The 144,179-nt window shown below is 39.7% G+C and overlaps 6 protein-coding genes across 10 annotated transcripts in view; 4 read left to right on the top strand and 2 right to left on the bottom strand.

The window, feature by feature from the left end:
• Positions 1–7,243: 7,243 nt before the first annotated feature.
• Positions 7,244–11,321, bottom strand: adcyap1b (adenylate cyclase activating polypeptide 1b). Of its 3 annotated transcripts, none has more exons than XM_017470950.3 (5): positions 10,943–11,321; positions 10,256–10,360; positions 8,884–9,018; positions 8,394–8,498; positions 7,244–7,603 (listed from the first exon to the last, which is right to left on the bottom strand). In XM_017470950.3, the coding sequence occupies exons 2-5, from the start codon at positions 10,357–10,359 to the stop codon at positions 7,420–7,422; spliced, it is 528 nt and encodes a 175-aa protein (XP_017326439.1). In that variant the 5' UTR covers position 10,360; positions 10,943–11,321; the 3' UTR covers positions 7,244–7,419.
• Positions 11,322–22,913: 11,592 nt separating this feature from the next.
• yes1 (YES proto-oncogene 1, Src family tyrosine kinase) lies at positions 22,914–57,313 on the top strand. The gene is made up of 12 exons (XM_017472255.3): positions 22,914–23,296; positions 41,231–41,521; positions 42,716–42,815; positions 43,289–43,387; positions 44,231–44,334; positions 44,472–44,621; positions 45,957–46,112; positions 48,291–48,470; positions 49,050–49,126; positions 49,882–50,035; positions 52,049–52,180; positions 54,838–57,313. The coding sequence occupies exons 2-12, from the start codon at positions 41,239–41,241 to the stop codon at positions 55,044–55,046; spliced, it is 1,644 nt and encodes a 547-aa protein (XP_017327744.1). The 5' UTR covers positions 22,914–23,296; positions 41,231–41,238; the 3' UTR covers positions 55,047–57,313.
• Positions 57,314–59,354: 2,041 nt separating this feature from the next.
• On the bottom strand, positions 59,355–68,007 carry clul1 (clusterin-like 1 (retinal)). 2 transcript variants are annotated; one of them, XM_017472256.3, is made up of 9 exons: positions 67,954–68,007; positions 64,100–64,235; positions 63,841–63,989; positions 63,423–63,593; positions 61,925–62,342; positions 61,531–61,653; positions 61,154–61,368; positions 60,394–60,587; positions 59,355–59,754 (listed from the first exon to the last, which is right to left on the bottom strand). In XM_017472256.3, the coding sequence occupies exons 2-9, from the start codon at positions 64,200–64,202 to the stop codon at positions 59,739–59,741; spliced, it is 1,389 nt and encodes a 462-aa protein (XP_017327745.1). In that variant the 5' UTR covers positions 64,203–64,235; positions 67,954–68,007; the 3' UTR covers positions 59,355–59,738. The 2 variants fall into 2 exon arrangements, with proteins under 2 accessions (XP_017327745.1, XP_017327746.1); XM_017472257.3 differs by lacking the exon at positions 59,355–59,754 and having other exon boundaries at positions 60,390–60,587.
• Positions 68,008–71,387: 3,380 nt separating this feature from the next.
• colec12 (collectin sub-family member 12) lies at positions 71,388–117,496 on the top strand. The gene is given in 23 exon segments (XM_017473220.3): positions 71,388–71,912; positions 75,432–75,482; positions 92,116–92,238; positions 99,275–99,361; positions 99,465–100,508; positions 100,602–101,102; positions 101,632–101,774; positions 101,982–102,091; positions 102,222–102,305; positions 110,761–110,867; positions 112,811–112,895; positions 113,007–113,082; positions 113,712–113,807; positions 113,888–114,034; positions 114,636–114,726; positions 115,045–115,240; positions 115,385–115,479; positions 115,633–115,721; positions 115,903–115,990; positions 116,281–116,335; positions 116,448–116,598; positions 116,681–116,802; positions 116,929–117,496. Coding segments are annotated over 23 exon segments (3,741 nt in total). The 5' UTR covers positions 71,388–71,905; the 3' UTR covers positions 117,122–117,496.
• Positions 117,497–120,292: 2,796 nt separating this feature from the next.
• Positions 120,293–127,512, top strand: tmem236 (transmembrane protein 236). Of its 2 annotated transcripts, none has more exons than XM_017471263.3 (4): positions 120,293–121,642; positions 122,466–122,538; positions 124,990–125,113; positions 126,280–127,512. In XM_017471263.3, exons 1-4 carry the CDS (start codon positions 121,389–121,391, stop codon positions 126,864–126,866), a joined length of 1,038 nt encoding a protein of 345 aa, XP_017326752.1. In that variant the 5' UTR covers positions 120,293–121,388; the 3' UTR covers positions 126,867–127,512. The 2 variants fall into 2 exon arrangements, with proteins under 2 accessions (XP_017326752.1, XP_017326750.1); XM_017471261.3 differs by having other exon boundaries at positions 126,277–127,512.
• Positions 127,513–137,792: 10,280 nt separating this feature from the next.
• Positions 137,793–144,179, top strand: part of cacnb2b (calcium channel, voltage-dependent, beta 2b) — a 19,991-nt gene continuing 13,604 nt past the window's right edge. Inside the window, exon 1 of the mRNA XM_047156659.2 lies at positions 137,793–138,192. Coding sequence (XP_047012615.2) covers positions 138,175–138,192 — 18 coding nt within the window. The 5' untranslated portion in view covers positions 137,793–138,174. The remainder of the gene's footprint in view (positions 138,193–144,179) is intronic.

The raw sequence follows: 144,179 nt of genomic DNA, 5'->3' as shown, positions 1-144,179 counted from the left end.
GTATTCGCAAAAAAATTATAGAGGCTAATCCAGTATATGGTTACATTTGGCTAAAAGTACTATAACAAACAGTAGGTTGAGAACCAAATGTAAAGAAAAGAGAAATCCATTCATCTTCAACTGCTTACTCCTTTTCAGGGTCACGGGGGAACCTGAAGCCTATCCCAGGGAGCATCGGGTACAAGGCGGGGTACACCCTGGACAGGGTGCCAATCCATCGCAGGGCATAATCACATACACACTCACACACCACGGACACTTTAGACATGCCAATCAGCCTACCATGCATGCCTTTGGACTGGGGGAGGAAACCGGAGTACCCAGAGGAAACCCCCGCAGCACGGGGAGAACATGCAAACTCCACACACATGGCCTTGGCGGGAATCGAACCTCGGACCCTGGAGGTGTGAGGCGAACGTGCTAACCACTAAGCCGCCGTGTGCAGAAAAGAGAAATCAAATGACAAAATTGAATTATTGCCATTGCGATTGCCTAACTTATCTTTATTACTGATGTGGCTGCAATCATTGGCAGCTAGATGTGAGCTCGGGTATAGCTTTGAAACTTTCTCAGCGTCTATATCTCATCGAATCCAGGGTCTCCATATGGCATGAACAATGCAATGGAACAAATATTGTTATACTTATATATAACGTATAATTACTGGTGAGGCCCAGGTTGCCATTATAAAAAGATCCCACTGGCAGATGGCATATTTAAAAGAGATTTCTTGTTTAAATTTGCTTTTCTTTGGCATTATGCTAGTCTAGAACACAAACAAGTAAATAATCTAGCTAAACTCAGTCGAGAATAGAACATACATGTTATTGACAGTGAGAAATCATTTTTCATGCTATAACTTATATTATGAATTCTAGTTTGTTTCCACATCTTATATAGCGTCTAATATCAGCCAGTGTCAAATACTGGACCAGTTTAGAAATGACTCATTAATATTAAGCCAGACTGAATAGATAAGAAGTACTTGGAACACATAAGATTCATTCACGATTATGAAGCTAATTCCAGACTGAATACACGAAGGAAATAATTACATACATGATGTTTTTTGAACCGGGATAAGCTCCCTGTCCTTTTACCTCTGTTACATGAGCAAGTTCTGAATATTAGCTGAGAAGCAGCTCATGCATTCCATAGATCCAAATGACGAAATTGAATTAGCGCCAATTCAATTGGCTAACTTGTCCTTACTGCTGACGTGTCTGTAACCACAGTCGGCCAGATGTCAGCTCACATACACCCTTGAAGCTTATCGAATATTTCTTTTCATACCCTAGAGCGCTGGATCAAAATACTCAGATCCAATCTCTCAAGGGAATTGTGAGGTTATGAAAGTGATAATGCTGCCAAGTTCTAGTGTTAAGCATGACTTTCTTATTTTCCAGTTGGTGCCCTAGCCTGAAAATGCGCACGCATTCTATAAATACTAGTTCATTCATGGGCGTTTAGATGAAAATACTTTAAGTTGACAGTCGCCGTTCTGTCACAATGTGTTCCTAACCAAGCGATGGGAGAAATTCAGGTTAAGTGCCTCCTTGTTTAGCAAATCAGCAGGCAAAGGTTTGACAGCCCGTCAATGTCTATGCGTGTTATGCTTCATCACTCATTACTCTGTCTCTCTGTCTCTCTGGAGGAAGGCCGTGTGTCAGAGTCAGTGTAGTACTGGGGGCTGGATGGGAGAGCAGCAGGAGAGGAGCTCACAGTCTGGATTGCTGTGTGTCACGCTCCATGCTTGACCAAAGAACAGACCAGCCTTTGGGCCCATTTAACACCATCTAATAAATTCATGTCACTAGAGGGACATTGTATCACCGCTAAGTGGCGTTTGTATTTAACATCACTCTAAACTCCACGTTTAAGAGCAGAATCAGAAGATAGCCGGTTGCATCACCCCACTTAGATTTACCTTTGACATACTGCTCTATGACAGCAAATTACTCCCATTGGGAGATTGCATGCACGCACACACACACAAATGCACGCATGCACATAAGCTAGTCATATTTCACCAGCAAGAGAAGATGAGAAGCTGGAGGTGAGTGAGTGGAGTTCCCTTCACAGAAACCCCTATTTTACGACCTTCCATCAAACATTTGGCACCTTAGGATTGGTGTGTGGGTGGGTTTGGGGGAAGGCAGGGAGGGAGGTACAACATTAAGATGGAGGCTCCCCACATGGCGCCTGACTGGCTGCTGATTTCACAGCTTTAATTGAAGGATGAAAGGTTCAGAATGAGCCAGTCAGCTCCTTCCTCACTAGCGCAAACAAACCACCAAAAAAAAAAAACCCCAACTCAGTGACATTTTTGAAACACTGTGTGAGTGGCACTATACTAAACGATTTCAAGAAACATCTTTCGCAAGTTCTCCAGGAGCAGTCACATCCTTGATCACGCATAGGTGAACGCACATACACTTGCTCCTCTGTGGCCTGTTGCTCAGCAACACTTCCCTGATTAGGTTAGCTGACTATGGGAGTAAGGATCTGGTATCTATGTGGAAAGCCGGATCAGATCACGCTAATGGAGCTGCAGCCACATGTTCATTCCTGTCCCATGGGTGGTGGAGCACTCTCCGAGCCTAGATCTCATAGAGCCCAGACTCTCCATAGGCCATGAGCAATGCAATGGAATAAATATTGCTATATTTACATAGAAAGTATATTTACTGGTGTGACGACCAGGCTGCTATCATGGAAAGATCCTACTAACACATGGCATATTTAAAAGAGATTTGAGACTTCTTGTTTAAATTTGCCTTTCTTTGGCATTATGCTAGTCTTAGGGAAGAAAGCACAAGTTTGCATTTTAACTCTGCATTGAATGAATGCCAACACCTGTGCAAATAGTTGCTGTAGCTCATACTCTGATCTTTCTTATTTGGTTTCCATGCATTACATAGCACTTAATATCACCTGCTGAAATGTAAGAAATTTAAATGTAAGGTTATGATTTTCCTGGACAGATTTCATTCATCCCTGCAATATTTCTATGAGCTCTGGGTTAGCTCCAGATAGAACCAGCATGGAGTTTTCATCATTCGTTTTTACTGTGTACCCTTTGTAACCAAGTACCCATTTGGAAGAGCAAGCATTTGATGGAGCTTTCAAAGCCCAAATCCTCAATTCTCAACAGAAGCAGATGGAGCTTCTGCCACATGGAGACACACTCAGAGTGATTTCCCAGCCCGCTGTGACTACAGTTTCACCAGTCCGAGAGATAGGCTGATAGACTTATTCCAGGGTGAGAGAAGGGAGAGTGAGAGAGAAAGACAATGTGAAAGAGTGGAAGGAATGGAAGTGGAAGAGTGAATATTTCTGGTAAGGTCGTATTCTGATACTGATGTAAGTGCTAGGACTGCAGTAAGGTTATAATAAGGTTAATATGAATTCATTTACTGCTTATGCAGGCTGATGGGCATTAAAGAAGTCTTTCTTAACCTCCAGGACTGACAGCATGTCTTGACATGGCAAGTGAGTCAGGAACACACTGTGACTGGATGCCAGCTTGGAGCACAGAACACATATCAAGTGTAACATGTGCTGCACATGTTCATACTGTGTTGTAGTTTTGTTTGTAGAGCTGTGAGAATTCACTCCACCTCAAAGAAAGAGGCTCTGGTAAATAATACACCAATTCTTGTACAGTCACTGCATAGCCAAAACTGTTATGCTGTATTCATTTCACTTACCTTTTGTGTTTATTTCCATGTTAATCTCTTACAGAAATGGGGTATTGCTTTTCAAATCAAAGCTTCCGATATCTTGTCGAACCCTCGACCCTTTCCTTGTATTGCGTTTTGTTCATTATTTCGTCATTGTAACGCCTGATTACTTTTAATCATCATTACACCCATATGTGCGTGCACAAGAATTAAGCCCCATGATATGTTTTTTATCCGGTTCTCCAAAGACAAGTCCATTCTGCAAACCAAGACATTATTTTACGTTGTCAAGAATTATTTTGTAATAGCCGTTAATACCGTGATTGTCATTCGGTTTATGTTATTTCTCCATTAAGGATAATCCCCAAGAAAGAATGAGTGTTTATGAATGCATGCTTTTCAACTTGTGCATTATACTCTCTCTATCTCTCTCTCTCTCTCTCTCTCTCTCTCTCTCTCTCTCTCTCTCTCTCTCTCTTCTGTTTGAGCCTATCAGTGTGTGTTTGCTTATGAATGAATGAAGGCTGGCATATATGAATGTTGTTAAGTGTGTACATGTCATTGGGTCACTATCAGATACTCTTTGTCTCTTTGTGGGTTGGGCCAATCCCTCTTACTGTCTTGTATATATATATATATATATATATATATATATATATATATATATATATATATATATATATATATATATATAGGCCTACATCACCATGTCACTCATTGCAGTCAATGAAGAATTAGTGGCCTAAGATTCTTCATAAAATGACAACCTACTCTAACAACTGGATAGAAACAGCATGGAACATATTGTATATATACATATCTCATCTAAGACTGTTCTACAGTGTTTGTTTAGAAAGATTAGACATGGATTAGAAAGTGTGTTGTTTACAAAAAAAATTTATTCATACAAATCTTACAACACTTTTTCAACATTTAAAAACGTCACCCCTTAAGGAGTATGGGTTAATATCTCGACTTCACATTTGCTAATATTCACTTCTCACACATAATATTTTCAGATATAGATAAAACTTTCACATTAAGGCTTTTGGCGCTCTTAGAAATGTACACAAGAGGCTGGGCTGTGGGCTGCACTCCATCAGGCTCTTTGCTAGCTGACAAATAACCCTCAAGCGATGCGACAAGAAACAACACAAAATCAAGCTATAGGCTTCATGGCCCTCTACATAAGCTTGGGATATGATGAGTCAGTTTACTGAGAACAATGAAACAGGAACACTTTACTTTGCCACAACAACACATTCATTGAACTTATAACAGCCTAGAGACAGTTAATACTTTTGCCATTTACATCAGTTCAATATTAAATCGGATCACAATGTAAAGCTGGCCATGCTTTCGGATGGAATTAAGATATCGGCCCAGCCAAATTTGGAAAGAAAAAAAAAAGAAAAGATGGTTAGTGAAATGTAAGCTAATAGTCTGCAGCATTATAGGGCCACTAAAAATTGCCATCCATATCAAGTGGCGATTTTTTTTTTTCTCATACGTTGTAGCAAGGCACCAAAGCCAGAAGCCATGCTGTCTGTCACATACCACTGTCAGGTTCATATTATACATGCTCACACTCTTGCAACACATTCACACACATTCACACATAGTGCTTCCATAAAAACATCTACACTCATAGAAATCCTAGGAACTGATGCCAAATTGCAGGGGGGTTGATTTCATGTCTGGATACAATAGGCTAAACATTAAATTCGTGGGGAAATAAGGTGTCAGTGATATTGTATAGAATATACAAACCATTGATTGCGGTTTATAGTCAGAAATAAAATGTCATTTTAATCGTACTGAGCGTTAGAGGATATTCTAGTATTTAAGTGCTGCGTAATACTTATCTCTGACTTAAAACTACAAGGGTTCAAAGGGATGGATTAAGGGATGGCATTATCTGAACATTCGGGCCACATCCCTGGATGCTTTGGTTTCCTGGTCCTCTATCCATGCATCACTTCTCTTACTTCTTCCCACTTTCTTGAAAGAGATGCATAACACAAATGACTTGTGCATATTGATCATGTAGAGGCTAATGAACTATCAGAAGTAATAGCAAGAAGTATTAGCAGTATGCAGTAATACTTATCTGAAGTCCCTAAGGTGTGTAGGCAAGTGTACTACTCTGTCTATACACTGGACCTTAACAAAGGACATTCTTTTTTTTATAACAATTTTTTTTCTCTCCCAAATATGAATTCATTTCCAGTGATTGAGTACACATCTCTACCCCCCCCCCCCCCCAACACATACACAACTTCTACATTAGCATACAACATTAGAAACGAATCTGATTAATACAAAGATAGAAATGACGCAAAACCATGACTAGGGTCACTGCAAACATGCCTAAAACTGGTCAAAGAAAATGACATGCTTTAACACTTTTAAAAGGCTATCACAGCATGCAAATGAAATTTGTTTTTGGGTTTTGTTTTTTTCCAAAAAGGGGGGTGGGGGGTGGGTTTGGGGAGGATAGATATACCACTATTTTCCATTCATTTCCATGAAGAACTCTGCAGTAGGCTGCATGAACATGTTTAATAATCATCAGGAAAGCATGTCTAACTAATACAACAGAAATATCTCAAATAAAATAATAATAAAAAAAAAAATAAAAAAAAAAACAGCCATTGTCAAGAATATGATCTGTAACACAAGAGGGTCTGTATTACAAACGATGCACAGAGGATTGTACATGCATCATGCATGTAGGTGCAAGGAAGATGGGATGGTTATTTTGAGATTTAGAAAGCAAGCCAGTACAAATAATAATAATAATAATAATAATAATAATAATAATAATAATAATAATAATAATAATTGGACAGCACTAATGAGCTAAATTCCAGTGTCATTCATTTTCAATCACAAATCCTAACTCAAAACATAAAGGAAAAAAAAAAAAAGCAAGAAAAACCCCCAAAATGTTGCATTTAGTCAGACAGGTGACTTGCAGATCTACAACACTTACACAAATGTAGTTTTGACTAATGAGGGACTCACTCATGTTGGCCAGCGTGTATCGCTCCCTGACCCTTCCATAGGATCATTACAGCCTGTGCTCCCCCCCCCCCCCCCCCCTTCTTTTCTTATCACAGAGAGTCAGCCTTATGGTCACTTACATCCCAGGGCCAACTTTGCACAAAATAAAAACTCTATTCTTCCTTCTTCTTCTTTTTTTTTGTTTGTTTGTTTGTTTTAAATCTCCATTACAAAAATAAAGTATAACATTCAGAACTTTGATTGTCTTTTTTAAAATCTATTTATTTTTCTGCATATGATGAATTCGAAAAAAGATATCAAGCGCATAACGTTCAAGGTGCACATTTGTCATATATATATATATATATATATATATATATATATATATATATATATCATATTTTTTTTCCTAGTGTTGTTTTTTTTTTTTTTTTTTTAGTTTCGTTTTCAACATATAAAGCTATATACATTCAATCAACTGAACGATTGGTCCACAAAGTAGAACTGTGCGGTCTCAAGTGCTTTTGTACAAAAAAAGGAACAAAAAAAACATGTTCTTACTAAAATATTTTTAATGGCTTGACTTCGTACATAAAATACATGTTTAAAAGAACACAGGCGAGATCCACCGACTGCTCAGTTTTAAGTTAGAATGACTTTTTGACTGTATGATTGAATGGACACAAGGGAGGGCAGTTGCTCTATTCTCTCTCTCTCTCGCGCGCGCGCGCTACAAATAAGCAAAGCGGCGTCCTTTGTTTCTAAACCTCTGTCTGTACCTTCTTCCCAGCACTGCTGCAAGGTATTTTTTTACGGCCATTTGTTTCCGGTAGCGGCTGTAGCTGTCCGTGAAAATGCCGTCCGAGTGGCGCTTCGACAGTGGCTCCGAGTCTTCCTCGTCCTCTTCTTCCTCACTGCGAACACAAGTGCGCGCGTTAGCCTAGAGCTAAAGAAAATGCTAGCATGCTAACAGGTTTCAATGTAGGTGTGGAATAAACAAACAAACAAACAAACAAACAAACAAAACAAATCATCATAATAAAACAAAACAAACATTCAGGAAATTCGATATATATTCACATTTTTTTTTCCACATATAAGATATCACCGGAAGCAGAACTCAGGATCAAGAAAAGCTTTATAAGTGATAGTTTTGTTTTTTTGTTTTGTTTTTGTTTTTTTCAGGCTGTAAGTGAAATGTTGATGTGTTAATGCGCCGTTATATTGGCTGGAATACAGATTCAATAAAAGGCGCTCGGGAATCAACAGTTCAGACCGTCGATAGAATGTTTAACTTTTATTATTATTTTTATTTTTTATGATTTATTTATTTATTTATTTATTTATTTATTTATTTATTTATTTTCCTGTTGTTGTTCATTTTGTCTACTCACAATTTAACCCAACCCAAGTGTCACACCCGAAGCTAGTTCAAGTACAAAGAGACAACAAATATACCGGGGGGAAGAACAGAGGGAATAAAAAAAAAGAAAAAAGAAAGAAAGAAAAAAGGGAAGAGTCGAAGACAGGAACGGAAAAGTCACCGCCATGAGAGAGAGAGAGAGAGAGAGAGAGAGAGAGAGAGAGAGAGAGAGATGAACAGAGGGAAGAGTGTAAATAAAAAAAAAAAAAAATTAAATAAAATAATTAAAAAAAAGAAACCAAGTCGACGGCAGGTAAACGCTTAAAATGAAATGCCCTTACCCTACACGAACTGCCGTCAGAGAATGCAGATATTTTCGGGCTGATAACTGAACCAGGATGTCCCTCAAGGCTCTATCTAACAATCCGTCTGCATGCGTTTCGGCTCTGAGATAAAACGCCAAACACACACACAAGGGTAAGCACAAACAAGAAACACCACACGACAGTGTTCCGTTTAGCATTTCCGATTTTGTTTCACGCCAATCAAACGATGAAGAACCAAACACTACTGTCCTCTTCCTTTAATCAATCGATCTGTCTCCTGATCCTGTACCTGTCTGTCTGTCTTGTCTGTCTATCTGTCTGTCTGTCTGACTGTTGCAATTGTGCATCTACATGCATGATCACCTTAATCACAAAAAACAAAAACAAAAAAAAAAGTAAGGAAAAGAAAAAAGAAAAGAAAAGAAATAACAGTATGAATGCGATCACATATATGCATGTATAATATTTTGTGTGTGTGTGGTTTTGGGGGGTGTGTATTGCTCACCTTCTCTCGGGAGGATAATACAGTGTGTAAGCGTCCTCCGGGAGGGCTGGAGCACTGCGCGCGCTCATCGTGTCCGGCTCATAGGAGAGCTCACTTAACGAGTTTCCCTCGTCCCCAAACACGTCGTTTTCTAGCCTGAAATCCGGATCCAGGAGAAAAGAAGAATTTTTTAACTGCACCAGATGAGAATTTTATCATTCATCATTCATATATATATACATACATATTCATATATATATATATATACATCATATATATATATATATATACCTCTATAATATATGTATATAATTCGATTTGCTTGCAAAATTAGATTAGATTGGATTCGCGCCCATATTTAAAACGAAATAATAAGAACAACATTTAAAAATAGAAAATACGCAATTGAATACAAATGGGCTCTATCCTTAATAAAACCGTGCCTACATGTACACAATCAATGTCTTTGTTAGAATTAAATTGTTGTTTTTTTGTTTGTTTGTTTTTTTGCTTTTTAAAGCATTTTGTCACACTTTCGTTACATATGACATTTCATTTCGCTATGAGCGTTAAAACGAAGTCGCACTCTGATATAGGCTATACACCTATACACACACACACACACACACACACACACACACACACACAGGCTATATACCTATCAAAATGCTACTTCGTTTTAACGCTTATAAATAGCAAAGATAGGCTATAAATAGCAAAATGCGACTTCATTTTAATGATGATTATTAAGATGATTAAGGTGCATTTCGTTCGTTACAGGCATTTAAACACAGTGCGCTAATGTGACTCTTGCTGCTGGGAGCGTGAGCATTGCGCCAGTAGGAAAGTCAGACTGGTGCACATGAACGAGTTCACACTGATATTCCCGAGGCTTACAGTCACAGCAGCTTCCTATTCGTTTACTGCTCGTGCTTGCAGTGTGACGCCACTCGGCCGTCATTACAGACTCATTCTCATTTTCATATAGGCACGTCCCATGCATAGAAATACACCGCCTAAAACCCCTAGAGTAATCACTCCCCGAGAAATGTCTTTGTTTCCTGTAGAAGCAACTTGGATTCAAATGGCAGTCGGTCCGTTGCCCACAATGAGGCAAATCCATACAGAAATGGTTCTCGGGTAATATTATTGCAAAATGCTCCACGTTTCTGAGAATGGTTCACTTTAAATGCTCCAACATAAAACCGTTCATTCTTCTGCCAAATAAGATCTACAGCCTAATCCAAAAATAAATAAATAAATAAACAAATAAATACATAAATCTCCGACATATGAAATTCAGACTGCACACGTTCGTCTTATAACCAACTGCCAAGATTTAAGATTAAACAATGAAAGGAGAAAAGGCAGGATTTGGGCGGTGTGTACGTACCTCATGTTGGGGAAGCCCATTCCGATGGGTGTGCATTGGGCGCTGTAGCGCATTAAGATCCCGTAGATGAGCAGAGCCAAAGTAGCTCTACTAGATTTGGCCATGCTGTAAAGGGAAAAAAGTTAAATCACTTACACGCTTCAACTCAACACTGTAACACGCCTAAAACGTGCTCATTTAGTTGTTGATGTTGTTTTTGTTTTGTTTTTTGCCCAATTTCCAAGCTTTTTCTAATAACGCAATAAACTTCTGTCCTGTCACGTGCTACAGATTCCACACGGCGTTTCTTTAATTCTCTAAAAAAAAAAAAAAATCCGGTCGGGTTTCAAAAGTTTAAGGAGAGCCTTCGCTTGACGCAAACACAGTCCTTTCTCCGTAAGCCGACAAAACTGGTAGTTGTAATAATTTAAAAACAAAACAAAACAGGAAAAAAAAAGAAAAAAAAAACATGAAGCATCCTGGAGTTTGAGTTCCTTCAATGCACGATTTTGTGATTTTGAAACTAAACAGGCAAAAACGGTCACGTACCTACGGCAGGTTGAACAGAGAGCGAGGCTGCGGGACGCGCTTCGGGTGCGGCTGCTGAGCGTGTGTGTGTGTGTGTGTGAGAGAGAGAGAGAGAGAGAGAGGGAGAGAGAGAGAGAGGGGGAGAGAGAAAGAGAGACGAGGTAATCTTTCTCACGGCACCTCTTCTCTGAAACGCCGTTTCCTGATGGGCTCGTCCTGATCAACCGCCTTTGACTTTTATACAATAAGTAGCTGCTAAAAACAAACAAACAACAAAACAAAGAATAGCCTTTTTGCGGACAAAAAAAATACTCGGTGAGATTGGTCGTGCACGGCCTATTCGTTCGTCCACATGTCCTTTTTTTGCTCAACTTTCACCCCCCCTCCAGTTCCCTCCGATTTTTATCCATGAATGGAGACTCTTGCCCTTTTTTCAATAAGTCCCATTAAGTATGCCTCAGACGTCATCAGCCCCTTCCTCCCGGAATATTACTGTGTAATTTCTTCCTCATCGACGGATAAGTTACTCTGACACGCCTCAAACGGAACTTTTCGCTTTAAAACTTCATTTTTAAAAAAAAAGGATGAAACAAATTGCACTTTTTTTTTTCTCCCCGCAATTCTACAGGAAGCTGAGATGAGACTATTCCCGGATGTTACAAGATTGCACGCGCATCCGTCTTTCTCTAGCCTACAGATATATTTTTATTTATTTATTTAGTTTATTATTATTATTATTATTATTATTATTATTATTATTATTATTATTATTATTATTATTAATTGTAGATTATAATAAAACGTAGAACTGACAGCATAAAAAAATAATAATAATTAAAGACAGCGGGGAGCTGTCCACACTTGTGGTGCTGACGGATCGACGCAACACCAAAGCTCATTATTCAGCCTCTTAAAATGTCCTGCAGTGGTTATTTAATGGTTCATTGGATAATTAAGGGTTCTTACCTTTACTTATAGGGAATCAGTCTGTTGTCTGGATTTTACACAGAACCCCAAGGGTTTGTCTAAGTGAAAAGATCCCTTAAATGTGGAATAAATTGCCCCATACCCGCATAGTTTCTCATGAACGCTTATCAATGATTCTTAGGACAAAACCTGGCTATATGTTCACAGAAATAATGTCATTAGTAAGGGAAAGAAATAATTTTGTTTTAACGTAAGTGTAAACAGGACAATTGCAAAGTGTATAGCCCCACAGTGCTGTTTTAACACCAATTAAATGCTTCAATCCATATTGTTGCATACAGCACTCCGAATTTAGCATGTCAAGTGTATATGGTATATTCTCAATAATTCCTGTAACCCAATCCGCTTTACTGCCCTGACAAACGGATCATGCGTTCCGAGAACAATAATCCAATAATTCACGTCGACGTCTCGTTAAACGTGACGTAGTGTGACGTTAAAAGCCATTCATTCCGCCTGCCGTGCGTGGTTTCGCTGGAGCGTGAATTGTAGCGTGCTGCATCATCAGTGTGCATGTATTAGTGTGTGCGTATATAGAGCATATATATATATATATATATATATATATATATATATATATATATATATATATACTGTAGATGGTGTGACTGGTTTAAACGATTCAAGAGCGCCATCGTGCGGTCGCAGGTCGGCTCGCTGTAATTATATTGCCAATGAATGCATGAGAGCACAGTTTCCAAACCTGGTCATGGAGAACCCGCTGTCCTGCACATTTGAGCATTTTTTGCTGCTGCCAAAACCCCTGATTAACAGCTAATTAACAGCCCCTTTCTGAGTTGAAGTGGATGTGTCAGAACAAGGAAAACACTAAAGTGTGTAGGACAGGGGGTACAGGATTAGGCTTGGGAACCTGTGGATTAGTAAAGGATATATTTTCCTCTGAACAACTGGAGCTCTGTCCGCCATTTCATTTCAGCCTACATTATCATTTTGCGACACATAAAAGGTTCAGTTGGGGCGGCTGGGGCTCAGGTGGTAGAGCGGGTTGTTCACTAATCGTAGGGTTAACAGTTCGATTCCCGGCCCACATGACTCCACATGTGTCCTTGGGCGAGACGCTGAACCCCAAGTTGCTCCTTGCAAGTTAGGGCCTTGCATGGCAGCTCTGCTACCATTGGTGTGTGAGTGTGTGTATGAATGGGTGAATGAGACACAGTGTAAAGCGCTTTGGAAGCTCTATGGTTAAAAAAGCGCTATGTAAGTGCAGACCATTTACCATTCATGACATAAAAGCATTGACATAAATGTAAAATAGAGTCACAGCCTATACCCTCTGTTAGCTTGCGTGTTTTGAAGTGTTCCCTAATTTCTATTAATTAAGCAGATCTGCTTCAAGTGCCGCAAATATTTTGTGAAAGGTCTCTGTTCTAGGTTTTATACAGCTTTAAAATGGAAATTGGGTTTATTTATTAATGTCTGTTAAGTCTTTAATTTACTTTAAATACCTGGATTCAGAGAAATGTTGTTTGTTTGTTTGTTTAGTGGGGTTCTTTATTAGCAATAGCCCACTTAATTCTAATAAATATAGACCACATTGCAATCTCGTGCTTTTGAAAATCTTAATCAGGGCCACTTGAATCACTCAGCTCACAGGTTGTCCTCTCCATTTTAATTAAGGGCAGTGTTCTTCAGTTTTGTCCAGGAATGTTGGGGAAGAAGCAAGGGGAGGGGTATGAGAAATGAGTCAGGATGAGTCATGCTCATGGTTTCAGCCCACATATAGGCCTAAGCAATTTGTGCTGCAAATGTGATTGCTGACATTGTGTGTTCTGAGACTAACGTATGTTATGCAGTGTTATATGTTAATCAGGGTTCTTATGTGAAAACTAGGCTGAACTGGTTGAAAGAAGATATATTCATCTGAATTACTCATCTAATTGTAATTTAAGCAATATTACATTACAGCTTATACTGCCAAGAGATGATTATTGAGAACCATTCAAAAACCATTTCAATCGCTGCAGTCCCATTACACACCTGTTCTGTGCTGTTATTGCTAGGTTCTGTGTATTGCAGTGGTTTCTACTTCAGATAAGGTTTCAAGTAAAACCACTTATCCATCCAAAGAAAGCATTTTTGAGTGTCGTGAGCTACAGTAGTGTGAAAGTGCCATCCAGCTGTTGAGCAATTAGTGCCTTTCAGAATGGCATTTTCTAACCAATAATTGCATTACATACACTAGTAGCTTGTTTTTAATCAGCCTGACATTTTTTTCATTTATTGGTTCGACATTTTTTAATTTAACATTTTCCGCAGCGATAATTATGTAAATACCACCGCAATTAATTAGAACTTGAAGAGACTACCATGTGCCAATTTTAGGTAAAGGAACTCATATTTGAGAACATTTCAATAGCACACAAAGGTAGTACACGCTCCAAGTTTCCATCAACCGATTATAAAGCAGTGCAAGATAGTGAGGGAAAAGACAGAACGTCTCAATAAGACACAGGAGTGCTTGTATTCAGGTGTGTTATACAACAGCACATACATGTGCTTTGCATAAGTATCCCTTGAACCTTTCCACATCTTGTTGTGTTACAACCTGTAACTCAACTGGACTTGGTATAACGATCAAACACGTACCTTAAAACAGACCACTCGACAGTTAGAACGTAAATGGCGTCAAACCAAATTGGTAATATTTCAAACAGCATGGAAGGCGAGGCTACTGAACTATAGACAGTCTCTTAGCGATGCTAGAAAAGTCTATCTCTCCACCTTAATAGGAGACAACAAAAACAACTCTAGATTTCTATTCAACACAGTAGCAAAACTAACTAGGAATAAAACCACTACAGAAAGAAGCACTCAAACATTACATAGCAGCAAAATTTCATGGAATTTTTCATTGGTAAGATGAAATATTACCAATTTTACTATAATATTACTAATATTCATATTAATATTCATTACATCTAATATTACTAAAATATTAGATGTGAAATTCAGGCTATTCAATTAAAACCCGACAGTATTATAACTAACCCTATAGACGATAATATAGCAATATCAGATCAATGTTTAGAATGTTTTACTCTTCTTAGATAAACCGAACTAGCTTCATTAATCTCTTCAGTAAATTCATCAACTTTTATACTCGATCCTGTACCTACATGTTTGTTTAAACAGATTTGTCCTGGAGAAATTGAACCGCTTTTAAATATAATCAATTCTTCATTTCCACTTCAATTCCACTTATATTAGCAGATATTAAACCCATGATTAAAAAACCTGACCTTGACCCCTCTCAACTGTCCAGCTATAGACCAATATCAAATCTCCCCTTCATCTCCAAGATCTTAGAAAAGGTTGTAGCACAGCAGTTATGCTCGTACTTGCATAGGAATAACATTCATGAAATGTATCAGTCAGGTTTTAGACCTCATCATAGCACAGAGACGGCGTTAGTTAAAGTAGTAAACGACCTTCTACTGGCCTCTGATCAGGGTTGTGTCTCACTGCTTGTGTTTGATAGATTAGAAAATGTTGTTGGCATTAAGGGACCAGCCCTCTCCTGGCTCAGGTCTTATCTGACCGATCGTTATCAGTTCGTAGATGTAAATGGATATTTCTCCACGCATACCAAGGTTAAATTTGGTGTTCCACAAGGTTCTGTTTTAGGCCCACTGCTTTTTACTTTATATATGCTACCCCTAGGTCAAATTATTCGTAAACATGTAATTAGCTTTCACTGTGATGCTGATGATACATAGCTGTACGTTTCAGCATAGCCAGAGGACAGACAGCAACTTAATAAAATTGAGGATTGTGTAAAGGACATTAGATGTTGGATGTTAACTAACTTCCTTTTACTTAATTCTGATAAGACAGAAGTACTTGTATTAGGACCACGTGTAGCTAGAAGTAATCTTTCTGATCTCATAGTAACGCTGGATGGTCTTTCTGTTTCATCATGTACAGCAGTAAAACACCTTGGTGTGATTATTGACTCCAGCCTATCATTTGATGCTCATGTAGATAATATTACTAGGATAGCCTTCTTTCATCTCAGAAATATTTCGAAGATAAGAAATATAATGTCACTACATGATGCAGAAATATTAGTTTATGCTTTCGTCACCTCTAGATTAGATTACTGTAATGCCATACTGTCTGGATGTTCCAGTAGGAGCGTAAACAAACTCCAGTTAGTCCAGAATGCAGCTGCAAGAGTCCTAACTAGAACCAGAAGACACGACCACATCACACCGATCTTATCCACACTGCATTGGCTCCCAGTGAAATCTCACATTGATTATAAAATACTATTATTAACCTATAAAGCACAAAACGGTCTCGCGCCACAGTGTCTAAGTGACCTTTTGGTTTTCTATGATCTGCCACGCCTACTCAGATCAAAAGATGCAGGCTATTTAATGGTACCTCGAATAGCGAAGGCTACAGCAGGGGGAAGAGCTTTCTCTTATAGAGCCCCACAGTTATGGAACAGTCTTCCAATTAGTGTTCGGGCCTCAGACACAGTCTCAGTGTTTAAGTCTAGGCTTAAAATGTATTTGTTTACTCAAGCCTACCCTGACTAGACTTTCTGTTACGCTAAGCACAGGCCTAATAATCTTTTCTCTCCTCTCTCCTTCTGTCGAGCCACACACGATTTTATGTAGATACTAGAGATCCTGATCCTTTCCGCTCTCCGGACCTGCCTGATCCGTTTCGGATGTCCTACCTTTGAATGGAGCTCTCATCTACTCCAATTCCAGATTGCTGGGACTACGGTTGCTTCTAAGGCCAAACAGACTTCATATAAAACCATAATGAACATTTTCACACTATCTGTTGTTACCCAGATGAGGACGGGTTCCCTTCTGAGTCTGGTTCCTCTCAAGGTTTCTTCCTCTTAAAACATCTTAGGGAGTTTTTCCTTGCCACCATCGCCACTTAGTGGCTTGCTGAGTTGGGATAAATTCGCACTTTTAATATCTGTATACCGTGTTGATAATTCTGTAAAGCTGCTTTGAGACAATGTCTATTGTAAAAAGCGCTATACAAATAAAATTGAATTGAATTGACTTAACTGGGATTGTAAATCATGAATCTACACAAAATCTGCACCTGTAATGTTGAAGTGGAAAGGGGTCCGGGGTGGGTGGGTGGGTTGGGGCTTATCAATGGGCTATTCCAAAATTATTTACAAAGACAAAATAATAATTCACCCTGGTTGCTGTGAAACCCCTACATTTGATTAAAGTGTCACCTGATCTCAGTATGAATACACATGCTTGTGGAATCACCCAAAGTTTGCTTGAGAACATATCTAACCAAACAGCATCAAAACAATGAGTCAAAACAAGTCTGGGACAAAGTTCTGGAAAACTATCATCCAAGGTTTGCTTGTGAAAAAAAATCCCAAACTTTGAATATTCCTTGGAGCAACATTAAATCCATTATTTAAAAAAATAATAATAATAAAATGAAGAAAAAAATGGCATAAGTACGATTCTGCCCGAAGGAGGTTATCCACCAAAAGTCAGATAGTAACAGGTTGTAACATTACGAAATGACGATAAGTTCTGGAGGGGTGAATACTAATTCAAGCCACTGTATGAAAGTTAGGCCTACAATGTTATGAACTGATGAAAGCTAGCTTACAGAGTGATACACAAATCTAAATTTTGTTTTTGAAAGTTTTCTTCTCCACAATTACAGTATGATAGCAATATCATAGTGTTACTGTGATTAATAGACATTTGTCCAGCAGGTTGTGCTAAAGGTAAATTACAAATTACAGCATGTTTAACACTGCTGTAGGTGGGGCAACAGGATACTTACTGGGCACTGCTTATATACTGATGCTCTGCTGTTGTCAGCTATCGTTTAATTAAGAACCATATTAAAAGAATATAACAATCTAGGGTGTACCAACGTGATGAAAGTGATTAATTAATCCACTTCGATAATGATAAAAACATGTAAAAAAAAAAAAAATGCAATATACTCTAAAAGACGTGTCTTAAGTATAAAAGTACATAAACCACACAAATCAGTATTCCTGAGTTAATTTCAGCATTAACCCTAGACTTTTGTGCCCAATGGGGATTCAAAACACCACAGACAAAACAAACAAACATAATTACAGTGTATATATGGTCTATAACTCCCTTACAAACATTACTGATGGCATATCCGATTAATAATTGAAATTGACCTCTGCTACGTCACTTTTAACAATGACATTATAACCCACAATATAAAGAATTAAATACATATAAGCAATGAAACCCAGTAAATAGCATCCCTGACTGATATATATTTATATATACTGATTGATATATATATAATGTTGACTGCAGAGCTTAATGGCAGCATTTTAAATATTAAAATAAATGAATCTTTGTCCCTTCCTCAGCTGTTTTGCATTGTGTAACCATTATATTACTGGCACAACAAATACAACTGAATAGTACTATAGGTGTGTTAGTGACACAAAGGATTAAATTCCAGAGAACCTCTTCTGGGCCATCAATGATCAACAGTTTAGATAGGATTCTGCCTCACTAGTAAGTCTCTTTGGACAAAAAGCATTAGAATTAATGTAAACGTTTCATAATGTAATTGCCATCGAGTTCCTTGTTTAAGGGTCCTAAGGATAATGTGATCCATTTTCATTTCCATGTCACTGTGAACAAAACTGTAGTGCACCCAAGGCCTTTGATTATGCCTGTCACAGTTAAACAATTGTGGCTGATGATACGTTTTCATACGAATGATTGAGATTTATAATATTATTGTAATTCTTTTTTTTCTGTATACACTATGCTACTTGTATATTATACGCATAACAGCACTGGAATAATGCACATACACAGCTTTTATCAGCACGGAATAAATGAATAAATGAAAATTCTGCTTATAGAAATAGATAGATAGATAGATAGATAGATAGATAGATAGATAGATAGATAGATAGATAGATCGATCGATCGATCGATAGATCGATAGATAGTTAGATTGATCAAATTTATTTGTCATACAAAATCCAACTTAGCATCTACCAGAAGTGCAAATAGTAGCATCTTGCAAATTAACAAAGTGTGGGCTGAATATATAAATGTATATACTGTAGGCTAAGTAAATAAATAACAAGGCTATGTGCAGTAGCTATATATATATATATATATATATATATATATATATATATATATATATATATAATATGTAATATGGAGAACAGTGTGAATGGTAAATACACTATGATGTAATAGAAAACTTCTAATAGGTATAATAAAAAAAAAGTATATTATATATAAGTATAGTCATAAATATATGGAAGAGATATGTACATTGTATATACAACAGTACCATATCCATGGATTATATACAATGAAAATACAGATAATATATATATATATATATATATATATATATATATATATATATATATATATATATATATATATATATATATATATATGTATGAAAATGTGTATATGTATGAAATATTCCTATATGTATGAAATTCCCAGAAGATCAGCAGTTTTTGAAATACTCAAACCAGCTCGTCTTGTACCAACATCCATGCCACAATCAAAGTCACATAGATCACACACTGTAAAAAAAAAATAAAGAAAAGTTGACTTAATTAAAAATTTCAAGGCAATTTGCTGCACAGCTTTTTTGCGTTTACTCAGTTTAACTTCACTTAACTCAATTTTTCTTTTTTAGTGCACTTTTTCTTAACTCTGATGTTTGATGAGCATTAACTTTTGACTTTTGCATTGCGCTACTGCCACATGATTGGCTGATGCAGATAACTGCATCACAAAAGTCTTATGAATGGCTAATAGTGTGGAAATATGGTATTCAAAATATGCAAGTTCATATTCCATTATTGGAATAAACTATTTCTTTTAATTAACACTTTTAATTCTGATGGCTAAGGGCCACTGCCACCCTAGCATGACCACCCCTCTGGCCACCCCAGTAAGAAATTATTATTATTATTATTATTATTATTATTATTATTATTATTATTATTTTCAGTGCGGTTACCAATGTCATATGATGTGGAACTGGATGACTTCCGGCTGTGATAGGTCCGTTCGAATTTTAATGAAATACCCACTACACCCTCTCTGTTCATTTCATCATTGTCCAACATCAGGGATTGATAGCGAGTGTAATGTCATGCAGGAACAAGCAAGTTTAGCTATCTAACACAAAAGCAAACTATTACCTAGCCTTACTGATTACAACAAACAAACAAATACTGGTCAAACCTTAAATGTAAATAATATTAATTATTTGGAGGCATACCATTTGATTTCTTCAGTGTATTATTAGCTACCATTAGATAATGATATTGAATTCATAACTCTAGTGGGCTTCATAAGATGTATCCTATGATGTTTTTTGTACCTTGCTAGATGCTAAAAAATTCTGATATCTTTAACCTTTCCTTAAGCCTGTCAGACAAACTCTTATGCATAAAGGGCACCACCATCATTCAAGTTCCCAAGAAACCTTCTGTCTCCTGTTAGAATGATTACTAATGATTATTATGAAATACTTTAACCAGCTACATAAATCCCATATCTGTTAATTCCTACCTGCCACCATGGACTCTCCCCAAACAGATGCCATTGCTCTGATGATGTACACTGTTCTCAAACATCTGGAGAAAAGGACACACGCGAGAATGTCATTTACTGATGACAGCCTGGCATTTAACACAATCGACCGAACCAGTAATTACAACTCCCCCAAGGTATGTGTGCTAAGCCCCCTCCTGTAATTTCTGTTTAAGAATGAGTGCTTCAACATATGCAGCTCCTACATCATTTCTCCGTGCACTGATGATACAACCATCCTGGGTCTAATCACAAATGGATAGGAGCCTGTATAGAGGGGAGCAGAGCAATGTCACTGTGTGATATAATAGCAAACTCTTTTTCAATGTCAGCATCAAGCGAAGGAGCTGATAGTTGACTACAGGAAGTTTTGGGGGACAACATACCCCTATATACGTCCAGAGAGCTATAGTGGAAGGTGTCAGCAGCTCTGTGCTTCTTATCTTAATGATCTTATCTAGTCCCTCCAAACCAACATAACAGTAAGGTCCGCCGAGCACCTCACCAACTTCTACTACTGTACTACATAGATGATCCTGACTGTTTGGCTCACTATATGGAATGGCAGCGTGGATGGATTAACATATGGGCTAGGCAGGACTTAAGCCCTGGAGCTCAAGCATATTAGCATCCCATTGGTTGGCTGGGTAGGGAAATGTTTATTCAGTGTATATCTTTAAATAGAGCAGCAATGAGCTAATCTACACACTTTCAGTAACAGCAAGGAAGAGGAGTAAATATAACATGAAATGAAATATTATCAGAAAAAAACTTTAATAATAGCAAGCAGAATTTGAGCCAGTTGGCGAATGGCAGGGCTCCAATGTGCAGCCTTGAACTCCACAGCTCTGCCCATTAAGTCAGTTATGTCTCTTATCTAATTGGTCATGTCATGTTATCCCAGTAATGAAGAGTGACAGATGAACACAGTACACAGAAATTAGGCATACTGACAGGGGCCCTTGGAGTCATCTTATCCCCAGGACCCTATGTGGTATTCATCCAGGCCTGGTGATGAAAGAACCGATTTCATCACAGGCAACAATCTTCCAGCTTTATTAGTCTCAATTATCAGCCATAGTGGCTGAGGAAGGTTTACAAAATCACATCAGATGTCGGCCTTCTGGCAGACAACCAGGCTAATGAACGGTTGTTACATACACGCTATCAGAGCTATTAAATAGCCTCCATACTTTTCTCACCACCAGGTTGTGAATGAGTCACTTTACATGTCCAGTGCACATCTGTTGTAACTGTCACTTTATTGTCACATCATCACATTAGTACACTGCAGTTACTTGGTCCTTCTTTCACTATGACAGTAACTAAAAATACTCACCCTTTGTTCCTCCACAACTCCTGCCTTCTTGTGCACACTTATTTTACTTTATACACATAGTTTATATATTTTTAATATCTTTAATGGAATTCTTTTGGGGTCTTTATAAGCTAGATTGATGTGAGTTGCAGGACAACCACAGCCTGGACATTCCATAAAGCCCAGCTTTATGTAAGAATGGCGAGGAGAAAGCAATCAATGAAAAAGGTCATACAAACCCCCATCATTTACAGACTCAAAAAACATGCGAAAAACTCGACTGTAATCTGATGAAGCCTGGAACTGAACTTTTTGGACTTGCCACAAAGCACTACAGTTGGTGAAATCCCAACACTCCTCATCACCCTAGCAACACCATCCCCATGGTGAAGCATGATGTCGGTAGTATCATGTTGTGAGGATGCTTCTCATCAGCGGAAACTGTGAAAATATTGACTTGAATTAAAAAAAAAAAAGCTAAAATGCCCAATTATTGTGTTATTTCATAACTCAAGGGATCGAATACTTATGCAATGCGATGTATATCATGAGTCAGTTTATTTAATTCCCACATTTCTCACTAAATTATATATTGAGTGTGAGAACAGCAAACAAAACTATATGAACAATTGTTTCAATATAGACTTTTACTACTTTCGGTAACATTTTCATTTGTGAACTAAAATGGGTATTCATCATCTGCAAAGACCCAGTACTTGCATGTTGTCCATGCCATTCAGTGTCATTCTAATATATGCTGCTAGGGTCGTTTTAAGGTCAATAAACAACAGCATGAAAATATTCACATGATTCATTCATTTGAAAAGTGTGTGTACAGGGGGAAAGAGGAATAAACCCAGGAACTTCATTACATACAACCCACAGGCAGGGGGCGGCAAAAGCCTCATTTAAACCTTCCCCAAGAAGTTGTCTGTGTTATAAAACCTCTCAGTTTAATGAAGGGGAAAACTGCGATATTTGCACTTCCCACAGATTTGCTGACAAATCATATCTGCTTTCCACTCTCTCCACATTCAAACTGATATTCTCCCCGGAAGAGATTCCCGAGGCGGCCATATTGTGGGATGTATTGGGATGTATTGGCCGGGTCCCAAATTCCTCCGTCTGGGACATGAAGTGCGCTAGAGTGCGTCCAGAAGGCGTTATTTCACACGCGACGTAGTGCACTTATGCAGGGGGCAGGGAGCCGTTTGGCCTACAGCCATTGGTGCAAGTTGTATCAAGCGCACAAGAAAAGAAGGAGAGGAAAAAGGAGCACTGTGGGAAGCACTCACAATTCCTCAGGCTGCCTTTTTGTCATGAATTCTCTACCGGTTCCGGTTTAAAGTCTATTTTTTTTTCCCTCCTCTTTCTCTTTACCACTGTTTGGTCTCCATTTCTCTTCGCCTGTTAGTGACGCGACCTGATTTCTGTAACGGATTTCACCAGCAGTAACAACCAGTTTGGGTGGTTTCGCGTGGTGTCGTGTGAAGCATGGAAAAAACACCGCAGCAGACTGGGATTGTCATTTTGTAGCGAACAGTTGCACTTTCCAGCGTTTGCCGAGTGCGTGGACGGCGGAAGACGTATGAAAATAAAAGAAGGCAGGTTTGTGTGAAGGTAAGGACATTTGGAAACGGGCTGCGAAAGTCTGTTTGATGTTTCGGAAACACTGTTGTTGGTGTTAATTTGTCACTTCACACTGAATTAGTGGTTATTTTTGTTACATTGTGCGTCGAGAGAACTTGGGGGAGAAAATGGTTGGGCACGCGCGTTTGTTTGTTTGTTAAGCGTAGAGAGATGTGTGTAATGAAACGTGGCTCTCTCTCTGTGAAAGTTCATGACTGGGTTCTTAATTTCCGTGCAAACACCAGGCCTGGTGAAGCAGAGGCCTCGTGATAACGCCACTGTTATTGTTTTATTGTTTCTCCCAGCTCGAAAAGTAATTCAGGCCTGAGTCCATTTCCCAAACCAGGGCTTTCCTCAAGATTCCCCTCAGGATCCAGCGTGTAACAGACTTTTACAAACTGTAGGACTGAAAGCAGGCGCTTGAAGGTGTTGGACTAGTGAGTGGTCGGATTTGTAGCTGAACACTGCCAGAGATTTCATACATTATACATTACACACACACCCTATATAGCGTTTTCAGTGTCATTCTACACACACACACAACCTATATAGCGTTTTCAGTGTCATTCTACACACACACACAACCTATATAGCGTTTTCAGTGTCATTATACACACGCACACACACACACCCTATATAGCGTTTTCAGTGTCATTCTACACACACACACAACCTATATAGCGTTTTCAGTGTCATTCTACACACACACACACACACACACACACACACAACCTATATAGCGTTTTTAGTGTCATTCTACACACACACACACACACACAACCTATATAGCGTTTTCAGTGTCATTCTACACACACACACACACACACACACACAACCTATATAGCGTTTTCAGTGTCATTCTACACACACACACACACACACAACCTATATAGCGTTTTCAGTGTCATTCTACACACACACACACACAACCTATATAGCGTTTTTAGTGTCATTCTACACACACACACACCCTATATAGCGTTTTCAGTGTCATTCTACACACACACACACACACACACAACCTATATAGCGTTTTCAGTGTCATTCTACACACACACACAACCTATATAGCGTTTTTAGTGTCATTCTACACACACACACACAACCTATATAGCGTTTTTAGTGTCATTCTACACACACACACACACCCTATATAGCGTTTTCAGTGTCATTCTACACACACACACACACACACAACCTATATAGCGTTTTCAGTGTCATTCTACACACACACACACACACACACACACACACACAACCTATATAGCATTTTCAGTGTCATTCTACACACACACACACACACACACACACAACCTATATAGCGTTTTCAGTGTCATTCTACACACACACACACACAACCTATATAGCGTTTTCAGTGTCATTCTACACACACACACACACACACAACCTATATAGCGTTTTTAGTGTCATTCTACACACACACAACCTATATAGCGTTTTTAGTGTCATTCTACACACACACACACACACAACCTATATAGCGTTTTTAGTGTCATTCTACACACACACACACACACACACACACACACACACAACCTATATAGCGTTTTCAGTGTCATTCTACACACACACACACACACACACACACACACAACCTATATAGCGTTTTCAGTGTCATTCTACACACACACACACACACAACCTATATAGCGTTTTCAGTGTCATTCTACACACACACACACACACACAACCTATATAGCGTTTTCAGTGTCATTCTACACACACACACACACACACACAACCTATATAGCGTTTTCAGTGTCATTCTACACACACACACACACACACACACACACACACACAACCTATATAGCGTTTTCAGTGTCATTCTACACACACACACACACACACACACACAACCTATATAGCGTTTTCAGTGTCATTCTACACACACACACACACACACACAACCTATATAGCGTTTTCAGTGTCATTCTACACACACACACACACACACACACACACACACACACACAACCTATATAGCGTTTTCAGTGTCATTCTACACACACACTCACACACACACACACAACCTATATAGCGTTTTCAGTGTCATTCTACACACACACACCCTATATAGCGTTTTCAGTGTCATTCTACACACACACACCCTATATAGCGTTTTCAGTGTCATTCTACACACACACACACACCCTATATAGCGTTTTCAGTGTCATTCCACACACACACACACACACACAACCTATATAGCGTTTTCAGTGTCATTCTACACACACACACAACCTATATAGCGTTTTCAGTGTCATTCTACACACACACACACACACACACACACACACACACACACACACCCTATATAGCGTTTTCAGTGTCATTCTACACACACACACACACACACACACACACACACACACACACAACCTATATAGCGTTTTCAGTGTCATTCTTCACACACAACCTATATAGCATTTTCACTCTCATTCTACACACACTCATACACAACCTATATAGCGTTTTCAGTGTCATTCCACACACACACACACACACACGACTTGTATAGCGTTTTTACTGTCATTCCACACACACAACCTATATAGCGTTTTCACTCTCATTCTACACACTCACACACACACCCACACAACCTATATAGTGTTTTCAGTCATTCTACACACCCACACAACCTATATAGTGTTTTCACTGTCATTCTACACACACAGACACACACACACACACACAACCTATATAGTGTTTTCAGTCATTCTACACACACACACAACCTATGTAGCGTTTTCACACTGACTACGTTTACATGGACAGCAATAATGTAATTATTGACCTTACTCTGATTAAGATAATAATGTAATTAAGGTGTTTTACGAGTCGCTTTTAGAATACTCCAGTCATGTACCCGTTTTACATGTTTTAGAACATAATTAGATTAACAGCCCGCATCATTACGTCGCCACGCCGGCCGACGTCCCTCCAGAATTTCACGTATCAACATACAGTTCGTCTTCGTTATGGTACCGTATACAGTTTTGGGTGTATTTATTTATTTTATTTTTTACGAACGCTTCAAGTGCAGTTAATTATTTGTCATGCTGTACGTGCTAATAGACGACTGCTTGAAGCGGTGGGTGTGTCCCAAATCGTGTAGCTACCGTCTATATAGTAGCCGAGATGCATGTATTTTTCCCCACTACAGGCCTATAGTAGGAAAGTATGCTATTTGGGACACAGCCGAACTCTCTTGTTCGCCTGTAAAAGGTAAAACTGCCGTTTGTGATCGTGTCCTGTCGCAAAATGCGGTGAAAACTCCCACACGACGTTAATAATGTGATTAAGGTGTTTACATGTCAAAAACAGGAGTACTCCACCTGTCTTAATGAGATTATTGCTTACTTCGATTATGACCTTAATCAGATTAAGGTAAGTAAAAATTGCTGTTTACATGGTAGTTATTTAGAGTATGATCTTAATCGGATTAAGAGTGGATTATTGTTGTCCATGTAAACGCAGTTTGTCATTCTATACACACACACACACAACCTATAGTGTTTTCACTGTCATTCCACACACACACACACACACACACACACACACACACAGCCTATATAGCATTTTCACTGTCATTCCACACACACACACACACACACACACACACACACACACACCCTATAGTCTTTTCATTGTCATTCTATACACATACACACAACCTATATAGCGTTTTCACTGACAATTCGCAAACACACACTATAGTGTTTTCATTGTCATTCTCTACACACACACACACACACACACAACCTATATAGCGTTTTCACTGACAATTCGCAAACACACACTATAGTGTTTTCATTGTCATTCTCTACACACACACACACACAACCTATATAGCATTTTCACTGTCATTCTACACACACAACCTATATAGCGTTTTCACCGTCATTCTACGCGCACACACACACAACCTATATAGCGTATTCTCTGTTATTCTACACACACACACACACACACCCTATCCAGAAGAGTAATATTTTGGCTCACAGCACTGTTATACACTTTACCTGGCTGCTTCCACAATAACTTCTGTGTCCATGTTTGGTATTATATAATCTGCTGAGTCCTCAGTCACAGCATGTTATGTTTACATTTATACCATTTTTAAATGATATTGTTACTCTTTGCCACCTATCTTCTGCACTACGTGTTATCAGACACTTCCACACTAAAACAGCGCTACACCGTCTCTTACTCTGCCTATTGGCCTGGTTTCGTAGTACTGTACTGTCCTGTGTTGTGTAGATCTTATTTAGTCGTCTCGTGGTTAGTGTGTGTTTTTATGTAGCACCATGGTCCTGGAGTAGGGATGGGCAATATTGACTTATATTGAACTATATTGTGATATTTTTTGGTATTTATTGTGATAACGATATCAGTGACTATATTATAGTTCCGTTCCCCACATTTTTTTTTTCTTTTTTCCACTTACTAGATAAGTAAAATCCCGTAAGATATATCTTGTTTTCTGGAAGAAAAGAAAATCTAAATCGAGTTTTTGCTTAAAACAAGCAAAACTATGTCAGTGGGGTAAGAAAAAAAATTCTCTCATTCAAATGGAGAACACGATTATTTGTCTTGTTTTACGTTCGTTTGCTGTACATCTGATTTTCTGTAACCAAGCCAGTTACCAGATCGTAGAGATACTGTGGCTTCTCGTCCGCGTTCCGCCGCACTTGCTTTCGCTCTGCACGGGTCGCGAACCGTCGCATGCAGGAATACTTCATCAACTAGGCTTTATCGTTAATTGTCGCGTGAAGACGAATTCTTACTGTGGGGATAATTTCTACCGGTATATCGCAAACGATAAGATCTCGCCCGTCCCTATCGTGGAGGAACGTTGTTTCGTTTCGCGGTCTTACTCTACCAGCTGTATATGGTTGAAATAACAATAAAGCCACTTGAACAGCAGCAGGTTTCTTTGTGTCTGATGCTAGACAAGTAACTAACTATCCTCCAACTCTCTCAATGGAGCAAAACTCTGCCAATTCCAGTGCCTTGCACTTTCCATTCGGGCTCAGAAACAAGGTCGCTTATTTGGAGGAGAGGGGAAAAAAAAGAAAAAAGACACAGCGAGTGCTCCAGTTAAGCGAGATCTTTGGTAAACAGACGTGAAAGTGTAACTTTAAGTCACGTGAGTTCCGAGCAACGGACCGGTGAAGAACAAACACAAACAGCCATTTCGCTTTCCGTGTTCTCGGGCTTCCTAGTGCAATTCTTATTCTGGAACCGTAATGTCCTTGAAACTTCTCGCATTGCTAACAGTGCATGAGCGCTCTCTCAAACTTCTAACGTTGGAGATGTTAAGGAGTAGAGGATCAGCAATGGCCGAGTCCCTAACGTTTGCTTTCAAAAAGGCGGCTGTCCCGTGTTCTTCGGCAGTTTATTATCTCCGGAAAAGGCCGAAATCTTTCCAGGAATAGAACGGTACCGAACATGATTGTTTAACAAAGGACAACAAATGAATCCGCTACAGCAGAAAAACGATTACAGGACTTAGGATTGAATCAACACCGACGTGAACTTGAAGTTGTACTCATTGTTTCTTTGTCAAGTGTCAAGCCAGATTCAACTTTTTTTTTTGGGTCTAAGCATCGTGTGAGAGACGTTTCCATAACGGCGTACCCCGTGCACGGAAACTCAGAGGTGATCAGATTGTTAGAACGTCGAGACTTCAGAATGCATGTGTCCGGACTCCTCAGGCACATCTGTTTATATAGAGATGTTATGCAACAAAGTGCCCGGACTTTCCCTCTTTCCTTTACATTTTTATTTTTTATTTTTTTTTTAATTTCAACTTTCTCTCATCTTCCATCTCATTTTCCTGTTTCTCCCCCCTCACCCCATCGCTCTAGCTTTTGACAGGCACAGCAGGTGGCTTTTGTGGTATGAATGGATTCGGAAGGAAGTATTTCCACCCCCCCCCAGCCCCAGCCTCCCCACATTCTTGGCTCTGATTGGCAGTAGCGGCAGGATGCCATGGCGATTCTGCAGAGCTGTGAGAATGGCAGCTTAATTTACAGAGTTACACACGCTGCCTTGCCTTCGCGGCCTGCCTTTGTATTTACAAACACGGCATTCTCGAAGCGGCTCCTTCATCGAAACTGATATTCGGATTCAGTGCAAATGTTATTTGTAGCGGGGAGAGTACTGTGAAAGGAAGGATTCAGTTTGTAATGTAGCTTTTGTGTTTTCCAGCTGCTGAGTACGACTGTAATACCAGAGTAACAGATGATATAAATAGGAGAAAACGTCTTCTCTAAACTCACTTCTCGGATTAAAACCTGTCCACGGAGCGCATGTGGCTGGCAGCAGAATTAAAGGGATTAAGCGTGTGGTTTAGGTTATTACATAATAACATGATGATGTTGGACTTGCTTGCGTTGGCTAGCTGCTGAGTTGAATATCTGCTCTAATACAGTTATACTATGGATTAATTTTTTTTTTTTTCAGAACAAATGATATGGAATAAAAGCAGCACACGCAACATGCACACTATTGCTGCATTCGACTTGCCTCAGAATTGGGAGCTCAAAGTTACGCCATTCACGACCACCGTGTGTGGTCTACGAAGGGGGAAACCCATCTACTCCATGTTGGTCTTTTGTTAGCAACAATCAAGCCAATAACTGTGGTTTTCTGTATATTTTCCTCTGCAGAACAGCGAACTGTATTAGTCGGTATGTTCGTGTCAAGCGATTGATCGATGCATAGTAAGTACCCGTATACGCGTGGCTCATTATGTCACTCGCTGAGGTCAGGGATGAGGAGACCATCCCAAGTAGGAATTAAGGGGGCGATACGAGCTACAAGTTATGACCTTTAGTTCAAATGCAGGATATTTTAATAAAAATGTTCTTACCACAGGATTTAGCAGAGTTTTTGTTTTTTTTTTGTGTGTGTGTGTTTGACACGGCCAAAAATGCTCGATTTTGCCGTATCTTCAAAGCTCAAAATTTGCAATGCGATTTGCGGAGGTTTATTGTTATTTTTGTGGAAAACTACTTGAGTTGCCGAATTTGCAACCGTGCGAAATTGTTTTGCGCGGTCTTTTGCAGTGATGTTTGTTTGGTAAATGAGACCTTTTAGCTGTACTCTTGTTCGACACATGTAAATCAAAGAAGGGTTTAGCTGAATGTGCGTTGTGGTGACGACAAATCGTGGCCCAAATCTGCAGTAATTTAGAAAAATTGCAAGCTCCTCCGAATATTGCTAGCTAGTATTGGCTATGTAGGGGAATGCCTGAAAGGGGAATGCCTGAAAACAGCCAAATTGCTATTGTGTGTAAATCTCTTTATATTCACTCATTAGCAAGATTTGTTTATTAATTGATTTATTTTTTTTGCCCCCAGATTTTGACCTGATTTATCAGCGCTTGACGTCACTTGAACTTTCTTTCAACTTTGCTGCCCATGAAGGGGGAAAAAAACCATGCAGGCGGAAGCGCTTTTTTAAAACCCTGCGTCCCGTAGGATTGCGTTTAAAACGTGCCCTGCAGTTGGAAAAAGGAAGAAAAAAAAGCAAGGCTAAGTGGGAAAGCAGACTAAATCATTATCTGATTCCATGTTCTTGTCTATACTTGTGCACACTCTTGCTGGGTGAACTGCCTGTGGCTTTTGAAAGGTTAATCTTTTGTTGGTTTTTCATATTGCTGGCACAGGGTAAGGTCTTTCTTGTGGTATCCTTTGTATGTATGTATGTGTGTGTGTGTGTGTATACTCGCATACATGGTTTGCTTTAAGCGTTGTCTCAACTTTGTGCCGTAACAGAGATCCCAACCTTTAAGGTTTTCCCAAAAGGGAGCTTGTTGTGTATAACAGCACATTTGCATGTTCTCAGTCTAAGGAAACGAAGTTAGTACAGGCTCTCTCGAATGTATTGGCATGACGAGGCCAATTCTTTTGTGTTGACCGACAGACATTTGGGTTTGGGATCAAAAAATAAAGGAGATGATAGTGGGACGGATGGCGGTATATATTTTAGGCCAAAAACCCAAGTGCCGAAATTTCGGTGCGTCCCAACACTTATTTGGCTACAGATCCATTGCTTGCATCAATTATGTGCATCAAGCTGACGACCCACTGACATCACCAAACTTGAGCATTCTTCTTTCGTGGAGCTTCTTTCAGTTGTTTGTTTCAGGGGGGCTTCTCCCTTCAGTCTCCTCTCCAGGAGGTGAAATGCATGCTCAATTGGGTTAAGGTCTGGTGATTGACGTGGCCAGTGTAAAGCCTTCAATTTTTTTCCACCAACCATAAAGATTAGTGAGCACATTTCAGAAGCAGCCATGCAAGCCCATGCCATGGCACTACCTCCACCATGTTCCACAGATGCGTCATATGTTTTGGATCATGAGCAGATCCTTTCTTTCTCCACACTTTGGCCTTTTCCATCACTTTAGTAGAGGTTCATCTTGGTTCCAGAACTGTTGTAGCTCATCTCTGTATTTCTTTGCGAATTCCAATCTGGCTTTCTGACTATTACTGCTGGTGAGTAGTTTGCGTCTCGTGGTACGGGCTTCTGCTCTTAGTCTTCTTCAAACGGTGGATTCTGATGCCTTTACCCCTTGCTATTCCAAGACCTTTGGAAGTGACTGTATGTTCGCCATCCTGTGTTGCTTTTAATTGTCTTACCTTTTGTATGCTACTGAGTGACAAAGTGGCAGGTTCCTTCGGTTGAATTACGATAGTCAGCTGATTGAAGTTGTTTAGCAACTCTTGATATCTGGTTTTTGACTAACGGGAGGTGTCCGTGCCTGTCTGTGTTTTTTCTGTTTTAATCTTTCATACATCAGGTGAGAGCGAGTCATCTGGCACGTTTGCTCGACCTCTTTGGTTTAATACTGCTTCTTGGGGGAAACCATTCACATGGTGAAATTGTCATGAAGCACTTTTTGGCTGCAACGATCACAAAAAAAACTCAACACAAAAAAAAAAGTGTTTCTATAAAGCAATCACATCAGACACATGAAATTCCTTGTCAGAAAAGACAATTCGCTGTAGAGGAAAGGACATGGGATGTGAAAGACTACTGAAAGGTACTACTTACTGTAGCTTTGAGGCAACTTTATCTACGTGAACTTTGGCATTTTGAGCTGATGGGCACCATATAATCAGGGTTCTTTTTTTCTTGATAGCAATGTTGGCACCGCTGATGTACGTTTTAGCTTGTTATATCATACTTTTTGCCCTAGTACCTGTACAACAATACCTGTATTAACGGTAACGCTATATTTAAAAAAAAAAAAAAAAAAAAAAAAAAAAAAAAAAAAATATGGTCAGATTGTCCCAGTATGGCCATGTCAGCATATTTTTCTCCCACTACATTGACTTGGTCTGTAGCACCAGCTTAATAATCACGTCCTGCCACACCTCAAGTGCACTCGTGGGTAGTTACCTATGTCGAGCTGAGTCACACACACAAAAAAAAACGAGTTGTTTGAACAATACAACTGGACATGTTGCAAGAACCATACTTGTTTTTATTATCTCTGGGTTTTATTATCTCTGATTACGTGTCATGGATATTGCTCTACTGCTTCCCACTGTGACTCGGTATGAAGAGCTCTGCAATGAGTAACTAATATCCTCTCACGCTGACTTCAGGAAGTGCAGTATAGCTTTCCTCGATTGCCTCGTTCGGTTTTATTTCTTGTCGTCTCGCTCTCGTCAGCCTTACTTTTAATTGTAAGTTCATGTACGATTATTGAAGCTTTCGACAGTAAACTGACTCGCCCATGTTGCTTTTAATGACCTACCGAGGAATGAGTGAAAGTTTCCGAGGCCGTTTTGCTGGTTGTATTTACTGGTGATATTGTTTTGGCTGTAGGTTATTCACTGTGGTGGGAAACTGTCAGCGCAGCAGTAGAGTTATTCGTTTATTGAGTAGATTTAGCTTTTAGAGGAGGTATTTGGCGTTATAATTAAACAAGTTGCTTGACAAAATGAGTACTTCATCGCAGAGATGCGCTTAGTCAACCTGGCGATCCTGTAATAGTAACTCTCAGTAGTGCAGAATCATACGCCAGGTCAGATGCACACCGTACAGCCAAGGACCCGAAATTAAATTTCTGTTATGATGATCTTGTGTATTGACTCAGGGATGACGACAAATCTTTTCTTGATTACTTGGCAGGTAAGATCTCGGTAATCAACCTCAGACACACAGAGCTCTGAGGACAACTTGTACTGTTCGGCCCTCTGTCAGCAGATTGCTTGCGGTTGTTCGCCACACCAGACGACCCCCATCTCCCTGCTTCTCACAGAACTCTGCTGAAAACGTTTCTCTTCAAATCATTACTCGTCTCTTTCTGCTCCGTAACATGTATGGTTGCTTGATTGTTTCTTTGCGTTACATGCTTCGTAACGTGAGAGAGAAAGGAGCTCACTCGCTCCACAGATCTGCATTAGCAACACATTGACTGAACAGACAGCGCTCTTTTTCAACAAGGCCTTGTGTTTTAGCTAGCACGCTAGAGTTAGCCAGCTAATCAGGTCTGTGCTGTTGTGTTCACAGAGCGAGTGCAGTCGTAAGATGTATTCACAAGCACAGCGCCGCAGGATCACAATAAAGCACGAGACTGTTTGTTCGTAGACTATTTAGGTAACATTGCGGTGCTTGGTAAAAGATAAGTTCTTTTTAAAGGTGAGAGTTTTGTTTTTTCACTCTGTGCTCAGGAATTTATTATAAAGTTGTTGTAATACTCACAATGCTTCTGTAATACTCAAGGGACAGCACTAGATATAACGGTGGGCCATTTCTCAAATATTATAATACTATAGTACATCAGTCCACCTATAGTCCTGTTCGGATTGGATTAGTTTATCAAGGGGGTGTCGGTAATAAGTGTTTTACACCACTTCTCCTCAGCGATGAAACTCTCGCATCTGGCCTGGTATGTTTTCTACGAACCTGATCTCTGCGTCACACGGTCATATGATCACGCTACGTTCACAGCATGGCGTCCAAGTGGTCAGAGAGGCACCGGGGTAGACGGTCCCTCCTCCAGGGTTCTGCGATCACAGAAATGAACGCGAAGTCTAGCAAACTCCGTAATATTCAGAGGAGCTTGCAGTTTTTCCTCAGATTTGGGCCAAGACACGTCACGTGACCTCATCACAATACGCATTCAGGCAAAGCGCTCTTCGATTCACGCACGTCGAACTCGAGTACAGCTAAAACGTCTCGTTTCCCAGCGAACATCACTGCAAAAGACCACGTAAACAATTTCGTACAATTTCATATCCCCCCCGACACACACACACACACATGCACACATCTACCAGAGAAAAAACTCAGTCCACACCAGCACATTCAAACATGGGGCTCTGTTTTGCAACTCTTACTATTTTACTTGGCTTGGCAAGTGAAACACAAACTCCACAGTAATGACACACTTGCACTTTCTATTTGCTGTAAATATTTATCTTAATTCAGAAATCCGCCAAAGGTGATGTACTCGTTACACCTACACGAGGTATCGGGATAAACCCATATGAAGTGTTTGCCCATTGCGGCTCTGTCTCGTGTCGTATACTTAAGTAGCTAATTCAAACTGAGTTGTGTTTACGGTTAGCCCAACCTCAAGCTTGTTCTGTTAACACCTTTGTTCCTATATATGAAGAGAGAGAGAGAGTGCGAGCATAGAAGTGTAGCTGTAACATAAACTAATGAGAAGGAGTACCCAGATGAAGCTGGAAGAACGTTCTCATTTCCGACGAATACTTGAGTGTTACTTAACCAAGGTATTGTAAAGAATCTAATCAAATGTTGTATCAATAGTCCACACGTGAACGATCACAGTACAGCTATAGCCTGTTCGTGGAGCTACAAGTATTCTCCATTAAGCTTGGACATAATGGTTTGTTAAACACAACAGTTCCTGACTATTTTTCGTCACCAGCTGGCATTTATTGCCTTTTTATTCCCGACTCCATTACATGTCGTCAAGCGCTTTAACGTAGTCACACACTTTGAAGCAGTATAATGTGACCAATACGTCAATTTGATTCAAATTGATTTCTTGTCAATTACACGTGGCGAGTCTTTGGAGGCTGGTTCAGACTTCTGAGGCGTGCGGGAGTTACTCGAATGCTCGGCATGTAGCTTACTCTACTCTCTAGTTTGAGCTCAAAATAGCAAGAGTTTGCTGATAAATTCGAGGTTTCGCTCTAGGCTGAAGACGATCTGTAGCGATGGCCGTCGTGTTGGACGGTTTAAACGTCTGTTCGGGAAACATGATGTCTACAGTCTTCTTAATCTCTCTCTTAATGTGTTTCCTTTTCACCGATGTTGTAGTGCTGTGTAAACTTTAGTAGCCCATGTCGTGTGGTTTCGGAGCAGTGTTCCACCCGTGGAGTGAGCAGGGGCCTCGAGTGAGGAAACCACCGCGTGTTTATCAGGGCTGATCCGCTGTACAAGAATTCAGTCAAGTGTATCTGCTGCTGTTCAACCCCAAATTTTATCTACACAGACCTTTTTTTCCAGCGTTTCCAGACCGTCCATTTTTATGAGCTGAGCAAATATTTTTACATTATTGCATCATTGAAACCAGCTTACTTTCTGTCAGTAATTGGGATTGATTGCAGCATTCTTCGAGGCTTCATATCCTCACCCAAGGGCTTGTCGTGTGCAGTCATACATCACCAGATTAATTTGCCTAATCACAGACAACAACGGTCTGGAAGAACCAAATGGTACCTTGAAAAAATTCCTGGGATTAATGGTTCTGGGTGATTTTGATGGAAACGCAGCTTTAGGTAGAGGTTAATCTTGATTCCAGAACTTTTGTGGCTCATCTCTGCGTTTCTTTTTGCGAATTCCAATCTGGCTTTCCTAATCTTACTGTTAATGATTTCCAGTGGTTTGAATATTGTGGTATGGCTTCTATATTTCTGCTTTCGAAGACTTCTTCGAGCTTGGACTGTGAGATCTTCATAGCTCTCACAATGTTTGTCATCAACTTCTGGTGTTTTTTTGGACCGACCTGTTCGACGTCTGGTTTTCGGTACACCGGTAGTTTCTTTTTCAGGCCATTCCAATTTGTTGCTTTGGCCTCTGCCAGTTCATTGGCTCAGATTGATTTTCCCTCTTTTCTCTGCTTCAAAATGGCTTGCTTTTCTCCCATAGACAGCTCTCTAGTCTTTGTGTTGGTTTCTCCTTTATAACAACAAATGCAGTCTTCACAGGTGAAACCCAGGGCTCTAACCAAGACTAGACATTCAGAGCTATTAACTGTTTAAACAACCAATCCAACGTAGTGCGTACTTTTAGTACATAATATAAGTATTAGAATCGGAATGCAGGAGTGGTTTTCTATGTAGCCGTTCTCTTTCATCTTACAGTAAAGTCAGGAGTACTGACAATGTTGAATATTTTATGAGATTACGCTATCTTTTGGTAAAGTTGTCATCGTATCCTTGGTTAAAGAGTTTTCATGCCGTTTCTTCAGTTTAAATACAATCCAGAAAGTGCACGTTTCTGTCGTCTCCTGAAACCAAAGCCGAGTTTAAACGAGCTTAAACGCCGAACAATCAAATATAGACTACATGATTTTTATCAGTTGAATTAAATTAGTAGATTTCAAACCTTTTCGTATCTAGAAAAACAAGCCACCTATAAATGTTGTCAACTGGGAAAGTTCAGGACTGAAAAGTTCCAACAAATAGCTTGAAATGTATTGTATAAATTTGAACGAGTCTAATCTAGGAATAGGTCATGAAACTGTACTAAGGAGGTGTGTGGTAGGTTGTCTTTTTTTTGTTTGTTTGTGTTTGAAATCGCTTACTGTGACACTTTGCTTCATTATATTCAGTACCTACTACTCAGCGGTTGATTCAATACATACCGAGGTCCAAGTCAAGTCTCAAGTTTCTGAGGTGGAGTCCAAGCCAAGTCTCAAGTCTTTGTTCAAGGGCTGCAACTAATGGTTATTTTGATAATTGATTGATTGGATAATAATTTTTTTCGGTTAATCGATTAGTTTGATTAAAAGGCCCATTTCTCTCCCCCCCCCCCCCCCCCCCCCCCCCCCCCTGTATGGTGTTTTTTTTTTTAATTTTTTTTTTTTGGGAAAAAAAGACAAAGTTTTCACATTCTGCCCAGTGTTGTCCTTCAAATATTGTACAAAATCCACGGTAAATCACAGACCCAACTTATCCATAATGCCATTCGTTATCGATTATTTTAATTATCGCTTAGTTGTTGCAGCCCTACTTTGTTCTATTTTTAGCAACAGTTCTTTCAGCTAGTTATTGTAATTAACAGCGTATGAGGCTAAATCAATTTTGAAATATGAACCGATTTCTCCTACTGAATGTCTTGTTCATTTATTCAAAATTGTCTGATAAAGCACACAAGGTTTTACTTGAATCATTAATTGCATTTTTGTACACACTCAAAAAACTATTACTTTCAACGTATTAATAACTATTCAAACTATCATTTTTATTGGAAATTCAGCATGAAGCAATCTTACAGCATAACTGCCGTCCCTTCAAAGTGCCCTTCGGAGGGTGATTTATACCATCTGGAACATAGAGACTGTCACCACGAGAAAAAACTCTGCTATTTGAGTTGCCGTAGTTCTTCCAGTGAGCGCCGGCGGTAGTCCAGATCGCAGACCCGAGTTTCCATACGTGTGTAGCACGAAGACAATCCGGACACGCTACATCCACCATGTCGGCATTGTCCTTTCACCTACAACTTAAAAAAAAAAAAGCCGACATTCTGCCTTACGCCATTTTTTTATTCTGTCAGCTCTCCCGCGCCAGTCCCATTGCCTTATGGGATAGCACAGCATCCGCCTGTTCCCTACTGCAGAATCTCGGCAGAAGTAGTAGGTCATCCTATACTCAGAATTTGGACATACTACTTGCGTACTGCTTTGGACCTACTGTATGGTAGGGTAATAGGGATATTCAGACAGAGCCATTAGCTCTAACCATAATCATACCCACCTGGCTGTCTAATCATTAGAAGCCTTAAGAAGTTCTTGATCAACTAAAACCGAGATGAAACCTACAGGGACCTAGAGCTCAAGGAAAAGGGTTGGTGACTATTACTTTAAGCCATAGGTGTAACTTAGACTATGGACATGTCCTCACCAATTTTGAAAGTGCAGTCTGGTAAAAAGTAAGTAAATAAATAAATGAGATAATGGCTCACAACAGAAACCGATCCAAATACTTTCTAAAAACACCAGTTTAATCTTTTGACAGTGTTCCTCAGGGATTGTCGGTAATATAATGTCTTCCCTGTGATTAAACTCTCGCATCTGGACGTCTATAAACGAATATGGCACGAGCACGTTTCTGTGAGGTTTCTTTTCCAGCGTTTCATGGTTTTGTTGCACGTTTTTCCCCCTTATGAAGACAATACAGCTGACGTAAACCAACGAATCCAACATCCACGATTTGGAATGTAAGAATTTAATTCGTTGCCAGAATTGCGTTTCAGGAACTGTGCAGCACCAGTTTTTTTTTGCTTTTCGAGACAGTATTGTAATCTAAAGTAACCCTGTCTGACTCCTGAAATCCTTTGCTTCTCACTGTTGAAGAGTCGCTTAAACTGTTTGCATCAGTGGACAGAGTGTCCTGTAAGGGATTAGCCTGTCAGACTAGGAGGATTAAACACGAACAGGGTGGTATAGGGTCAGGAGATATGAGGCAAGGAACCTAACACGGACATATAGGACAGTTCATTGAATTAGTACACTCCAGTCTACACCCAGTTTGCTATTTGTTTAATCACCAAGTGGCTCTTCAAGCTTGTAGTGGACCCCACCCATGTTCAACGTTTCTGTTTGAATCTCTATAAAAGCTGCTTGTTTTTTGGACTCTCCTGGTTGTTTAGTCCATGTCGGTTTTTTATTTTATTTTATTTTATTTTATTTTTTTTTTGAAAGGTGAAAGGTGTGATATTAGCACGGCTGGGCAGTTAAGGCCAAAACTGATTGAGGCCTATAAGCCATAGTGTCTCGTACCCACTGGGACATTTGGTGGAGGATCAGTGGTTATCTTGGGGTACAATAATTGATATGCATTTCCTGAGTGTTTTAAATAGGCATCATTTTTTTCTGAACCCTGAAAGAAAAGTCTAGTCTTATCAGGGCAGATTATTTATTTATTTATTTATTTATTTTAATTTTGACACTAAAATGCAACTATAACATGAATAAAGAAATTCATAGAGGAAGCATCTTGAAGCTTCATTACAAACAAAGACTTCTCCGCTAAGTATTAAATACATTTCAGTTAGCGTGTTCGATACTTTTTTCCCCCCGTGTCATTCCACTTTATTACACAGAACTTCATTTACGGACTTTAATGTTGTGAATTCTTTATATTTCCGGATTACTTTATTTAATACTAACGTCTGGCGAAAATTTCATGTGAATATCCTCAATGGAAATATATTTACTGGGAAAAAAAAAAAATTGACACGTTCAATACTTATTTCCTCCACTGTGTGTGTGTGCGTGTGTGTGTTTTTTACTTTTTCTCGTAAAATTGATGAAAGAAATACTGAGAGTGCATTCATGAGTGTTTTCGCTGGTGTTTACTTCACAGACTGATCAAAAAGCACTTTTTCTTTCCTCCTTTTATTTGGAAGTGACATTGAACATGAAAACAAGTACAAAAAACAAAGTCAATATTAAATACAAAGTCACTGTATTCAACTTGAGGTTTCAGGAATCCGAACGACAGACGTACCTCCCTTGTTCCCCCTCAGTTTTTATTTCGGTTGCAGGGAGTTTCACGCTCTGTGTCACGCTCCTCCATGCTTATTTCTGTTGCAGCACACCGCTAGTTGACGATACTGATGACGATATATAGGAAAATATCTGTCTAAGGGTGATTATCCTCCTACCCTATGCATAGCCATATCGCACAGTCCTATTTGCACACCAGAACAGTGCTGCTCTCTGCATCAAAATATTGCCAGGTGTAGCATTTTTATTCATTGTATTCTAACTGATGTCATGTGAGTATAGTTAATTCTAGTGATTAATATCAGTGATTTCTCTATTCAAACACGTTCGCCTCAAGCAAGTAACCACACATATACACAATTAAGGAACACCTTTACCTGGATTGAATTTGCTGAATCTTTAGCAGAAGGAATTATTCCTGCAGTCTGGTCAGGACAGTTTACAGGACGAAGAACCTGCTCCACCATATCAAACTGAAGGCAGTGAAAGTCATGTCATTAGCCAACACCATCTTAAATAGTTATTTCTTCTGCTGTTGCCTCCGCTTGTGTTACCCCCGACTGTTTATATTTATTTCATTCTCTGCCATGTCTCTTGCTCTAACTTGTTCAGACACTTTGAAAGCTATCGCTTTTGTCCGTTTCTGCGCTAGAACCTTACGCCCGGTTTTATGCTTTTGTCGGACATTACGCACGACTCTTCCGTAACACATCCCAAATTACGATCTAAATTTGGAACACTCGAACGAACTCCAAATTGTAGTCCGAGCTTAAGTTGCATGCTATTCTGCCAGTCCAAGCTGGTTATGTTAATGACCAGGAAGCACGATCGGTTTGGATTTCTAAACCATGTAGAATACTTTTCAAGTGAATCATTGCTAAATGCTACTTGAATTTAGAGCAGTATAATCTGCGATTAGATTATATCTGATTACCAGTGTGTCTTCCAGTAAATTCGCATGCCATGATGTCGGGATGAACAAGGGCCAGTGCTTAATTGATGAACAGGCTGTTGAACACATCGCTCCGGAGAACCAAAAAACATACCTAAAATGAACGTTATTGGCGTTTTATAATGTGTGTTTAAAGTGTTGGGTATTAAATGAGAAACCAGTAGAGCAGGGGTCATGAGTTAGATTTGACCTGGTACCCTAACCTCTCGCCATCTCTCTACAGGCTTGATCATGGGCTGCGTCAAAAGTAAAGAGGACAAAGGACCATCGCTGAAGTACCGACCAGATGCTCCTAACCCTACCCCTGTTCCCTCCCACATGGGCCACTATGGACCAGACCCCACCCAGATGGGCCAGTCACCTGCCCTCAAGGGTCCCAACAGCAGCTACAACAGCCATGCCTCCGGCATCACTCCATTTGGTGGCTCCTCATCCGGCATCACTCCATTCGGTGGAGCTGCTTCTTCCTTTTCCACAGTAACCGTGAGCAACCCCTTCCCTGGTGGTGTCACAGGTGGGTGGCTGAGGATTGTGATCTTGTACTCTATCTATCTGAAGAGTATAAACACGGTATACACGAAGGAGACAAAACTCCTTTGTGTCAGCTGTAATGTGAATTAGTACTCGGTTTGCTTGCTCGTTTTCTCAAGAATTTCCTAAAACGCAGGACTTTGTAACTGTCACGTCAGCATGTTAAATGTATACAAATGAATTTATGCGAACGACTCGACTGACGCAAATCCTGCACTAATGTGTCACGCTTTTGTTCCAGTCGTGTGTGTGGAATAAGTGATTTTGAGCGAGTGTGATTTTGTTCTCTATGAGAATCGCTTCATTTCCTCAAGCAAGACTGTGAATAGCTCTATTGATACTGCTCGTCTCTTTTCAGAACTTTTTTTCTGTGGAATATTTGTCTCGTCATGTCTGCACCCGGGGAAAGAAAGAGAAAAAAAAAAAAGCAACCACTGATAACTAAATCTTTGTCTGACATCTATAAACTTCTCATAGATTGCATTCAGCATGTGAATTCGGCCATTTTGTGCGCCGGGACAAGGGAGATTCAGATATTCGGATATCTTAATGGTGTGATGATGCACATGATGGCACACACACCATGTCACGTGAGCCGATAACAAGCATGCACATGCACTTCTATTAATATCTGCAGCTCGATTAGTTAACTACATGTTATCTGTGCATTCTGCAAAGAGCATACATATTTGGTTCTATTACTCATATAGGTCATACTAGACCTCACTTGTGTATCTGTTGTTCCTCTGGTAAAATAAGAACAGCAGTCATTGAGCGTGTCAGGAGCCGAGGTCTGATTCAATGAGAGATAATCTGGTATTCTGCGTGGGTGGGGTTTATTCACTCTGGTTTAATCTGGCCCGCTGGGTTTCACGTGTCAGTTAGGCCCATTTCCACCACATGTAGACATCACCTCATGAGAGGAGGAGCTGTTTATGTAATTAGAGACATGGTGAAGCCTATCATTAACTGATTTCACTGAGTAATTCTATCAGTAACCCCTATGGGCTTCTATAAATCCTCAACTAAACGGTGTTTATATCAGAGATTGGAACCATTATGCGTTAAGTCTGCAACTTGTATTTAATTGTATGTAGTTTGCTGAGAGCTCAGCTTTAAACCGAGTCCATTATGACGACCGTGAATCCACACTCTTGTGGTGTTTTTGTTGTTTAAGGTGGTGTGACGTTTTTTGTGGCCTTATATGACTACGAAGCCAGGACATCCGATGACCTCTCGTTCAAAAAAGGCGATCGATTTCAGATCATCAACAACACGTGAGTGCATTGATCAACAATAGGTGATGTTGACATGAGTGCATCGTGACTAGGGCTGCATTGATTTTGATTGGGGTTTTTTTTTTTTCTGTTTTTGCTTAAAAGATGATCTAGCAGGCTGAACTGAGTTTGACAGGATTTTGGATGATTATTATTATTCTTTTTAATCTGTCATTGCATTGCAGCCTGGTACAGAAGGGTATCTGGGTTAATGCTCTTTAATGGGCCGGCTGTTCAGTCCAGCCATCCAGTTTGTCTCTTAATACCAGCATGATGGATGATTCCACTCTGCTCATCATGGTGTTTTATGTAAATGCTTTGAATACCCAGGATTCATTGCATTTTATATAATTTATTTATTTATTTATTTTCTTAGTGCTGATATCTTGGCCCTCCAGCCAGGGCTTATTAACGTCGCAGGGCTGTCTGTGTATGTATATTAATGCTGTTCATGTGCTGGCTCACTTTCACAGAGAGGGAGACTGGTGGGAGGCCCGTTCCATCAACACGGGCAAGAAGGGCTACATTCCAAGCAATTATGTGGCCCCTGCAGACTCCATCCAGGCTGAAGAGTAAGCTACTCCTCTCCTCCTGCTCCCATGTCATGAGCTGCTACTTCTACCCTCACTGTAATTAAGGGCGTGTGATTGGCAATCGCACTACAGCGTCCAAGCGCTCGAAACACGCACACATGACTAGATAACAAAAGGGCCTCTCTCTACACGTCACACCACTCACGTTAAGCTTTTCCACTGGACGCATTAACGCACTCGGTCACTGCGCCGTCCTCTCGTCGAACATGAAAGGAGGACGAGAGAAATCACGTCTGCGCCCTTTAGCTCTTTCCTAGTGCATTAAAGCGTGACACTTGGGGAGATGATGTAATAAACCAGTCCAGTAGACAGCTTCTGTTTTTCTTATTTCTGTAAGTTGTGTAAAACCTGAAGCTGCATCTTCCAGAGCTATGTAAATCAATTTAAGTGTCAGCTACTTCTGTAATGAGCCCATGACGCGCATGTTATGATGTACTCGCACAATTAATCTCATTTCTTTGAGGGGTGACAAAAATGAACAGATGTGCAAGTCAGTATATAAAGTCAGTAGGGATTGATATGCATAAAGAGGGTTCTTTTCATAATTCTGTGTGACCACACTGTATGCTAATAGTAGTTTGAATGATTAAGGCTAGAACCTGGTGATAAATAATGAACACTTTTTAAAAAAAATAAAATAAATAAATATAAAAAAAAAATGTATGAAAATAAAAGCGTAGGCTGTGCACGTGCAATTTTACGTCACGTCCGTGTATATTTCACTGTTCTATAAGCTCCCAAGAGTTCAACGTTGCAGCCGGGCTGTAATTCATTTCCGTGTCTCTTTTTTTTTTATTTTATTTTATTTTTGAATGAACACAGGTGGTACTTTGGGAAAATGGGACGCAAAGATGCTGAGCGACTGTTACTGGTTCCCGGAAACCAGCGAGGGACGTTCTTGGTCAGGGAGAGCGAGACGACGAAAGGTGAGGCTCAGTCGTATCGATTTGTAACGTTGGTCTATAACACCGTAGATATGCTAGAGCAGAGAGCCGTTAGCATGGTGTGTGGTGCGTGAATGTTTCGTGTGTAAGAACATGCGTGAATTCTTTCTTTCTGACAGGGGCTTACTCTCTGTCCATACGCGATTGGGATGACATGAAGGGTGACAATGTGAAGCACTACAAAATCCGCAAGCTTGATAACGGTGGCTACTACATCACCACAAGAGCCCAGTTTGAGACACTGCAGAAACTGGTCAAACACTACACAGGTACCGTTGCACAACACCTGAGCAGCATGGTAAACTTGAATTCAAGCTTTTGTATATTTTATACAATATTTATAAAAACGGCTGTGTTAGTGATTTAAAAAAAAAAAAAACAACGTTCTCTCTCAGCTGCTGAACGTCGTTACGATGCGTGACCAGTACATCCATTGCTAAGCAGTGAACAGAACACCGGCGGTAAAACCTCCCTCACTTCTCTTAGACACGCGCACTCGACATAGTCCACTTTTGTGCCGGGTCTTATTTTACATCATGCGTTGAGTTCTGTAAATATCAGAATTGTAGCTATTTAATGTGTAGCTCCAACGTTCTGGTTATCTGTTCTGGAAGCATAGTCAGATTCCACATGGAGCATCAAGGAATTCAGGGCAAGAATGGGAGTGTGGGGTTGTTTAGTAGGTATATTGGCCATGTTAAATTTGCCTCTAGGTGTGAACGAGTGTATAAATGTGTGTCCATTGTGCCCGTGATGGACTGGTATCCCATCCAGGGTGTATTCCTGCCTCACACTCATTGTTCCTGGGCTCGGCTCTCGGATCACGACCCCGGCCAGGATAAAGATACTGAAAGTTGGTGGGTGAATGGATGAAATGTTGCTTGCTTTAACCCTGAATATTATCTGGATACCAGTAAGCTCAGATTGATCTAAAGCTGAAGATGTGCGTTTTGGGGGTAGTGTTTGATGCAGCCTGCTCCATACGTTAAGAATCTGGGTTGGGTTGGGAATGAGCAGGTGGAAGGCTGAGGACAACTCGGAAGGGCTTTTTATTCGCTCTGTTTCTACTTTTGCGTTTCAGTAGACACATTCAACCACACACACACGCACACGTCTTTGTGCTGGTTGTCTCTCTCTCTCTCTCGCTTGCACTGAAGGCACAGGCACAGACACACACACACACACACAGTTAAACTCGGGCTAATCCAAAACAGGTGAGAAACGCGTGTTACCTGCCGTTTCGACCCGCCGCCTCTCCATCCACAGCTGACGTTCAGCCACACCCTCGCTGCCACAAGCGCTTATACTACGCTTGGTCCAGAATGTTACAGTGCAAAAATAAACACAGAAATGAGATGGCTGGATTACCCCCCCCCCCGGTGAACAAGTCCGGTGAACTTGTTTAGGCACCAAAACTTCTTTGGGAAGCTGCTCTGTATGAGACGATGAACTTGAACGTAGTTATTCGAGTGATGCATTTTAAAAAGCACACAGTATAAATTTCACGCATTCTTTTTTTTTTTTCTTTTATTTAGCCACCAGACTACTGACTGTTTACTCACTTTAACCCAACCCACTGTTTTAATGTTTGTGTCTGTGTTTAGAGCATGCAGACGGACTCTGTTACAGGCTCACTACAGTCTGTCCGACTGTGAAGCCCCAAACTCAGGGCCTGGCTAAAGACGCCTGGGAGATCCCACGTGAATCGCTTCGCCTGGAACTCAAGCTGGGCCAAGGCTGCTTCGGAGAGGTCTGGATGGGTAAGAGTTAAACACACACACACACACATCTTTGCCATCCTTTCTAGTGATCAGGGTTTAAACAGTTCTGCTTTTGAGTGCATAATGAGTAGTCCCGCTTCTACCTCCCAATTCATGTTCAAGAACAAAAGTTTTTGCACATCTTACGGTGTTAAGAACTTCAGTGGATGGCTGATCTCATGAATATTCATCGTCCTCGTTGTTCTTTTCATTCCTTCACACATTTTAAACCATTGTCGGGTCTCATTAACATTTAAACGACTTACTGTTGTGATTTTGCACCCAACATGGAAAAACCACTAGTCTGAATGCTTTCTCCAATTTAGCATTTAGCTAACTGTGTTAACACAGTCTGCTGCTAGGTGAAAGGAAAAATAGTGTGCTAACCCGAGTGTCATGCATTCTTAAAAAGAAGCCGCTGGCCGGTTAACATCTGTCCACGGTCCGCACAGAGCCCTGGAGCCGGACTTTAAACACCCTCGCACTACTTCAAATATCCCTCGATAATCCGCACAAACATTAAAGCCTCACTCGCTGTGCGTTTAAACTACACATCCCGAACCGCGCACTGTTTATAACGAGCAGTTTGAGGCTCAGTGTGGCTGTCTCTGGAGGAGTGTGATTTAGTAAACACATCTTACCTCTTTCATCGCCCCTCTCAAAGCCTACCCTGCAGCAAGTCTTGGCATACCACATATGATTATGCAATCCCAGGAATTTTTCTCTGCACACAGCAGTGGAACTTGAGCAGTATTGACAGTCAGGTTCGAACCTGCTTTTGATATTCAGTGGAAATTCAAGTGCGCCATAAAATATGCTCGTTCAGAAACGATGCGTTTCCACATACACGCGTATTATGAATTATATATAAGGAATAAAATGCAACCGAGCGAGGTGTTAAACTTATAATCTATGACTGGGTGGTGTGATACGGCTGTTAGCACCCCAAAGTGCGTTAATTCCCTATAACAGCTCGTACCGGTGTTTTATTCCTCGTGTATATCTCGGTAGTTTGCAATTTTTTATTTGTAATGGTCGATGTCATACTTTTAACCATTTATATTGACATTTAATGTTTACATTTATTCACTTAGCAGACGCTTTTCTCCAAAGCGACTTACAAATGAGAAAGATACAAAGTTATGGAACATCCACAAAAAAAACTTCCATCACCAGGCTCTCGGGTTTTTATTTTTTTTATTTTTTAATATAATAAAATTTCTATTGAGACCAAAAAATTCCTGAAGAAAACTTAGACTGTTACAAAGCCCTGACACTGGAGCTTCCTTCCATGAATGATAAATAAGTGTCATTACAGAAAGCTTTAGATTATTGCACGTTGTTTACCAAACACGTTTCTGTGAACGAATTGTTACAATAGAAATGAAACCGCATCAGCTCATTGCTGTAAACTAGAGGTCGACCGATTTGATCGGTTTTGCCGATAAACAATTGCTAATCTATCGGTTATAGACAAAAATCCACACACGGTTTTTCCCCGGTTGCGGAGCGGCTGAGAAGGGTCGGCTGTCGTTATACAGTACGAGAGCGGCCTCTAGAGGCGAAACAAAAACGATCAATGACTAATTTTGTTGTGATATTCGCAGTGTTTTTTAATTAATTTTGGATGTCTCCATTTTTGTTGTGTTACTATTTAGTTCATTTTGGATGTATATCTTTTATTTATTTTAATATTTATTAATAGTTAATATATATTCATATTTAGATGTTTATTTCATTAAAACAAAGTACAGTACGTTTTCATAGTACAGTCAGTACTGTTTATTATAAAAATAAACTTATCAATATCAGTGAAGTCCATTATCGTCGACCTCTATTATTAAACCTATCATTTGAATTATGGCTGGAAATACTGTCAGAGTTTCTGATGTAGAAAATTAGTCAACTCCTTCTCCCCAGATTTCCACAGTGCTGTGGTTAAAAAGCAATATATCTAAATTTTTTTTCTCTTTCACGATCCTTATTTCTTTTAGTATGTAAAAATGGCAGTAATCTCAAAGCAGTAGCTGCAGTGTATCTGTACCGATATCACTAGTTCTTTTATTTTCAGCTCGACTCTACATGCTTTTGAATGGTAATGTTTGCATGCCTCATGGCTTTGTATATAATTTATATAATTGGACCCGTGGTTCTCCCTCTGTCTGTTCCCCGGTTTAGGCACTTGGAACGGTACTACTAAGGTGGCGATTAAGACGCTGAAGCCTGGCACCATGTCCCCCGAGGCGTTCCTTCAGGAGGCTCAGATTATGAAGAAGCTCAGGCATGACAAGCTAGTGCCACTGTATGCCGTCGTGTCTGAGGAACCCATTTATATTGTGACCGAGTACATGGGCAAAGGTAATACAGGATGTGCTCTGTAATTAGTATTAATATGGCGTGAGAATTTTAACGCGCAGGCGTAGCTGTCTAGACTTTGGCAGGGATTATTAAGAGGCAGGATGTCTGCATAATAAATATTGCATCGTGCGTGTGTGGGTGAATGAGTAGATAACTAAAATGGTGTCCTAGGTTCACTCTAACATAGGATATGTGAGTTGCTTGTTGCTTAAAATGTGTGTCCGGTTGGTGTGGAGAGAGAACTCGTGAGTGTGCAGTGGGTGGGGGAACCGAAAAATCGGCAGACCATACACACCACAGGATTGGTGCGAGAGGTCATTTTAGCATGTCATTTGGATTCGTCGCTTCACAGTATCATACCTATTTTGCGTAGAATTGAAAAAAAGAACAAACGTGAAATGCCACTGTCGGTTAGGAACACATACAAACCCATGCGATAGAGTTCAGACATCTGTTTAAACATGACTTTGTTTCATGGAAGTTTCAACATTTGAGAGTTTGGCTTGGTTATATTTAAGTAATATAGGAATGTTTTAACAAAAAAATTTGTCCTTGTGATGTCGTGTGTGTGTGTGTCAGGGAGTTTGCTGGATTTCCTAAAGGAAGGTGAAGGCAAATACCTCAAGCTTCCCCAGCTAGTGGACATGGCAGCACAGGTAAGAGTACATCACTCCTACGTTTCCTTCTTCTGCACTCCTTCACACCATGTCTTTCCTATTTTGCAGGCCTGTCATGTCATATAGAACCACCTGTTTACTGCTACACGAGTCAGTCTAGTTTAGCTCTGAGGAATGTCTGGCATCTTTTTCCCCCGTCTGCCTGTCACTTCTGTTTAATGCGCCATGGCATTTCACCATCTGCAGGTTCCACCCATTCCCAGGAGCTCTCATCCTCATTTTCACTTAACGCTCGGAGCACTTAACCTCCTCTCCTGAGGGAGCACTGCACTTTAATGTGCCAGTGCAGATTTGCACTTTGCTCTTAAACCAACTTATTCCCCTCCACCCCACTTTCTCTGTCTGTTTCTCTCTTCTCTTCAAGCTGCTGTCACCACCACACTGTCTTAATTAAGCCTTCCAGCGTTTCTGTCTTGTCTCTGCCACAGAGGGGAGTATTTGCCGGATAAACATAAATCATTTGGACAGCTTCTTAAACGAGTGCTTGTCAGTGATGCACTGGGAATTTGACTAACATTTCCTATGTCCTTTTATTCCTCACGCTCCCTCTGACACGGAGCTATTTAAGGTTGTTTTCTAATCAGCTGCACTGCTTTAGGATTTTGGTAATTGTCCTAATGCGAGGTTATACATGTCCTTAATTAAAATACTAATGTCCTTGACTGTAATTGCTTTTGTCTTTTCCTTAATGCTTTTATATTTTTCCTTGTCTGCTTTTCTGTGATCTCTTTCAGATCGCCGATGGCATGGCCTTCATCGAGAGGATGAATTACATCCACAGAGACCTGCGGGCAGCCAACATCCTAGTGGGAGAAAACCTGGTTTGCAAGATCGCTGATTTTGGCCTGGCCAGGCTGATCGAGGATAACGAATACACTGCACGACAAGGTGTGTGGTTGCATAAAGCATTTTTAGACTGGTTTAATGAACGTAAACTGGTGTGTTCAGTGTCCTGCAAGTATTCACCCCCCCCCCCCCCCCCCCCCTCTTGAACAGTTCCACATTTTGTAGTGTTGGAACTGGAATGGATCTGATTGGGATGGATTTACACAAAGTAGCCCATACTACTGAAACGGGGGTCAGTATAGTTTGAGTAATTATTCATAAATAATTCACCCCTCATTGGTGTGAAACGAGTCACTGTAGATAATATAATTAGTTCAATGTGTGCGATTAACGTGTCGCATGATCTGTTTATAAATGCATGTGTTCCTTCCAGGGTGGATGTAACATAACACAATATAAAAAAAGTACAAGGGGGGGTGAAAACTTGTGCACGCAACATGTGCAGAAGCTATGTGAAATATAGAGGGGTAAGGCCAGGAGGTTGAGATTATGGGTTAGATGTGTGAAAGATCCTGGAAGCGAAACATTGAATGTATTTATATTTATTTTGATTGTGTATTTTTGAGTCATCTAATGCAACAATCTAAATGTTTTTGTAAGCAGAAACCGGGCTTTCAGGATCTTTCAGTATCTAACTAGAAATTGATGTCTATAGTTTGAAGAAAAGTGTTTTTCCCAGCCTCAGCTCACTTTGTGTCGCTGCATCCCCTAATGCCCCCTGCTGGAAGACTTGCTAGACTGATTTAGAGCTTAGATTTTCTGTCTGGTGCTCTTGTTTCCTCCAACCTGGATTGCTGTTTTGTTTTTTTTGTTTTTTTTACCCTTTATATTGGGTGTGTCCAATTTTACCCACAAAGGGCCGGTTTGGATGCAGGTTTTCATTCCAACCAAGCAGAAGCCACACCTCAGTCTATCGAAAGCCAAGATCGGTTGATTAAACAGGTGGAAACAGGTGGAATCAGGTGTGACTCCTGCTTGGCTGGAATGAAAACCTGCACCCCCACACACCGGCCCTTTTTGGATAAGATTGCCCACCCCTGCTTTATATCATACACTGAGCTGCCAGTTTAGTAGGTAAATCAAACTTGTAGCAAGACTCATTGGACATTTTATTTGGTACAAATATCATAAGTCTCACTGTAACTACTTTATTATTGTGCTGCCCTCTGAACTGTAGGTGGATTCTTTTCATAAAATAAATTTGTACCAAAACATTTGAGAATCCTTGGATTAGGAGCTGCATTTTAGACAGACAGACTTGGTAAGGATCGGGTGTGCTGTCTGATTACAGTGCACCCCACTGCTGAACTCCAGACTCACCGTAAACACTCATTATAGCCAAATGGCTACCTATTGGACAGGTGAAATGACACTCTTATTAAACCAAGGGCTATACTTTGTGAACGTATTCATTTCTTTAGTTTTTTTTTTTGTTCTTTTTTAAATCGTAATGATAGCATTGATCATGGTTTTCCAATATTGTAACACTACCTTATTAAGAAATGTTTTTGTCCCCCAGATAAAGTAATACTTTGTTATATTATTTACATTGATGTAGGTTGTTATTTTTAATCGAGAATCAAATAAATAAGCACAACGCATTGATTTTACAACGAACGTTTTAATAGGCCTACACGGCAAATGGCGAATTTTTCATGGTTTCTTGAGACCTCATAATAATTCCACACCGGTGATGACATGACTGCAGCGCTAAAGTTTTGCGTCATCAAATTGCGATCGGTCCGTGAGATCGGCCAAATTTAGAGACTACCGATCGAGTCATAGAAATGCGATCGTCAGCCGAAAGCGACCGGCGGCCGAACGATCGGAGCGTCCCTCCCTATGTGTGGTCATTGTGTTTGTGTGCAAATGTTATCTTTATATGTCGCTCCCTTTTCAACGGGCCACTGTCTGTATGTTTGTAATATAATGTTATAGTATATTTATTTCAAGGTAGCTTCTGAAACTTTAGAGAACAGATGGCTGGAGCTGTAATACTGGTTTCTGACACGATCAGGGTTGGAAACTCTTTGACAGCTAACTCTGTTCCTCTAGGAGCCAAGTTCCCTATTAAATGGACAGCACCTGAGGCAGCTCTCTACGGCCGGTTCACTATCAAATCTGACGTCTGGTCTTTCGGGATCCTGCTGACTGAGCTCGTCACCAAGGGCAGAGTGCCATACCCAGGTGAGAGACACAAACACACACACAATACGTGCACTCGAACCAAACTCGCAGCTCGCACAACTTTTCACTGTTGTGAAAAGACCAGGGTTCTTTTGTTCTACAATATTAAGCTGCTTGGTTGAGATTTTTCACTCAGGCCTACACGGCAGCTGCCATTGTAACGTGACCCAACTTTAATTAACACCTTCACTGGCAGCCAGCTTAACAAAGGCTATCTGTGGATCCTTATCAAGGACATGATGAGTTGAATAGTATGGTGAGCGGCACTTCGGTATGCGCTCTTGTGCGCCACCTGCTGGATACTGCTGGGTGTGTGATGACTGATCGGAGGCTGCCATCTGGATGAGCCATGCATGGAGGCTGACTGGGCACCAGTTCTTATTTATTGCCATCTGTGCTGGCCAGGCCTGAAGCCCTCCTGCTGCTTTCACCACAACTTTCTAGCGACTTCAGTAACTGGGTTACTCATGCTTTCCTCTCTGCTCCAAGTGTCCGTCTTTTAGTTCTATTTTTATTTTTGATTGATTTTGATGGAATAAAATGAATTTTCTCCCTAATGTTCTCCCACATGCTTCCTCCAAGACATGTGAAGTTAGCCAACTACATTTTTTTTTTTTTTTTTTTCTTTTTCTTTCTAACTTCTGCAGCATCCCAGGGCGGCGTAACGCACTCTGAGGAAAGCTTTATCCGCCTTACACATGCATGAACTCGCGTATGTCCATGATTGGGTACTGTCGCTGTGATTGACAGGGGAGGGAGCGTATAACATCCCTCACTCCCAGAGAGCACGGCGTTTTTCTCTTTGGACTCCCGGTCATGGATGGCCGTGGCATCGTGGGATTCGACTCGTGATTTCTGGGAAATTCACCGGATTTATTTTTCGTTTTCATTCCATTTATGTTTTCATATGTGCATATTCAGAATTCACACGAGAAAAAAAAACCGGACAGGATCAAGGCCTGACTACAATCCTTCCACTTTCTCTGTCTGTGCGTTATGTTTGCGTCCGTCAGTTCGGCGTCGTTCGAGCTCATGCCTAGTTCACGAATTCCTCGTTCAGGTCCCGAATCCTCAGGTATTCGTGTACTCGGTAATGCACACTGAAGGATCTAAATTTCCACCTTCGACTGCTCATGACCGGCTAAGCTCAGCATTAGCTACCGCACGTCAGTGTTGTAGAGCGGCATGCGTCGCATGTCAGGAAGCAGGAAGAAACAAACCGTAATGATCACTTAAAACTGATGCAAAGCTCTCATTAGGTAGTCGTGAGCAGGCACTTACACAGCACATGTGAAACACACTGAGTTCTGCTGAGTGCTGCAGAGAGCAGCTGATCAAGCATCCACTTAGGGTAAATTATGTAAGAGTTACCAATTAGAAGTAGATGGTGCTGATAGGCCACTTTAGTACAGGTAATAACTAAAGTCAACTGAGTAACCATTGGCCAGTCATCTATCAAAATATGCAGGCTCAGAATCTACAGTGAACTCCAGAATGATTTCCACTCTTGGTAAAGATTGGTTTGTGAAGCACTTAATTAGCTTAATCTTTAAGTGTATTTATTCTACGAAGATAAAAATACATACACTATGTCCAAAACTACGTGGACGCCTGACCATCACACTATGTGCTCGTTGAACATCCCATTCCAAAACCTTGGGGATTAATATAGAGTCCCGCATAGACCCGACTCTCTTGGGAAGGCTTTCCACTAGATTTTGGAGTGTGCTCTGCTCTTCCAGCCATCTTTCAGGAGCATTAGTGAGGTCGGAGACTGCTGTCGTTTGAGGATGCCCAGTTCACATTCTGCGTTCCGTTTCATCCCAAAGGCGTTCAGTGGGGTTGAGGTCAGGGCTCTGTGCAGGCCGCTCAAGTTCTTTCTTAGCAAAGCACATCTTCATGGAGCTCGCTTTGTGCTCAGGGGCACCGTCATGCTCGAACAATTTTGCTCCAAAGCATAACAGTGCATGTAGGGGGCATTGTCATGTTGGAGCATTCGCAAAACGTTGCTGTCTTCTGCAAATCATCGCCCATGTTCCATGGAGACATTTTTGCTCCTCTAAGCATTCTTTACAGTCTTCATGAGGGCTTAGTACACTTGTATCCTCTTCCAGACAGACTGATTAAAACCCATGAATTATTGCTCACACTGGATTGTATGCATTTTCAGGCATGGAGCCGTTTTTATAGTTCTTGCCTGATTGGTTAAAGTCAACACACTTTTCCCTGATTCATGGTGTAGGTGAATGGGTAGTGGAATTTGGCCATGCTGTAAAATATAAGTAGGAACATACTACAGTTCCATTTGTCTTTCTATGAATTTCTATGGGCAGTCACAATAATGATGTGGGTTTGTTTGAAATATATATTTTTTTAATTTCAGTTTTTTTTTTTCTTCTGTACTCTTATCAGTCCCTCTAAGATTTTGCGTTCGCAGAAAATTAACGCAAAATTCTTGCAATTGCTTGAAATTTTTCTAAATCACAGCAGATTTTCTGCATGTTTGGGCCACAGACGTTTTATTTATTCATTTATTTTCCATAACCTTTTTTCACCTTCATCAAGGGCGACAGTACGTCTAGAGCTGGCGTCTAGAGACTGTTGACTGTATCTGTGCTGGACACGTATGTCATTTTTGTGCGTTTCTTTTTGTATAGGCATGGTGAACAGGGAGGTTCTGGAGCAGGTAGAGAGAGGCTACAGGATGCCGTGTCCTCAAGGCTGTCCTGAGTCGCTGCACGAGATGATGCGCCTGTGCTGGAAGAAAGACCCTGACGAGCGACCCACTTTCGAGTACATCCAGTCCTTCTTGGAGGACTACTTCACTGCCACCGAGCCGCAGTACCAGCCTGGAGACAACCTGTAGAGCTGTCTGCCTGGTCCCAAACCGGCTTGCTGCTTCCTCCCCCTAAACCATCCGTGCACACTTCCTTTTCCTCTGACTTTTTTTTTTTGTTTGTTTTTTTGTTATATTTACAGCGGTGTAGGAGGCACCGTGTAACACCTTTTTTTTTTTTTTTTTTTTTTTTGGATTTTGTTAACCCTCTGTTGAGTTCAGGATAAGTGTGAAGTGAAGTTCGGTAGGGAAGCGAGCATTTCGGTTCGGAACAAAGCGGGAGCTGCAGAGAAAGTAATGACCGTAGTGCTGATTACATAAATGTCTATTTTCTTTCCCGTTTATTGTTTTAGTTTTCACCCAAACACTACATTTTCTGTCTGTTTTAAGATCAAGAACTGATTTCTTTTTGTTATTGTTATTGATTTTTACTTTACATTTCACGTCCTCTTCCCCCTCCTCCCATTTATTTCAATAGTTTGTTTTTAAAAAAAGTGACCAATAACTGTGGTTGAAAACGACGGTATCACCTAAGACTGTCAGTGATGCTGTGACTGAGAGAGAATAATGAAAATGAATTATGAATGTATGAATAGAGTGTGAGCATGAGAGAGAGAGGGGGTTGGAGGGTGGTGAAATTTGACTTTGTAAGTTAAAATAGTCGTGGAAAATAAGATTTTTTTTTTTTATTGAATGGGGAAAAATAGATGATTTGTTTTAGCAATCTGTTCTAATTTGATCCATCATGATTGATGATTTATATTTGTGAACCCACTCTTAGTGCCAGCCAAAAAAATCTTTTAAGAGTGCACTAACCGTACACTAAGGCGATGAATTGGCATCAGTTCTGGGAAAACCTGTTTATAATTTGCGCACATATTTGTGCAATTTTCTTTTTTTTCCATTGTGTAATGCAAGTCTGTCAGTTTTACTTCTGCATCTTACTGTCATGATTACTTCCAGGAGCTTGAATTTACACGAGCCCGACACTAAACACTTCAAATCTGCACAAATGTTTAGTCACTTTAGGTGAGAAACGGAAATACTGTCGCTTTATCATGCTGTGAGAAATTTTAGGTCGCTGCAAATCAGTACGAAAATCACCTTTATCCTACGACGAAGCGTTTCTATCTTGATGGGTGTGGTTTCTTTCAGGATCCACGCACAGGTTCACTCCATCATCGAAAGAGCAATCTTTTGGAAAAGCGATGTTCAGTCTTGACTGTTTCAGAGACTTGGACTCAGATTTTTTTTATTATTATTATTACTTTTTATAACAGCACCCTTCAAAATGCCATTTCAAATCACATTACTTCAGCTTGATGGGTTATATATTGAAAGAGGACCTAGAAATTCGTTTGATTTTTAACAGTAGGGTCTGCGAGATTTGTTCATACCGTGTTATGACGAAAGCAAAGTTAATTCCATGGAGAAATAAAATCCCTGCATTTCATATTGGAACAGAACCTGTTTTATCGTTTGTATCACCGAGGTAAATTTAAGAACGGGTGAAATCCCACAGTTCCATCTGCTTCGTCACGTCCCCAGCTTTCCGACGCTGCTCTGTCTCCCTCCAGAGGTTGACTGTTCGAATGATAAAGGGTGAAGTTCTGGGCACTGTTACACTTCCACTGGGTGATACAAGTTCTGTTCTCTAAATGGAAGCCATCTCATTCTGCAGGGAGAATTGAGGGTGGTTTTTCATCACTTCCTGGTGTTTAATTTTTGTCCTTTCATACCGTCAATTTGATGGAGTGTCTGCAATTGAATTGTGCCTGAACCGCGGATCTATAAACGGTGATTTCATTATTGTTGTTTAAAGCAGATAAGACTGGTCTAATATTAACAGTCCATTACCTCAGTAACAAAGTAATACAGGTGCTGTATTGAGTTGTTTTGTCTGTCTGTGGTTCTTGACGCAAGTTGAAATGCTCTTCACGTGAAAGTCTAGTTGAAAAGCCTTGTGTGTGTGTGTGTGTGTGTGTGTGTAGAGAGGTCTTTACCTTTGTGTGATTATCCATTTGTTTCGGTCTCGAGGGGTTTTTTTTGTCATAAGAACGAACTCCTCCTTCCATTTCCTCCCCACCCCCAGACATCTGTGTGGTTTTCAAAGGGCTAAGGACCAGTTTAATGGATCTCTTTTGTTCTATCATGGAGACTTTTGAAGAAGAGAACTGAAGCGCTTGGGCTGCAGGGTTGAAGCAGAGTATGGAGGTGTGTACCGTCATGTTGGCAACAAATTACTAACCTGAATAATTTGTACAGTGAAAAATAAAGTTGTACGTAATGCTTTTGAATCGTCTCTGGCTTCGTGTGCACGTCAGCTCACACAGCTGTGTACAAGTTTCATCAAAGAAATGTTCGTTCAAAGTGATTGACGCAAAGTATTCATATTACACAATAATGCATTAGCAGTGTTTGCTGTAAAGAAGCCACCGACTGACAGAAAGGGGAGAATGGGGTCAGTTGTGATTTCTCTCAATTTTTCTTTTTGTAAATTTTGCAAATGCACTCCAGGTGAGAAATTGCTTTCCTTCCTCAAGATCTTGATTAATGACAATAAATCGTTGAGAGTTATGATTTAAATTGCTGTTCTTTTCCAGGAATGCAGAGGATGCTACTGAGCATGTGCAGAATGTGAGGTTACCAGGGGTGTAACGATACACTCCGGTCCTGATTTGATTCAGTTTGCTTCTCAGAATATTTGAAACAAAATCTAAAATGAAGATAAATTGAGTGAGAAGTCTTAAACTGAGCACGGTTCGTTCGGAAAACCGGAGATTGATGATGTATGATAATGTATCCAAGATTGATGATGGATAACAATTTTGTAACCATTTTAATGATCTTGTATTATTGTAGATATGATGCCGGTTATGGTCTATGTATGTATTTTCCTTGTTGAGCAACAAAATTCTGTAGCAGCACCTGAGGCATCATTTTAACTGGAAATAGAGCTCCAAAGTTGGCTAAAATGCCCGGTTCCCGCCGTCTCGGTTTCGGGCATTGTAAATTGCAGAGCACAAGGCTGAGAGAGCTTTTTAACTGTTGTCATGTGGTTGTGTAACCTTATAACCTATAATGCATGTTGGTTGTTGCAATCTGGAGCTATCAGTATACAAGTGCAGATTCCCGGTAATGACGCAAGAATATGATCATGTGACCAGTGTGCTCTCTATATCTCTATATATTTGAACTGTATGGGTTGTGCAGACTAAGATATCTGGTGTTCAAACGGTGTAATTGCATTAGATGCATAATTAATATATTGATGGCCCACGATGCACATGGTCACATTTTTGTATTGCGATTTGTTTTATAACAGTGCATCATTACACCCCTTGCCATTACTGTACAACGTTGCTGATTTAAGTGACTGATAATGTTACATCTTACCCCAGTCTCCCCTAATGGAAGATTAAGTCTGGTATAAAATACCATGAAGTATTTTTGTTTCTATAAAACCTGCTCAGTGGTTGCCAGATATCCCAAATCTCATATGCAATCCATCCTCGGTGTTTCACAGCATTATAGATCGCTTAATTTACTTCAATTTCATATCTATTATACCTGCACAGTAAGTCTACTAATAAAACCTGACTGTGGTATTTTAACCCAAATTTAACTTTGGCACGAAAGGATGGTCTGACACAGTGAGGATGTATAATCGTGAAAGCTCCAGAAGAAACTGCAGATTATCAGATAACTTGCAGTTCTGATGGAACTTTTATTTACATAGAGGATAATGGAAAGAAAACAAACGAGAGAAATGGTGGATGACTTTTGGTCGGGAAGAAAACAAAAATAGATGCTAGAATTTGTTTCTAGGAGTGAGTCTAGACAAAGTAATCATTGAAGCAGTTTTCAGGTAAAGCTTAATTTATTTGAGAAGCTAGGTCAGGTCTATGACATCAGACCAACCTACTGCATGTACCGTACAAATTAAAATAATAATAAAAAAAATTAACCCTAGAAGTTAGTAGTGTTTAATATTAGAGCATTATTAAGATAAACACATCATGACGTTATCAGACACTAATAGATCAAGGGTGTCTAGATCCAACTCATTTTATCTGACATGCCATTTTACGCTTGGTCCAATATCGAGTGGGCTGGACCAAAAAGAAATCAGTTTATTAGACCAGTATCACATCAACAACTCTAAATGTCTTCATTTATGGCATTAATCTGAAATGTACATTCTGAATGCACAAGTGCAAATATATATATCACATACAAAACACATGAACAGACTGCAGTACATTACGTCCAAATTATGATTCACCATACTGTGTCTTGCATACATTTCTACATTTTGTAGTGTTATGACCTGAAACTCTAAATTAATTTAATTAGGAGCTTGTGTTAAATTGTTGCACATTTTGTCAGTGGCTGAGTTTATAATCCTGGGCTTATTGCTCTATTTTTGTAAAAAAAAAAAAAAAATATTCCATTGAATTATGGCTCACAAGTTAATATTAATTTATAGCATAAATTCTGAATTGATCTGATGGGCTGAGTTACAACCTTTCATTGGACTGGTTCTGACCTGCTCAGCTGTATGGTCGACCCCCTGCTCTAGCTGCTATACTAAACCATTACACTGAAACAGTTTACTCAACCGGAGAACTCAAATGTACGCCGTGTTAACAGGTATGCCACACTTCTACACCTACATTTGTCTATCCACGTGTTAAAGACCTCATTCTCCTCCAGACAGTCTCAAGCATCTTCCATCCTGTAAACACAAAATGTGACACTGTCAAAAGTGATCTCCAATTTATACAACTACCTACACCAGGGGTGGGCGATCTTACCCGGAAAGGGCCGGTGTGTGTGTGTGTGGGTGCAGGTTTTCATTCCAGCCAAGCAGGAGCCACACCTGAGTCTATTGAAAGCCAAGATCAGCTGATTAAACAGGTGGAATCAGGTGTGGCTCCTGCTTGGTTGGAACGAAAACCTGCACCCACACACACCGGCCCTTTTCGGGTAAGATTGGATGTCCCTTTTAGCATTGTAGCACAAATATCAGGGTGTAGAACCAGATGTCACCTCAAAGAGTTAAGCTACAGGGCTCAGACCAATGGTTTTATTTCTTAAAAGACATTAAGGATACAATACTTGTTCACAATGACATTAATTCACACCGTTATAAAATATACATGATTTGTATTTTCCTTGCGCAATCATTGTGTTTAACAGTTCTGGAAGTCTGGAGTCGAGCACAATTTTGGGATTTCCCTGCTCGAAAACACCAAATAATTTCTTATTAGGTGATGGGAGGGGGTTTGGACAGAGAAATCACTAAACCATGCTGATATCTGGCTCTCCGGGACTGGAAATGTGTAACCATGTATCATCTGGAGCTCTGTCTTACCTGATCTTCTGTTTGTAGAAACCCAAAGCCTCATTGGCTATGTACTGGATGAAAGCAGGGTCTTGTGGCTGCAGGCTGCCTGGAACAGTGAATATAAGAGGAGGAGCATTCAGGATGTTCACTTCAACCTTAGTGTCAGCCGCCGGAGTGTTCATTCCTTCTCCTGGAACGTGAACTGCCTCTTCATTCTCCACCTGACGTGAGTTTCAATCAAAGCATGAAATTGATATTTCAGCGGTACGACCGCATCACTTTCAGAACCGTTTTGGAAATTGGAAATCACTCCAGATGGACAGCCTGAAGATCCATCCTGAGATTACCGTGGATGGTACCACTTAAAAACCCTGGAGATGACTTTGGATCACAATTCATATGAAATGAACAGTTATGCTACGATGGTTTTAAGGACTGCAATTTGTCACTCAGGTCTTCATCCGTGAACAGTGGAGAAGTTCAACAAAAATAACTTCATGTGAAAACTATAATGAATATCCTGGTTAGACACTTGTGCTTTTTAACCATTTATAGAAGGGATTTATTTATAACTGCACTATCCATGATCACTCAGATGAGTTCCTCTGAAGGTTTCTTCCACATATTGTCTCAAGGAGTTTTTCCTTGCCGCTCTTGCTCATTAGGGATAAATTCATACATTTTAAATGTACATCCTGAATTTATTTGTTTCTCTAAAGCTGCTTTGTGACAGCGTCCATTGTTAAAAGCGCTATACGAATTGAATTGAATTGAATTTTCCTCTCACCGTGGTGACGCTGAAGAAGTTCTCATTCGTGACACCACCATCAGCAAGCTCGGCCACCCAGCCAAACTGGCCGGCCATGTTGTTGATCCAGCTGATGGTGTCCACAGTGTGACGCTCCGCAATACCTAGAACCTCTTCATACTGCTCCTTAGCAACCTCCAGAAGCCCAGATACTTCATTCAGCTCAATGTGTAACTCCCGCATGCTTGGACACTCTGACGCAATTCAGTGACGAACAGCAACCATATTATACAAATCACATTACTCAGACTTTCACTTATATTTTATACTAATTAACATTCATATATAAGTTGTAGCACAATAATTGGCAATGTTGTAATGTTATGCTAACACAGCTGATTTAGTGGTACCGTTACCAGAGAATAGAGGTCCCTGGCAGGCTTGGCACTTGTTCTGGAGTTGCCAGCACTCTGCTGACTGTCTGCGCAGATCTCTACACAACGTCCTGTTCTGAATGAATCCAGGGAGCAGATGTTTCTCTGAAACGTAGCATCATGTAAGGTATTACAGTAAACCACTATATGTGGGGCACCACAAGTTTTTTGAATGTTGGTATGTGCATGTTTTTCTGCTTAATAGTTATAAACAAAGGCGACTGAACTTAGAAACCTTTGGATGAGTGTCCAAGAACATCAAGATTTTATGACAAACCTAGATTATACAGGTTATCACGAGCTTTGACAATACTAGACATTTCTAGTATACGCCGATTCCGGCGTTGATGTTGACGACGACTTCAAACACCTCTACCTTGTTCCGTCTCTTCTTCTTCTATGACCCCACGCAGGTCATCAAAAGCCTGCGTGATCACCGATTCAAACTCCTCCATCACGCTGCTTGTAAAGTCGACAAAGGACTCCAACACTTCCTTGAGCCCTACTCCTATTCCCTGCATGAAGTCCGAGTCCGGCGCTTCGATCTCCTTATCTTCCTGTGGCTTTGGAGCGAAGACCTGCTGCAGCGTTTCGTCCAGCTTGCTGTGGAATCTGAATACTAGTGCCATGCTGCGGTTTACCAGGATGTCAACTTTGGAGACCAGATCGTTAAAGGAGTCCTCTATCCTCCTCAAGTCCAAGTCGACCATCTCTGCACTCTTGTTCACAGTGAGTTCTTCCCGAGTGCTAGGCACACCAAAGTGTGTGTTTACCCTTTGGAAGAAGCCTTCCAGCTAAAACGAAAGAATCATCACCATTATCAATTGTGTTTGTGGAGCATCTGTTTCATACTCATACGGTTTAAAACAAGGGAAGTTAAAAAGATTATTAAAAATTACTCAGACAAATGAAAAGAACAAAAACATACAGATAGAAACATGTCACACTGAATATATAGCATGGTTTAATATGTGTGTGTATATATGTATATATATATATATGTATATATGTGTGTGTGTGTGTGTATATATATATATATATATATATATATATATATATATATATATATATATATATATATATATATATATATATATATATATATATATAATATATATATATATATATCTATATCTCATAAGGCATGCTATTATAGGAAAATAATCAATGCCAGAGTGTGATGTGGCGACTTTGGTTACCTCTCTTGAAGTCTCACTTTGCCCATGATGACTTTTATTTATTAAGGAGTGAGGCATTGTACTTTTCTTTTTATTTATCTGTTTACAGTTACATTTACTGTTAGGAAAATTCTGTCAAAACCAATTAGTTCCTGTTATAGTAACTATAAACAGTTTTTCTCTCACCAGCCTCCCTTCTTTCTCTCTCTTCAAGTTAATAATAATATAATAATTAAACATATGAATATGACTCCTTTGTGGCTAGGCCTTTACAAGCTGTGATGTCAGCCAAAGTGAGTATTACGAAGTCGACTTAGTAGTGTCTCCAAACTTTTGCACATAACACAATTAAGATGTTATTTTTAAAGCCCATTAAATATACAGAAACTATGCATTAACAATTATAGGAAATCTTTTTTTAATAGCTTGCTGTAGAGGTTGTGTTTACTTCTTTTCAATTCAGAAATCAATAAAATATCATTTGGTCTTTGGTGCCCAAACTTTTGCACACAACTGTAATATAAACCTGTGATTTGCCTTGTAGCCAGCATTTTCAGAGCTGCAATTAAAAAAAAAAAAAAAAAAAAAAAACCACTAATCAACACCTTCTGACCTTCTAAGTAAATGGCTTAGTGTGGTCAGTATGTTGTGTCAGGTGTGTTATCGTCTCTGGATACGGTCTAGTTTTCATCCCACCTTATTGGCGAAAGTAGCAAAGCCACGACGGCAGGTGGTGTTGTAGAAGCTCTTGCAGGCCTCTTGCAGGCAGGGCTGACACTCGTCCCACAAGGACTTCAAAGTCTCCTTACACTGCTGCTCAGCCTCATCCAACTTCTTTACCACATGCTGAGCCATCTCAGCCACCTCCTGTTGACAGATACATGGTCGTTATATTAAATCACTGAATCATTATTATTAGCTTTAGATGAGATTCTCTAGAGATGTTCTGTAGTTTCACTACACTGATCAAGGCTGGAAGTATTTCACATCTTTGGTCTGTAGCCAGATGAGTACAAGATGAACACCAGAAGTGTTTCTTCAGCACCTTAAGAGCTAATTTAACACTGGGGCATCATTGCGATACATTCCGAACATATTAGGCAGTGCTGCTGACCTTCTTCTTTTCTCTGCTGTTTTCAAGCGTCTTGATCAGTTGCTTATGTTTCTTCTCGTTGCTGGCCATCACCTCTTTCATCTGCTTAATGCCATAGAGAGCTCTCTGCACCTCCTCATCCACGAGCTTTTCCCCTTCCAGAGAGAGTCCTGAAACAATCGGCAGAATGGTACCATGTGTGACAGTCGAATAAGCATGTTGAAAGCAGCTACTCAATAAAACTGTACCTCATGGAGAGGTGTTATCATTTCAGACTCACGTTTGACAGTTTCAGTCGATACAGCTGGTGGAGCATGACTTGGAGCTGAATGGAAAACCTTCAGCAAGGCCAGTAAAGCCAGAGAGAACAGCAGCACCCGCATCTTCTCCTTATAGTCGCTCCACACTCGTAGAGTCTAGTTAAGAAACCTGCATTTACTAATAAGCAAATTGAGTCCACTGATATAAATGTTCAATTTAGCACCTTAAAGGGTTCTTTTGGTTTGGTTCTCTGGAAGAACCCCTAAAGTTCCCATATATATTCCTATAATAGAGGATATCTTTTTCTGATAAAGATCCAAGATCAAAGTAAATAGTCTTGAATATACTCGGCGTTAAATATTAATTCTCATAATGAGATTACAATAAAAAATATAAGATTATTTCTTTACACTCACTTCAACCTTGAAATGTTCTATTGACGGAAGGGGTCGTAGGGCGAAAATTTTTTAGTAGTTGACCAGTAATGGAAAAAAGTGCTTAACGAGATATCTTTTCCATATAGTCAAAGCACAAAACTGTTTCAGGACTTTGCTATTTTTAGGCTTTTATAGCCAAATATATTCCACATAATTATAATGCATATACAGAAGATGTACTACTGTAACAAAATAAGCAAAATATTTTCTCAAATCTTTTTGTCAGTTTCAAGATGTCACCTTTGTGCCCTTTAACCTTGTTTGTTTTTGTTGTTACATTTACAACTACTGAAGTGCGCACACAGTATATGTGTAGCGTAATCTGAATTTGAAATAATCTAAAGACTAAAAGCATTGAATAAAGTATAAAAATGCCTATATCCATCAGTCTTTCAGAGTTAGAATTACTATTGAGGTAAGAGAGTTTGGTTGTGTAAAATAACAACTCTAAAGTGAACACTAAGGGGAGCTGGAGTGCAGGCAGAAGAACTGTAGTAGTAGTGTAAGCATTTAGTAAACAGCGCTGTGCTGTTCCCACTACAAATCATCATTCAAGATTCACTGAATTATTGAAAAAGAAAATGACCTTAACTGAATACGTATAAAGCATAACATGTCATGCCATAACTGATATCTTGAGCGTGAACATCACAAAAGTGATGTTATTAAACAAAAAATGTTATATATATATATATTTTTTTTTTCTCTTGGGGAGGGGTTGGGCATTGGAACATTTGGTTTCAAAATTACCCCCGCAATTAATATCTGGTGAAAACTCCACGGTTGAGAGTAAAGGCATTTTGCACATCCTTGTAATTCTAACAAGGTTGGAAACACTTGTAGAGAAATCCTGCCAGAGGCAACAGAGTCTGGGGCTAAAATATCCTGGTACTCAGCGGAAATCATAATACCATCAATCTTCACAAGAGCTCCAGGACCAGCTGCAAAACAGCCTCAAAGCATCAATAATCCATCATTATATTTTCTCCTTGATATGTGAGCTTTATCTTGTTTCCAGTCACTGTTTTCCTGTCCTAACGGTGTTCATGGCCAAAAAGTTTGATTTGGGTTTTTTGGTATTTGGGTTGTGTTTTTTGTTGGTATTTGTAGTTCCAATGAGTCTTGGTTAAGTTCAGGCTCTGCACTTTGTTGGTTGCTAACAGGAAGGACTTTTTCTTGCAACCTTTCAAAACAGCTCCAACGTGTAATATTGTGTAATATTTTGCATGTTTGCTTGTATTTTAACTAAGGTGGTTTCATGACAGGTTGTTGGTGGACCCCCTTATTATTATTATTATTATTATTATTATTATTATTATTATTATTATTATTATTATTTATTATCAGTAGTAGTAGTAGTGGCAGGATATGAATTATTATATTATTATAATCTACTCATTATATTATATCATATTAGTGTCATCAATTACATGTGTACAATAATAGTTTGACTAATTTTTATTTATTTATCCCTGACCTTCTACTCACAAAACATATTTATGTTAAAAAATTTTCATTAAATTCATCTTGACGTTGTTTACAGGATTGCCTATTTTTAGTTGCTGAGGTTTGGATGAAAATTTAAATCAACTAATTCAAGTGCCCAGTCAAAATAAATCTAATTTAACGATGCATCCCTGAACCGTAGGTTTTGTTCTTCATAATTTTTGCCACATATGCTTTTGAGGTAGAGATGAGGGCAGATGTTGAGTCGAAGTGATTTTGAATGATTATATTTAATGTTTATGTTATGCAAACATTTTGGCAGGGTGCCTTTAATTCTGCAACCGGGTGAAAATGTGGCTGATGAATTTCATATACAGAAATGTTACCAGACAAACCCGAGCAACACCACTCAAACGTGTAGGAGTTATAGATTCTGTGTTAAAATGACTTTAATGCTGCAAGCATGTGAGGAAATGCTTATGAGGTCTTGTGACCATGAGCTCCAATTGAACCCAAATCTGCAGAATTAACGGGTGTCCACGTGTAACATCTAAACCTGTGTTTACTCAGGACTTTCTGGCTTACTTCGTGTCAATGTGTAGTGGAAAGACAAAATCTTTCCTCCAGCACGGCAAAATCCGAGAAAAGGTATGGTTTATTATAAACATCACTAAACATCCACGGGCCTGAGTGATAGTTTGTGCGAAATTTAAGTTGAAGGAGTAAAACATGGCACGGCATGCATATACAGGAAAATAATTAGAAATGTTGTAGTGTGATGCCATTATCGCTCTTAGTTAGTGTTTTATTTCTAAAACCGCAGCGTTTATGTATTTATTCATTAGTATTATTAATGAAAGAATTTGATTGGTTTATAGTTATAATTACATTAATGTTGTGGCAAAACAAATTTGTTTCTTTTATTACTTTTAACAGCGTCATTAATAAGACAAAAAAAAATGCTGCATTTGATAGAGTAACTGCAAAACACGTCATCCTGAAGAACGTGTCTGAGAACTTAAAGGATCAGCTTTACCTCTAACTGTTACAAAATGCTGAAGCTTAAGATTCTTTCCAAAAATGCTGAATAAAATGTCTCCTCACCATTAAAAAAAAAATAATAATAATAATTCTCTGCAGTTTTTGTTGCAAGACCATGCAATGAAACCCACTTTGAGGAACGCACTATTTACCCACTTTTGCATACATGAGCTCACAGATTAACTGGCTTTGCTCTTATTGGCAGGGGAGAGAGTAATGCCATCAGGGTGAACGCTTTTCTTTTGCACCACTCGGCTCTTACAAAGCCCTGTCGCAAGTTGTTACGATAGAAATCACAACATATTAGAAAAAACACACACAAACCTGGCAGTTGGAACAACTCTCTGTGACGAGCTGTTATAGGAAATGAATCAACACCTTCTGACCAATCAGAATTGACCATTCAACACGCGCTCATGTATAGCTGTGTGTTGTTTGAACTAGTTTATGAAACGGCTTGATATTTGCCTAGCTACACTCGCACGCTATTGTAATCTTATCTCATCATTCTAGATATATACAGATAAGTATTCAGTGCTTTAAGTAATTCATTAGTTAAGCTCTAAGCTGTACATAAAATTAGTAAGGACATGCATCAAACATGCTCAAAAGACAAATTCTCATTGTTGCATTTTTTTGTAAAATAGTTTAATCACTCGTACTCCAATCCTCCTCGTCTAATCGAATGCATTAATATTTACATGCATTACAGATCCGTATGGATCCAAATGTTTCACGGTAAAATATACTCCTAAATATATAGCAGTTCAGCAAATACATTTTTTAACATGTTTTGTGATGACAATATCACAAAGTTAGAAGCTCTTTGAGCTGTAATTCAGATCAGGCCCAGGATCAGTACAAGTACAGAACATAACATATATGGGCAGTTTATCTATGAAATTAGATAGTAAGTAGTGATTACTGTTATATAATCAGTAATACTCACCAGAAACGTCTGGTAGCTTGATGTGAAACTGTGTGTTTCATGCAGGGTGAGCGTGATGTTTATCTATACCTGAACTCTTCTATTTATACTGTGACAAGCCAGACGTGATCCAATTAAAGAATTTTAATGCCCGCTAATCCAGAACTCAAGCCTTCTTTCCTCATCCTTGTTTACAACATACTGTAGCACATAGTTCACACACATTATGATGACATAAGCCAGTCAGATCTAGTAATTCAGGAAAACATGAGATTTTTATTTTAATTTTTTTTTTTCACCCGTGACATGGAACTATTATAGAAATATTACATAGTTCGAAAACAAAATTTAGTCATGTTGATTAGTGTCAGCTATTAAGAGATAAATAGTCTCGTAGAGTAGAAAATGTAGATAAATACTTTATTGTTATGGTTTTTTCAAGTGGAAATGAACATCAAGAGGATTATAAATGCAGTCAACACAGCAGCTAATAACAAATAACTCGAATGAAGATAAAATAAATGCTATAAAGGGTTTAGTTGTATTAATGAAATTGTAAATGATTAAAGGGTTAGTCAATAGAAAGTGTTGGTTATAGAAGTTTAAAGAACTTAAGTTATAGGACTTTTTAAAAGTGCCCTCTTCACATGGCTGGCTCTGAACCTGAAAATCTGTTCTATTTGGTCAGTAATTAAAAACAGCACAAAAATGCTGGATGTTCCCAGCTCCTCTCAGTACTAAGCCTCCTGTTTCCCATAACCCCTAGGTTTACAGTTAGAAACTGTAGCTAATCTATTTCTATGCACAATTTGGCTCATTGGATAACAATAGTGATCAGTGATTGGTCACTGGGAAACAGTGGTGATCAGTGATTGGTCATTTGGAACAATGGGGATTGCTTGTTGGGGGTGGAAAAAGTCATCAGTGATGGGTCATTTGGATCAATGCTGATCAGTGATCAACTTGTTAGAAAAAATGGTGATCATTGATTGGTCATTGGGAAACAATGGTGATCAGATATTTATCATTGGGAAACAGTGCTAATTAGTCATTTGGAACAATGGTAATCAGTGACTGGTCGAATGCTTGTTGGGAAACAATGCTGATCAGTGATTGGTTGTTGGGGAAACAATGCTGATCAGTGATTGCTTGTTGGGAAACAATGCTGATCAGTGATTGGTCGTTGGGAAACAATGCTGATCAGTGATTGGTCGTTGGGAAACAATGGTGATCAGGGTTATTGGGAAACAGTGGGATTAGTCATATGGAACAATGCTGATCAGTGATTGGTCATTGGGAACAATGGTGATCGGGGACTGGTTATTGGGAAACATTGGCGATTAGTTCTTCATGCAGGACAGGAAATAATGTGTCCACAAAAAGCTGCTAGATTTGTCACTAGGCTCATTTTTTTTTATATACCACAAAACCCTTTTAGATATTTGTGGTTGGTTGACAATTCGCAACCCAACAGTGACACTGAAGTTCTGGTATTATAATGAGTCTGATGTTTTCAAGTCCCATGGCTGTAATATTCTAAAAGTGCTCAGATTACTGTCAGACAGTGACTGTAGAGTGAGGAAGACGTGCAGTGAAACACAAGCTAGTGAAAGATCCCAAACACTTAAAAAATAAATAAATAAATAAATAAATAATTCATGAAGGATCCAAGTCTTTTGTGTACAATGTTTGTGTACCCTACTTCCTCTCTTCTAGCTAGTTGAAAAAAGCTACACTGATCATTGTATTTCAACTATACAGGAGCGGTGCATCTTGTTTTAAATTAGCTTTACTGTACCCACATTTAACTGCCATCTGTGGTGAGTGGCTCATTGACCATTTATGGTGACTAGCTTTACCACTTTCACTCATGGTCACTCAGGCAAAAAAAAAAAAGAGGCTGTGTGAACAAGAAGTCACTTTGTGGTTGGGGTAAAGGGGAAGCCGGTTCTTTGGTAGACATAATATCATTCATTCATTCATTTTCCATTGTATCTCCCTACAACTTGATGAACATTTTTCTGTTGCATCATGTATGCACGTAAGTGGTGATGTGTAATCACAATGACATATGTCTTGCAAATGTATTGGCTATATTTTTTGCATGTTACTGTTTGGGGTTTTTTGGGTTTTTTTTTTTTTTTTTTTTTTTTTTTAAACATCCCTTGGTGCACAGAGCCGGGTCAGAATTATAACCAGGGTTATATCTGGTCAAATCTGACCGGAATAGCACAGATGTAGAAAATGTGAAAAAATACATCAATAAAAATGCAGAAAATTGATGAAATCAGCCATCATTCATTTGATGTGTTCAGACACATATTCTGGACAAAAGTTGGTAAACTATATGCCAGTCAGATGCTAGAGGAAATTTGACCGGAACACATCAGAAGGGCTAACCTTGGGGCACGTTGGCCTGACACAACCCATGATTTATTCATTCTGAGAAGCTGTAGTGTTGGGGACAGACTTCAAACTTCGAACTTGTGGTTGATGGTTGCACTCTAAGTAATATAGTGCATAGAAAGTCTGAATAAAGAAATAAACAGCTTTCCACCTTCCTTGTGCTGCCTGCTTTCTGTTGAAGGTCTTGACAAATGTTATAATAAAATGGTGCTCTTTGTGATCTCACAGATTTATGCTTCCTCAACCATTGTTTAAAACATGGTTTTAAAGCTCCAGCAACTTTTTTATTATTATTATTATTATTATTTTTATTTTTTATAAACAACTTTGATGACTTTAATGTTGGACTATTTCTATTTCATCATTTAGCGTATTCTACAACTCTATGTGGACAAAAATATAGGTACATTATTTTCCTCATATTCAAAATATAAACAAAATACGTGCACGTGTACTGTATGTCTCATCTGGACCTTGCAAATATTTCAAATTCCAGATACATTTATATGACAATAAAGGTTCTTCAGAGTGATCATTTTCATCGCTGGATCTTTGACGATTTATTTCTAGTACCACAGAGAAAAAAAAAAGAGAGAGAGAGAAAAAAAATCATCCCACAATAAATATAAGGATTATGTAGAAGTTTCCTTGCGGTGGAACATTTTGTGGCAACTAGAAAATTCTTTACTTAACCCCAAATACTTATTTGTTTGTTTGTTTGTTTGTTGCGTCTTTAGAAAACCAAATGTAGTTCTTTTATACCATTATTTAAAACACACCCACGCGCGCACATTTTCAGTCACCTTTAAGTTTGAGTGTAAAGCATTGACTTTCAGATTTTTTCTTTCTTTCAGGTTTTGCAATGTTTTGATTAAAGGAAACAATTTCCCCTTAACTCCTCTGTGTGTGTGTGTGCGTGTGTGTGTGTGCGTGTGTGTGTGAGAGAGAGAGAGTGAGTGAGTGCGCGCGCTAGAGTAAGATGAGGAGATCAGAAGGAACACTTACTGTGTGTGTGTGTGAGTTTCTGTGTACGTGCGCGCGCGTGCGTGTTCCCACCCCTGGCTTTCTTGGAGGAAGTTGAACTCCAGATGTGCAGTTCTGCACACTGAGCTTTAGAGAGCCTCTCGGCTTTTTCACCTGGTTTCTCTTTACTATTCGGCGCCTTAGCTGGAGGTTCTCCCGTAATGTAAAAAGCAAGTGGGCAACACACAGCCTGTACACTCCTCCAGAACCTCCTCCTGCATCCTTTTCTTACCTCACCTCAGCTCTTCTCACCGCGGAGACATCTGCGTGGAGAAAGAGAAATATTATTGTTAAAAGTCCGAGTGGTGCTTCCCTGGAGCAGTTTGTGGGGCTTGCTGCAGCAGACCACCTCCTGAGCATAAAGAGTGCACTCGCATCTCAGGTGGACAGCAAACATCGGACAGCTTGCGAGAAATAAAATACTTTTGGAACCAGGACTTTCGACAACAAATTTTTCCTTTCTTGAACCGTCATTCATTTTGTCATGCAGTTGATGTGAACTGACGCCACTGATAAGGCAAAGGTGCTTCCGCTTCATTCCACAATGAAGGGTAAGTTTCACAAAATGAATCGAAAAAAAGGTTTTAAATTTATAGATATATGTTTACTACATGTCATTGATGCATATATATATATATTTTTATATATACAGACCTACTATTTATCACTGTGGAAGACAAATAGATGGAAACCTAAAGTTGTGTACTGTTTTACATACTATTTAGAACGGTAGTATGGAGTACAAATGGAAACCTAAAGATCTGTACTATTTTACATACTAACTAGTACGGTAGTATGGAGAGCAAATGTAAACATAAAGTGTTGTACTATTTTACATGCTATTCAGTATGGTAGTATGGAGTACAGATAGATGGAACCCTCAAATGTTGGACTATTTTAAATACTATTTAGTACGGTACTATGGGGTACAGATAGATGGAAAGCAGTGTACTATGTTACATACTATTCAGTACGGTACTATGGAGTACAGATAGATGGAACCCTAAAGTGCAATACTGTTTTACATACTATTTAGAACAGTAGTATGGAGTACAAATAGAAACCTAAAGTTCTGTACTATTTTACATACTAACTAGTACGGAGTACAAAAGGATTTGTTTATATACTATGTAGTACAGTAGTATGGAGTACGAATAGAAACCTAAAGCAGTGTACTATTTTACATACTATTTAGTACAGTAGAATGGACTACAGATAGATGGAAACCTAAAGCGGTGTACTGTTTTGAATTAGTCTATTAGCCTGTTTAATGCAGTATGCAACAAAATGTGTTGATAACTGTTGTTGGAACAATATTTTGAGTTAGCCACCCTATGTACTATAGGAGTAGTACGGGTGAGGAATTTATGGAAACCTTTCTATTTTGTCATAGCATACTCCGCAGTATAGTAGCAGTATAGCATATCTCCTCTTTCCGTTGTGTAAAGAATGTGTGTTATTCCAACATCTGGCCTCCATTAACTCCCCGTGGTGTGTCAAGGCTGGTTGGCCCCATGTGTGTTTTTGGCCTGATTTTAGGAGAGTTGAACACAAGCATCTGTATACCAAATACACTCTTACTGACCTCGGTCATTTTTAGAAACAGTTTACCCACAAAAAGGGAAGGTTTTTTTTGTTTTGTTTTGTTTAGTCAGAGAACAAGCATCGGTTCAAACGTTCTCCCATCTGCTTGGCTCAGTACTGGCCTTCTGTGACTTCATAAATAACGCATAGTATCGTAGTATTTTAGCATATTTCTTGCTGTTTTATTTATATGACAGAAGGATTGAAGTAAAGCGCTGACTCTCAGCTCCAAGACAGGCTGTATGTATGTTTATGAAGACTGGAAAATAAGGAGTCATGAATTATGCAATCTTTAAAAAAAAAAAAAAAAAGAGCCCCAGTGTGCTCCTGAAAACCAAAATGGAGGACTGGGGAGCTTAATGTTTGTTTAAATGAGTCATGTTCTTTGCTACAAAGGATACTCTGAGAGCAATGCAAATTGGTAAGTAAGGCAGAACTATAAATGTTGTGGCCCCTTTAAATGACCAGCAATTTCTCAGATCTTGGCAAATCATTTATCCATACAGATTTGACAGAAATGAATTCTGTAATCCTGCACTGATAGTCATTATAGTTTTAACCTATTGTCCAATATTTACATGCATTTATCTTCTAGAGTTATACGAGTTATATGCTCAGGCGATTGCCAAATACTTCTTAATTAGCTCCCAACCCCCAACCCCCCCCCCCCCCCCCCCCCCCCGCCCCCCCCGGCCTTAAATTGTCATCTCGTGCAAAATACAGAAAAAGATGAGGTTTTAGCTGTTTATCCACTACCCTTAATTAAGGTACTTCTGAATTTATAAGGTTACACATTCTTCCTCTACTGGGAGAAATAAAAAGCAGACATTCATCTGACTATCACCGTCAGAGCAACGACCTTTTAATAGATACAGATATGTGGGAAAAAATAAGTACACCCCAGGGAAATTGTTGGCTTTTTTGGACATATTTGGACAAGCAAACAGTTGATCATCTTTGAAACAGTGCCTAGGAATAAAGTTGATATACTTGAACAAATCTAAACTGTAGTCTTGCTCTAATGGTCTTTCTAGACAGCAAAGGCTTTTTCATTGCACACCTCCCATGCAGGTCAAATTTCTGAGTCAATCTCTTTCTGATTGTAGAAGCATGCACCAACAGTTGCAAGTCTTACTAGCAGATCCTGTGATTAAATTTTGGGGTTCTTGGAGACTTCTTTTTGCATCAGACGGTCTGCTCTAGGGCTGAATTTAAGGGACGGCCAGTCCTGGATAAATCGGCAGTCGTTTGAAACCTGCACCACTTGTAGATGATTTCCCTTACAGTGGAATGATGTGTATCGAATAATTTGGAGATAGGCATCCACAGCTTTTTTTTTTTTTTTTGAAGGCCGTATAGAACTCTTTAGATCAGGGGTTCCCAAACTTTTCCAGGGCAAGGCCCCCCAAATGGCATTAGCATTTGACCGAGGCCCCCCTTTTGCAAGATATCTTTAAAACACATTAAAATACAGACTTCTGAATATACCCCCCCCCCCCTTTTTATTAATAATTACATCTTACATCTTTACATTACATTAGGAATTGATTGTGTGTGTGTAGTTGTCTGAGAGTGAGAAAGAGAAAACACACTAGTGGGAGGGATGGGCTTGGTGGCTCCGACCAAATTGTTGAGGCCCCCCGGGCGCCCCCTGGTGGTCCCCAAGTGGGCCGCAGCCCCCACTTTCAAAACCACTGCCTTAGTTTATCATCTTCTAGGCAAAATACTGTGTTTCAGGTTGTAACTATGTGGAAAAGGCTTCATGCCTGCTCCATGACTAACACCTACTATGCTTGTTCTGTTTTCCACTTGCATGTTATGTGTTCTTGCAGGTTTGTGGTTAATGCCTCCCGAGCCAACAGAGGTGGTTAGGTGCATGACTGTCTTGCCTTAAACATCTGTCTGATGTCATTATGTGTGCCTTGCAGGTTATTCGCCTGAAGAAAAAAAAAGCTTGATTTCTTTATTTTTCTGTCTTCCAACAAAGGAAGATACAAGGCTCTGGTGTCATCCCTCTTTTCATACAGGTGTGATACTTGTATAAAGACCAAACAACAGGAAATGACGACGGTGTCGTTTTGTTAACCCGAGAACAGACTTTGCAGTTAGTGTTAATTCAATTCACAGCAGAAGAACACATGTTTCTGCAAAGTAGTTGTACGCTTGGAATCATAACACTGTTATTACATTCTGGGTTTGGCAGTTTTTGACTGAGAGTAATCCAGATAAATCCTGTTTAGTATTATTACTGGTTGGCTAAAATGAGCCTTCAGTTTGACAGCTTGGACTGTTCAGACTCACTTGTACTACAACTGCATTCTGTTTCGCTGAGTCTTAAGCTTTTCTACTGTTAAAAAGATTGATTTGCCCTAGTAATGCATTCAGTTCATCACAACAGTCCACTCTGGTTCCTTATGATGAATTCGCAGTGGAAAACTATCAAGAGACTCGTTGTCTAACACTGTTGTCGTTTCATCTTTCTGCAGACGACTTTACCGATGAGGAGGAAGTGCAATCCTTTGGCTACAAACGGTTTGGTGAGTTGCCTACACTTCACCACACAGTCAAAGCATAGCTTATTTGGCCCTGGGAAGAATAATAATAATTTTTAAAAAAGTGTCTCTTCCTTTTGAATTCCCTCAAAAATGTGTTTTAAAGATGGACTAAGCTGTACGGCTAAAGCAGATGAATACAGGGTCATGTCCCAGTATTTAACACAGTTCTCCATGCCACCATATGCTAAAGTCATTAGCCTATCTGAGGTAGTAGTCTGAACAGACCTCTCTAGTTTTACTTTGTTCAAAGAGGGGCGTTTTCTATGTTTAGCACGATGAAAAGGTATTCTTTTTTTGCATCATGCACTGAAAAGTAATATTTAGTCTTGCAAACGTTTCCATATTGTGCTATGATTTACCTTAAGATGCACAGATGGTCAGGTTTATGATTCTTACAGCCTTCTGCAGCTTTCAGTGGCGTCTATAATAAAGTACTAAAGAGACTTTATTTCTTGGCCAGCTTGAGATTGCACATCTTGTGCATTCCAGACTATTGCTTAAGTTTCAAATGACGAGTCACTGTTACTCCTAACTTCTACACGTTGTGCCAAAAACACTTAATGCAGATGTCCCCACTGCACTTTAACACACATGAAGAATGATTTCAGTCAAGTCTATAGGTAAACATGCGGATTATACTACATTAGTCGTGCAATATCACATACTCATGGGGTATTGTTTATTCTTTAACTCTTTCATGAATACATTATCAAACATATGCAGATTTTTAGATGGTTACGCAACACTTGGACTTAACGGAGTGGTTTGAAGGTGATTGAGATCTAATATATGTCTAAAAACAGCCTTAAATGAACTGTCTGAGAGTGTGGACACCAATCATGAAAGGGTTAAGCAGCTGGCTTTGAGCTCCATATGCAGATTCCAGATGCCTGTGCATAGCTGTGTTCATCAGGGAGCCAGTAGGTTGGAGGATTCATGACCGGGATTGTGATGTTTGTGACATGAGAAGATCCAGGCAAGGGATCAAAGTGCTTTAATCATGCTTTCTAAACTGGCAGACAAGAATTGGACTCTGTCTTTTACTGGCATGCAAAGTGGGAATGATGGACCTGTAGAGATCTGACAGATTTGTGAGAACACCAGTATTGGACCTCTTCTGTGCTGTTGCCTCCAAATGGTTTTGGTTTAGATAGTGTGCATGAGTTAGGCATGATCGCGATGTGGGTGTGCTCGGAAGCAAGCCATTAGGAAGTACAAGACTCTGTAGAGATGACGTAAGTGCCATCCAGTTAATCCTCATCATTTGGAGGAATATAGCTCAGTGATTTAATTTACCACAATACTGATTAGAACACTATTATTCGCTGTGGCAAACGAGTATAGAACTTGTACCACATGACCTTACACACAGGCCTGAAGCATGACGAGTCTATAGAAGAAAAAAGGGGGGAGAAACGACGTCAGAAAGCTAAGCCGTGAAATTAATTTCCCCAGTTACTAAATGTATGAAATAAATCAACAGGGCAAGTGAGTCATGGCTCACTTGAACAGAAATACTAATTATTTAAACAGCCATTAATATTACCAGTTTCCTTTTTTTTTTTACTAAACTAAAAAACTTAGGGTTTTTTTTTTTTTTTTTTTTTTTTGTGGTCTTGGCACCATAATCTGATTAACGTTTTATACTAAATAGCAAATTTTTACTCAGGATTAGGCTACTGCAGTACAAATGTACCAGTAAATCAGTCAGTACGTTTACATGGACAACAATAATCCAATATTAATCCGATTAAGACGATACTCTGATTAAGAAACTACCATGTAAACAGCAATTTTTAATTAACTTAATCTGATTAAAGCCATACTCGAAGTAAACACAAATGGAATTAAGACACGTGGAGTATTCCTGTTTTAGTCACATTATGGACGTGCGTTACAGACATGTACTCACCTTAATCACACTATTAACGTCGTGTGAGAGTTTTCACCACATTTCACAATCACACACGGTAGTGCTCAACCATTTCACGGCAAGCAAGAGAGCACGGCTACGTCCCAAAGAGCATACTTACCTACTATAGGCCTATAGTAGGCGAAATAGATGTATTTCGCTACTATATAGTAGGTAAGTATGTGGTTTGGGACACAGCCCACGGCTTCAAGCAGTCGTCTATTAGCACGTACAGCATGACAAATAATTAACCGCACTTGAAGCATTCGTAAAAATTTAAAATAAAAACACCCAAAACTGTATATGGCACCATAACGAAGACGAACCGTACGTCGATACGTGAAATTCTGGAGGGAACGTCGGACGGCGTGGTGTGGAGAGGTAATGATGTGTGCCGTTAATCCATCTATGTTCTATAACATGTAAAAGCTGAACATGAAAGGAGTATTCTAAAAGTGACTCATGTAAACACCTTAATCAAAATATTGTCTTAGTCAGAATAAGGCCAATAATTAGATTAGTGCTGTCCGTGTAAACGTAGTCAGTGATTGAAAAATGCAATGCAGATGAGTTGTCATTCATATACATGTGCTAGGAAAATATAGCCGCCATGGTATCATTATATTAAAAATAAATAAATAAAAGTACATATTGTTCCATACAAAACAGGTCAAAGATTTATAAGTGCAAATTGTACTTTCCTATTTTGTATTAGCTCTGTACTGGCCTCTGAAGACCACTGGAGTGGACACTGCATTGGAGTTTGATGTTAATTCATGTTATTTCAGCCTACTGAGTCAGCAGTCGAAAAATACCACAGATGTCCTTTATGGCTTGCAGCAAAACTGACTTCAACATTTTGTAACTTCTCATTAACGCAGCAATGTATACATAGCATGACTTCATCGAGGCAAGAATAATCAGATCCATCTTGAGATCTGAGCTGTTTAAAATGTCTGCGTTCCATAGAAAGAGTTTAAATCCAAGGAGGTGCTGACCTGTTTCCTGCACCAGTCTCAGAGGGTTTGTTTAACTGGTGCTGATATTGGCCAAGGAGGGGGCAGGGAGCGAGAGAATCTGGAGAGCGTGGGGGTCGATTGGCCAGGCTCCTGCTGTGTTGGTGGCAGAGCAAGGAATTGTGGGGGTGTGCTTGCTAGTACATTTTCGGCATCTTAGCATAGGGCTTATTTTTTAGCCAGTGAAAATATAGACATAGTAAATATACAGTTCTCTTTCCTGCAGCAAACCCGCAATTCTGAGCAAGGAGAGAAACCATTCTGGCGGTATTTCCACGTGAGGTCTGAAGCACTTTCAAACCATGCTCATTCCTTTTTTATTTATTTATTTATTTATTTATTTATTTTTTTTTGGTGTCACAGTTATATAGTTGTTATGAATGCATTCGTGATTAGTATGAGAGTGTCATAGTGTGAGTGCTCTGGGATTAAATTCAGTTCCTTGCACTGATTTGCAACATTCAGCTCATTTGTCTAGTGTAACATGACCACTACAAAGAGTTTTTAAGTACTTGAAGTATGAAAACTCGGTCATGTTCTAGTTCACCTTTTTTGGCTATGAATGTCCCAAACTGGTCTAAATATATTAATAACAGTGTTCCTGTTTGTACTGTAGCTTTACAAAAAAAAAAAAATCAAGGACTCTGTTGTACCGTGAGACACGATGATAATTGTTGGCGTAGTTTCGGTCCACTTGTCCTTTTAGATGATATGGTCACTTCTAATCTACTGTATATAACATTATTGTAATTGAGCACCTTTATCCTACAACAAAACATTTCTATTCGGATGGGTGTGGTCGCTTTCAGTTTGACTCCACCTCCATCCACAGGGTATGAGGACTCACTGAATGATTTGATAAGTATGAAAATCATATGCTAGGGCTTTTATAGTCACTAGATCACAGCCCAGATAAATACTTACGGGAGATTGGGACTGGAACTTGCTGTTGAATTTTTTCCAGTACAGTTCCAGAGATTTGTAGAGTCTATGGCAAAGCCATTGTGTGTCGTATCGTGGCCACTCTTTGTGACCTAACACCTTACTAAGACACTTTTTCCTTTCATTTACATCGATCAGTGGCTGAATATAGTGGCTGAACACTACCATTTCCAGGGTTTTGTCATTGTCAATACAATATTTTCACAGGTGCACCTGCATAATTTATCACATATATTATTATGAACTTTACACACCATTGATGACAAATGCTTCACTTTCTGTTTGTTACTGTAGTTTTTGGTTTCAATTAAACAGAGCACAACATATCAACATAAACTGTAACTGTACTGGCACGTAATGTTGTGTTGGGGAAGCTGTAACCAGTGGAACTATAGTGGAACATCAGTTCCACTGGGTAACTTCGGAGTAACTGGGGACTGGTTGTAGGGTAACGTCTGACATACCTGATGGCTTTTGCAGTTTTCGCCAATTTGCATTGCTTGATTAAAGCAAAAAGCATTCAAATTAATATTTCTGTTCTAGTCTGAATTTCCATCTACTGCATGTAGTCAGGAATTTCAGCTTTTTTTAAATTCCATTTGGTGATTTTAGTTATAAAACAATCCCAAACACATTTTCTGACATCCATGCTCGGACTTTGTTGCATGTATACGACTTGCAAATTTGGTGTTTCATGTGATGTTTTTGGTAGAACATGAGTGTTTTTAAAAAACACCTCAAATTTTAAACTTATATTCATGTCCCTTTGGTACAAAACTGCTAAGAAATACAGAACCAGCGCCAGAATAAATACTACACTGTGGATTCAGTGGTGTCGCATTGAATTAAAACTTGGACATATTTCATTTTCATACTGAATTGAAGTTCGATATAGTTCTTACCCTGATGGCCTAGTGGAAATACTCACTCAGAGAAAGCCAGGTAAGGTAAGCTTTCCTGCCATGTCACTAGGGACTGATATGGAAAGCTGCCTGCATATGTAAATATCTTACTGTCATTTCCTTGACTTGCGAGAATCGTAGATCCTTGTCTTGCGGCGCATCTGAAACACATGCAAATAGCTTTCGCTGGGCTTTAGGAGTGGAGTAGTGTACCTGTTTATTTTACCTCTCTTCATGGGGAGCAGATAGATAGAGTAGAGAACATTCCCTTATCTCCAAAAGTCTCTGAGGGTCTAGTCTATATAGTTTTACCTTATCTCGTTTCCCTGGATCAGGAGAACGGAACAACCACTATTCAGCAGAAGACAGGATGCTTTCTATATATCCAGATATTCAGCAGGAAGTCCTTGGCATGAGCCATGGAGTTGTGGAAAGGGGATTAGTTTAGGAAAAACAAGCTCTTTGGAAATGGCAAATACAGTAACACAAGAATGGATTTAGCATCTTACAGATGAGCATTGGTATTTTGAAGAACAACAAAGCGAAAACTGTAATAACATGTCAATTTTATGTGGTAGGTCCCAATAAGCTTGCTCGTAGTATATCTGGACCCATGAGCGCTGGATCATTTAAAGGTCAGGAAGTGGGTGGACACAGGACTTGTGGTCTCTGCGAATAAGCCACTAGTGATTCCTAAACAATCTGCTCTGGACAAATGGACATAAATTGACATTTAAAAGCAGGCCATCTGTTGTTCCCTCCAACCAGCTGTGAAAAACACGCTCCGATCCAGAGCTGAGTTCAGATACATATCTTCCAGGAAACAGCGTCACAGCGACAGACCTCCAGGGATGATCTTGCTCATAAACAGCACCCCTATAACAGGCTTTCATATGGTAGTGTGCTGTTCTATGATGGATGGACATAGTGCCTCTCTTCCTCAGCAGGCACCCAGTCAAAAATAACACATATGTTAGTGTGACGCGTTTATTTCATTGCAGGCCCAAAGTGCTACACCCTGTCTGATATATTAATGAAAGGCTTTTGGCTCACTCGCCAGCCAAAACCAACTCCATACTTCCTGGCCTGAAAAAAAAACCAAAAAAAAAAAAACCGAGTGCTAGCATAAGTTCGGTGTGTATTTTCATTTGCTCTGTTTAGAATCAAAAAGCACTGCTTACTGGAGATCCCATTTTCAGATCTGGCCAACACAGAGGCACTCTGCCTTTTAGTTTTTAAACTTTGATTACTTTGGCAGTCACGAAGACCTTCCTTCAGGTCATGTTTCATCCATTTTTATTTTTTCCTCAATGTTTTCAATCAAAGAATAATTCCTTTCCTTAGGATTTTTCTGACGAGTTTTTTGTACGTAGGCGATCTGGCACGGAATTACTATAATATGGGGATCACAGAAGCAAGCACAGCTGTACGTTCGTATTAATGTGTTTCAGTAATGGTTCTAGCACCATTAGTTCTAGCAATCTTCTTCAGTACGATGCACTCGTTCTCCTCATGCAGGCTTAGTTGAATATAGTGGTTTTATTTGCTGAAGTAGGCAGTACATGCATTTGGGGGTTCAGCTGTGGCAGTAACAGACAGATTTCAATGCGTTGAAGGCGAGTGCTGAGTCAGGAAACAAGGTATCAGGCTGGACCACCCAGTGGAATAAGCCTCTCCAGCTCCAAACCACCAAATCTCCATATTTAGTGTGGGTTGAAATGAAAAGGTTTGGAGATTTGAAAATCTTCGTGCTTCTACACAGCCATAAGAATGTCTCAGTAAAACATGCCGTGTTTTTTTTTCTATTAATTTGGCTTTGCTGAATAAAAAAAAAAAAAAAAAATGTCGGCATACTTAAATTACGTTAATAAAAAATTCTAGATCTGTTTTTAATTTTTACAGCACAAGATTTGGCTGTTTCTGAACATGATTTCCTGTTTCACCATTTTTTTTATTTTTTATTTTATTACACGGATTTAGTCATTTTATTTGATGTCATCATTCATTTATTGCTATTTTTATTGCCAGCCTTGCTTTTGGGGAACCATTTGTTTCAGTGATCTCATGCTCCCTTAACGAAGGACGCTGTGGGAGAGGACTACCACTGTTGGTGTCACTAAAATACGATGAAAAAATTCAACAATGGCAGAAAAGCTATGTGATCTGTCATTCTACAATGAGCATTGCAAATGCCTGCAGTGAATAAGCAACAATGGATATCGTCTGTGATTATCCCAGACATCTCCATCATTTCTTCAAAAAGACACATTACATTTGTATTTACTGTGATCTTAATACAACACAATGTTCATGAGAAATGTTAATTGTTCTCCTCTCACTGCCATCCTTGTTCAAAGCTACATGCCAAAATATGACTAGTGGGTGAATTACTAAGCTTTTGGCAAAGGCCAGAGGTGTGTGGAGCTATGGCATGACATCACATATCTGTCAAAACCACAGAGCTGTCCTGGAGTAAAAATCCATCTTGGCGTTCATGCGTTCAAGTGTTCTTTCACCAATCCCTGTGGTGCATTTGTCCTCTCCTGTTATTTTAAAAGCTTTTAGCAATGAATGATTAAATCCAGGAACGTTTTTCTTTCTTGATTATGCCCTCTATCATTTAGGTCATTGCTATCATTTCCACTTGAGGCACTTTAAAATAAACGTTCGACCCATGGTCCTGACATTAATATCCCTTATGGTGGTTTTATAACTGAACACCTTCTAGTCTACATGTGCCCAAACCTGATAGATGTTTTGTATGGATGAGTGCATGGTTTATGTGGTTAAGAAAATCTGTTTCCCTCAGGCCTGTTCTGTAACTTTGCCCCCTTGTAACATATGGTCTTTCTTTACTAGATATGACCTCATGTTAATATGCTAGCAAATGAGAAAAGAGAGCGAGATGGGGTAGTGTGCTGTGTGTAGCGCTATTAAAGAAATTTATTGTCTTTATGGTGCTGTAATGATGGTATGCAGGGCCTGGTGCTGCAGATACAATCTCTCCTCAAGAAGAAAAAACGTACTGTAATTTTTACAGTAATGTACTGGCACCAGGGTTGTATGCAGAAGGTCATATGCTCAAGACCAAGACCCTTAACCTTCAAGACCCTTGAGCAAACCCTTACCTAATCAACTGTATAGTTTTTTTTTTTTTTTTGAAGATAAACGTTTATTTTGAAATTGATGCATGCAACATGTTCTAAAAAAGTGGGACAGGGGCAATTCAGGACTAATAGTGATGTGACGAGTTGGGGAATAAGAAGGTGATGTGAAACAGGTGAGGCGATCGTCTAATTATGGTATATAAGGAGCCTCCAAAAAAAGTCTAGTCCTTCAAGAGCAAGGATGGGTCGAGGCTCGCCAATCTGCCAACAGGTGCGCCAGCGAATAATCCAACACTTTGAGAAGAACATTCAACAAAGACAAATCAGTAGGATTTTGGGCATTTCACATTCTACAGTGGACAATATAATTAATAGAAAACCACTTCTGAATGTGCATGATCGCTGATCCCTCTGATGTCACTGTCTTAAAAACCGTCATGAGTCTGTAATGGAGATCCTGACATGGGCTCCGGAATACGTTGGTAAACCATTTGCCAATCAACACCATTCGCCGCTGCATCCACAGATGCAAAGCAGAAGCCAAACATCAACACTGTCCAGAAGCTCCGCCCACTTCTCTGGGCTCGGTCTCATCTGAGATGGACAGTAGCACAGTAGAATCGTGTTTTGTGGTCCGACGAGTCGACATTTCAAATAGTTTTTGGACAAAACAGTCGTCGTGTTCTCCAGGCAAAGGCCGAGCTGTTATCAGCGTCAGGTCCAAAAGCCACCGTCTGTCATGGTATGGGGGCGTGTCAGTGCCCATGGCATGGGGGCGTGCGGGAACCATTAATGCAGAAAGATATGTGAACATTTTGGAGCAACATGCGCTGCCATCCAGAGTAGGACAACGCCAAACCTCACTCTGCCTGGATTACAGGCGCATGGTTACGTAAGCAGAGAGTGCGGGTGTTAGCATGGCCTGCTGCAGTCTTGACCTGTCTCCCATTGAGAATGTGTGGCACATTATGAAGCGCAAAATAAGGCAACGAAGGTCTCGTACAGTTGCACAGCTGAAAAAATACATAATGGATAAATGGGGGAAAATTCCGCTTGCTAAACTTAACCAACTGGTGTCTTCACTCAGCGTCCAAACACTTAATAAGTGTTATTAAAAGAAAAGGTGATGTTACACAGCGATAAACAGTCGACTGTCCCAACTTTTCTGGAGTGTGTTGCAGTCATCAGATTTGAAATGAGTGTATATTTTAAAAAAAAATTAAATTCACAAACTAAAACATCAAATAATGTTTTAATAATGTGTTTTCACTATAGTACAGCGTAAAGTGAATATTCAAACGACTTTTTGGGTTGTTTTTTTTTGCATTTTGCATAATGCAATGTCCCAAATAGTTTGGAATTGGGGTTGTAAGTTGTCAGCCAAATGAGCGAATGTATTGGATTATGTGTTATTTTATACAAAATATTATTGTACTTTACTGTAAATATGTTTACAGCTGTTTGCTGTAAATTTTTTACAGTACTTTACTGGCAACCCTAAAATTTACAGTAATTTTTTCTAATAAAGGGGAGAAGAACACAGTTCTGGATATTACAGGATACACTGTAGCTTCGTAGCTTCCAGACATAGACACTTACCTGGCATAAGTAAATATTTGAAGGGATGTGCCAGGTTATTCCTCCCACTCCACTAAAACGTGTGGATTGTCTACGCAGGTGTGACTGAGTGTGTGTTTGTGTGTGTGTGTGTGTGTGTGTGTGTGTGTGTGTGTGTGTGTGTGTGTGCATCGTGCCTGGTGATGGACTGGCATTTTATCAGTTCCATCTTGTGCCAGAGTTCCTGTGATAGGCTCTGGATCCATCAACACCCTGACTAGGATAAAGCGGTTACTGAAAATGATCTCCAATCTTGTTAGAAATTACTGGAGATATGACAAGTTCAGTACTGTTATTCTCTCCATGGAAGGCTTCACAATAACAATAATAATAATAATAATAATAAAAAGTTGTGTTGAACGTAAAAAGCATTTTTCAGCTCAAAATATCCAAGCATTACATTTATTTTCCCTAAAAGTTGATAATACCTCTGAAGTTGTGTATTGTTGACTATTGATATGTTCTACTGGAACATAAAGTTTAAATAGTTTGAGTTTAAATAGTTTAAATAGTTTAAATAGAGTTTAAATAGTTATAGTTTAAATAGTTTGATTGACGGTGTCTGTAATAGAGGCATAACGTTTAAAATAGGCGTAACGTTTGACTTCCTGTTTGAGATTCTAGTCCGAATGTCTTTCTGGTTCGGAATGATTTTGGGTTGAATGTCGCATTTTCCACATATCTTCTTTCCTGCCTCTGCTTCAGATTAAAATAAGTGACTTGTTTAACGGTGTGTCTTATGATAACAGAAGGCAAATGGCTCCCCTGGGGCGGGACATAATCACCTTCAAGCCTGCCTCTCAACTGAAGTCTTGAACAACGTTTCCTCTGTCACGTCAAACAAACAATGGCAGTGGTGAAATCGATTATGTCAGGGCAGAGCCTCACGTGACACCAGCACTAGCTCTTTCTGTTAATAATAATTAAAAAAAGAGAGACAGAGAGAGACTGGATTGGCTAGGTTTCTGCCAAATTACTTTTTGTTGCATGAGACCACGATCGCATATGGAAGCGATCGGAGCCGAAAACAGTTCACACATGGCCTAATAACCTTCCCAGTGTATAAGCAAGCGCTTATTGCCTTTGCCTGAGCTCACGAGAGGACACATTCCTGCTCCTCTACTCTCGTTCTTTACGTAGGTGATGTCATAAAGGCTATTCCGTTAGCGAGGACAGCGTACTCTTTCCTCCGGAAACACCTTGTTTATGATGACATTCGGATCAAAAGTGTTTCATTCTGCTGACAGAACAATTGCAGCACTTTATTATAATCTGCATCTTTGACCAAAGTACAGCTCGCCTTTTTATGTAGAGTTAAAAAAAAAAAAAAAAAAAGGTTTTGTTGCCTGTGTGATCTTATACATCACATACTTAGGACAAAGAGTCAGCTTTGGGTCAAGTGTTTCCATCAATAAATGCATCCATTACTTTGAGAGGAAGCCTGTCACACAATGGCACCATTTAGAGAAGCACTCTCTGCATCCTAACTGTAATTTGAATCGACATTTGAGATGTTTATCCTCCAGTTCTTGGCATGTTGGTGTATCAAATGTTCTCATACATACTTTGATTCATGCTATGTTTAATGAGCTCCAGATGTTCTCAGAGGCCTGGTCGATTTAAAGAGTCATAAACCTGTTTGGTGGTGGTGGTTGTTTTTTTTGTTTTTTTAAAGCAGGATTTTAAAAACAGATTCCAAACAGTACAGTGGACAGGATTACTGACATAATGGTGTGGTAATTTGTCTCTGTGGTTATTTATTTTTTTTTTGTGTGTGTGTGAGTGTTTACTTGTTAACATTCTTCAGCATGATTGTTGATGTATGAGTGGAGGGGTAGTTATTGGTCCCAGAAGTGCACAGCAGTACACTGGATTGTGGAATTGGAAATGATCTGGTGCAGCATCACTTTGGGAGTCGTGTAATATACATGGGGGGAGGAACGGAAAGAAGAACGAATAACACGAATGAAGTACAGAATCAGCAAACTAAAGTTCATACATGACCAACCAGACCTCGTGCAAATGCTCATTAAAACTGGCAATGGCAATCACTGCTGTGTTTAATAACATTTTAAGAAGATTAACTGAAAAGGAGGAATGTTTAGTTCTTTGTAAGGAAGCCAGGGGGTCTGCTGTTTCTAGGAAACACAGTGTATATACCTGCCTGTTTTTATTAATTCAGTAAGAAAGAACTGGCATCCGCAGCATTTTCACACCTGTGGTGCCAACATGGTTCTCATGGTTCTTATACAGTTCCGAGTTTGACTGGAACCTGCTGCTGATTATGATAAATCAATAAATAAATGAATAAATTCACCTCAACTCCCCGAAAATGAAAAAATAAAGATACAGTGAGAAAACAGAGGGAGGCGGATGGACGGATAGACAGATGGATAGATAGATAGATCACTTTATTCATCCCAGATGGAAATGCACATATTACAGCAGCACAGAGAGTTAGAAAGTATACCAAGTGTAATTTAACATTTATAAATGAAATTAGATAAGAATATATATATATATATATATATATATATATATATATATATATATATATATATATATAAAAAAGAATACAATCTAAGAGTGTGATGTGTTAATCTCTCCTGCCATACGTCAACTACTAATTGGGGAGGGTGAAGGCTAACTCGTGCTTCATCTAAGACATATTGTATGAAATTGTATGAAGTTTTTGAACTGCGGCTCATGCTGCATCACAGCATCTGGATTTTGACTCGTGATATCCCCGTCATGCCAATCAAGTTTTAATCATAACCCCTAATACTCTAGGCTACTTTTGTTTATAAAAATCTTCATTTATGCGAAGGTTTTCAAGAAATTCAGCCAGCAGACTACAAACATAAAATATTAACCATGGGTTCTTGGTGAGCGTGAAGATCTCAGGTACTCCGCTTACAATCGACCCACTGTAATTAAACAAATGGAGACTTTGTTTCACTGACCAGGAACACACACAAGGCTTCTGAAGCGTTTAGAAGATCAGAAAATCACTGAAGCACAAACATCTGGATCAGCTCTGCAGCGATTGCCTGATAGCACCGTATAAATGACGGGTAATTGGTGGGAGTTTGGACTCTGCTGCTATAATGATGTTCAAGATGCAGTGTAAAATATCCTGCTGCGTAGCAGAATTCATGATGTCTTCAGGCTTTGCAAGAGCCCTGGACACCTAGCTGCAAAACTGGCTGCTTATTATTATTATTATTATTAATTATTTTATTATTTACATTTTTTTTTTTTTTTTTTTTTTTTTTTAGCTTTTTGCCCTCACCATCCTCCCCCTGTACATGGGAACAATATTCTTATGCATCCTCTTTCTGACAAATTTCTTTACATACATTTTTTAAAATTGTTTCAGACTATTTAAAATGATTTATTATGTTGGGTTGGATTGAGATTGGACCATCTGTCTCTTTTGTGTTGTAAGATTTTTGCTCTTGGGCGCACGGTGGCTTAGTGGTTAGCACATTCGCCTCACGCGTCCGGTGTGTGCAGAGTTTGCATGTTCTCCCCGTGCTGCGGGGGTTTTCTCCGGGTACTCCGGTTTCCTCCCCCAGTCCAAACACATGCATGGTAGGCTGACTGGCGTGCCAAAGTGTCCGTAGTGTATGAGTGGGTGGGTGAGTGTGTATGTGATTGTGCCCTGTGATGGATTGGCACCCTGTCCAGGGTGTACCTCGCCTTGTGCCCGATGCTCCCTGGGATAGGCTTCAGGTTCCCCCGCGACCCTGAAAAGGATAAAGTGGTATAGAAGATGGATGGATGGATGGATGGATTGATTTTTGTTGTTTTTTCTTCTCTCTCTCTCTAATCGAATCATTATGTGTCATGTTTATTTTATGCAGGTTTTTTTTTCAACCTTTTTCCTATAATGTGCCAGTAATTCTGGAGTTGATTATATATTTTAGAGTAAATATCATTTTCTTTTAATCGTCCAAAGTACATCATATTAAATTTTATATATATATATATATGTATGTATAATATATATATATGGAAAACCTAGTTGTTTTCAACTAGTGAAGACCATTATTTATAGGACAATAGACTTTCTTTAAAAAAAAGCAAAACAAACAAACATAGAAAGATTGCACATTTTGAGGATTTGCATGAGTATTTTAAGCAGTTTTTCTTCTGTATTCTCTGTGGAGAAATTTTCTGCCATACATTTTGTTCCTGAAGCATCTGTGGTTGGATATAGCTGTCTTTTTCTTTCCATCACCAGTGTTTGTGTGTGACTGGGCTCTTGCTCCAGGTACAGAAAAAGAAAAAAAAAAAAGCAATAGAGGAATTCTTTGACAGACTTCCTGAGTCCAAATGAAACACAGCTGTTTTACATGCATTGATGTGAACCTCAGCATTCTTTCTCCCTCTCCTCTCTCACTCTATCCCCCCTCTCCTTTCCTTCACATACCCCTCAGTGCCTTGTATGTCTCCACCACCTCCTCCACACATCTATTTCACAATGCTTACTTCTTTCATCAGCAACATAAAATGTAGAATGTTTATGACTCCCACCTGCAGTGTACTTACGCCTTTATTGCTTTAGTCGCAGATCTGAGTTTTGGGCCAGTATGAGGATAGTGATTACTCTCATATTTGTTCACTGCCAGTTATGCCACAGAGAACATCGAGTTAGATTCTGCCATACCTTAACCACAAAAAGGAAGCTCTAGTATTTATTTACTTTTTGGGAATTTCATGGCTCAAACCCTGTAGTTAGGTTGGTTGCTGATCGACACATCTGGCTTCCTTATAGCCTTTATTTAATGAGCTTGGCAGTTCACTATGCCTAAACTCAGTTGTGTTGACGTCAGAGCCGATCAGATTTCTGTGTCCATTGGCTTGAGATTGAGGACTGTGTGAGTACGATGTCATCTTAGTGCAAAACCCGTTAACAAATCAAAAACACGACAGCAAATCAGAAAATGCAATAACATTTTCTTCAACTGGAAACAGTAGGTCTTTATTCTCGTATCTGATTGGACACGGTGTATAACTAGCACAAGGAAAAATCATATGTTTCAGTCTGATTTCTAGTTAGCCTACTAATGTTATAATAGTGAAGAGTAGTACTTCTGAATAGTCCAGCTTACATTAGGTAAACGCTGTCCAGCTCTCTTTCCTCGGGCTCTCACACTGACACGTGCTGTAACCAATCAGCAACGAGGACCTACCCTTTTCCGTTTTGAGTTAATGTTGATTTTAGTGTTTTTGGCTTTGTTGTTGTATTTTCTGATTTGTCAATCTATGAATGTGAGCCAGATTTTTTTTTTTTTTTGCTGTTTAAAGTTTGATAAAAAAAAAAAAAGTCATAAGTTCATCCACCACATCAGTAGAAGTTCAACCAGCAGTGTGCTGTTCAAGAGACTGATTTATGCCCCAGATCAAAGGATGCTGAGAGAACGGATGGCATCTCTGGGAAAATGCTTTTCATTCAATGGACCAAACAGTAAACATATACAGGGCTGTACCCTCCGGTGCAGTATTTTCCATAAGGATCTTTCTCTGTGTGTTTCTATCTCTGTCTGGCAGTGCTTGTTTATGTGCTGATGTTAAACTTGAGCTCTTAGATGATAAGATCTTAGAGGGGAGTCTTCATCCCCCACACACAGACCACCTCAGTGTGAGCAGGGCCACTGGGGGCCGCAGTTCCCACATCCGGGGCCCTTTGAGGTGATGTTTACACAGATGTTTGGCTCCAAAGATGTGACCTGCCCTCTTCATCCCCTCCATCTCCCTCCTGGGGCTCTTATTAGAGCACAGCCTAGATGCCAGGGCTGCCACTGTGACCATCTGCTGATGAAGACTCACATTCTGATCAAATTGGGAGAAGGGGGAGAATGTCAGTCCAGCTGTGGAATGTCTAAATGTATTGTGGTTGTGGATGTTTATTTTGCTGAAGCCTGACCACATCAGCTTTAGCTCCACACGACTCCTCCCCTTCCTGCACAGACAGCCTCTGCTGACTATGAACATTGTTGTGCTTCTGCTGAAGCATGATGTTACATATGGATTTTGATGATGCCCCACGATTTACATAAAATAGTGTTGCAAATAAAATTAGATACACAGGAGACTCCAAAAGTCTAAGCTTCTTGTGAGTTTTGATTCAGTGACACAAAAAACTACTACAACCTTTTACTTTGGTTTATATGTGATATTCATACCACAACAATATTGGATGCCCAGTTGCTCAGTTCTGTTTGGTCAGAATTGGTGATTCATTTTCTAACAGCATTCTATGACATTTTCAGCTGCAAGGTTTTTATTAATGCAATTCCTAAAATGTTGGGACACTTAAATTTCCAGCCTTTTGTTGCCCCGTCCCAATTTTTTTGAGACATGTTGCGGCCTTCGAATTCAAAATGACCTAATTTTTTCCTTAAAACGGTACATTTCCTCAGTTTAAACATTTGATATGTTTTCTATGTTCTATTGTGAATAACATACGGGTTTATTAGATTGGCAAATCATTGCATTCTGTTTTTATTTACATTTTACCCAGCATCCCAACTTTTTTGGAATTGGGGTTGTAATATGTTATCATTTCTACAGTAACAAATGAAACACTGGCTTGTTTGGCAAACATGCCACATAGATTTTAAAAACCTGTGTAATCTTTCTGTGAAGAGATGTTTATTTAGCATTTTTGGAAGGACTCTACAGTGTCAGTGCTTTCCTGAGACATGAATGTCTTCAGGATGGAGCACTTTGTGGATTCTTGGTAACATGGCAAGCTGCATTTCTTTTCTTATTAGCATCGAGTGAGAGAAAAACGGGAGACTGGTGAAAGAACGACTGTTTATAGTGTTTATATTTGTTTCAATGAATTAAGTGATAACAGGAACTCGTTTGTTCCTTCGATGGTCGACAATATTAAGTTCAGATCAGGTATTAGAAGACTTGTATTGTAATTTTGGTCTTTTGGCATTTAAATGTGAAGCAGTAAAGAAATGCATCAGACTTTGCAGAAGAATTTAATAGCAAAGCAGGTTTCAGTTGCCGTATTGTATGATTTGAATAGAATGTGCATTTTCATCGGTCTTGTTTTCCAGCATTGTGAAACTGACATGTTTTGCTTTCTTTCTTTTACAGGTATCCAGGAGGGGAATGAATGTACTAAATGTAAAAATGACTGGGCACTAAGGGCAGCCATTGCTCTCTTGTTCGTCCTGTGTGCACTGCTCACAATAGCTGTGGCTGTATTAGGATACAAAGGTAAGAACAGCCCTTTTATTCTAATGTTCTTATACAGATCAGTTCAGAACAGGTCATATTGGAAAATACATGATTTACACACATATAGTCCCCTTCAAATGTATTGGAATGGCAAGGTCAATTAATTTGTTTTTGTTAAACACTGGTAAACATTGCTAGACATTTGGGTTTGAGATCATCACTTGGTATCCTTCACCAGCACCCTTCCTATCCTGCCTAAAACCAGCTACCGATACTTCTCTCCTACCCATCAAAACTTCCATTCTATCTCTCCTTCCGCCATAGCTTTCTGCACTCTATCATCCCTTTCACACCCTGACTCCTTCTCCTCCCTACCATTGCAGTTAGCCACAGACAATTTCCTCTCCTCACTTTCCTCATCCATGAACCTCCTCTGCCCTCTATCCTCTAAACATAGGAAGCTTTCTTACCCTGTTTCCTGGCTGTCACATGTGTTACGCAGCAATCAGAGTGAACCAAGAAATCAGAACTCGACACAGATCTTGCCTCTTACCGCACTCTCCTGTCCAAATTCTCATCTGAAGTGACTTCCGCTAAGACCTCCTTCTACAAGGACAAGCTGGAAACTTCTGCACAAGACCCTCGCAAGCTCCACATCTTTTCCCTACTCAACCCAGCAGCTCCTCCTGCTCCATCCTCCCTGACTGCTGAAGACTTTGCCACTTTTTATGATGAGAAGATTGATAAAAATCTGCCTTCACTTCTACACCAACTACACTACCCACTGAGTATTCCCCTTCTCCTTCACTGGCACATTTTTCTAAACTAGCAACAGAAGAGATCCTGCAGGTCATCTTGTCCCGCAATCCTACCACCTGCCCATTGGATCCAATCCCTTCCACAATGCTCCAGACCATCTCACAAGACCTCCTCCCCTTCATCACGACTATCATCAATGGCTCCATGTCATCTGGTCATGTACCAACTGCATTCAAAAGAGCAAGGGTTGTTCACATCCTGAAGAAACCCACTCTGGATCCCTCTGGCATCTACTACTGACCATCACTTCTCTCTTTTCTTTCTAAAATCCTTGAATGCACTGTCTACAATCAACTGTCTCTCTACCTCTCACAGAACAACCTCCAAGATCCCAACCAGTTTGGCTTCAAAGCAGCACATTCCACAGTCAACCACAAGACTCTCTTATCCACCCCCATGAGTCTCAGAATTCTTGGTACAGCATGGCAGTGGTTTCCTTCCTATCTGGAAGGTTGCTCATACCAGGTGACATGGAGGGGATCCACATCTGCCCCCACAGACTCTCCGCTGGTACCCCACATGGCTCAGTACTTGGTCCTCTTCTGTTCTACCTCTATACTCGATCTGTTGGTGAGGACATATCCTCACATCTGTTCTTGTACCATTGCTATGCAGATGACACTCAACTCATCCACTCCTTCCTTCCTTCAGACCCTCATGTTTCCGCTCAGATCTCAGCATGTTTGGCAGACATCTAATCATGGATGGCAACTCCATCAACTGTTGTTCATCCCAGCTGATTCATTACCATGTCAGGATCTTGTGATCTCCCTGGACGACTCTCTGATCCCACCTTCGGTTACTGCATGCAACCTTGGAGTAACCATGGACAATCACCTGTCCTTTTCCTCTCACATTGCTAATCTGACACACTCATGTCGAGTTCTCCCTTACAACATCAGAAGATTTCATCCATTTCTATCCATACACGCCACTCAGGTGCTGGTTCAGTCTCTTGTCATTTCGAGACTGTTCTACTGCAATTCACTCCTGGCAGGTCTGCCTCTGAGCACCATTTAACCTGAAACTGATCCAGAATGCAGCTGTTTGACTTGTTTTCAACCTTCCTAAGTTCTCCCACACCACCACATTGTGACGCTCCCTCCACTGGCTTCTTGTAGTTGCCCCCATTAGATTTAAAACTCTGATGCTTGCTTACAAAGCCAAAAGTGGACCAGCACCCACTTACCTCAAAGCACTTATCAAACCCCACACTGTCCCATGCTCCCTCCGAAACTCTAACACCGCTAGACTGGTGCCACCATTTCTCAGGGTACGAGGAAGGCATACATCAAGAGTCTGTTCTGGCACCTAGGGGGTGGAATGAACTTCCCCTAAATGTCCAACAGCTGAGTCACTTCAAACAGCTGGTCTTCAAACAATATTACATTGTTACATTCTTCTTTTGTGTTGCTTCTCCAGGCTTGTACTGTAACTTCTTTCAGTTCTTGTTTGTTTTGGGGGCTTTGTCCCTTCAGTCTCCTCTTTAGGAGGTGAAATGCTGCTCAACTGGGTTAATGTCTGGTGATTGACCTGATCAGTCTGAAACCTTACACTTTTCTTCTTTTTTTTTTTTTTTGTCATTTTCCCCTGATGAAGCCCTTTGTTGAGATGGCTGTGTTTTGGATCATCATCTTGCTCCATGGTGAAGTTCTTCACAATTAGGTTGGATGCATTTCTCTGTAAATTTTCCAAAATTCTCCTGTGAACTTCTAAATTCATTCTCTACCATCATGAGTTCCATCATCAATAAAAATCAGTGAGAATGTTCTGGCAAGTCCAAGCCATGAAACTACCTCCACAATGCTTGTCGGATGAGCTTGTATGTTTTGGATCGTAGCCAGATCGTTTCTTTCTCCACACTTTGGCCTTTCCATCACTTTGATAGAGGTTAATCTTGGTTCCAGAACTTTTGTGGAATTCCAATCTAGCCTTCTGATGCTTACTATTGACCAGTGTTTTGCATCTTGTGGTATTTCTTCTAAACTTCTGTCTTCTTCAAATGTGATACCTTCACCCCTGCCCTGTGGTGGTTGTTGGTGATGTTGATATTTTTGTTTTGTTTTTCTTCACAGCTCTCACAATTATTCTGTCATCAACCAATGTCGTTTTCCTTTCCCAACCTGCTCCATGTCTGATTTGTTAGTACACCAGTGGTTTGTTTCTTTTTCAGGACATTCCAAATTGTTGTATTGGCTATGCACAATACTTGTTGAATGGCTCTGATCGTTTTCCCTCTTTTTCTCAGCATCAAAATGGCTTGCTTTTCTCCCATAGACAGCTCTCTGGTCTTCATTTTGGTTTATCCTTTTTAACAACAAATCTTCACAGGAAAAACCCAGGGCCCAAACCAAGAGTAGACATTCAGAGCTATTAATTGTTTAAACAATCAGTCTAATGGGGCACACCTGGGCAACAAGAAAAACCTGTCAGTCACATGTTGCAGTATTTTTGATATATTTCACTTGATCAAAACACATCTAGATGAAATATCAGGAAAATTAAAGCTGATATACCGATCTGTTGTCTCATATTCCAGTACTTTCAGACGGTACTGTATATAGTTCATTATTCTCTTCAAGAAATTCTATTGAAATTTAGTTTACATTATACACAGTAACAGTAAGTTGAATTGGATACAGTTACATTATGATGTATCTATCCATTGATTAATGTTCAGGCAAAACAAAGACTTCTGTCTAAACACTTTGCTTGTTTAGTCTACAGGCAGCTGAAAATTGTCATAATTTTTCCACTGTTTGTCAGAATATTTGTGTTATACCACTAGACATCTTGTCAGAAGGCCATATGGTTTCTTAGAAACAGGATGTTTTTACAAAACATTATCTTCATGATCTTCATTTCAGTGACATTTCTACTGTTTGTGAACTTAAACTATTGTGAAACCCACTTGAAAATGATGTGTAAATCATGAATTTTATGTACTGCTGTTAACCATGGCTTCAGAACAGAAGGATTTCAAGTCAATATCTCCCAAAACTACACCTGGAGTCAAAACAGCTGTGAACATCTTGAAGATTTGAGATGATTCAATCTAAATAGGGTTCAATACAAAACTATTCAACTGTAAAACTATTGTTTTGGAGATACAACGCTTTTCTATGGCCTTTTCCTGAAAACTAAACCAGAATAGTTTAATACTTTGAACAGAACAAAAGACTATACTGAAAATATACTGAAAAAGAATATACTGAAAGTTTGCAGATCATAATCTTGCCCCTGTTGCACAGTTTATATCGTGCCATTTCTGAATTCAAAGCCTTTAAATATATGTCCAGAAAGAACAACCTAACTACTGAAATAAAATCCAGTGAACCGAGACACTATGAGATGCAGGAATTTTCCCTCCAGAATTATCCTGGGTTATGTGTTTTTTCTTCTATGAATATCCTTTATGCCATAGCATGCTTTAGTGTTAGTATAAGGGAATTTTACTTCTTGTCCTAGCAACCACATTTTCATGATTTGCACGTATTCAGTACTTTATTGAGAATTGCAAACAATACCGAGACGTAATCCAAGGCGATGTCGAGATTCAGGCAAGGGTCAGGTGATGAAGAAACAATGACTACGTTTACATGGACAGCAGTAATCTAATTATTGACCTTACTCTGAATAAGACAATATTGTGATTAAGGTGTTTACATGAGTCGCTTTTAGAATATTCCTTTCATGTTCAGGTTTTACATGTTATAATACATAGATGGATTAATGTCACACGTCATTATGTCCCCACGTCACGCCGTCCGACGTTCCTCCAGAATTTCACGTATCGACATACAGTTGGTCTTCGTTATGGAATGATATACAGTTTTGTGTGTTTCAGTTTTAATTTTACGAAAGCTTCAAGTGCACTTAATTATTTGTCATGCTGTACGTGCAAATAGATGACTGCTTGAAGCCGTGGGCTGCGTCACAAACCGCGTACTTACCTGCTATATAGTAGCAGAAATACATGTAGGTAAATATACGGTTTGGGACGCAGCCGTACTCTTGTTTGTCGTCAAACGGTTGAGCGCTGCCGTGTGTGTACGTGTCCTGTCGCAAAATGCAGTGAAAACTCTCACACGATGTTAATAGTGTGACTAAGGTGTGTACATGTCTGTAACACATGTCGATAATGCGACTAAAACAGGAATACTCCACATGTCTTAATTCCATTTGTGTTTACTTCGAGTATGATTTTAATCAGATTAAGGTCATCAATAATCACTGTTTACATGCTAGTTTCTTAATCAGAGTAGCATATTAATCGGATTAATATCGGAATAGTGTTGTCCATGTAAACGTACTGAATGTGAACTATGGCAGGCAACCAGAAACAAGATCAAAACCAGAAAGACAACCAATTAACAACAGCCCAGTATAGACTGGTACAGAAACACAGCGTGTATACTTTGCAGTGAGTGAAGTGAGAGTCCTTAAATACTGTGAGTGTGATTGAGTCAGGAGAACGTGAACATAAGAGAGTCTGTGGTGGATGGGTGGTGTAGTTCTCGGCGGACACGTTTGTTGTCTGGGAACTGTAGTTGGATGCTGATTCTGGCATTAACATGACACACATATTGACAGTTGATGTGGTTGTCTAAATTACTTTGCCTTCCAGTACTTGGTTGCTTAGACACGAGGCACTTCCAGTGTGTCCCAAATAACTGTTAACTAGATCGCACATTAATTGTGACTCAAATCTTCACCCACTTTCCGAAAAACAGGAACGTAATCCTAATTAGACAGTATACTTTAAATACTCATCACTGTAAATGATATTGTTTGTTTAGATAAGGACAGAAGCAGCAGATTGACTATAAGGCACTTTTTGACTCATGGTCTGGAGACCGTGTCATTACAGTTTGGCCCTGTGCTCCTGAGGATAGAGGTGAGGATAGAGACAGACAGCAGGCCAGCTTTGGCCTCCCACTGATGGACTCCCGGTGAGAGGTGAACAAACAAACCTTTGAAATGGACCTCCATGTTGTTCTGCAAAATATGCTATTGCTTTGTGTTTGGTTACACAAGTGCTGTGTGGAATGAAAACACTTTATTTTTGCTTGGGTTTCAGTTTAAACAATGATGAAACAAACTCTACTGAATAACGAATCGGTGGAAGAAAATAAAAACAAGAAGAGCAAATTAATTGTGGACTCTATGAAGGATCACTGCTCTCTTTTCTGATTTTTTTTTTTACTCATTCCTATTTGTTTAAATGAGAATAAAGTGTGTACTAGTTTAAGAAGACGCTTTATAATTAAAGTTATGAGCCTCGACCTGTAAACACAGGAAACAGAACTTGAGTTTCTCTTAAACATGCACTGTTCATGGAAAGTAGATGAAGATTGCACCCTCTAGTGGTGAAAGCTATATGTAGACACGTGACAAGAATCCAAATGTGTATCAGAACAATTTTGGACAATTTAAAAATCTTTATTTCGGCAAACACTCGCGTGTGAATTGATTTCTGTGAGTATTTTGTTTTTAAAGATCAAAAGGTTAAACAATAAAGACACAGCCTTCTTTGCTCATATTTACCAAGGGTGTCAATATTAGTGTAGCGCACTGTAAACGTTTCCTAACAGAATATACCATATGAGTCCCTGGAAAAGAGCTGTTACTACAGAAACAATAACATATTGGAATGGGCACATTAATATAAACCTATTACTTATGTCAGAGCAATGTTTTGTTTTTGTTTTTTGTTTTTTTACAGAAAATGAATCAGAACCTTCTGATTTGAAACTCAGCCACGTTGTGGTATAAATTAAATTAAGTTAAGAAATCCAATTTATCGCACTAAATGCAACAAATGCTAACAGCGTGTCTATGTAGTAGAGGAATGTAAAAAAAAAATTATAATAATGAAGAGAGGTGGTGCCAGAGATACTGATCGGGAACACCAAGGCAGTCCAGGAGACACCCAGACATGCAGAGCAGGATCTCTTAGTGGCTACTCGACATTCCAGAGGAAATTAAATGTTGTGCATTTCCTGTGTGACTGTGCATATGGTATGCATTCCCACTGTGTATGCTGTGCATGTGTGTGATTGGCACTTCTGCATCTCTGGTGAGGCCTGCTTTGTCAAGTTTAATGAATTAAATACATTTCCTTTACCTGACAGTAGATGGCACAATTTATAGGTCTGCACCTACAGTAAGTGTGATTGCTGTGTTCTCACCACCTAAACGAACCACACAGGTTGGTCTGAAATTCATATCTTAGTGTTTGTGTTGTGTTTGTCAGTGGTCCAGAGGATGGATGATGTGACTGAGGGGATGGAGAACTATGAAAGCAAAATGACTGCTGTAGAGACAGACTTAAAGAAGCTTGGTGAGCTCTATCTAAAGACACACCACAACTTTGTCTCTAAAGTGCTTTTATACAGTGCGATTAATGCATATTCGGTTTAACGGAATGTAATGTTTCCGTCCAGATGATCAAACGGGAGAGAAGTCAGAGAATGCTACGAGTGAAATCCTATCATTCAAGGCAGAAATCCAGACATTGCAGAACCAAATTAATGACATTGCCGTGAGTGCATCGAGCAACAGGGCAGCTTTGGATCAGCTACGGGTTGTAGGTGAGGATATGCAGAGTGGCCATGTATCACTGAGAGACCTTCTAGAGAGCAATACCAACACCATCCTCACTGTCAATCGTACACTAAGCACATACAACAACCTGATCGGTGGACTGAAGTCAGATACGGAACGGCTCCAATCAGATCTTCAGGTACAGACAAGGGAGCAGAGTCGCTCCACCCACAGCCTTAATGTTCTTAATTTCACTCAGAGCCAGCAAAGAAATCTCATCAGCACACTCCAGAGTTCAGTGGAGGATACCAGCCAGGCAGTCCAGAAGCTGAAGAATGACTACCAGAGCCTACAACAGGTGGCCAGGCAGACCAAGGCAGATGCTGATTGGCTCAGAGAAAAAGTGCAGAACCTCCAATTGCTGACTGCTAACAACTCAGCACTGGCCCGTTCCAATAGTGATGCACTTGAGGACATAACGTCACAGCTCAGTTCACTGTCCGAGCAGTTTCAGAACGCTTCGACTATTACGGACAATCATGACCAGAATCTGCGTGAGCTCATGGATCAGCAGCGCGATCATGACAATGCCACCACCAGCAGGTTTGACACTTTAGAGGCACGTCTGGATCACAACGAGGAGGACATGGACCGCATCACAGGGAATGTGAGCTTTGCTACACAGCTGCTAGGATCCATCAGTACTGACCTGAATGGTCTTCGCACCTGTTCTGAGACAGTGATGAGACACTCGGACCTGCTGCTGAGCCTCAACAGCAGCATTGTGGAAGCCAGAGTAGATGGCATTGAGCTCAAAACCCAGCAAGAAGAGCTTGCTGCCAGGCTTGACAAAGAAGTGAGCAGCCTCTCCATAGTCATGGAAGAAATGAAACTGGTGGACAGCAAGCACTCCCAACTCATAACCAACTTCACTATCCTTCAAGGTAGTGGTTAAATATGTTCACGGTTTGAATTTTAAAGACTCGAAGGAGCATAAATAATGAACTAATGGAATTTTAATAATATTCTGTTTACAGGTCCTCCTGGTCCCAGAGGCCCTCGGGGAGATAGAGGACCCCAGGGGCCTGCAGGAAAACAAGGTGAGAAAGGTGACAGTGGAGAAAAAGGTGCTCCAGGTGTGCCTGGCCCTAAAGGGGACAAAGGCCCCCCCGGAATTCCAGGCGTCCCTGGCTTCAAAGGTCCTCCTGGACCAAGGGGAAACCCTGGATCAAAGGGCTCAAGAGGATCAGGAGGTCGTGCTGGGCCTCCTGGTGAGAGGGGTGACCCTGGTTTACCTGGTCTTGCTGGCAGAGATGGTCAACCAGGTTCTCAGGGGCCTCAGGGGCCTCCGGGTCCGCAAGGGCAAGCAGGACCTCCAGGACCACAAGGACCTCCGGGCCCTGCTGGTCCTATTGGTCTACGGGGACTACCTGGCCCACCTGGACCTCCTCCTCAAGTGGCTAAACCTTTGCGACCAATAGAACCACAAAGCGCTATGTCTCGTCAAGTTTATGAACCTCCTCCCACCAGCACAACAGGTAAAACCGTCTGGAAATTTGAATATTGAAGGAAATTTGATTATTTGTTATTGTCAAATAATAACAACAAAGTGACTACACATTTATTTTAGCCAGACAAGTGCTTTAGGACTCAATTAAATGGTTAATAATGAGGCTATATTGTATATATCTCTGTGTTTTGGATGTATTACTTATTTACCTTAAAGTCATTATTCAAGTGAATAAAATGGATAAAACTTGGGCCCTATCTCACTGCATTGTCACGTCAAAACCTTGCTGGTAAAGCTGGTCTACAATATTTTTCGTATTCTCAGCAGAAATGATATACTATATCTGATCAGCTGACAGGTGGTGTCATTTGAGAAGCATGGTATGACAGACAATTTTCTGCAGGTATCAGCAACATACCGTTATCTAAGCCGTCTTTGTCCATTTGTAACATATATATTTATTTGACTTTATTTTTATTTATTTTACTTACCATGAAATAGGGACAAGAAATAATGAATGCTCTTCATTTATTTCTACTTACCCTTTTACTCTTTAGGGTGCCCACCTCAGTGGAAGAGCTACAAAGACAAGTGCTACTACTTCTCCACTCCGTCAGAGCAATTGAATTTCGATGAAGCAAAAGAAATGTGCAAAAATAAGACTTCTATTATGCTTACCATCCATAACGAGGATGAACAGGTATATAACGTTTGCAAATTTTGTTTTTGTTGCTGAACTTTAACAGTTCATAGCTAGATTCTTGAAAATCGATCTTCAAAATGGATCTAATATTTTGTTTCATGGAACTGCATGGAATGAAACTCCTACCCATTTTTAATGTACAGGAAGGCAACCTTGTTGATATGTAAATGTGCATATGTGTGTATTGGTGTGTTTTGTTTGTAGATTTGGATTCAGAGGCAAATTGCAGGAAAGAGTTACTTTTGGCTGGGTCTTACAGACATAGTACAGGAAAACATCTGGAGATGGGTCGATGGGACCCTTCCTTCCTTTACGTGAGTAAATCTGTTACATCATAACAAACAAAAGAACAAATTTCCCTGAAATGTTTGTGTATCAGTCTCCCTGTGAGCCTTTTAGATACGGTGTATAATAAATCGACTATATCCACACGTGTGACACTAGGAACTGGAAACTAGGCCAACCAGATAACTGGAGCCACGGCCATGAAGAAGGAGAAGACTGCGCAGGACTCATCCATGAGGCCAAGTGGAACGACTTCTTCTGCACAGACCGCATTGGGTACATTTGTCAATGGGCGAATGAAAGTGAGTAATAATTTCACTCGCAACACATATTCATGTACAGTGGATATATAAAAAAAATCCCTATTAAAATTGCAGGTTTTTGAGATATAAAAAAATGAAATGAAGATAAATGATATCAGATCCTTTTCCACCTTTAATATGATGTAGCAATCAACAAAATTCAGGTTGAAACAGAACAAACAAACGTTTTAGGAAAATGGAGTAAAAGTGCAAACTTAGGCAACCAGGTTATTGTACTTTTCTTTCTATTTCCCTTTTCCCCTAAAACATTTGTATTGTATTTGTATTTTTCACTGGAATTTTGTTGGGTGTTCTATCACATTAAAGGTGAAAAGAGATCTGACGAGATGTATCTTCTTTCATCACAAAAACCTGACATTTTAACACGGGTGTGTCGAATTTTTACATCCACTATATGTCCGTCTTCTATTTAAAGTCTGTATGAGCGTTATAAATCAGCTCATTAAGCTTCTCTTGGTATCCCTACAGTGCAAGTTCCAGTTTTATAGCATCCATTGATGAGAAAAGAGAAGAACAGACATGACAATCATGGAAAATTCTCAGGTGGTCACTGTTACAAGACATCCTTCCAAAGCAAGGAGAAACATGGTTTTGCCAAAAGACAATTTTATATGACACTAGATGGACAAGGAAAAAAAAGACAACAAATAATAAGTCATGCGCCACGGCCATAAACTGTGTTAAACTAGAGATTGCCAGTCATGTTCATGTAAAATTGGAAATGCTGTAATGTATTATAAGCACACATTTGTAAATAACTTTTATTAAATCTTTCTACTTTATGTAATAAACAAAATTCATGCCAGTTATCCAGTGCAATATAGCAAGCTTTAATTGCAGTAAGCTAGAATCACTTAACACCATAAGCTACACAGACTGTTTATTCAGTTGGGAATATACTGTTGTTCACATGAAGGCCCATAGGTTATATATATATTTTTTTCTTGTCTAGATTATCAGTGGTATGATTTATCATAAATTAATCTCTCACAAATATATGCAGTAGCTAGTTATGAATAGAACAGTACATTTTGAACTTGCAGTATACATGTAATCATCCTTATTTTTTTTTTCTTTTAAATCTGAAATAAAATACAGTTGGTATTTTTTTCCAATAATTGTTGAGTTTATAAATGGAGTGTTTTGGCTAAAAACGCTCTTTAATGTAATGACTGAAAGAATTCACAACTACTACAGAGAAATGTATGCCCTATTTTTTTATTTCTTGGTTTCCATGTAGATAATGGATGTTGAATTTATTAAAGAAATCTTTAGACACACTTCTTGTGTAATACAATAAAGTAATACGATGAGTAATTATATTGTTTTTATTCGTCACATAGCAAAACGACACTAATGAAGTCTTTACTCTCCACTGCAGAATGCACTGTATGTAATGTTGATCATTTTCCTCAATCTGATGAATTGACATTCTGTGACAGATGTGTGTTTATGAGCAATGAATGTATAGGAATATTGATTATTGCTCCATATACTCTCATTGTCTGCAACAAATGGCATTCAAAAATTGTCAAGGGAAGCTATGAAGTGTTTCCCTGTGTAATACAATAAATCAGATATAAACAAACACGGTGTGTGATCTAACCTGATATGGAGTGATAGCGGTTACTTTTCTTGAATGACTCATTTAGGTGAAAATCGAACGAACCGATTTCCAAGGATGAACAAATTGAAAAGTTTTTTTTGTCTACATAAGGAAACGCAGCAGTTTTGGGTTTCAGATATGAAGTAGTGTGCTAACAAATGATCTCAAGATTCTTGATTCACTTCTGATACTCCCATTTATCCTTTTACAGTGCTGGTTCATTGAATCTAATTCATGACTCTTGGGTAGTTGGTAAAGAAAATTACGAAGGAAATTGTAAATTTGGTTTGTGAGACTATCATCACATAACCAATGTTATGAACCATGAACATTGTATGTTCCTGGATTCCATCCTGAGTTGTTAATCAAATGAATCAAAGATTTCTCAGATTATTTAATTTAAATCGGCAATTACTGAAAGTGAGATGCGATGCTTATCCTTCAGCTTTAGTGCCAGGGTAATGAATTGGATTTGACCTGGGCCAAATTGTCAGGAAGCAAATACTATAATGGGCCTAAGCCCAAATTATACCCCATTTTAGTCATTAAAGAAGTGTGACTACAGAATGATAGGCTGGAGTCAGCAGCCAATCAGGTGAGAGAGAGAGAGAGAGAGAGAGAGAGTAAAAAATTGACAGAGTAATCAGAGTGAGTCAATATAATACTATAAGAGGGAAAAAAAGATTCGGACTAATAGAATTTTAGGGGTTCCCCCCCCTGCTTAACAGTTTTTATTATTTATTTATTTATGTATTTGTTCCATAATTTGGTGAAAAGGTCATGAATGATGGTCAACAGGTTCTGGAATTTGTATCATCGCTTTATCATCGCAGAGTAGACAATAAAATACGGTGAAAACTCAAATAAAGTAGTAAAAATACATACATCTGAGGTGACCGACCATCCAGGATTTTGCGGTTTTGTGATAACAGAAATTAAAGCAAAATCCATGAAACTCCGCAACATTCACAGGAGCTTACAATTTGTTTTAATTACCGCATATTTTCTGCAGATTTGGGCCAAGACGTGCCATGTGACCTCATCACAACACGCATTCAGCCAAAGCCCCCTCCAATTCACTTGTGCCAAACATAAGTGCAGCTAAAAGATCTCATTTACCAGCAAACATCACTGTGAAAGACCATGCAAAACAATCCCGTGCAAATGCAATTTCGCCAGTTCAAGTAGTTTTCCACAAAAAATTCAAAAAGCCGCAGCAAAATCAAGCATTTTTGGCTGCAACAATCACAAACAAAGACTCCTGTATGTGAAATCCTGTACGGATGGGATAGAGGTGATTTGTTTTCTACACTGTATTTCAATTAGAGTTAGTATTACCAATGATTGTCATACACTGTGATTGACATACATTTCTGTGAAGGTGCTTCATCCAAAACATTTCCTTACCTGGCTCTCATAAAAATGTACACTATATGGCTAAAAGTATGTAGATACCTGACCAGCACACCCATGTGACTGTAATCACATTCCATTCCAGATTTAGTCCCCCTTTGCAGTTATAATAACCTCCACTCTTCTGGGAAGGCTTTCCACTAGATTTTATAACATGGCCTCTCTAATTTCTAATTCCATGTCCAAATTCATCCTTTTCACCAGTAATAAATTTCCCCATCTTGGAAATACTAATGCTTCTTCTACTACATTTCTTGTGTCGTGGAAATTAGACAACACTCGTCCTCTGAAGGTAAAAAAAAAATTTATTACAGAAAGATGGCCAAATGTATCATGTACCACTGGTATAATGGAATGAGTCAGTAGGGCATGCCACTTGCTAATAACCCGTCGCAAAAATACTGCGCCTCTTGCACTTCTTAATAAGTACTCTCTTTACTTATTTGTTGCTCGACCCAGACTCTTTCCGTTAGCAAATATGTTTACCGTTATTATCTCTCTCTATATACAGTGAGGGAAAAAAGTATTTGATCCCCTGCTGATTTTGTACGTTTGCCCACTGACAAAGAAATTATCAGTCTATAATTTTAATGGTAGTTGTATTTGAACAGTGAGAGACAGAATAACAACAAAAAAATCCAGAAAAACGCATGTCAAAAATTGTATAAATTAATTTGCATTTTAATGAGGGAAAAAAGTATTTGACCCCCTCTCAATCAGAAAGATTTCTGGCTCCCAGGTGTCTTTTATACAGGTAACGAGCTGAGATTAGGAGCACACTCTTAAAGGGAGTGCTCCTAATATCAGTTTGTTACCTGTATAAAAGACACCTGTCCACAGAAGCAATCAATCAATCAATCAGATTCCAAACTCTCCACCATGGCCAAGACCAAAGAGCTCTCCAAGCATGTCAGGGACAAGACTGTAGACCTACACAAGTCTGCAATGGGCTACAAGACCATTGCCAAGCAGCTTGGTGAGAAGGGGACAACAGTTGGTGCGATTATTCACAAATGGAAGAACCACAAAAGAACTGTCAATCTCCCTCAGCCTGGGGCTCCATGCAAGATCTCACCTCGTGGAGTTGCATTGATCATGAGAACAGTGAGGAATCAGCCTAGAACTACACGGGAGGATCTTGTCAATGATCTCAAGGCAGCTGGGACCATAGTCACCAAGAAAACAATTGGTAACACACTACGCCGTGAAGGACTGAAATCCTGCAGCGCGCGCAAGGTCCGCTGCTCAAGAAAGCACATATACATGCCCGTCTGAAGTTTGCCACTGAACATCCGGATGATTCAGAGGACAACTGGGTGAAAGTGTTGTGGTCAGATGAGACCAAAATGGAGCTTTTTGGCATCAACTCAACTCGCCGTGTTTGGAGGAGGAGGAATGCTGCCTATGACCCTGGAACACCATCCCCACCGTCAAACATGGAGGTGGAAACATTATGCTTTGGGGGTGTTTCTCTGCTAAGGGGACAGGACAACTTCACCGCATCAAAGGGACGATGGACGGGGCCATGTACCGTCAAATCTTGGGTGAAAACCTCCTTCCCTCAGACAGGGCATTGAAAATGGGTCGTGGATGGATATTCCAGCATGACAGTGACCCAAAACACACGGCCAAGGCAACAAAGGAGTGGCTCAAGAAGAAGCACATTAAGGTCCTGGAGTGACCTAGGCAGTCTCCAGACCTTAATCCCATAGAAAATCTGTGGAGAGAGCTGAAGGTTCGAGTTGCCAAACGTCAGCCTCGAAACCTTAATGATTTGGAGAAGATCTGCAAAGAGGAGTGGGACAAAACCCCTCCTGAGATGTGTGCAAAACTGGTGGCCAACTACAAGAAATGTCTGACCTCTGTGATTGCCAACAAGGGTTTTTAAACCAAGTACTAAGTCATGTTTTGCAGAGGGGTCAAATACTTATTTCCCTCATTAAAATGCAAATCAATTTATAACATTTTTGACATGCGTTTTTCTGGATTTTTTTGTTGTTATTCTGTCTCTCACTGTTCAAATAAATCTACCATTAAAGTTATAGACGGATCATTTCTTTGTCAGTGGGCAAACGTGCAAAATCAGCAGGGGATCAAATACTTTTTTCCCTCACTGTATATATACCCGTCGGTATATATCTTAGTTTTGAAGCTGTGATCTAAGAAACACCAATATCTCTGTCGTCGCAGAGGCGAAGTTCCTGGAACTTCTTACAAGAAATCGCTCCATGTAATACTTCTCTTTCAATGTAATACACACATTTCTTATATCATTGACTCCCTTCCACACAGACAGCAATACACAATGATTTTATAAAATTCTAATTCTAAATTCTTGATGATTCCTACCAGTCACTGGTAAGGCTGCATCGGGCTTTCACTCTGCATAACAAAGGGAAAACCACCTGCGCGTCAACGCAGACTTCAGGTTAAAACTTTTCGCTGAGTGTCCTCCAGTTTGCTTGTTGTCCAGAAAAGCTGAAAAGACTCGCGCAGCCCTGCCAGGGGACGCCAAATTGTCGTGGAAATTAGACAACACTTGCAGACTCGTCCTCTGAAGGTAAAAAGGTTTATTACAGAAAGATGGTTAATACAGGATAGAATAAAGCAGGATAGAATAATGAGAGCGCTCTGAAGTGCTTGTGCTGAACCACTACTATATATATGAAACACAGAGCATGACGTAATTCTGTGTACCGATAAGAAGCAGTTTGAAGCAGTTCAAACAGGCTTTGTTTTAGGATCTTAGAAGATGTTTAGATGAACCTTGAACAGAAGAACATGTTTGTGTCTCTGGAAGCAGATAAACATTCTGTACAGATCTCAGTGACATGACATGGCCTTCTTAGGCCATATCCTCTGTGGAACATAAACAGAACAAGAACCAAATTATTACAAAGTAAAAATGAGTCATTTCTCTCGTACTTGTCATTAAGTTTTGGAAGTGCATGCTGTTTTTTTTTTTGCACACAGTAAAAGGATCTGGCTCTGCTGGGTGTTTACAGGACGTCACCATGTTTTCTTTTCCAAATAGACTGACATGCTGATGGAGTGAAGGGGCACTGAGGACATGTCTAGAAAAAGAGCCATGTAAACATTCCGTACTGAACCACAGGGTTTTTTCAGCCACATACATACACTTGTGTTGATGTCATTGCTTAAATAATTCATCATTTCTTAGATATTTTCCAGGTTATTTGTACTAGTAAGCAAAATACCCATCTGTGATGACATTGCTTATAGTGCCTGATGGTTTAGGCGATTAACATAGTACAGAATAATAATAACATTAATATATAGATGGCTGAACACCACTGTTTGATCATTGTTAAAGATATAAAGATTCATTTTTGTACTGAAATATCATATGTCACAATAACGTATAAACTATTTAAAAAAATTTTTTTTAACTCAATCCAGCACCTAATACGTTAGAAGTGTGCATATTTATATGTTTTTTGTATGTACATTTAGAGTTTGAGAGGTATTCGTCTACAATACTGTGCAAAAGTCTTAAACTTTTGTTTAAGTACAATCTTTGTTATACATTTTTATTTGATGACTTCTACATTTTTGAGTCAGTACAAACACAAAGTTTGAAGGATACTGGATTTTGCTGCAAAAATAAGAAGCAAGTGCGACAGTCAGAGTCTCCAGAAGAACTGTGGCTGGTTCTGCAAGATGCTCAATAAAACTTACAGCTCATTTCCTTATAAAACTGCACTAATTAGTAGTACCTGAGACTACAATTTTTTTTAAATCAAGGAGTCACCATACCAAATATTGACTTTGTTTCATTTATTACTGTTTATTGCTCTTTATAGTTTTTTTTTTTTAAATATAGAAACATTTAATTTCATTATTTTTGAAGGTATCTTTGCCCTATAGTGTTTCTTTTCCACAGTACTGTATATATTCCAATAAAACTCTGTATCATTTGCACAAGTCCTGAGTAAGAAGCTCACATACAATATTGTCTTTCCTGCAATCAACTTGTACAATGGAGAAACCAAAAGGAGACTGGCTGCTTGTTTTGTCAAGCACTTTTGTGCCATCAAAATAAAAGGATTACTTTCAACGCTAATGGATATAACATTAATGACGTCATTATTTGGGAGAAATTAAGTGTGGAAACGTACGGAGAAGAAGCTCATCTACACTTCTGGAACACTGAAGCTCCATGAAATGAATATTTCAGCTACTGCTATTACAGCATCAACCTCCTAAAGCAGGGGTGTCCAATCTTATACGGAAAGGGCCGGTGTGGGTGCAGGTTTTCATTCCAACCAAGCAGGAGTCACACCTGATTCCACCTGTTTAATCAACTGATCTTGGCTTTCAATAGACTCAGGTGTGGCTTCTGCTTGGTTGGAATGAAAACCTACACACCTACCCACACACACACCGGCCATTTCCGGATAAAATTGGACACCCCTGTCCTAAAATAGTCTTAAAAGCACTATACAGTAATTGCACAGCCGATGAAGAACGTTTGGCCAAGACATCCTGTTTCTCTGGAAACTTTTTGTACTGTTACATTGACTATCATTACTGATGTACACTGCAGTTCCTTTCTGGATTATTCTACACTGTTGTTAAACTGCGTATAAACTGATGATTTAATATTTGTGTTGTTTTTTCTTTGTTCATTCAAACATAAGTTGGAAGACCTTTTAAAACCTCTATCATGGACTTCCGGTCTTTTCCATACCCTCATCTGTCCTTGGTACACACTATTATGATATCTACCGTAGCAATGTGTTTGATATATTCATTGTTATTATAAAATCTCAGACAGGCAGGGATGATGACTTCACTTCAGTCCCACGTGTGACTGTGCAAAAAGTCAGTCATGTGATTCAATCATATGATTGAAGAAATTTCCCTTGTTCTCTTATTTTAAGAAGATTTATAAAGGACACAAATACTAAATCAAATCAATGTTACATGAATCAAATATTTATTTATATACACGACGTATATTGTTAACAACGCAGTTACCCTTAAATATATGACTGACACGTTCGAATTTGTGTTTCTTTTTTCTCTTTTGTTTAACACCCGTATTCTTAAACCCCGCCCGCTGTGCAGTGATTGGCTACATCCCGTGCTCCGTCAGTATCGACAGCTCCGGTTTCCTTCTGCGATTGGACTACAAAAATAAAGTAGGTGGGTTTTGTAGAAATACGGGTGGAAAGTAAGGCAGCTTTTTCCCGAGCTGCTGGGTTCCTTTTTTTTTTTTTTACCCATAATGCACCAATTATAGGCTGCTTAGGAGTGACTGTCTAAGTGTTAGAGCTGCTATAGTTTTTTATTTTTAATTTTATTATGTCTGTTCATTTATTAAACAGCTAAGAAGTGACAGAGAGGAGAAAAGAATAGCTTAGATCTGTCTTGCTGTTGTTCCTGATTATATCTCGGCGATGCCTCTTTTCACGTCCAATCCTTTTGATCAAGATGTTGGTAAGTTGTAGAAATGTCGTGGAGCTTGTTAGCGAGCTAGCACACACACACACACAGACACAGGCTGGCTGTGATGCTGTACTGTTGTTAGCTTAGCATCTGGGTACATTTCCCTGTTGATTTGTTGTGTCTGTGTATTTTGCTGCCACTGTACGTGAAAATAACAGAAGCAAGAATGACGACATTTTGCCGCAGATATGTCTTTGTTTCCTAGCAGTAGACTTTGAATGGGGTTAAAAGCGACTGGCCGATTAGCTAGAGTTAGCTAGTTGATGTTAGCACTTAGCATGGTACGTCATTTTCACTGTGTTTAAGTACACACACAGTATCTACACGGGTGTAACATGTCAGAACACACTTTCGGTCCTGAATGAAAACTAGAGTGAAAGTTGTCATGGCCAGGGCTGTTATTTTAGTCTGTGGGCTTTACCCAGGAGCTACAGTGACACTGCAAATGCGAGGCTAGGGAGCGGCTGGCTAACGGAGCCAGCCGGCTTTATTCTAGCCAAAGGTGTTTTCTGGTAGCACCGCTATCAGGTCAAAGGCGGTGCTGGCGAATATCACGTCATATACGTCATTTGCATATTCATGAGATCGGTATGCTTATCTGCATATCAAAGCAGGTTTTTAGAATAGAAAGTACGCACACAGCGGGGCGTGCTGTTACAGGAAAATAATCCACGACGGGTTATTGTGACGCCTCAAAGTTGATTCTATTATATCTTATGCCACAGCAATTTGCAAATGATTATATTTATTAAAAAAAAAAAAAAAAAACGAGGTGTATGTAGCATATCAGAATAATAATTAAGTAAGGGATTAAACTCAACGGGGCTGTGCTGTTATAGGAAAATAATCATTACAAAGTGGTGCACGCTAGGAACAGCGTACAGTACGCGTGGTGTGAGAGATTGCCCAAGCATTGTTCGTCATATTGTGATTCGTCTTCGTTGTGGTAGTCCTTCACACCAGAATACCTGCTTTACTGCTCTGTACTGACTTGAGCCAGGATGGGTAGTGCAAGTTGTCCTGATGCGCATGCATCGACCGTATGTGTAGGCGTACATGTCATATGGAGTATACTTTAAAAGGTTATGCATATGACTGTGCATATACACTAGTGTACGTGTAAAAAAACAAAGAAAAAAACAAGTATACCAGAGGCCTAAGTCTACCACCCTGAAATGGATTTTTTTCCTATAGCAGCATGTTCCTGAAGTGTTTTATTCCTTTTGCAGTCTTTAAGTCATTAATAAATGATACGTTGTGCTGTTTAAGTGCTTAAAGTTGCAGGAGCAGCTGAGAAGGGTCAGCTGTCATCATATGGTATGAGAGCAACCTCTAGAGGCGAAATGAAAACCATCACTGACAGATTTTATTGTGGTGTTTGAAGTGTTTTTTGATTAATTTTGGATGTCTGTATTTTTATTTGATATTTGGAGTGTTGCTTTTTGGTCGAGTTTGGATATAAACTTTTATTTACTTTAATATTTATTAATGGTTAAAATGTGAAAAAAGTACACTTTCATGGTGCTTGTCAGTGTTGTTTATTTTTGTAATGAAGTTCAGCAGTATTTTACTTTAGGTGTTATGTTTTCATTTAGTATCCCTTTTAAACCGTATCAGTTATTATTATGGAGAAATGGAGAAAATGTTTCATGGCATGGTTTTTAATACAGTCAGGGCAAAACTGTATGGCAGAAATATATAACAAATCTTGAAGGCCTTCACAAAACATGCATATCAATTTTCAGATATATTTGTCCCTTTTAAAAAATCAGACAAGTAAGCAGTTTCAGGTGTATTTGCATTTTATGTCTATAATAAGAAGTTAGTACAAATGATGATTTTAACATGGAGTCATGAGTAATGACAGCCCGTGTAAGTCTGCCACATGGTGTCCTTCAGTATTATTTTTTAATTTGTTTAATATTTCTATGCAGAGAAAGCAACCAGTGAGATGAACACGGCTGAGGACTGGGGCCTCATACTGGACATATGCGATAAGATAGGACAGTCACGCACCGGGTGAGTCCTCCTACCTAGTCCTGAACTCTATTCATCTTCTTTCTGATCAGTGTCTATGTACAGTATATCAGAGCAAATGAGGGTTGATGGTTAGTTTCTTGCATTTTGTAGACCTAAAGAATGCCTTCGCTCCATTATGAGGCGAGTCAACCACAAGGATCCCCATGTAGCCATGCAGGCTCTGACAGTACGTTTGTTCATCCTTAAGTCTCTCTCCCTTGATTCTTGTGAAGTGGTTTTGGTTTTACTGATGTCGTACAGTCCCTTCTGAAAGTACTGGAATGACTAAAATATTGGGACATGTGATTGACAGGTGTTTTCTTGTTGCACAGGTGTGCCCTGTTCGATTGATTGATTGTATAAACAGTTAATAGCTCTAAATGTCTACTCTTGGTTTGAGGACTGGGCTTTGCCTGTGAAGACTGCATTTGTTGTTAAAACAGATAAACCAATATGAAGACCAGAGAGCTGTCTATAGGAGAAGGGTTAGGGAAATTTGATCAGATTCAAACCGCTCACCTAAAAATTGGGTGGGTTGACACCAAAGGCACCTTGTTGTAAGTTGTTTGATACATCTCGATGTAAATATCAGAAAATTAAAGCTGAAATTCTGATCTGTCGTGTCATATAGATCTTTTAATCCTGAACCCAAATTCAGTGTATAGCAAAATCAAAAGAATTGGCCTTGCTGTTCCAATACTTTCGGAGGAGACTGTATGCTGTTGTCTTGTCATGGAAAACAAGTCTGCTTGTTTTTAAGTCACGTGACTGTGATGAGTCTGTACTTTTTTTTTTCTCCCTCCCCCTCCTGCACAGTTATTAGGGGCTTGTGTGTCAAACTGTGGGAAAATCTTCCATTTGGAGGTGTGCTCGCGAGAGTTTGCCAGTGAAGTTAGCAGTGTCTTAAACAAGGTATGTTCACTGGTTTATGAGAGTGTGGTCCTTCTGTTAATTTTTAGCCGACACTGAGAATTAGTTGTTGTTTTAATCAGGGCCACCCAAAAGTATGTGAGAAGCTCAAGGCCCTCATGGTGGAATGGGCTGAGGACTTCCGAAACGACCCCCAGCTCAGTCTCATATCAGCTATGATCAAGAACCTGAGAGAGCAGGGTGTCACCTTCCCTGCTGTCGGCTCCCAGGTTAGTACATTAATGCTGTTTCCACTCTCCTCCTCTGTAGCTTCTGGACAGTTTCAGTAAACAATGCCTGGTAGTAGTAAGCCAAGGAGAAGTATATTTGACATTCTGAATGATCCGAATAACTGAAGATCGTGAGTTCTGTGAACCCCAACGATGTCCTAGCCGTCAGTGGTCAGGAGTCCAAGAGAGCAAAATTGGACATGCTGTCTGGGTGGCAGGGGAGGAATACCCTATCAATCACAATGACACTAGTGTAGTTGTGGGCTTTTGTGAGCTTCTGTATGTTGACAAGTATGGTTAGCGCTTTCCTCTAAGTATGTTACTTTGCCCTGTGACGCAGCTTAAAAAGATGCTGTTAGCTAGCACCCTTCCGTGTTGGTAGCTGCTGTATTATAGGTTAGACTTGGCTGGTGGGTGGGCATTTATTCGGGAATAAATGGGAGGAGTAAAAAAATAAATAACAATATCCATCTAATATCCATCCGTCCACCACCCCCCCTCCCTTTCTTCTAAAACATAAAATAACTAGACAAGCATGTAAACTGTAGGTCATATTTTAGGAATGTGCAACCTGGATCAATGATTGTATGTTGTTTTGCAGGCAGCAGAGCAAGCAAAAGCCAGCCCTGCCTTAGTGGCCAAAGACCCGGCAACATCCACAACCAAGAAAGAGGAAGAGGACTTGGCCAAAGGTGCGCCCCTCAGACATTCGGTTGTAATGGCCCCAGATGACAAACAGGCTTTTAAGAAGCTGTGTTAAATGTATTTGCATGAACTGGGTCCTGACTTTGAGTGCTCAGCAACACTTTTATGGTGAAAAGAACCTTGGTCCCCCCACCACCCTGAGAGTATACATTCTATAAAAGCATTGGCGCTTGGGTTTGGTACGAGTAATTTGTAAATAGCACAAAATATGGGATAAAGACTTTATTTCAGTTGCCATGCCTTACCACACTGTAACAGTGCTCAAAGTGTAGAAGGTTGACTTTGATTTTATCTCCTACATGCAGCCATTGAGTTGTCCTTAAAGGAGCAGCGGCTGCAGAACCAGACCTCGTTCTCCGGGCTTTACCCGAGCGCCAGCAGCCTTCTCGCCTCCCACAAAGCAGAGGGAAGGAAAGTTCGGGCTATTTATGATTTTGAGGCAGCAGAGGACAACGAGCTGACCTTCAAATCTGGAGAGATCATCACCATCTTAGATGACAGGTCACCCTCTACCTTAGAACAATGCTGGGATTTAAACTTTATGTAGCTTTTTGATGAATCCGATCATACGTCATATTTACTGCGTAATGTCAGTTGGGTGTGCTCATACGGTTTGATAATGAAGTATTTATTCATTTATTACAGTGACCCCAACTGGTGGAAAGGTGAGACGTATCAGGGCGTGGGCCTTTTTCCATCCAACTTTGTCACAGCAGACCTGACAGCAGAGCCAGAGATGAGTGAGTAGATTTATTATCTTTGTCGTCTTGCTGTGGTCTGTTGTCACTACAATACTCCTGTCTTTGTATTTCTGTTTCATGACGTTCTTACGTTTTATGATGCGCTACTCGAGCTGAGGTCACGCAGATGTCTTTGTTACCCTGTTTTCCCAGTGAAAACAGAGAAAAAGACCGTGCAGTTCAGCGAGGACATCCAGGTGGAGACCATTGAACCGGAGCCTGAGCCTGTCTACATAGACGAGGTGAGGGTTCTTGTAAATAAAATGCACGGCCCTTAATTTAAGTTGCACGAATCAGTGCGTCATGCTCTTATTGGGAGTTTTAGTTCCTGTGCGTTATGTCTTGTAAATGGATCAACTCGATAAAAGCTACCTGATTGACCCTTCGTATGGGAGTAATTTTGCGATGCTGTAATCCACACAGGAGAAAATGGATCAGTTGCTCCAGATGATCCAGAGTGCAGATCCAACAGATAATGAGTCAGACGCCTGTGAGCTGCTCCAGCTCGAGGGTAGGTCATAGGGCCTATATATATATATATATATATATATATATATATATATATATATATATATATATATATATATATATATATATATATGTGTGTGTGTGTGTGTGTGTGTATATATATATATATATATATACACACACACACACATATATATATATATATATATATATATATATATATATATATATATATATATATATATATATATATATATATACATAGAGTTCCTCTTAAATTTTTTATTTGGATCTGTGTGTTTAACTTATTTATTTTTTTCTCTTTCTGTTCAGCTGCCTGCAACCAAATGGGTCCGCTCATTGATCAGAAACTGGAAGAAATTGACAGGTCATTGTTAATTCATGGATTCATTGATTGAATTGAAACTCTGATTTATTTATTTTTTCTAGAATTTTTTCATAGAACATATTTTTTCCATGTTGTTCACACTGCCTTACAGGAAGCACTCAGAGCTGTCTGAGCTTAATGTGAAGGTGATGGAGGCACTCTCACTGTATGCCAAGCTGATGAACGAGGACCCTGTGTATGCCATGTACGCCAAACTGCAGAGTCAGCAGTACTACATGCAGCAGCCCGGCACCTCACAGCAGGTGAGCAGCTCCGTCAAATGAACTTTAGTACAATCGGTCACGCTCAATATTTCGAGCATGAGTATATGCCGTGTGTCCGCAGGTGTATCCAGGGCAAACATCTGCAGGACAGTATACGGTGGCTGCTACAGGGGTGCAGGGTTACAATGTGGAGCAGATTCCTGCCATGAACCAGGCTCCTTTACCAGGCCAACCAGTGCCCAGGTAACATCTGATCATTCTACTGCTCTCCTGAAAAATACAGAAATTATATAAATGTTATTTTCAAGCCCTGGAGAGTCTATAATTCATTGTAATCCATTCAACGTTCGACATGTGTTTCTTCACCAGTGATATGCACATGTACATAGGCCAGGCGCCCGTGTACAGCGCTCCTGCGGGCAGCATGGCTCCTGCTGAAGTGCAGCAGGCATACCAGAACACCGCCAGTGGACAGGCAGGCCTGACCCAAAATCTCAGCTACAGCTGTGCCAATCCTACAGACCCTCAACAGAGCCCTTACCCAGAAAAAGCCCTCTTATAGGACCCCGAACACATTTCTCTCTTCTCCAGTATACATACACACCCTTCTCATGAACAAAGAGGTGCAAGCTAACACTAAAACAACATGGCTGCACAGCACGGGTGCAGACTGATCCGCACTCTTAGTTGACCGTCGTTGTTTCTGATGAACATACACATGTCCATACACACTACGCTCTTTCAGTAACGCACCCAGAGGGTAGAAACCCGTCTGTCTGACCAAGTAAACGACACCGAATATCGATTCACTGCTGACTGGTTACATTATGCAATTTGAAGAAAGGCAGACAGAGGAGTCAGTCTCTCTCTAGCCATCTCACTAGCTCTCTCTCTTTCACTCGCACTCTTGAAATATATCTCCATCTATCTCTCTCTATCATGATGCCTGTGTCTTTCTTTCATGCTATATCCTGTGTTTTGCTATCTGTCTCTATCTTCTCTCCATCTTTCTTTCTATTTCTCTACCTCGCTTATCTGTCTGACTCGCTAGCTCCATCCAACCATTTTTGTCTCACCGTCTGTCTTTCACACTCTTTCTCCAGCTTTCTTTCTCTGTCTTGATCTATGTCTCTCAAGTTCTATCTCGGTCCTTCACTCTTGGGTTATTTGACTGCTTCGGTGCCACCCTAATGCCTACTACAGATTCACACTTACTTGTTTGGGGGGGGATACAAGCGGAGCATGCACATGTACATAATTTCCCCTTCCGTTCTGGAACTTCTGACAGTCGCAGGTGTTTGTTGCTACAGGATTTCATAGGAGAAGTTTTCGTTTTCCTGCGAGGTCAGTCTGCATACACGAGTGTACGGCCTTCGCATGTCATTAGTTCTCCGAAAAAAAAAGAAAAGAAAAAAAAAGCATAGCAGCCATTCCACCTCTCATGTCGGACTGTGTAGTACAGCAACAGCATGGTCCCTAACAGAGTGGCGTAGTCCATACAGCGCCTCCTGCAGTTCTCAACAGGATGGTGCAGCCCATCTTCCTAGCTTCTTGAAACATTTCTTTAACACAGTGTTAAATTGATTCTTAATTGTAGTATGTCTATTTATTTTGACTGTCATTTTAAATGCACTGTACTTTGATATAAGAGAAGAATGATATTCTGCTTTAAAATGTAGGTCTGTGTGTGTGTATATATACATATATGTATATGTGTATATTATATATTTATATATATATATATATATATATGTGTATATTTTATATATATATATATATATATATATATATATATATATATATATATATATATATATATATATATATATATATATATATATATATATATACACACACGTATGTGTGTGTGTGTGTGTGTGTGTGTGTGTGTGTGTGTGTAATATGAGAACCTGTGTTACAGCAGTTGCTCCTTCTGATGATGAAAGAGCACGGTGAAAGGCATGTAGTAATATTACTCGACGATGTTATGCACTTTTGATTTTGACTCACAGTCTCAAGTTTGAGCTCACCTCAAGTTGTTAAACATTTTAACCACGAACGGACTAAAGCGGCTAACGGAAAGGTTCGGATATTTAGGCGCTGGGAATTTTACGATTTCAAAAACACTAAAAAAAAAAAAATAATAAATGTCCTCGTACGTTTTGAGACGTCTCGATTCCCCTGCATCGAGAACCAGTTGTGTATCATGTATATGTGGGAATGAGTGTCGTCCACCCTAACGTCACTACATTTTTAATCATTTTGGAAGATTTGCGTAGACTGAAATCGAGTTCATTAGGATCAGAGGTCGTATCCTCTTTGCCCTGGTATCATATGTGTAGGTGGAATAGCTAAATATTAAAGAGTTGTTCAAAGATCTCGACCTGGGGACAATGAGCCAGTTCCACGGTGGTCCACTGCTTTTTACACACAGCTGTGATCCTGATAGAAACTTTATCACAGGGAGAATGTTTCCATGTTTTAACGGTTCTTGGTGTATCAGTTCGGTTAAATGTATCTAGTTGTTTATGTACTATTTTAATCATCTGAATGATTAGTATTCACAATAAAATTAGCCCAAATATACATTGTGGTGTGTTCGGGGCTTATTACGGTGAAAAATAATAATAAGAAGGGAAGCGTTATCTTAACGTTAATGTTTAATGCGCTTAAACATTTTTGTTTGAAAGTAAAATAAGCAGTAAATGAGCATTAGGTCTATTGATTATTACTTCTGGTTGGGTGTGAAATGATCTCGGATCATTGAGTAAAAGTATGACTATTGAAACTAACCTCTACCTAGAATATAACTCTATCGCAAATAAAATGTACCGTTTACTGTAAATGGTCATAAAATATCCGTTTATATATTAAAAAATAATTATGCACATTTAGATGTTAATAGTAGCATTTACACTCACTGTCCACTTTATTATAAACATCTGCACGTTTTATGCTGTTATTTAATCAGCCAATCATTTGGTAGCAGCGCAATGCAAAAAAAAAAATTATTTAAAAAAATCATGCAGATCCAGGTCGAGAGTTTCAGTATCAACTTTTGACATGAAACATCAGAATGAAGAAAATGTGTGATTTTGATCATGGCACGGCTGTTGGTTTGAGTATTTCAGAAATGTCTGATCTGGGAATTTTACACACAACAGCATGTAGAGTTTACACAGAATGGTGCAAAACAAAACATTGAATGAGCGACAGTTCTGTGGGTGGAAACGCCTTGTGGATAAGAGAGGTCAGAGGATAATAGTTCAAGCTGCCAAGACAGATGTAAGTTATATAACAACACTTTACACCTGTGGTGAGCAGAAAAGCATGTCGGCATGTACAAAACATCGAATGTTGAGGTGGATGGGCTACAACAGGAGAAGATCACATTGGGTTCCAGTCCTGTCAGCCACAAACTGAAGCCTGAGTCTATCATGGGCACAGGCTCACGCAAACTGGACAGTTGAAGATAAATAATAATAATAAGAATAATAATAATAATACAGTGAGTTTGTACTCATGACTGGGGAAAAAGTTTGTGAAGTGTTAAAGATCCTGAATTTTACAAGTCAATATGAGAAGGATAAAACATAAAAAAAATATTTGTATATGTAAACATGACTTTACTTTTTTGTCATAATTTTTCCTTCCACTAGAGGGAAATCTGTTTTTTGAAGCATACTTGGATTCAAGTTTGCATCCATCCATGCATCCATTTTCTGTACTGCTTATCCTTACTGGGTCGCCCCCTATCCCAGTGGGCATGAGGCACAAGGCAGGGGCCACCCTGGACTAGGTGCCAATCCATTGCAATCCAGGCGAACGTGCTAACCACTAAGCCACCATGCCTGCTAGTCACTTTATTAGGAACAGCTGTACTCCTGCTCATTCATGCAATTATCCAATCAGCCAATCATGTCACAGCAGCATCATATATAAACCATAAACCCGTCTGGTCATTCTCCTCTACCCTGTCTCATCAACAAAATGTTTTTGGCCACAAAATGCCACTTGCTGGATTTTTTCCCCCACACTGTTCTGTTGTGTGCGAAAATCCTAGGAGACCATCATTTTCCGGAACACTCAAATTTGGGGGCGCACAGTGGCTTAGTGGTTAGCACGTTCGCCTCACACCTCCAGGGCCGGGGGTTCGAGTCCACCTGGGGCCCTGTGTTTGTGGAGTTTGCATGTTCTCCCTGTGCTGCGGGGGTTTCCTTTGGGTACTCCACTTTCCTCCCCCAGTCCAAAGACATGCATGGTAGGCTGATTGTCGTGTGTAAAGTGTCTGTATGAATGGGTGTGTGAGTGTGTATGTGATTGTTCCCTGTGATGGACTGACACCCTGTCCAGGATGTACCCCCCCTTGTGCCCCATGCTCCCTGGGATAGGCTCCCGGTGACCCTGAAGGATAGGCGGTATAGAAGATGGATAGATGTTTGATTTGAACATGAACTGAAGCTCTTGATCTCTATGATATTATGCCACAGTATTAGCTGATTGGATAACTGCATGAATGAATATCGACCTATAAGAAGAGATATTTTACCTATCCATCACCTCTCCACAATTTCATGCTCACATCAAAACCGAAACTACACCGAGTATAGTTTTCACTTGACCACTTTACTGGATTATTTGTGACCTCCATAAAAAGAGAAGCGTGACTTCTTCATCGTTAAGACAATAAAAATGGAAATGCAGTGTAAGCAGTAGCAGCGTCCAGAGTCCATAGCAGCAGTCAGTTAGCTGTGTGAACTAGACGTGGGGGTAGTGGATGCACCTGACTCGACTTTCGCTGATTACTTCTGGAGTGTCAGGAAGTCAGGATGCCTTCTGGAAGGACAGTCAAGCTCATCCTGTATGAGGTGTTAGAGTTTGTATGTCTGTGTGTGCCTATGTTCGTGGTTCTGGAGCGATTTGCGTCGCTTATGAGCTTTGTAAATGTCAACGACACTACAGCTTACTGGTTGGTGGTGGCAGCATCCATAGCCTATGTGACCTCTGTGTCCCTGTTTGTCTGGGTGCCACTGAAGTACTTCATCCTGAAGTCCAGGGGAATTTTTAAAGAAGTTACTAACTGGTAAGTGTGTCTTGCATTTGTACATAATGACCCTTCAGTGACCATTAACCCTTATGTTCTGTTCACTACCTTCAGTGTATCTTAATTTCTAACAGCAAACATGTTAGAAATAAAATCAAATGCAGAAATACACAGAGAATCTCTTTACAAGTGCAGGAATCCTCCTGATGGCTTGAGGTATAGAGGTGTAATTGCAAATAAGAGTGGGAAAAAAAATCGTCTTCTTGGGAAAAGGAGTCTGAATGTTTACCCAATTTTGCTACTTGTTTTGTATTTTAAAATAAATTCATTCATATCATTCATTCATCTTGAGTAGCCACTTTATCCTGGTAAGTGAATCTATAGACTATCCCGTGAGATGCTAGTCCATCGCAGAGCACCATGCACACACTCATTCTTGGTTAATTTAGCCAGTCTATCTAATAGTATCTTGTTGGGAGGTGGGAGAAAACCCACATAGACACGGTGAGAACATGAGAAACTTCACATAGGCAGTAACCCAAGCTTTGAATTAACCCAGGACGCTGGATTTGCATCACCATCATACCACCCTAACAGAAGTAGGATTTTTGAAAAATGTAAGATCATGTACAAGAAGTAATGTTCTAAAAAAAAAAAAAAAAAAAAGAAAGAAAGAAAATGTCAAACATGAAATATAGGATATAATCTCTTGGTGTTTAGCCTGTACAAAACCCATAATGTCTGTTTTCATAGAATGAAATGCCTATAGCTTGACATATCTGAGGAGTTCATATCTTCTGCACCATAGATGTGTATCTTGATTAAACTGAACATGTTGACATCAAAATCTGTGCTTTCACAGGAGACCTGTGACTCTCGCCCATGCACTTCTCTGCACGCTTCCATGTTTTGCGATTCTCATTGCCAGCTCAAAGGTAATATCATGATCAGATAGTACATCCACTTAGCATCTCGTTCACCATTTCAACGTTGACAGATACCAAATTCAAATGTTACTCAGGTCTTTACTTCCTTACAAACCATGTGACAATTGGTGTTGAAAGCTAACCCACCTGAAAATAACCTCTTGAGGGAACTGTTCAAGTAAAACAATTTTTCACTTACATTTTATCACTTAAGGTTTTGTTTTTTTTTACTTACATTAAATGTGGGTAATAAGTCAAGACAAGTTCTGCTTCTCTAGCTTTGCCCAGGGGCTAGAAAGCTAATGTAGCAAACAATACAATTAGCCCAAAACTAACTGTATGTTGAAGTCCTAATGCACTGACATGACAAACCTTGTCTTGTCTTTGGCATACTCCAAATAATAGTAAGAAATTATACGTCTGTACTTATAGCTAGTTGATATTAGAATTAAGTTGTTTGATTTGAGTTTCGGTGTGATGCTTTTTCAGTACAAGTTATTTCTTGTAGAGTTCTGAATGAAAGGCATTCAGTGAGCCACACTAAAAACAACAGTTTTATCATTAACTTGCGCTGCACCTGTGGAATGTTAATGGTTTTCTATTACAACCAACTTTGTAAAAGCTTTGTTTAGGATTGTTCTAGGTTACGAGTATGTGGCTGACAAGCTTAACAACTTCCTTGATGAAATATATCCTTATATATCCCGCAGTACAATAGGTACATACAGTATCTCACAAAAGTGAGTACACCCCTCACATTTTTGTAAATATTTGATTATATCTTTTCATGTGACAACACTGAAGAAATGACACTTTGCTACAATGTAAAGTAGTGAGTGTACAGCTTGTATAACAGTGTAAATTTGCTGTCCCCTCAAAATAACTCAACACACAGCCATTAATGTCTAAACCGCTGGCAACAAAAGTGAGTACACCTGAAATGTGTGAAAATGTCCAAATTGGGCCCAAAGTGTCAATATTTTGTGTGGCCACCATTCTTTTCCAGCACTGCCTTAACCCTCTTGGGCATGGAGTTCACCAGAGCTTCACAGGTTGCCACTGGAGTCCTCTTCCACTCCTCCATGACAACATCACGGAGCTGGTGGATGTTAGAGACCTTGTGCTCCTCCACCTTCCATTTGAGGATACCCCACAGATGCTCAATAGGGTTTAGGTCTGGAGACATGCTTGGCCAGTCCATCACCTGCACCCTCAGCTTCTTTAGCAAGGCAGTGGTCGTCTTGGAGGTGTGTTTGGGGTCGTTATCATGCTGGAATACTGCATACTGATCATGCTCTGCTTTAGTATGTCACAGTACATGTTGGCATTCATGGTTCCCTGAATGAACTGTAGCTCCCCAGTTCCGGCAGCACTCATGCAGCCCCAGACCATGACACTCCCACCACCATGCTTGACCCTAGGCAAGACACACTTGTCTTTGTACTCCTCACCTGGTTGCCGCCACACACGCTTGACACCATCTGAACCAAATAAGTTTATCTTGGTCTCATCAGACCACAGGACATGGTTCCAGTAATCCATGCCCCTAGTCTGCTTGTCTTCAGCAAACTGTTTGCGGGCTTTCTTGTGCATCATCTTTAGAAGAGGCTTCCTTCTGGGACGACAACCATGCAGACCAGTTTGATGCACTGTGCGGTGTATGGTCTAAGCACTGACAGGCTGACCCCCCACCCCTTCAACCTCTGCAGCAATGCTGGCAGCACTCATACGTCTATTTCCCAAACACAACCTCTGGATATGATGCTGAGCACGTGGACTCAACTTCTTTGGTTGACTATGGCGAGGCCTGTTCTGAGTGGAACCTGTCCTGTTAAATTGTTGTATGGTCTTGGCCACTGCACTGCAGCTCAGTGTCAGGGTCTTGGCAATCTTCTTATAGCCTAGGCCATCTTTATGTAGAGCAACAATTCTTTTTTTCAGATCCTCAGAGAGTTCTTTGCCATGAGGTGCCATGTTGAACTTCCAGTGACCAGTATGAGGGAGTGTGAGAGCGATGACACCAAATTTAACACACCTGTTCCCCATTCACACCTGAGACCTTGTAACACTAACAAGTCACATGATACCGGGTTGGGGGATAGCTAATTGGGCCCAATTTGGACATTTTCACTTAGGGGTGTACTCACTTTTGTTGCCAGTGGTTTAGACATTAATGGCTGTGTGTTGAGTTATTTTGAGGGGACAGCAAATTTACACTGTTACACAAGCTGTACACTCACTACTTTACATTGTAGCAAAGTGTCATTTCTTTAGTGTTGTCACATGAAAAGATATAATCAAATATTTACAAAAATGTGAGGGGTGTACTCACTTTTGTGAGATACTGTATATTTATTTACTTAAATAATTTAGCGGATATGACAAATTGACAGTTATTTTTCAGGATTTCTCACAGGTAGTGTTGAAGAGCTATCCTGACTCATCTGTATATCTTCGCAGGTTCAGTTGGACATGGGAGTTTTATATGACCACTTTAGTGAGCTTCCTGTCTCACTGGTTCTCTTTGCCCTTATCTGCGTGGACATTGTAGAAAGAATTCGTCCATATAGCCTGAGAGGACAAGGTATGTCTTAGTGAATGTATTGATCTGAAAAAATACCGTATTTATAGACGTATAAGTCTTCAAATAATTTTCAACTGTAGACAAACATATCAACATTATACAGTAGGTTAGAATTGAGAGATAATTCAATATATACTAAAAATGTTTTTATACAGTCAATGTCCACTTTAATAGGAACACTGGTATACCTCCTTATGGATGTAATTATGCAATCAGCAGGAGCACAATGCAAATCATGCAGATATAGGTCAAGAGCTGTACATGGGGGTGTGGAAAATGTGACCTGAGACTACAAAACTGAGCAGCAATATTTTTTCTTCGATGTTTAATGTCCAGTGTCTGTGAACCTGTGCTGTCTCAGTGTCAGATTCCTGTTCTTGGCTGGCAGGAGTGGAACGTTCTTTCTTTGGCTTTTGTAGCCCATTCACCTCAAGATTTGGCATGTTATATGTTCTGAGAAGCGGAAAAACGGGAAAAATGGGAAATGGGAAAAACGGTTCCCATTATTCTGTGTGATCTCTATAGACCTTTGTACATGAAAATTCCAGCTCAGAGTTTTCTTAAGTACTCAAACTGACACCAACAAGCACACCATGGTCAAAATCATTGAGATCATGTTTTTCTTCCACAGTCTGATGTTTGATGTGAACATTTACTGAAGCAATTGACCTATATCTGCATGTTTATTATGCACTGTGCTGCTGCTACATGATTGGCTGATTTTATAATTGCATGAATGAGCAGGTGTACAGCTATTCCTAATAAAGTGGGCGGTGTGTGTATATAAACAGTTTTTAAGAATTGCCTGCAAACTAGGGGGCATGGTGACTTAGTGGTTAACACGTTCACCTCATACCTCCATTGTTGAGGGTTCGATTCCTTTCGGGGGTTTCCTCTGGTTTCCTCCCCCAGTCCAAAGATATGCATGGTAGGCTGATTGGCGTGAATGTGTGTGAGTGTGCCCTGCGATGGGTTGGCACCCCGTCCTGAGTGTCCCCTACCTTGTGCTTTATGTCTCCTGGGATAGGCTCCATAACCCTATTAAAAGTGCCCAGTGAGTGTATGCTCTTGAAATTTAAATGACTGCTGATTTACTAACTAATTGCTATTAATGGGTTTAAATGAAATGAATTGATTTTAAAAAGTGTTTTTTTCTCATGAAGCAGATAGTCTGGACTTTGAGGGTCCTGGGCCTGTTCTGGAGCAGGTGTCCACGGTGTCATCACACATGCAGAGTAACAGAGGTGCAAATGGCTCGGAGCCGAGGTCAGAAGTCACGAGTACATTACCATCAGGACATTGGGCAGACATGAATGGCATTGCACGTTCTTCCACTATGGCCTACGTGTACTCCTCCCACTCTGACTCAGGCTCTCTTAGCTTCCTCTGGGTTCGAGACCCTCGCGCTGAGCTCTTCCTGGAGACATTTGTGTTCTGGCTGGATACAGTGGAGATGATCAGAGTGGCTGGGGTTCAGGAGGTCTACAACTCAAACTGGGCCTTTCCTATCTACATCCTAAGCTTTTTCTCCATTCTGCGTGTGGTTGTAACTCCTAACAATCCAATGCTAGCATCTTTAGGAGTCATAGCACAGGATCTGCCCTTCCTGGTTTTACGCATCTGCCTGGTAACTATCTTTGGTTATGTGACTCCGATACTCTACATCATGAAAAATCTGCTCACATGTCTGACTTTTCTTTACTTTCACTTCCTGACAAAACTGAAGGTGTTCAACAGAGGAAGCTTGTTCTGAGACCTCTGGAGGGGAAGCTACTGGTTACCGCTTTGGGTAAAGAAATGTATGGGGTGGATATTAACAACTACTAGTAGCATTGAACACACTCTTTTTTCACTGATGTTACTTCAGAGAAGACAAACTAATAATAGGAGTCCACATAGCTGCTTCTTCTTCTTTCTTTTTTTTTTGAAAATATGCCTCCCCTGGTTTATTTCTGAAAGTTTGGGGTGGCTAATTTCTTATTGAAAATGTATATGGGAAAAGTGTTTTACAGGTGCTATAAGGCATTCTATTGTTAGCAGTAATGTAAGTGATTTTCAGTCAGACCATCCAACACACATGAAGTTTCATTCATCTTACAACCTGTACAACTAACACAGTTCTAATAGCCTCGTCACGTTTACTTTCTCTGGGACTACTCTGCCTAAGCAGAGAAAGATAGTTGGAATATTAATAGAAATAAAGAGAACTGGGATGTAGCAAGCCATTAGCTTCCACCCAACATTCCTTTATTGAATTTAAACTTCATACATTGCCTGGCATAAGTATTCACCCCCATTGAGCTTCCCCACATTTTTGTAATGCTGCAATCTGGAACTCAAATCAACTTCATCTGTTATTATATGTCGTGGATCTGCACAAAATACTTTTGGAATATTGAATGGGGTGGGGTGGGTTGCTTTGGGTGGGGAGGGGAGTGTGAGTGTGCTGGCCAATATAATTCTCAATAAAGTTGCAAAATTATTTACAGGTAAAAAAATATATAATAAACTGTGAGATCATATAAGTATTTATAACCCTGCTTCCGTGGGACACATAACAGTTCAATCCGATCGAGAAAATTGCTGTTTACCTGTCATCAAACAATGTCGAACAAAAGGAATGGACAAAATTCATATCGAATGTGCAAAGCTGATAGAGACATATCCCTGAAGACTTGAAGTTGTAATTGCAATCAAGGGGGTGGGGGGGTAAATACTTGTGCAACTACCAAATGTATGTTTTTTGTATAAGTAAAGTGATGGACATGGTGACGCATGTTATAACAGATGAAACATTATGACCAAAGTCCTCTAAAATATATATATATATATATATATATATATATATATATATATATATATATATATATATATATATAAAAACCGCTTTACATTACACTATGCTGTTGACCCCATGACATATCTTTATGGGAATAATATTTTGATCTGTAATCATTTGTTTGTGGGATTGTGAGACAAAGTAGAGGTGCACTGAATTTGCTTGAATCATGTTTATTAACAGACATGCATTTTATTTTATTTTATTAGTTGTCCAAGCGTTTTGGGTTTATAGATCTATCGCACATTTAAGTTCTTATTTATCATTTTTATCGTTCCTGTTCTGTCAGAAAACATTGTCTCATGTATGGTTAGTTTATGTGATAAATGTTTTCTCACTTCCAAAACATAACTCATGCCATGAAGCTTGTGCATTATGCAGTGGTGGTGGGAAGTCGTGTTGCATTTCTTACCATACACAATATACAGTATATGTTATAATAAATGTTGTGTGTTGTTGTGGATAAAAAATGTCATAAAATAAACATAAGGGAGAAGAAGGAAAAACGGGCACCTAGACACGTAGAAGCGGGATTAGGCGGACATTGACAGATTGGAATTACGAGCAATTTAAGAGCAGTAATAGTCAAAAAAAAAGTCAAAAAGAAGTGTACGAGCTGAGGCCTAAAACACACACACACACACTCGTGCAGTCAAGGGCGGGCAAGTAGACACAACATACATAAACACACATGAATAACTTTAATAATATCTTATAGTGATAGAGAAACTCTATAAAAAACAGAATAGTAGCATATGCAGGACAGTAGAACTGTAATGATATTAAGAAGTTGGAAGTACAGTAAACCACTTTTCAAGTAGTATAAATATATATAAACTAAGAAACATAGTGCAAATATGAAAATAAATTATAAACGAGAAATACAGGAAAAAAAGGAAAATATAACTTACTCATGATTCAGATGGTGAAGATTCTCGTCTCGCAAGGAAAGCCTTAATTTTTAGAGAACCATGAAGAAAGCCAGTTATAAGGGTGGCTGCCCCCCCCTCGAGATAACGATAAGACCAAGGTCCCTCCCGGTTGTTTAGTCGTCTTGCTTACGTCATTTTTTTAACCTAGGGAAATAGGAATCCTGGTTTTTGAAAACCTAGGTAAAAGAGAATCCTGGTTTTTGAAAACCTAGGTAAAAGAGAATCCTGGTTTTTGAAAACCTAGGTAAATGGGAATCTTGGTTTTTGACAACCTAGGTAACTAGAAACCCTGGGTTTTTGTTTCCTGGGTTGTTGGAAATGCCTGGGTTCTGATTTTATGTGTAAAGTAAAACCCCTGGTTTCAATTCTATGGGTAAGTGAAATAGGCCTTTTCTGGAAACCTATGGGTTATCTAGTGTGTAAATACAGTATAAATACTGGAGCTTAAGCTCAGGGTAGTGGGATCACTTCTGAGAATTCTCATCGGTGTGGATCTCGTGTGGTGGAATGAAACAATAAAGCTGGACCCTTGCTTCTTCTCACTCACGGCTGGTGTATTTTTTCTATCTCCAACTGGTCTCAGAGGTAGATGTGAGTATTGGCTTCTAAGTTGAATTTTAAATGTTTTTGGGTAATAGGCTAAATTCGAGCCAATAGTGTCTAGACATCAAGTTGTCCCCCCCCCCCCCCCCAAGGAATTTATGGCTTAATTAAGAGTAGCAGTATTAATAGTTTAAAATACTGTAAATATAGTCAAATATTATTCTAATTATCCATCTAACAGAGTAATAGAAATAAAAAAAATAATTACTCCATTTTCAAAATAATTGTTAGTTGCAGCCCTGCAACGAATGTCACCAAAAAGACTAAACAAGTACCAGTATGTGTTATCAGAGTAAACAAGACATCACATTCCTCAGGTTGTTAACTAGTAGCTATGATGAATAATTAAAATATTTGATGCTATAAGATGAAACAATAAACCAGCCAGGGTGGAACTATTCAAGTGCCTCCTCTGGCTGTATGAAAAGATCTGTAATTCGTATTTATTCCATTTAAATGGATGCAGTAGATTAAATTATGCATGCTCTCGTTCTTCAAGTGAGTAATCGAAATCCGAGAGAGAGAGAAGACAGAGAGAAGGAAAAGATATGCTGATTCAGTAGACAGATAAAATAATCTGATCAAATGAGAATGATGAGGAGAGAGTGTAGGTTCTGATTGGCTAACAGGAGAGGAGGGGAGACCTGTAATGCTGCTGAGACACATTTGAATTCAGGCAGCAGGTCTCATGCGCTTCTTACTCCGGCATGTTGTTTAGCAACATGGATGGACAGCAAAAACTGAGAAAAAATATGCAGCTGCAAGCCACAATACAGTTGTGTGGGTCTCAGGTGATTGGGGGAACGGAATGAGAGATAGAAAGAGACAGAGAGCGAGAGATTGAGAGAGAGAGAGGGAGAGAGAGAGAGGGCTCTGGGGAGAGATAATAATGAGAAGTTGTAAAGGAATTTCTGTAGGGAGAATAAGGCAGAGAGAGAGAGAGAGAGAGAGAGAGAGAGAGAGAGAGAGATCTGGGGAGGTACATTTGTGAGGAGTTGTTGAGGTAAAGGACTGGCAAGAAAAAGTAGAGAGAAAGAGAGAAAGGGAGGGAGTGTTAGCTCAAGCCTCTGCCTAAACGGACTGGAGACAGAGATGCTCACAGAGACGCGGTGCTGCTCTCTTCTCTCATTGGCTGGAGTCGGAGGGAGAGACTGACGCAGGGAAAGTCAGATGGGAAAATGACATTTACGCTGCTGTGAATCAATCCTTTAACTAGTGTGTGCGTGTGTGTGTGTGTGTGTGTGTGTGTGTGTGTGTGTGTGTGTGTGTGTGTGTGTGTGTGTGTGTAAATAAATAAAGCAGACTCACATTAGAGGTATCATTAGAGGGATGATCACAAGGATGAGACACACACACACCTGAAGCTTGTGCCTGTGGAATCTCAAGCCAGAGCAAATCTAAATCTGTGTTTATGAATGTAACCCTCAATCTTTTGGTTCAACTCATCCACCAGAGGTAGGTTGGAGTTTCTCTGCTCTTGTCTGTGTGCTACAGATACGAGTGGAGTCTATATGGACAACACTCTCTACATGGACAGCACAAATCTAATGCGTCTCCCCTTTGGGAAATGAACCGCTCTATGGGAGCTGTGAAGTAACCGGTGCTTCGCTTGGGATGTTGTCTCATCTTGACCTCTGGATGTGCTCTTGATGCTTTGCTGTGGTCTGGGACACTGGCGGAGAGTACAGTCCACCTATGTAAGTAAAACGTGCTTAGTATGACCTATGTTGGCGATTGAACCCGTGTAGGTTTCCTTAGCAGTGTAACATCATATCATAATAAATGAAGAAAAGTCAACATATGATTGTTGTAGATTTAGAGATATTGAGAATGTCATACTGCATTTTTTTTCAAAGCTGTATTCAAACATTGTTCATTTGGCTGAAATGAGAATTTTTTTGTGAATGAAAAAACCAATCTGTTAATACAGGGTCAGATGTTCAGGGTCGATGTTCAGGGTGCGTGACTCTTCCTGATTTGACCAGCCGAGCCCCTGCCATCTATCTATAGCAGAATCGATCTGCTACAAGGATATATGCTTCCATATTTTTATAGTTTCAGCAACATCCTGCTAAACTGCAGTATAAGACACAGAAGTGAGTCAGTGACCTGTTTGGCTGAATCCTCCTGTGCATTGCAAGCACTCAATTCCATTAAAAATAGTTTATGTCTTTGTGATTAATTAAGACAGCAACCTTAGTCGCTAAGGTTGAACCCATTCAGAAGTTCCACTCAGAGCCCCAGTGCGCTCGCTAACTCATCCAAAAAATTTTAAATAATAATAATAATTTTTTTTAATACCTGCATGGTCTACTCGAAATTATTTGTGCAAGTTCGTGAATGAACCTCAGCAACAAGTTGTTTCTCAACACACTCTGTTGTTATAAGTGCACCACATTACAATTAGTTTTGAAATTTGTAGATGTGCATGGTACTGCGGAAGACAAACTGGGCATAATAAGGGGTGTTTTTTTTTTTTTTTTTTTTTTTTTTTTTTTTTGCCACATCATTTTGGCTTCTTGGACCCTTGTAGATGTGTCAGGCAGTCTGTGATATGGAAAGCCAAAAGGCTTGTAAATTCATCAAGAACATCTATTTTAAGATACAAAGCACATCAAGAATAATTAGGAACAAATAAAGATGACACTGAAGTGCCTTTGATGTGACAAAATAAAGAAAATAGTCATGCACCTCTTGTCCTCTGTAAATGACACAATTTTTGTACATGTCTAATGAAACACCTTTATTGCACGTTTTCAGCACGTCAGCTTGCACATGAGTCTTTATTTAGCCAGTAACACAGAAAGAAGAATAGTAAGTACATCCATTACCTGTGACCCTAAATGACATTGTATTGATGTCTAATCAATTCGCAAACAACCTGTAATTGGTGCACAGTGTGCTGATGTTGGCCAGATGTGTATGTGCTGTCTGGGTAGATAGTACCATAGAGCAGGGGTTCCCAAACTTTTCCAGGGCAAGGCCCCCCAAATGGCATTAACATTTGACCGCAGCCCCCCTTTTGCAAGATATCTTTAAAACACATTAAAAATACAGACTTCTGAATATATCCCCCTTTTTTATTATTAATAATTACATCTTACATCTTTACATTACATTAGGAATTGATTGTGTGTGTGTGTGTGTGTGTGTGTGTGTGTGTGTGTGTGTGTGTGTTGTTGTCTGAGAGTAAGAAAGAGAAAACATACTAGTGGGAGGGATGGGCTTGGTGGCTCGGACCAAATTGTTGAGGCCCCCCGGGCGCCCCGGCCCCAACTTTGAAAACCACTGACATAGAGAACCGCTAAAAAGGAAAAAAAAATATTAATAGTGCTTGACTAACACTTAAGCTGGGGTGGAAAGCAACGAACTACATGTGTTCTCATTACAGTACTTGAGTACATGGTTCACCGAAACAGTATGTTTTTGAGTATAAGTAATCCATAGTACTTTTACTTGATTTCTTTTCTTTTTTTCTTTTTTTTTTTGAAGAATACAATACTTTCAACATTTAGATCACCATTACAGAGTAAAAAAAAATCACTTTTAATTTAGGAAGACTTTAAGCCAATAAAAGGCAATAGATGTAAATGTTAAATAATATTGAGGGTCCGTCTCAGAGTCAGTTTCCTGCCAAAACTCTACACAACACATCTCTTTCGGACAGTTCACCACCATGCCACCAGAGGGCCTCCATTCAGCTTCAACTCCCCCAACATCTGGGTTACATCTGAGTAAATCAAACTTGTTTGCTAACCTGGGGGTAAATTGTTTCATCCTATGGCTTATTCGACCAGAAATACATTCAAAGTTCTGGGAAGTTTTCTGATCTTCCTATTGCAAGAAAGGATGCAGGTGAGAGACTCTTAACACAGAAAACAGTCAACTGCAGATTAAGCATGACCCTTTCACATGCTCGCAGTGGCTAGCAGATGGAATGAACCAGCACTTGCAGGTTGTGATGACTCTCTCTCTCACACGACCACACACTTTTCTACCTGAAGAAAATGACTGCTGTAGATGAGGTGGAATGTGTCTATCCTATGGTAACAGGATGTTTTTGAGGTTATGTGTGGCCAAAAGGGTCAACATATAACCAGGTAACATGTAACACCAACGATAGAAATTGGAAGAATAAACGCTGCCAGGAATGTTATCATATTGGTCACAGAACAATTATTTTCTGTGCTCATTGACTCTGGGGAGGTAGGGAGGATCATGCATGAAGAAACAGCTAAAATGCTTAATATTCCACTCAAAAGAACCTTGACTGTAAAAGCGTTAGATGGCTCAGCAGTGAGGAGAGGAAAAACATTACCAGTGGATAATTCCCCTCCAGACATACATACACTCTACACCTGGAAAACATTTCACATTGCAGTCTTCAGCAATTAACCAAAGTGAAGAAAACAGGCTTCTATTCTCACTTCAAGGTTCAGTTCATTGGCCCTCATATAACACTCTCCTTTCCCACACTCACTCTTTTGTTGGCACTAAGCAAAGCTGAATTATATTAAGTGTTTGTCTGGCTGTCTAGCCACTCACTGTACTACTGCAGGATGACTTTCCCACTTTCGCTCTGGGAAGTGATTCTCTCTCTCTCTCTCTCTCTCTCTCTCTCTCTCTCTCTCTCTCTCTCTCTCTCTCTCTCTACACCAGTATGCCAAGCTACACAGAGCACCAGGTGAAGGACATGCTTACATTAAGACCTATTTTTGGCGTGTGGATACGCCATATTACAGATAAATGAAAAAAGCTTCACCATTCCTTTTTTCTTTTTTTTTTTCTTTTTCTTTGCTGAGTATGTACAGTGCCCTCCACTAATATTGGCACCCTTGGTAAATATGAGCAAAGACGGCTGTGACTTTATTGTTTAAACTTCTGATGTTTTGATTAAAAAAAATCACAAAAATACTCTGCTCTCATGGATCTAAAACAATTGCAAACACAACACAGGTTTATCCAAAAATATATATATATATATATATATATATTTGTTAAATATAGGTGTGAAACAATTATTGGCACCCCTATGAATTCATATGAGAAAAATATATTCCCATTGATATATATATATATTTTTTAGTAGGTGACTAGCAGCAGGAAATTGTTCAACCATGACTTCGTGTTTCACAGGGGTATAAATATGAGGTAACACATAGGCCAAATTCCCTTAGTCATTCAGAACAATGGGTACGACCAAGGAATATAGCTGTGATGTGTGGCAAAAGGTTGTTGAGCTTCACAAAATGGGAAGTGGCTATAAGAAAATAGTACAAGCATTGAAATTGCCCTTTTCCACCACCAGGGCAATAATTATGGCATTCCAGTCAACTGGAAATGTTATGAATCAACCTGGAAGTGGACACGTGTCTATATCGTCTCAACGCACTGTGAAGAGGATGGTTCGAGTGGCCAAAAAACAAATATATATATATTTTTTATAAACCTGTGCTGTGTTTGCAATTGTTTGATATCTGTGAGAGCAGAGTATTTTTGTGAATTTTTTTAAACAAAATATCAAAAGTGTAAACAATTAAAGACAAATTTTTCACAGCCTTCTTTGGCCATATTTACTGAGGGTGCAAATATTAGTGATGGGCAATGTATGTACTCCTTTTTGAGTATTTAGTTTGGCAGTCTCATTGCTAATAGCTAAATGCTAAATGTTCCATTAAAATATGTACTTAATAAGTACTATTAAATTATATTATATTATATTATATTATATTATTCAGCTCATTTAGTCATTTTTTTTATTCTATTACAACTTTAAGCAAGTCTACAGGGAGTTTAGCCTCATCACATAGGACATAAATAGAGTAGCTCCTTAGCAGCTAGCCAGCTAGTTTAAATAATGTTAACTATGCTAATGAACAAATGACACCCATTAAATTCACCTCAACCTCCTAGGACTCTAGCTAGACAATTAAATATATTATGTAACCAGAGTGCAACATATTAGATCATAAAAATCTGTAGAAATATTTTGTTCAGGTACAGGTCTTAGGCTTTAGGTCTTAGGTACAAGCCTTTATTTCCAGGCTGTATGAACAGACAGCATGAAGCTTATAGACCATTTTTCTGGCTGGTATTTTTAAGGTGACATGTGCACGACCATGCTCTGTCCACTGTGTATTACAGAGCACGGCTTTACACTGACACGCCATGCTCTAAGAGGTTTACAGACAGATATGTGTATGTGTGTGGTGGGGGTTGAGGGGAGCAATCATAAAAGTGGAGATGTGATTTTGGCATGTGTACAAGCCATGCCTGGAATTAAACTTACATTGGAGTGTATGTATGTGACTGACTAAATGGTAGACTATTTAATAATTATCAATAGAGGCTCATCATCATAGATTTTGGTGGGGCATTATTACAAAATGAATAACACCAACTAAAGTAACATTGAGTGACTAAAACATTTGAATTATGCTATACAGGTCTGTTTTTGACTGTCTGTATGTTGTTGACGCTTGATTACCTATTATGGTTCACACACATTTCTGGTCCACTCACTTTCCCTCTTGCAATCTTTGCAATATATCTTACAACAGAAATGGTTCTGTAGATCTCAGTCATGCTGTCTGCAGTTAGAGTTGTTTGAGGAAAATTTATCTTGTGCCCTCTTAATCCAGCAAAAAGATCTATTGAAAGATTTTAAAAAGGCACAGGCATTTAAAAAGTCAAAGCACCTGTCAATGTATTTGCATAATTAGATTCTTATTATTAGCTATTGATTCTGTGGTGCATTTACCATCATCTGCAAACTGTTTTACTGTAATAGCAATTATAATAATATTAATGTAATAACAATTTTAACAATAACACTAATAATAAACAATTGTTTTCATAATAAAACTATAATTAATAACTCTAATAGGTAAAATAATTTATTTGTTTGCACACTGCTGTGGTATAAGAGGAAGAAAACACTTTTGGGACGTACTGTTGTAGGAAAATAATCAGTCCGTACAGGAATTTTTTTTTTGTGATTTCTGGAAATATGTTCCAATAGATAATTTTCCCCAAGTCTGAGACTTTGTTTATTCGGTGAAATTGGGAGAATTTATACATGCATTTATTTTTAAAATATGGTAAATCTGTAGTACATTTTGTTTACAGTATTTAATGTCTGTTTATAGCAATTTTTTATACAAAAAAAACCAAAACACATTGTTTTGCATTGTTTATGATTCATAAATAAAACAAAGAATCTTTTCAGTCATCATTTTTCTTTATTTAATAAAAAAGTATCGTAAATTTAATAAAATTGGGACTGGAGTGTACTATGTATGTCTGGGACACCTTTGTGAATGTTATGTTTTCAGTACACTCCTGCTATAGGTCCTGAGCAGCAGTGTCATTTACATTTACATTCATAAACGACTTACGTTTATCTCATTATACAACTGAGCAGTTGAGGGTTAAGGGCCTTGCTCAAGGGCCCAACAGTGGCAACTTGGAAGTGCTAGGATTTTGAACACCCCAACCCCCACCCTTTGATCAGTAGTCAAAGCTTGAGTTCAGGCAGGTTGCCAGATTGGACAGCTTTCTATCTAGTTTGGCCTGAATTTGGTTGGACTGTGCAGAGATAAAAAAAAACAAACAAACAAAAAAACAAACTGCTTTGGCATGTGGACAGAACTGGGCTCCTTTGTAAATATTGAAATTTCATTATTTGATATAGTGTTTCCTGAATTGTTTTTACAATGTTAATAAATAATAAATGTTGGCATATTGATACAGTTATTGGAACACATGTTGCAGCTGAATATGAAATGTTTTCCATAGCTACAACAGTGTTTTGGAAAACCATTTTAGTATAGCCAAATACAGTTTTGCAACAGATTTTGCAATAAAATTTTTCTGTGAATGTGAAACTCTTGGTACTGTGACATAATCCTAACAGGACTACACCGTCTCTCTTAAAATTGGACTTATTTTAGCTCCATTGACTTCACAATTCAGATTCTTTTGCTGGCTTCGTGAAAATTTCTAAACATTTGGATGGATCCATGATACACTCCGGCCACGTTACCGATCCGTGCCTTTTCCATGACATTTTATCTCAATACTTTTACCGGCACAGTTTTCACACCTTATCTAGGGATAGTTTGTTAGGTACCTTATTTTAGGTGAATCAGGCTTAGAGTCGATTGCTGGAGTTCAGGTCATAGAAGGATGCAGGGAGAAAGCAACAGATGCCACGCTCGAGAAATAAGCCCTCAAAGCTGCTGAGTCCCCCCACCCCCCAAACACACACACACACACACACACACACACACACACACACACACACACACACACACACACACACACACACACACACACACACACACACACACACACACACACACACACACACACACACACACACACACACACACACACTAGAGTATGAGATGCGCTCAAGCTTTCGGTGTTGCCGGACAGGCGCTCCATTTTTCAGGGTTTTTTTTTTTTCTTTCTTTTTTTTTGCATCTGTAATACAGCAAGAGGAACCAATGATCACCATACATAGGAAGCAAGTCTTACTTTAGCATGCATATTTAAGAAATTGGTCATCTGTTCTAGAAAGGAAAGGATTAAAGGGGATCTCATGTACTTCCCTGGGTGAGATTGCAAACAGTTCACTTGTGTAGTAGTCGTGGAGCTACAAGCAACAAACAAGTGTAGTCGGTATGCCACCCAAGAAAAAGGTAAGATGCATTCCCTTTGAATATTGTTTTTGTGTGTGTGTGTGTGTGTGTGTGTGTGTGTGTGTGTGTGTGTGTGTGTTGGTGTGTGATGGGTGATGAGGTAGGCTAAATTTGAAAGTGCCATCTGAGGAGAGGGCCATCTGTTGCATTCAGCCATAATCCATGTGAGCCCGAGTGTCTCCTCTTCACTGGATTTGTTGCCATATACTCAGATTGAGACTGTACTGTTGATTGTATTGTAAATTGATATTGTACAACCATTTCAATATCATTTCATATTTCTATGGCTGCACAATATAATTCATTCATTCATCTTCAGTAACCACGTTATCGTGGTTAGGCTTGTGGTGGATCTGGAACACATCCAAGGAACACTGGGCAGAAATACCTCTAGGAATACACTGGATGCCAGTCCATTATAGGTCACTATGTACACACACATTCACACATTCATTCACACCTAGGAGCCAATATTGCATAGCCAATCCACATGTTTTTGAGAGGTGGAAGGAAACCAGAGAGCCCGGAAGAAACCCAGAAGGACATAGGGAGAGAAACTCTACTCAAACAGTAAACCGAGCTAATAATTGAATCAGGGTCAATGAAACTGTGAGGGGCAGCACTAACTGCTGTGCAAACATGCCTCCAATTACCTTTGCACACCATTTGTAACTTCATAAAGAATATATTTTGCAACCCTAGGTTATTTAAGCTAGTTACTAAAAATATAACAGTTTTGCACTTGTCTGGACATGATTATTGCAGGCTAAAGTAAACAATGCCAAAAAACAACAACAAAAAAAACCAACCATCTGTTTTTTAAAAATAAAGAGGTCAGCTATTTTACTGTGCACTTTCATTTAGGAGATTTGTCTTTATAAACAACACGGCTATAACTATCAGCTGCATTTCTAAGCAGAACATTTGGTTGCCCTGTAAGACATCAGAAAGTCACTGAAAATAGGTGTTGTGCTATAATAAAGGTTTTTAATTACATACACACTGTTGTTTTATACAAAGTAACAGGTTTATTCATACTTGAATGGGGGGGGGGGGGGGGGGGGGGTTCTCTCTTGCTCTGAAATGGTACATGTACCTCTATTTGCAGTCTTGTAAGGCTGTTTGACCAAGAGGATTTTGCATTTGTCTCTCCCTCTGTCTCTCTAAATCCTGGACTGACCTATGTGATCTTAATCTCCTTACAGAGAAGCAATCATGACTGACAACAGTAAGGCATAGATAGAGAACCTATCTAGCACTGTAGCTCAGACTGGTGTTTCTGTCATGCCACTCACTTTCATGTAATTTATCGTTCCTTCATCCATTCATTCATTCTTCCATAGTAACCACTTTATCCTAGTCAGGGTTGCAGTGGATCTTGATCCTGTCCTGGGGACAGTGGATGTGATGCAGTTTTAGGGCTATTTTAGAGACATTCTCAGCAGCAGCGAGTGATTCCCATGAGAAGGAAGCTGCAAGCAGAAATAAAGCATCAGGATAGGCCAGGCAAGTCCAGCAGGCAGAAGGAGTCATGATCGGGCATCACCATGAGGCAGCAGGAGTACATATATATTGTAGCTTGGCAAAGGAATGTACATTGTGATTGAGTGTAAGCAGGGACTCCAGCAGGACTAGCTATGACAGCATAACTAATAGGGACAGAGGGAGAGCCAGACATTAACACAGACATGGGGGCACACTGGGACATAAACAAACCTGAGTGAATGTGTGTGGTGGTTCAGGGGCTAACACCATTAAAATATACCAGTTTACCAAAACTCTATACCCATGAAGTCCCAGGGCTTTACCTATGAGAAGAGTTACACTACTGCTGAATAGCAGCAGTACTGTAATGTGTAACTGGAACAGTGATTTTAACATTTGACACTGGCACGATCAGACAATAAATGAATATGCAGGCAACCTGCCAGTGCTCAGTTAGTGACAGGCAGGAAATTAGTCTAAATTAGTTTGCTGAGGTGTTTTACATTAAGATGTATTGAGCTCCTGGTGGCAGGTAGCATTTTTCAGGTGTGATGTATAAGATCAAACCCGAGCAGAATATCCCAGCACACAAACCTGTGAATACACTTTATACTTATGGAAATTATGAGAAATTCCTTTGACTTGAAATGTCATTAGTCTGTGATTAAGTGTTAAATGAAGAAAAACTATCAAACAAATATACTTTCCCAACAGTGGGCCTCATTTATTAAACTGGATCCGAAACAGCCAAGTGGAGCAGGGTGGAACAGGCCTCTCTCCATACCTTGCAGCATCAACGGATGTGGGCTTGCACAGAGTGAACTGTGTTATCATTCTCCTGGATGGGGAACAAAGGAGGCTGATCACCCAAAGAACACTCAAAGGGGGACATACCAGTGGTGGTGCTGGACTGGGACTTGTGGGCATACTCGAGCCAGGGTAGCTGGGAGCTCCAGGTTGAGGGGTGGTTGGCAGTGACACATCGAAGCGCAGCTTCCAACACCTGATTGGTCACCTCATTCCGCCTGACCATTGGTCTGGGGGTGGAACCCTGAGGTCAACTTTACAGTGGCACAAAGAGCATTACAGAATGACCTCCATACCTCAGATATAAACTGTGGTCCATGGTCAGAGATGATGTCCTGGGGAATTCCCTGCAGGCAGAAAACATGGCTGACCAAGAGATCTGCAGTTTCATGGGCTGTAGGAAGCATGGGTTGAGCCATTGCCTTGGAAAAGCAGTCTATGATGGTGAGAAAGGTAGTGTTAAGTTGTGATGGGGAAAGGCTGGTGACAAAGTCCAAGGCAATGTGGGACCAGGGGCAGCTGAGAACAGTTAAGGGATGAAGGAGGCAGGAAGGTGGGTGGTATGAAGCTTTACCTCTGGCACACACTGAGTAAGCAGTGACAAAGGCCTGGTGTTGGCAAACAATGGCCAGCCACCAGTGTCACCTCAGCAGACCCAACATGCAGCTGGAACCAGGGTGACAGGAGAACTGGGAGGACCCCACTAGAGGACCTGGGAACACATAGTCTCAGGGACAAATGGGCAACCTGGGGGGATGTTACCTGGGTTGGGTTGGGTGCATTGAGCCTCCTTGATCTGAGCTTCAATTTACCACATGACTGCCCCACCACTCACAAAGGAGGGAAGATGGTATCAGGGCTCGAGAAGGCTTCCTCAAAGGCGAATTGATGGGAGAGGGAAAGTTGAGCTGTTGGATGGTTTGGATGTAGGCTAGGTTCCTAAGGATGTTCCATACAATGAAGGGTTGTTCAGCCTCCTTGAGACAGTGTTTCCACCCTTCAAGTGCCAACTTGACCACTAGCAATTTGCAATTCACTATGATTTAGTTGTGCTCAATGGGGGACAGCCAGCAGGTTGTACAGGCTGCACACAGGTGCAGTTTCTGGTCTGGGGCTGTGCATTGGGACAGGACCACGCTTACTTCCGAGTCCGAGGCATCTACCTCCACTATAAGACAGACAAAGTAAATGGAGGTGGAGGTGAGCATGATAAAGGGTGCTGTTATCTGGCTGTAATCCCTGATGAAGCAGTGGTAAAAGTTAACAAACCACAGGAACCATTGTAGATGCTTCAGGGTGGTGGGTCTGGGCCACTCGGCAATGACCCAGATCTTCTCAGGAACAGCCTTCACCTGCTCACTCTCTATAATATACCACAGGAAGGTGACTGAGCGGGCATGGAATTGGCACTTCTTCACTTTAACAAACAGGCAGTTCTCTAAGAGCTGCTGAAGGACCTGATGGATGTGCTCAGTTGAGGTGCAAGTAAAGATTAGAATGTCATCTAGGTACACAAAAATGAAGTGGTATAGGGAAACCCTGAGGAAATCATTCACCAGGGCCTGGAAAACTGCTGGGGCATTAGTAAGGCCAAAGAACATGACCAGATACTCAAAGTGACCCAGGGCAGTGTTAAATTCTGTCTCCCACTTGTCCACCTAGCAGATCCTGAAAAGGTCCAATTCCGCAAGTCCAATTTGATAAAAATGGTGGCCCTGTGAAGTGGCTCTAAGGCAGAGTTGAGGAGAGGAAGTGGATACTTATTTTTTTACTGTGGTGCTGTTCAAGCCCTGGTAATCAATGCAAAGGCAAAGGGAGTGGTCTTTCTTGGCCACAAAAAAGAAGTTGGCACCCAGGGGGGATGAGGAGGGTCAGATAATGCCGGCGGCAAGGGAGTCATTGATATACCGTTCCATGGCCTGTCTTTCCAGGTGGAACAGGTTATACAGATGGCAGGGTAACCCCAGGGAGCAGCTCTATGACACAGTCATACAGGCAGTGAGGTGGTAAGGAGAGGGCCCATTCCTTGTTAAAGACCCAAAGAAGTGGATGTTTGGCTCACCAGCAGCCTCCCCTCTACTTGTGAGCCCTCCCTTTTAACCAGAGAAGGGAGGTAATCAAGAAATGGCCTAATTGACTGCAATAAATGCAATCACCTGCCTTTAAAATTAACTTCAGGTACTAGTCCGCAGAAACAAAGCTTTTTCGCATGACTTCCTGTTGCCCATGTTATGAGATGTGCATTAAATTTTATGCCATGGTCCACTGGATGGAATAGAATAAGTAGCATAGCCTTTTAGCATGGCTGAGCAGCTCATAGTGTTGTTAAATAATTAAGTACCGGTTTCTACAGTGCTTGGCATGACATTGAACAGCGGGAGGTGTGATGCTGGGCGAACAGATGCCTATGGAAAACATAGACAAAAAAAGCTCCTTTTCTTGACTGAGTTAATTGGTAACAGTCCTTTCTGTGCTCCTCCTATATCATCATCTATTCCTCCTTAGTCTCATGTTAATATAGAATTAATTTACAGAAAATTCATTAAGACCTCAAGTAAAATATATTACATTATTTATAACTAAATCAAAATTTGACAACAAACTCAGACTGGTAAGTCATAAACTATCATAACCAGGTAAACAAATTTTAATGTACCTACTAGTTTGCTAGCTAACAGTTGCAGAATCCCTGGTTTACTCCTGGATGTTGGTTACTGTCTGTGCAGAGTTTCTCTGCATGTTCTCTCTGTATCTTTATGGGTTTCCTCCCACCTCCCAAAAACATCCCAATATGTGAATTGGATACTCTAAATTGCTCCTAGGAATTACAATAATGTGAACATGTGTGTGTTTATGGTGCTCTGCGATGGACTGGTGTCCCCTTCAGGGTGTCTCTCATGCCCCTCTCATTGGTGGCTCTGGATCCACCAAGACCCTAACCAGGGGATAACAGTAACTGAAAATGAACGAATGAATGAATGGTATGCTTGATGCAGTGTATTTAAAGGGCACTGTTTGCTAAAAGGACTAGATTGTTGTCATATTAGTGAGACTTTATTTGTGCATTTAAAAAAAAATTTTTTTTGGAGAGGAAGCACTGAATAGAGCCCACATGTAATGCTTGCACATGGGGCCCACCGTGACAAAATTATGCCACATCCTTTTCAGACTACAGACTGTATATTATGTCATTTGGTCAGGGATCTGCATTGCTTCACCTTGAGTTATTACATAATCTCATGTCAACAAGGACATTATTTCTCTGTAGCTTCGCAAAATACATGGGCTGTAATCACTTGCAGCTGTTTTGTGTCCTCCCTAATTAGTCCCATTTCCTCTGTGTTTTCTTGCTTAGCTTTTGTCGTGTGTAGCCTGTTGTCACCTATCACATGTATATGTTTCTTGTCTCACGCTCATAGCTCATGTTTAGTCTCCTTGTTCCCATGTTGTTTGTTTCCTGTGTGTTTTCTTTAATAAACTGTTTCACTTGCATCCACCTCCTTTATCTGACACCTGACATTATTCCCAATAATACATTAGTAATGGATTCCTGAAGGAGCATGCAAACATGTTGGGTAAAAAGGCATTGCTAATTTATTTGTGTTTAAGCTATTTTTTCCCAATTTGCAATTACTTCCTATTTCCTTCAACCCAGTTTTAAGGATGTACACAAAAATACACTACAAAATTTCATG

The sequence above is a fragment of the Ictalurus punctatus genome, chromosome 7, assembly GCF_001660625.3.
Source record: "Ictalurus punctatus breed USDA103 chromosome 7, Coco_2.0, whole genome shotgun sequence".
NCBI classification, from domain to species: domain Eukaryota; kingdom Metazoa; phylum Chordata; class Actinopteri; order Siluriformes; family Ictaluridae; genus Ictalurus; species Ictalurus punctatus.
This window is presented reverse-complemented; position numbering and strand designations above follow the sequence as displayed.

Excerpts from the sequence above, each read along its gene's own strand:
- tmem236 (XM_017471261.3), top strand. The coding sequence starts at position 121,389 with ATGCCTTCTGGAAGGACAGTCAAGCTCATCCTGTATGAGGTGTTAGAG. Across the intron at positions 121,643-122,465 it reads TTTAAAGAAGTTACTAACTG|GAGACCTGTGACTCTCGCCC; the intron begins GTAAGTGTGTCT and ends GTGCTTTCACAG. Across the intron at positions 125,114-126,276 it reads ATATAGCCTGAGAGGACAAG|CAGATAGTCTGGACTTTGAG; the intron begins GTATGTCTTAGT and ends TTTCTCATGAAG.
- yes1 (XM_017472255.3), top strand. The coding sequence starts at position 41,239 with ATGGGCTGCGTCAAAAGTAAAGAGGACAAAGGACCATCGCTGAAGTAC. Across the intron at positions 41,522-42,715 it reads CTTCCCTGGTGGTGTCACAG|GTGGTGTGACGTTTTTTGTG; the intron begins GTGGGTGGCTGA and ends TTGTTGTTTAAG. Across the intron at positions 44,335-44,471 it reads GGAGAGCGAGACGACGAAAG|GGGCTTACTCTCTGTCCATA; the intron begins GTGAGGCTCAGT and ends TCTTTCTGACAG.
- clul1 (XM_017472256.3), bottom strand. The coding sequence starts at position 64,202 with ATGCGGGTGCTGCTGTTCTCTCTGGCTTTACTGGCCTTGCTGAAGGTT. Across the intron at positions 63,990-64,099 it reads ATCGACTGAAACTGTCAAAC|GACTCTCTCTGGAAGGGGAA; the intron begins GTGAGTCTGAAA and ends CGATTGTTTCAG. Across the intron at positions 61,654-61,924 it reads AGAAGAAGAGACGGAACAAG|AGAAACATCTGCTCCCTGGA; the intron begins GTAGAGGTGTTT and ends GCTACGTTTCAG.
- adcyap1b (XM_017470950.3), bottom strand. The coding sequence starts at position 10,359 with ATGGCCAAATCTAGTAGAGCTACTTTGGCTCTGCTCATCTACGGGATC. Across the intron at positions 9,019-10,255 it reads ATGGGCTTCCCCAACATGAG|GCTAGAAAACGACGTGTTTG; the intron begins GTACGTACACAC and ends TCCGGATTTCAG. Across the intron at positions 7,604-8,393 it reads CTGACGGCAGTTCGTGTAGG|TGAGGAAGAAGAGGACGAGG; the intron begins GTAAGGGCATTT and ends TTGTGTTCGCAG.